General features: G+C 38.1%; 8 protein-coding genes across 10 annotated transcripts; 5 read left to right on the plus strand and 3 right to left on the minus strand.

Moving 5' to 3' along the window:
* Positions 1-9960: 9960 nt before the first annotated feature.
* Positions 9961-26290, plus strand: wfdc1 (WAP four-disulfide core domain 1). The gene is made up of 7 exons (XM_067419714.1): positions 9961-10384; positions 22829-23024; positions 23243-23326; positions 25009-25149; positions 25358-25408; positions 25509-25572; positions 25650-26290. Exons 1-6 carry the CDS (start codon positions 10274-10276, stop codon positions 25565-25567), a joined length of 642 nt encoding a protein of 213 aa, XP_067275815.1. The 5' UTR covers positions 9961-10273; the 3' UTR covers positions 25568-25572; positions 25650-26290.
* A 957-nt stretch (positions 26291-27247) lies between these two features.
* Positions 27248-39062, plus strand: utp4 (UTP4 small subunit processome component). Its single transcript, XM_067420262.1, has 17 exons — positions 27248-27356; positions 27674-27846; positions 27996-28184; positions 29590-29674; positions 29778-29867; positions 29979-30190; positions 33081-33252; positions 33369-33460; positions 33553-33649; positions 34201-34265; positions 34416-34538; positions 34717-34873; positions 35324-35430; positions 37340-37435; positions 37551-37736; positions 38609-38719; positions 38814-39062. The coding sequence occupies exons 2-17, from the start codon at positions 27688-27690 to the stop codon at positions 38928-38930; spliced, it is 2058 nt and encodes a 685-aa protein (XP_067276363.1). The 5' UTR covers positions 27248-27356; positions 27674-27687; the 3' UTR covers positions 38931-39062.
* Positions 39063-40534: 1472 nt separating this feature from the next.
* On the plus strand, positions 40535-69354 carry vps9d1 (VPS9 domain containing 1). Its single transcript, XM_067420263.1, has 16 exons — positions 40535-40683; positions 41221-41293; positions 43676-43861; positions 44934-45099; positions 46205-46316; positions 50762-50824; positions 51626-51678; positions 51912-51999; positions 53234-53319; positions 53411-53892; positions 54153-54282; positions 55726-55931; positions 58990-59074; positions 62470-62574; positions 64755-64871; positions 68341-69354. The coding sequence occupies exons 1-15, from the start codon at positions 40579-40581 to the stop codon at positions 64864-64866; spliced, it is 2052 nt and encodes a 683-aa protein (XP_067276364.1). The 5' UTR covers positions 40535-40578; the 3' UTR covers positions 64867-64871; positions 68341-69354.
* A 974-nt stretch (positions 69355-70328) lies between these two features.
* Positions 70329-74014, minus strand: si:dkey-238o13.4 (uncharacterized protein LOC560780 homolog). Its single transcript, XM_067420271.1, has 6 exons — positions 73863-74014; positions 73305-73412; positions 73047-73186; positions 72772-72868; positions 71644-71768; positions 70329-71474 (listed from the first exon to the last, which is right to left on the minus strand). Exons 1-6 carry the CDS (start codon positions 73945-73947, stop codon positions 71298-71300), a joined length of 732 nt encoding a protein of 243 aa, XP_067276372.1. The 5' UTR covers positions 73948-74014; the 3' UTR covers positions 70329-71297.
* Positions 74015-74773: 759 nt separating this feature from the next.
* On the plus strand, positions 74774-78232 carry spata2l (spermatogenesis associated 2-like). Of its 2 annotated transcripts, none has more exons than XM_067420266.1 (3): positions 74774-74843; positions 75610-75949; positions 76033-78231. In XM_067420266.1, the coding sequence occupies exons 2-3, from the start codon at positions 75611-75613 to the stop codon at positions 77461-77463; spliced, it is 1770 nt and encodes a 589-aa protein (XP_067276367.1). In that variant the 5' UTR covers positions 74774-74843; position 75610; the 3' UTR covers positions 77464-78231. The 2 variants fall into 2 exon arrangements, with proteins under 2 accessions (XP_067276367.1, XP_067276366.1); XM_067420265.1 differs by having other exon boundaries at positions 74811-74999; positions 76033-78232.
* A 97-nt stretch (positions 78233-78329) lies between these two features.
* pdf (peptide deformylase, mitochondrial) lies at positions 78330-80036 on the minus strand. 2 transcript variants are annotated; one of them, XM_067420270.1, is made up of 3 exons: positions 80011-80036; positions 78847-79466; positions 78330-78726 (listed from the first exon to the last, which is right to left on the minus strand). In XM_067420270.1, the coding sequence occupies exons 2-3, from the start codon at positions 79430-79432 to the stop codon at positions 78569-78571; spliced, it is 744 nt and encodes a 247-aa protein (XP_067276371.1). In that variant the 5' UTR covers positions 79433-79466; positions 80011-80036; the 3' UTR covers positions 78330-78568. The 2 variants fall into 2 exon arrangements, with proteins under 2 accessions (XP_067276371.1, XP_067276369.1); XM_067420268.1 differs by lacking the exon at positions 80011-80036 and adding an exon at positions 79959-80008.
* Positions 80037-80318: 282 nt separating this feature from the next.
* On the plus strand, positions 80319-91492 carry uri1 (URI1 prefoldin like chaperone). The gene is made up of 11 exons (XM_067420267.1): positions 80319-81001; positions 82327-82361; positions 82703-82781; positions 83215-83350; positions 83435-83526; positions 83649-83709; positions 83788-83974; positions 86131-86392; positions 86950-87101; positions 87208-87451; positions 90655-91492. The coding sequence occupies exons 1-11, from the start codon at positions 80924-80926 to the stop codon at positions 90835-90837; spliced, it is 1509 nt and encodes a 502-aa protein (XP_067276368.1). The 5' UTR covers positions 80319-80923; the 3' UTR covers positions 90838-91492.
* Positions 91493-114299: 22807 nt separating this feature from the next.
* Positions 114300-127135, minus strand: tshz3a (teashirt zinc finger homeobox 3a). The gene is made up of 2 exons (XM_067420272.1): positions 126500-127135; positions 114300-118913 (listed from the first exon to the last, which is right to left on the minus strand). Exons 1-2 carry the CDS (start codon positions 126537-126539, stop codon positions 115897-115899), a joined length of 3057 nt encoding a protein of 1018 aa, XP_067276373.1. The 5' UTR covers positions 126540-127135; the 3' UTR covers positions 114300-115896.
* Between the last annotated feature and the right edge of the window lie 16422 nt (positions 127136-143557).

The raw sequence follows: 143557 nt of genomic DNA on the forward strand, positions 1-143557 counted from the left end.
TCACAGACACAGAGCGCATGAATGCAGCGATCTTGTCATTGCGACTCAATTTCTCTCGATTAATTAATGCTTTCATCATAACTAACAGTGCAAACACAATATAAATAAGAGACTGGATGATTATAACCAAAGACTATAGATAAAAGGGACTTTGTAAGGGGCATTTTGGTGCAAGCCACTGATAAACTTGCACTGTTTGATTGACAGCTCTCGCAATTGCAAGGGGAGCGTTCTTTGATCGCTTTCTATATATAATTTAATCAGAGTTTAATATCGTATCATATGCACGCCAAAATGAGTTTTGGCGTATACATTCCACAACATTGCACACTCGTACTATTTATACGCCTTTATGTGTGATCGGGTTGGGGTTACTTACATGCAAGGACGTACTGGGACTGAAATTCAGCTCGGGACTTTAAGACGGAGAGGCCTTTTACGCGAGTGCCCTTGGTGCACGAGCAGGATTTTTTGCAGTTATTTTCATTCTAATAGTGTTTTTATGGTATAAAGACAATCAAATTTCGCTGAAGACCTTCAAGAAACACCTGCCTCCTCGGGTTGTATAAGCAAGTCACCACTGCACTAGACAAAACAACCAGGTCAGCAAAACCTAATCTCAAACAAATAAGTCACACAGTATTAGGGATTGTTATCGTTAAGATTTTAACGGTATTACTACTCTTACCAATACTGCTTATCGGTCCGGTACTTTAACGGTATTCTTATCGGTACTTTTTGAGATTGATATATATATATTATATATTATATACAGGCCGATATGGTAATGTTACCTATCATATAAAAAAAAAAAAAAACGTTTTGCCCAGCGGCCGGTTCGACCTGAAAGGGACCGGCCGTTCGGGATTGTTCCCGGTATTCCCGATTGCCAATCCGCCCCTGCTTACATGTTGTCGGATTACTGTCGAGTCAATATCGTAAAAGTCTGTTTGCAAAGCCTGCGCCAAAATTGCAACTGATTGAATCAAAGAATCCACGGTGAAATGTACAGAATACAAATAAATAATGTTCAACTGATACAGTCACATTTTTCACCACATCCCAGCATTAGGATCCTTTGGAATATAATGTTCCAATAATGTTCTAACACCAGTGGGCAGAGCCAATTTAGTGATGAAAATAGACATTGATTTTCGTCTGCGGAGGCAGTCTTTCACCATTTAGATAGGGACGTTCCACAAAGGGCCGTTCGATGGGCTTGGTAACAATAAAATGTGTTCCCTATATCGAGGGAACTTCGCACTGCGTCGGAACGACGATTTGGGGATACTCCCTTAGCATGAACGCGTCTGAAGTATGAATGAAACTAGTCCAATCCTTATTGGTCCTACGTCATGACGTAGATGTGACGGCATACCCGGAAGCTATAAAGGGGAGCCCGGCGCATAGTAGCGTCAATTATCGCTCTTCAGCATAACGCTCTGTGTGTGTTTGAACATTGTCTGTCTATTTATTGTTGTCTGTCCCATATAAATATATATATATATTCAGTAAAAAAGAGACCTAAGAACGAAGATAATATGTCTAGTTCTGAGTTTAAGAGGTGCGTGCATCCGTGTCCCCGCTACATCTCGGGAACGGACACGCACTCTCTTTGTGTACAGTGCCTGGGCGTTCAGCATGCTCAGGCGGCTCTCGAGGGAGCCGCCTGCAGCCACTGCGAGCTGCTGACGCTCAGGGTGCTGAGGTCTCGGTTGGCGGTCTTTGACGAGGCCGGCCAACCACGCGAGCCCCGTGGTTCTGGGCCTGCGTCCGCTGAGGCGGCGCGGCGTCGCAGATCATGGGGCTCGCAGCTGGACGTATCAGCGGAGATTGAGACTGCCGAGGCACTTTCTCAATCTTCCTCTGATAGTTCAGAGATTCTCCCACCTCGTGTGGAAGCCCGCGAAGCGGCTTCTTCCCCCGGGGTGGAGAATCAGATGTTGATTCTCTCCGGATCCGAGGATCCGGAAGATATCAACATCGAGGCGGGTGGGGCCGCATATATGTCACCACCGCACCCACCCGCCCAAGAGGAGCTTATCGAGGTACTGACTCGTGCCGTGGCCAAGTTAAATATCGATTGGCCACAAGAGAGGCAGGAAGTCCAGCCATCCAGCAGGCTGGACGACCGGTTTCTCTCGCGCCGGGCTCAGTCGCCTCGCCGGGGCTTGCCGTTCTTTCCGGACCTGCACAACGAGTTGTGTAGGTCCTGGAATAGACCATACTCCGCGCGCATATCCAACCCCCCAGTATTAGATTATGCTAATGTTATGGGTGCGCGCGAGGCAGGCTACGGGACGATGCCGCGGGTGGAAGATGCTCTCGCGAGCTATCTGTCACCCGAATCGGCATCGTCCCTAAAAGCCCCGGTACTGCCCACCAAGCCATGCAGGGACACATCAGCGTTGGTGGGCAGGGCATATATGGCGGCGGGTCGGGCTGGTAGCGCTCTGCACACCCTATCGATATTGCAGGCGTACCAGGCCGACCTATTAAAAGAGCTTGACGAGGGAGAAGGTCCCTCCCCGGAGGATGTATTAGAGCTTAGGAAGGCTGCTGATCTGTCTCTCCGCGTCACCAAGGAGACGGCCCGTGCCATCGGCCGCTCCATGGCCTCTATGGTGACAGTGGAGAGACATCTGTGGCTAAATCTGTCGGGGATGAAGGAGAAAGATAAGACTTTTCTCCTAGACTCCCCGATCTCGCCTTCTGGCCTGTTCGGCGACGCCGTTAATTCGGTCGTCGACAGGTTTCAGGAGGCGAGGAAACAGTCAGCAGCCTTCCGACAGTTTCTCCCTCGTCGGCCAAAACCAGCAAAGGCTGCCACTAGTGGGCAGCCGCAGCCGTCAGCCAGCTCCTCGCACCGTCAGGTGCAAAAAGAGAGCGTCGCTTCTAGAGCCCCTCCTCCGGGAGCTTGGCAACAGAGGCGGCGCTCTCACCAGCAGGCTTCCGTGCAGAAGGGCGATCTAAGGAACGTCCTTCTCGCTAAGAAGGCTGCTGGGAAGAAGTCCTAGCTGTGGTAGGGCTTCAGAGAGCGGTCCCCCTCGCGCGGGAACAACCGAGGTTGTCTCTCGCGCGACGCTCTCGAAGGGAAAACGATGTGGTAATCCCGCCGTCACAGACGCTTCGGGCCACATCGTTTTTCCTAGGGCACGTTTCGATCCAGTCGCCTCGAGTAAGACCTGCGACTGGGCGGGACGAGTGTCCAAATATCGAAAATCGTATTTCGTCCCCTGCCGGGCATCCGCTTCAGGGGACGGGAAACGAGACTCAAATAACACCCGAGACCAGCCTCGAGAGGCTGATTCCCTTAGTAGATTATCTCGGCGCATGGAAATGCCTTCCGAATATATCCACATGGGTCCTGCGTACTGTAGAAATAGGGTACAGACTGCAGTTCGATCACCCCCCGCCAAAGTTCAATGGGGTGACATGGACTGCAGTGGTGCCAGAGCGGGTTCGGGTAATGGAACAAGAAGTAAAATCCTTGCTGGCAAAGGGGGCCATAGAGTGGGTCCCGCCGTCAGAGAGGGAGGCCGGGTTCTACAGCCGGTACTTTATAGTTCCAAAAAAGGATGGAGGGCTTCGGCCGATTTTAGATCTGAGGTATCTGAACCGGTCTCTGAGGAGATTCAGGTTCAAGATGTTAACCATTCCCACGATCGTGAGTCAGATCCAGCCCAAGGACTGGTTCGTCACGATAGATTTAAAAGACGCCTATTTTCATGTCTCCATCCTTCCATGCCACAGGAAGTTTCTGAGGTTCGCTTTCGGGGGCGAAGCGTACCAATATCGAGTGCTTCCCTTCGGTCTAGCTCTTTCCCCTCGCACGTTTACCAAATGTATGGATGCAGCTCTGGCTCCATTGAGACTTCAGGGCATCCGAATACTAAATTACATCGACGACTGGCTTATTCTGGCCCAGTCGTCCGAAATGGCAGTTCAACATCGAGATGTAGTTCTAGCACATATCCAACGCTTGGGGTTGAGGCTCAACACAAAAAAGAGCGTGTTGGCGCCAGCCCAGAAAACGACCTTTCTGGGGGTAGTATGGGATTCGGTTTCGATGCGGGCGCAACTCTCCCCCGCACGAATCAAGACCATTCTGGCGGTAGTCTCAAGAATAAAGCTAGGCCAGAGTATCACTGTGAAACACTTTCAGATAGTGTTAGGGCATCTAGCGGCAGCGTCCAACATTATTCCGTTCGGCCTGCTACATATGAGAGCTCTACAGTGGTGGCTGAAAACCAAGGGGTTTTCCCCCAGAGGGAACCCATTCCGTATGATCAGAGTCACGCGCAAATGCCTTCGGGCTCTAGGTATATGGAAGAAAGCTTGGTTTCTGTCCCAAGGGCCAGTCCTGGGAGCATCATGTTGCCGGAAAACCGTTTCAACAGATGCTTCCCTAACTGGTTGGGGCGCGGTCATGGAAGGCCGCTTTGCGAGGGGTCTATGGGAGGACCATCATTCGACCTGGCACATAAACTGCCTGGAAATGATGGCGGTTTACAGGGCTCTCAGGAGTTTCCTCCCAGAGCTTCGCGGGTACCACGTTCTAGTCCGTACAGACAATACGGCTGTCGTGGCATATCTGAACCACCAGGGGGGGTTGAGGTCGCGCCCGCTATGCAAACTGGCGCATCTCATTCTTCGCTGGTCACAAGACAGACTGTTATCCCTCAGGGCAATGTATATCCCGGGGATACAGAATCAGGGGGCAGATATACTATCGAGGCAAGGGCTGAGGCCCGGGGAATGGCGGCTCCACCCAGAGGTGGTGGAGGCGATTGTCAGGAGGTTCGGCCCAGTGGAAGTGGATCTGTTTGCGTCTCGAGAGACGTCCCACTTTCCACTGTGGTTCTCCCTCACGCACCCAGCCCCGCTGGGGTTGGACGCCATGGTACAGACGTGGCCGAGGCGGCGTCTGTATGCATTTCCCCCCATCGCTCTGCTCCCAGGGGTCCTGGAGAGGGTTCGGCAACAGGGAGTCAGTCTCCTTCTGGTAGCTCCTTGTTGGCCGACTCGGGTATGGTTCTCGGACATAATAGCGCTGCTGGCGGATCACCCGTGGCAGGTCCCTCTGAGGAGGGACCTCCTATCACAGGCGGGGGGCACAATATTTCACCCCCGCCCCGAAATCTGGAACCTCTGGGTCTGGCCCCTGAGGGGGCCAGGTTCCGAGAGGAGGGCCTGCCGGCAGACGTTATAGAGACCTTACTTAGCTCTAGGGCCCCGTCTACTAGGAGATTGTACAGCCTCAAGTGGAATGTTTTCGTCACTTGGTGTAGAGAACGTGAGGTGGACCCAGTTAACTGCCCAGTGGCTTCAGTACTGGAGTTCCTCCAAGATCGTTTCTCTGCAGGGCTTACCCCGTCCACACTTAAGGTGTATGTGGCAGCTATTGGAGCTTTCCACGCTCCGTTAGGTGATGGGCCTTTGGGTAGGCATCAGTTGGTTGTACGCTTCCTTCGTGGGGCGCGTAGGTTAAGACCTGTAGTGCGTACCAGAGTTCCAACCTGGGATCTGGCAGTGGTTCTCGAAGGCCTGGCTGAGGCCCCCTTCGAACCACTGGAGACAGCAGAACCTAAGAATCTAACGCTTAAAGTGGCGTTCCTCCTAGCTATTACCTCTCTCAGGAGAGTGGGAGATCTTCAAGCTTTGGCCATCACGCCAACCTGCTTGGAGTTTGCCCCGGGAGGAGTAAAGGCCGTACTCCACCCTAGGCCAGGGTATGTGCCGAAGGTTCCATCCAGTACGGTCAGATCTTTGGTTCTTCAGGCTTTTCATCCTCCGCCCCATGTGACGGCGGAAGAAGGGAGATTATTCCTTTTGTGTCCAGTTCGGGCCCTAAGGATCTATCTGGAAAGATCAGCTCAGTGGAGGAAATCAGATCAACTTTTAGTGTGTTTTGGCTCACCCAAGAAAGGGCTGCCTGCGTCAACCCCTACTATCAGTAATTGGATTGTGCAGGCAATAGCCTTGGCATATCAGGTGCGCAATCTGCCTTCACCTATTGCCTTGAGAGCCCACTCGACTAGAGGCATGGCCTCTTCGGTGGCCCTTCTGTCCGGAGTCCCTATGCAGGACATCTGTGAAGCGGCTGGCTGGGCTACTCAGCACACATTTATAAGGTTTTACAGCCTACACCTCCCTGCGACCCCCGGCGGCAGGGTACTCCAGTCCTGATTGTGCCTGGTCTCCAGCTCACAATAGGGCAGGCGTATCCTTGGTGTGGCCTAGTGGGTACTCGTTCCCCAAATCGTCGTTCCGACGCAGTGCGAAGTTCCCTCGATATAGGGAACGGCTCGGGTTATGTATATAACCCTTGTTCCCTGAGAGGGAACGAGCACTGCGTCTCGTCGCCACACCGCGTATCGCCTGAGAGCATTATGCTTCATCGCGATAATTGACGCTACTATGCGCCGGGCTCCCCTTTATAGCTTCCGGGTATGCCGTCACATCTACGTCATGACGTAGGACCAATAAGGATTGGACTAGTTTCATTCATACTTCAGACGCGTTCATGCTAAGGGAGTATCCCCAAATCGTCGTTCCGACGCAGTGCTCGTTCCCTCTCAGGGAACAAGGGTTATATACATAACCCGAGCCGTTTTCGGACTAACATTTTCAGCTCTGAAACATACAGAATATTCCTAACGTATGATGACCTCTATATGTCAAAAGCTCAAGGAAAATGTGTTTTCTCAGTTCATGATCCCATTAAATTAGGGAATGAATTCAGTGTATTTTAATACATTTTAAAGTGAAAGGTTAACCAGAAAATGAAGTCATTTTTTACTCACCCTCATGCACTTACCCTATATGACTTACTTTTTTGTGAACATAAAAAAATATATTTTGCAAATCAAACATGGTGACCATTGAATTCCATTATGTGGACGAAAAAAACATTTCTCAAATACCTTTTGTATTTCCACTGAGGAAAGAATGTCAACCATGAGTTTTCATTTTTTGGTGAACTATGTGTGGCTTTTGAGGCCACTGTCTAATGTTTATGCATATGGTTTATCATGCCATTTAACCATCAGCGTTTGAAGTTTCGTAGAAAGTTATTTCATGTATTATGAATGAAAAAAAAATGCACTATTCACCGAGGCCAGACAAAGGGAGACATTCTGCTTACAGAGAGAGTGAACTTCAAAGCAGCGAGAAATCAAAGTTGGAGAAGAAAAATCTGGAAAGCTGGAGGGATTATACAGCATAATACCCAAGAGGTGTAGTTCTTCTCCTTTACCTCTCTCTATTCTCTCCTTCTCTCATTTTCAGTCATTCTCAGTTGTTGGGTGGGCCTTTAATGGGGTCAAGGGGCTGTCCTTAACAGGAGTGATAGGAACAGATGTATGAACTAACTTGAGAACCAGACTGATATGGCTCTAATACGGACATATGAAAGGAAATTTGGAGCATGTGAAAAAAATATAGGATGACTTTCCTAGAATTGGCTGAAAATTTCAAACTGTTGTGTAACACTCGACTGTCTACAAGTGCCTGACAACACACACACACTCAATCCCGCATCACTCACATGCACCTACATGCAAGAATCAAAGGAATTTGTTTCAAAGGGAGAAACGTAAAGTGAGAGAGAATGGAACATCATATCCTTTATTCTTCTAGATTTATCTTCCTTCTTTCCGGAACACAGTGAGCCCCTATTTAGTTTTATCCACATATAAATCATGAAAGCTTATTTCAACAATACACCAATCATGTTGTGCAGATAATAAAAATGGCAACAACTCCACAAACATTCGAAGTTTTGCAGTACAAGCAATATTAAATCACTGAAAATGCTTCGTTTTTCTCACATATCGGCTTAAAACACGTGGTTGTTGTTTACTCAACAGATGCTGAGAAATGTTTCGGGCAGTTCAGATCTATAGTCTATGATATTATGACCATGCTATGTTCCTGGACTGATCTTTGCTGATCGTATGGTGTCTGCAGGTTTGAGACTGATTTTATCAAAATCATACATCAAAGAACAGCTGTGCATCAGATGACACATGTGCATTCAATTTAATTGTTGTAGTCCTGCCATACAGGTGTTTTTATGCAGATTGCTTCACGAGTCATTCTTTCTTACATTTGTTATTCATTTATCCTTCAAGTTTAAATGAATTGGACTGGACTATAGCAAAAATTATAATTGTGAATGGAATATTTAAAAACATATCCACACTTTTTTTTTTTTTTTTTTTTTGACAAATCAGATGAACCCAGAATATTTTACACGTTAAGCATTTTCCTCTTATAGAAAATCCTTATATGCATATTAGAATGTCGAAATAACAAGATGTTAAAATCACTTATGTTAGAATAATGAGATAATTTTGAAATAACGAGATATTATGTTGAAATAACTACTTAATATCTCAAAATAACAAGATCTCCCCCCACCATTTTTATGATTTATTTTTTTGTAAAAATATTCATTCATTCATTCATTCAACAGAAGCAAGACTAATCTTCATCTATTTTCCCATGCCAGTTCATAAAAAGGCAACCAAAAGTTAGCGCAAATATCACATATAAAAGCATTTAAACCAACAGGTTACACACAAACAAACATGCAGAACAAAATATGATTTAGTAATGCACACAGACACAAAAAATGAATAACACACAAACATAAGAAACCAACAAAAACATTGTCAGCACTGTAAAAAAAAAGTCATCAATAAATTATAACATTTTTTACATTGCTTTAACTCTTCAAAATAAGTTGAGCAATTTTCAACTTTTTTATAAGTTACACAAGATTCATCAGATTTTTTTTAAGTCAGTTTAATGCAATTTCATTTGAAAAGACTTGAACATACAAGTTGATAATACTTACAAATTTAAGGCAAGCATCAACTTAGGTAGCTAATTTCTTTTGTATTTTTTACATTTTAATGCATTTACATTAATGTATGGTTAAATTAAGTATGTTTGTAGGTTTATAGCTTAATGGGGAGAAAAATTCTGGTTTTGAAAATACATTGTCTCATAAATACTGTCTCATAAATGTCAATTGCAAAATACATAAAAAATACATTCAAATACATTTTTTCATAAATGTCAATTGAAAATGCATTACTGTATATGCCATTTATGTTTTTACAAACTGAGGGACAAGTCAAAATTATTGATTAAAACAATGTACATTGTGTAAAGTGCATAAATACTTGACTGGACTAATAACAATTGTATGTACAACTTAATAACAACTTTAACTAACTATGATGTTACCCCCTCCCCATTTTTTTCCCTTTTTGTTTTTTGAACGGATTACCTAGTAGCCAGTAACAACATTTCTACAATCATTTTCTCCCACTTTGGGAATATTCAGTATTCATATATTTTTTCCAAACCCTAAAATAATCACAAGTGTCTGCAGCCAGTAAAAGCAGTGGTGTTAAAGGTTAAAATGGACTTGGCATTCCTTCGTTTTTTTCCGCCAGCCCCTGTAGGGGTACACAAGGGTACAGAGAGTGTGGGGATGGAGGCGGGATGTCCTACTTTAGGAGGGAACATGAAATTTCAAAGACTAGTGGCCCCTTCTTCAGAATTCACCACATGCTTTCATTCTTTCTGCTTGTTCGCCCAGTCTGTTTTATCCCTTGGAAATGCACGCACACACTCGCAGATACCTCAGTATAATGGTGCTGAATAACATTTCCTTGTGAAAAGGTGTTTTGAAAGAAAGATTTCCTTCAAAAATGTGAAGTATAAGTTGTTCTAATATTTCACAGATGTATTTTTCCAGATGAAGCCACAAGTTTGTGTGTCAGGCCTGAAAATTGTCATTAATAAAGTGGCTTGAAAGTGGAAAAGTGCAACAAAAAAAACAAAAAAACTTTTTTTCCCCTCCCTCTCTTTCTTGTTCCCTCCCTCTCTTAGAGTAACCATGTGCTTTTCGTGTCAGTAGACACATTTAACCCTCTCCTCAGAATAACCAATGCACAGACAGCTGTCTCTTTTTCTCTTTCTTTGACTTCTCCTTCTCTCACTCTTTCTGTGGTTTTCTTTATGTGTTCATTCTCTGCAGATTTTCCCTCTTTATGGGACATATAATCTCTCCTGTAGAATAATTTATGTAACTGCAATAGGACAGAGACCTTAACAACACATAAATACTGGAGGAAGCTAAAATATAAACACATCCAACAACAACGTTTTGAACGGCGGGACCAACTTCTAAAGTCTGAGGATTACTGGAAGAGAAGAAGAAGAAGAAGAAGCGATAGGCTGAAAGAGCGAGACCATGCCGGGCTGTCAGATCCGGATTGGGTTTGTTCTGGTCTGTTTCTTTCTGCTGTTGGCATCTGGTTCAGGGAATGCACGCATGATCAGGAAGAGGGGACTCAACCAAAAGGTGAGGATTTAGTGTGCGTGTGTGTGTGTGTGAGGTTATGGACACTAGGCCTCTTATGCTCATCAAGGTTGCATCTGTTTGATAAGTGGTCACTTTCTTGAAATTAAAATCAATTCCTGTGAGTGAAAGAAAAATACACTAATGTACACTAAGATTTTTTTAAGTTTGTTATGTTATGTTTGTTAAGTTTTTGAAAGTCTGTTATGCGGAATAAGGCTACATTTATTTGATCAAAAATACAGAAAAACTAATATTGTGCATGGAATTAAATTTAAAACAACTTTTCTATATACATTTTCATTTTCATTAATCAGTATTCCAATCTTCAGAAATCGTTAATATGCTGATTTAAAGCTCAAGAAACATTTCTTATAAATACCAATGCTGAAAGCGGTTTAATATTTTTTGTTGAAATTGTGATACTTTGATACTTTTTTAAATAGAAATCTTTTGTAACATTATAAATGTCTTTAATGATACTTCTGATCAATTTTATGTGTCTTAAAGTATTTATTTCTTTTTTTCAAATTGGGTTATTTAAAATGAAATCTATTATGATAACTGCCTTGCCATATTCCTGTACCATAGTATTTCCTTTTGATACCAATGTGAATGGTACTGACCATAATCATGTACCATGGTACAATGTCATATCATATTCATGCACAAGTTTTTTTTTTGTTCTATTTATATTTTCAAAATTTTATTTTCAGATTACCACAGACTTAAGAAGTAAGTTCAAATTTGCACTGTAATATAATATATGATGTACATTTCATCGAAGAAATCATAACACTGTGGTATCTTTGGCCGTTTGTTTTTAGTGAAGGCAGTGTTGGCGGAAAGTTGGCATCTGTGAAACTGTAAGAGGGTTTTTAGGACCATTATCCGGGGGGGTTAATGAATACACTGTGTCTCTGTGACTCTAGTGGAGTGGCTACGGTTGAATACTCAGTATAGAATGTATTGTGTGTGCAACACAAGCACAGGGACTTGGAGGTTTCTGGCCCTCTGCTCATTAGCCCCAATAAGTGTAGGTTTGATTGATAACATTTTACAAGGGATGGCAAGATGGAATTTGCACCGGATGGATATCCCTTCCTAATCAACTGACTGAATCCCGTTTTTCTGATTGCGGCTCCTCTGTGGAATTTAAGATTGACAAGATTTACAAACAGATCCATCACAAGAAATTTGCCGTCCCCAAAGTAACATATAGTAACTCATGTTATGTGCGTTATCTTCTTGCTGATTTTGTCCTTATAAAAAATCTCATTCATTTTTATTTGTTAATTTATTATTTCCTTTTAGCATTATGACAAGTAACATCTGCTATCTTCCCTAGCTGTCCTCTTCCGCGCTCTGTTTCTGTGAAATCGTTGGTGTGAACTGATGAAGCATGTGTAGACACAGTACAAATCTGTTATAGCAATGAATCATAATTAGGTTCACACTGAGGGCAACTGAGATCATTCCACTGGTGTGACCTCTCTTAAGCACACAATAACGGGTCAGAAATGTAGATGAGCTGCGCCCTCACTTTCAGGGTTTTGTAATACAGTATTGTTAGAGGAGAGAGAAAGTGGGTTTGAGCCAGCATTCTGTATTTTCTGGGTGGGCCTAAAGCGGTCCAAAAGTCATCCTGGTCCAGCTGGCTTCCAGCTCACTTGTGACTGCGAACAGCCACAGACTATTTATCCTTCCAAAGCATTTGTGCTTAAAAATGCTTGTGGCTGTTTTGTGAACAACTCTGAATCAGAAAGTAATCAATCCATAAACTTGTTTCGTAGGGTTTGAATTGCTAAACTAAGATGAAGCTAAACATTTCTCATTCATCTCATTTCCCAAGCATCACAAAAGACTATGTGGAATCATAGCTTTTCACGGCATATAACAGCTCAGTCTGTGTCTCTGTAGGACATGTAAAGGCATGTGAGTGGTCATCTCAACTCTGCTGTACCCTCACAACCCCACCAATCTCTGAGGTCCACAGTGACGATTAACAAGCCAAGGGCGAACGGTTTTAAAGCTGACAGAGATGATGACAGATGTTTCAGAGCTACCTGTCAACAACCTCCTGAGGCGATGTGAAGTTTCTGTCTTCCTCTATCAGGTTCTATTTGCTCACATTAGACTCTAAGTGCCAGCTTTTCTAACAGCTTGCTCCAGCGCAAACCCACTTTTGACGCTAAAAAACTACTGCCAGGATTTGCTAAAGACAGAGTTCAAAGAAAGAGCTGAAAAGGCGTGGACAAAGCCAACGGTATTGCGGCGGCCCTTATGGAGTAATGCAGGTATGATATCCCTTTGTAGGCCAAAAAGCAGAAGCGAGTTAACGTTTGAGCACTTTTGTTCCATCGTCCCAAAGTCAATGTTTTTCTTAAATGGGATTTTGTTTAAATGGCTGAAATAAGGTTTGTGGTGAACACAAGCTCAAAACACTGTCATATTTCATTCTTCGTCATCAGTATCACCCCATTCGTGATTATTTGAAGCTGTGACATATCTCCCAAAAGGCGAATGCTAACAACTATCTAAATGGGGATTAAACCCCATCACGCAAAAAATACAGCCTCGTTGTGCTCATAATTGTGCTCTTATAAATTATTCTAACTCAAATGTTCTGTGAGAATGTTTTGAAATAAAAAATGAAAGAGTTGTCGAAAGCTTAGTAATGGTGAAGTCGAGCGACCAATGGTGTAGTCCGTCTATAAACTAACTTTTCTGTGATAATTATCTTGATGGGCAAAACGTGCAAGTTTCATAAACTTGATCACAGAGCTGGTTTTAGCGATAATCAAAAACCTAAATCCTATTGGGTTTTTATCGAAGGAACCAGTGTCTTTCCTGCACCACTCTATTAAAAATGCATTTGTAGGAGTTTCCCTTTTTAGATGCAAAATGTATGGGATAGATATTAATCATTCATTTGCAGCTTAAATTATTTGATTAACACCCTGATAATTGTTGGAAACTTCTTATTGTCCAGTGTATGGCCTCCTAATAATCCCATTGGCTTCATCACTCGGTCTCCTCTCCACCAATCAGCTGGTGTGTGGTGAGCATTCTGGCGCAATATGGCTGCCGTCGCATCATCCAGGTGGATGCTGCACAATGGTGGTGGCTGAGGAGATTCCCCCTTCTATGTAAAGCGCTTTGAGTGCCTAGAAAAGCGATATATAAATGTAACAAATTAGTATTATTATTATTATTGTTGTTGTTGTTAAAGAAGCTACTTTGAGTTTACCAAGTTTCAAGCTTTAAAAAAGAAGCTAACTTGACAGTCATTTAGGGAGTCTTTATCTTTATAAGTATACAAGTTCTTGAAGAAGAATTTGACTGTGGTGTTTCAACTCCATTTAATACCCAACATGAGATCAGGCTGAAGCAATTGTAGCAGTCATGTGTTCTGTTGCAGAAGGCATTCAACAGTAATCCCAGTCAGCTGAGACAGAAATAGTAGTTTCACGGGAAAATGAAACATGAGCATGTTTAACTCATTTTTCAACCTTAGATAAAAATTTTACTTACATTAACTTTTCATTTAGAATTTATTTCTAAATTGTACCTATTAGATTTTCAGCCAGCCCCTATTTATTCAACTTCAAGTTTCTGAATAAAATAAAATAGGTGCTTGTCATGGAAAAACTCGGCACACGGTATAGTTGCTAGAGTGTTCTAGCTGGTTGCCAGGCAGATGCTATGGTTTATTCTGGGTCATTATTTAGGAGTTGATTATTGGTTGCTGAAATGTTCTGGGTGGCTTAGGCAGTTTCTGTGGGGTTTTGATAGGGTGTTAGTTACAATGTGGCTGCTAGGCAGTTAGTGTGTTCTGGCTGGTTGCTAGGGCATTGCTAGAGTGATTTGAGTGGCTGTTAGCCAGTTTCCTATGGTGCTGATGTTTACAGAAAGGTATGTTTAGCTGGTATGTATATTCAAAACCCAGGTTTGGTCTAGAATGTATATCAATTGGCATGATGGGCCCTATCTAAGCATATGGTCTAAAGCACACAGCGTAAGTGCACTTAGGGAGTGTCCGAATCCCCTTTTGCTATAGTTTAATGACAGGACAAATGGTCAATGTGCCCGCTGCATGGTCCAAAAAGGTTGTCCCTATTCTCTTAATGAGTAATGGGTGTGTTTTGGCCGTAACGCGCAATAAACCAATCAGAGTTTTATCTATCATTCCCTTTAAATGCGTGTTGCGCTCATGCCATGGCGGATTTGCTAATAGACCTGGTCTGGTCTGTGGTCTCGTCCACCACATTCCTGAACAATCTAAACTGTTCTAAACACAAACTGCTATCTTTGCCCAAGTCTGACCACTAAAACTTCTGATGCGCATAATCCTGCAAGACCACCCTTTCATCTCACATCTCCTCTCCCTCGCCTTCTTTGTCTTTGATTTACGTGCTAAAAGACGGGCGTCCTCCTCCCTCCGCTCAGCCACACACCACAGCATTTGCTAGTGCAGCACCCCATTCAATGCATCCCTCATCCCTCCACCACCCCGTCTTCCTCACACTCACCTGGTTACTTTCCTAACCAGAGATATGGAGGGAGTATACTCTGGGTTCAGACCGAATACCGAGCTCGGAGCCCTCTCCTCGGACAGCATGCCCAAATACACTATTACACTTACTATTATGCACACTATTTATGATCTGATTATTTGTAAGGTTGAACTCCTGAAAATAAGTTTAAGGGGAAGAGAAATTATCATGATAATGTACAATTTTCCTTAATTAACTTGTGGCATGTCAGTATTGAAAATAGTCTACATCACAAAGGGACCTCTACATTTTTTCGAAGAGCTTAGGGATCACCATAATTGTGAACCAGAGGAAAAGAGTTTATCAGGAAAAGAGATGAAACACTGAAACAAGTGACCTTAACCCTAACCCTCATCAAGCTTTCAGTTCCCATCTTCAGATGTGTCAATCATACAGACCCCGTCCTACTCACTCCACTCAGCTCAGACTGAGCCAAGCCTCCAAAGCACCTAAGAAGCTGTAAAATACCCAGAACTCGGCAGGAAATGAACATGCAGACGTCTAGACTTAAATCACAGCACATTGGAAGAACTTGGAGAGAGAGGAAAGGGGGCTATTTAGTTTTCCTCTCATAATTATCTTAATGATGGCTTAGAAGGCCACACTACAGAGTGCTAAGTATGTCAACATGTATTTAGTTCAAATCTTATTGTCCATGCTAATAGGGGCCTCAACTCAGTGAACCTGAAGGATGTTGAGCAGTTACAGGGTGGAGTTACAGTTTAAATGGGTAGTAAAGGATGTTTTGTGGCTGCTGGAGTGTGAGGGAGTGTAATTTTGCAGTGCTTAACCCAGCATTGGTGACATTAAAATAATAGGCTCAGCTAATAGTGCACACATTTTTCACCAGACAAGAAAGAAAAAAACGGGTCAAATATTATGGTTCAACATTTTTAATACAGAAAAACTGTACACACCACTTTTACATTGTTTTGCTTGCGTTTGTGTTTAAAACCAGCAAAAGCAGCATCAAACCATAAAAAGTTCTTGTGTTGTTAATTGAAATATCTGCATTTCTGTCCGATCAAATCAGAAGACCGGAACAAACTGTTGTATAAAGTACTGATATCTTATAAGCAGGAACAGAGGATCTGGGAGAGATAAGCAAAAAGACGTATACAGTAGAGCATCAGGGGGCCTGTTCCAGACAGGAAGAGCACACTACTACTTCCTCTCTGCCTGATCCAGAGACACTTGGGGAAATGTAATCTGTTTGTTAAATAAGCAAAGGCAGACTGATCCCAACTATCTAAAAACTTCTCAAATAAATGTGTCTGCTAGGTGTTCTGTATAAATGAAGACTTCAGATGCAAAAGCCTCTAAATCCATCTGATGTTTTTCTGTAAAATAAGCATTTTTGTCAGGCTTGTATAGGTTTCTACCTAAATAGCAGTACTTCTGAATGGGCTGAGGCTGGAATTTAGTGGGTTTGAAGTGGAAGTGTTATGTATACTATACGTGAAGAGCATTCACTTAGTATCTTTATCTCATTTTTGACTGAAGTGGCTTTTAGAGGCTTTTGCATCTAAACTCTTCAAATGTAAATGTTTTTTATAATTGATAATAAGAATTGAGCACCAAATCAGCATATTTGACTGTTTGAATGATAATGTGACACTGAAGCTTGCCATCACATGAATAAAATACATATTATAAACATATTAAAACAGAAATTAGTTATTATAAACTTCTTATTATAAAGTCTTAATATTACGTTCATCTTTGGAACACAGATGAAGATATTTCTGATGAAATCCGAGAGCTCTTTGGCCCCTCCATAGACAGCCAGTAACACTTTCAAGGTCCAGAAAGATAGGAAAGAAAATAGGCCATGTGACTCCAGAGGTTCAACTTTAATTTTCAATATTCTGTCTCAATTCTGTCATCAAAAATATCTTAATTTGTGTTCTGAAGACGAAGGTCTTTCAGGTTTGGAACGACGAGTAAGAGGGTGAGCAATTAAAGGGTGACCTTAGCGATTAGCATATGGCTTAGAAACCCTGGAGTATAATCAGGGTTTTATACTGATTATACTCCGGGTACTGAAACTGAGGTACATATACTGAAATTACGTCATCTTTGGAATGTTTGGCCAGATGCTAAAGACTACAGCCAGCAGAGGGAGCCATTTCTGCATATTTTCAACCCGCACATGGAGATCACATTCAAAGCTCAGCTTGCAATTACAGGCACTTATTTAAACAGATGCTAAGCATAAGTATTTTAACTTCTCAAATTAATTTCTATGAAAGTTAACCTTGCAAAGGCATGAACTGAAAACACGCCAGACTGAACTTGCTTTGTGAATGTATGCTCATTTACACTCATTTAAACAGATGCTAAGCATAAGTATTTTAACTTCTCAAATTAATTTCTATGAAAGTTAACCTTGCAAAGGCATGAACTGAAAATGCGCCAGACTGAACTTGCTTTGTGAATGCTTTGTGAATACTTGCTTTGTGAGCTGAGGTAATCGCAAGTGTGTTTGCGATTACCTCAGCTCTCATCACAAGAGCTCATTAGCTCATTCATGACGTTAAATGTTATCTGACTCCTAATCTGAGTTAGTGCTGTGAGACTCACGCAGCAACTCGATCGTTATATTGAACAGACACGTTCAGTATTTAATTGTAGTGTCTGTTCTCTGTCACAGTAATCCAGTAGGTGGCTTTGGGAATGGCCTCACGGGGCAGCGAAGCATTCTGGGAATTGTAGTCTTTCATCCACATATAGACTCTAAAAAATGTTGGGTTGTTTTAACCCAATGTTGGGTCAAATATGGACTAACCCAGCAATTGGGTTGTTTTAACCCAGCGATTGGGTTGTTTTAATCCTGCGGTTGGGTTAAATATTTACTTAAGACAACCCAATCGCTGGGTTAAAACAACCCAATTGCTGGGTTAGTCCATATTTGACCCAAAATTGGGTTGTTTTCTACCCGAGATTTTTTAGAGTGTACATTTTCAAATATACATTTTCCAAAAATACATACAATATACCAAAAATACATGTTCTGTCTTTTCTCAGTCTAGAAGGCACCAATTTCAAAAATAATTTCACATTTCTACTACATTTATGACCCAGTTTAAATACAGATTCATCTTCTCAGCGCTGAAGAAGTACCCCTTTAATGACAGAATTTTTATTTTTGGGTGAACCCTTTAAATAATCTTACTGACCCTGTGTAACTGTTTAATTGCTCTTATACTCTGTAAAAAGATAGTCTAACCTAATTGCAAAATAAACCACAATGTGCTCATGCCCAACATTTGCTTTTATTTTAAAAGTTTGTTTGAAATTAAAGCTCCAAACGTGCCGAGTGAACATGCTGTGTTTTTAAGATGCATGCAGTTCACAAACCCATCATTTAATTAGCAAACAAAATCACAGCCACATTTTGACTTGGGCTGTAATAAAAGACTCTGTGGAGAAGAATGAAGCACTGAACGCCAGCTCATACATGTCTGCATTCTAAACAGCTCTGATCCGGAGTTTCAGCAGCCGTTCAGTATATGTTTGGCCAGGGTAAGAAGAGAATTGGTGAGCTTGAGTAGTGTTGAACTGTACAAAGAAAAGCAAGAGCAAAAGAATGGAGGGAGACTCTCAGAAAAGAGTGCACCCCTAAAGAGTACCTCTAATGCAAGCTGAAACCTAGCCCAGGCAGATCTATGAGCACACTGAAGAACCCATGGGAGGAAGAAAACTAAAGAGTAGAAAGGCCCAGACTGGGATGAAAAGCCTTCTTACCCAGCATATGTATGAGAGGTATTATGTTCAAGATACAGTGTACCCAGGCACGATGCTGGCACAGGGGACAGGGGGGTCAAGACTACCCCCAGTTTTTGAAAAAAAGCAATCAACACCCCACACTTTTTATAAGTGAAAATAGCCTGTAACTCTCATAGATAAAATAAAATACACAAAAAAACTACTTATTTTTTATTTCCAGAAATAACATGTTTCATTTAGTTTAAAGGTGCAGTAAGCAATTTCTGAGAAACACTATTTCAACCCAAACAAACACAACCCTCCCTTCACTACTTCCACCCACAAAATACACAAACACACAATGTATGCTGCAGAAAAGATGCTTTTTGAAAAATAAAAAATAAATATATAATATAATATAAAATATATTGTGTGTAGTGACTGTATAAGGGTAACAGGTCTATTTATTTCAAATAAATGAATACATTTATTCATAGAGAATTTTGAAAGAGTTTACTCGTCCAGCGTTCGTTTGAATGGGCCATAACTATTAACTCTGCAGTGGATATTAATATCCACACAATAGTGAAACACTATTTAACAGCCTGGTAACTTAGATCAGCAGTTCAAGACATTAAATTCCCAAGTATATAGCACAAGAACACTTATCTTTAAATACAAACAAAACTTTATTGATTACTCTAACACATAAAACTTATATTTAACACATTCACACGCATTGCAGAAAGGAAGTGATGAAATTATGCCAAGTTTATAGCAATATATGCATTTATAACACATGACCTGAATGAACCACCATTATTACCATCATTAAACATGTCCTAGAATGAAAAATTGAATTAACCTTGCCATAGTGAAATAATAAGGGTTCAGTACATGGACATCACATACTGTGAGTCTCAAACACCATTGCCTCCTGCTTCTTATGTAAATCTCGTAAATCAAAAACACCACAGAAATAAAAGTGCTTCTCAACATTAACCCAACCGTGACACAAGCATTGGGGATCATTTATATGCACGCCCCCAACATTTGCATCTGTCCAAACATGTTCATTGTCAGGCGGATCTGACGAAGCCGAATCATCAAACGACACTTGAGGATAGCAAAAACAGAAGCTCAGACACACATTATGATCCAGGCTGTGCAGGAGAGGACTTTTCATATGTCAACAGTCATGTTTGTGGTTTATTACAATTGGATACCACAACAAATCGTTCGTTTGTTCGGCCCATTTCAAGCCAGCTTCGCTCAGCGTCTTAAACTAAATAAAGGGGCAACTATTCCTGCAAGCAGTAAGTAGCGATTTATCCACTTATTGACATGTTTAAACAATTTCTGATTAAATTGAAAGTTTCTTAGAGAGACCGCATTGTCTATATGACGCAAGATGCTAGTACAGTAACAACAGAAAACACCAAGTACCATTCAAAACTACATAGTGTGTCTAATGACAAAGGTTAATATTATTTTGTATTTCAAAATACAACCGTAGATACGTTGCTTACAGATCGTTCACTCGATCCTTCTAGCAAACGGCACCTTTTCCTCCATATAAGTTAAAACGACAGTCATTTGACAAGTCTATTCATTTTGTAAAAATAGAAGTTATATATTTATGTTTTTGAGAAATGAAGTAGGCCTATGATGTTTTTGCATGCTTGTTTTAAGAGTACATCACAGTCACTGCGTAGCTTACATTGTGACTAACGTTATATAAACATGCAATATCGTTGACAAAAAAAGACGTCTAAAATGGATGACACTTTAAGCAGAACATCTCAAATGGAGATTTCTTAAATGCAGCTTACTTGTTTATTGGTGTTTTTAGATCATCCGCTCGCGAGAGAGAGCACGCGTGCACATGGTTGCCAGATTGGACATGTTTAGGTAAAACACCGGATAGTATAGGGTTTTTTGCTGTTTTACAACCCCTGCCGCCAGGAATCCCACAGCAAAAATACAAGCTACAAACGCAAGTAATACCTCCAGATCCTAAGCAACGATAGGAGGGTTAAGTTAAAGGTGCCCTAGAATGATTTGAAACAATATGTTAAATTGTTCTCTGATATCTACATAGAGAGTACGTGGCTTATTTAAGGGCAAAAATTGTCCAGATACAGTTTTACAGGTCCATTTACAACCCTATAAATTGTCCCTAGTATGTAATGCTCTGTTTTTGCCTTATTTGGAAGAGTCATGAATATTAATGTTGAGCTCTGCTCGGATTGGCTTATTTCAGCAGCTCACAGCTCACAACAGCTCAGCTATTCAGCGAAGCGGCTCGTGAGTCCTGACAGAACACAGACCGACTGAATGACACTTTAAGCAGAACATCTCAAATGGAGATTAATAAAAATGCAGCCTACTTGTTTATTGGTGTTTTCAGATCATCCGTGCGTGAGAAAGAGCTTGCGTTCCTGCGGTTGCCAGATTTCAGTCATTTAAATCCCCCAAACAGCTTTTCTTTAAAAAGAACCAAAGTTACTCATGTATGGAGTATACGTTTTAGGTCCGCTTAGGTCTTTCCAGTGCTGGAATGCTTTTATAATATTAACATTGGTCCTAAAGCTCTTGCCTGATCATAACTCTTTTTTTTTTCAGTAATAATCCTCTGACCTCTTTTTTGTAATATCTCTCAGACATATCTCTTGATTATGTAGTTAATCTGTAGTAAATGTAGTTAGTGAGTAATGTTGCTGTTTGATCATGAACAACATCTGCAAAGTTACGACACTCAAAGTTCACAGCAAGTGACATTAGTAACATTACATAAACCCTGCCCCGGGAACACAACAAAGGGCTTGAGAGAAGAAAACAAGATACGTTATAACCATAATTAAAATAAACTATACCTGTTCTATCTTCATGCAGCATATATTCTCTGGCTCTGAAGGCATCTTACAACAGTTCCCACATGAGTGATTTATAGATTAGCTATAAAATTGCCTGTGTTGTATTTTGAGCTTAAACTCCATATACACACTCTGGGGACATCCGAGACTTGTTTTATGTAACAGAGGCCAGCTAGTAGTTGCTGTGCGAGTACATTTACATTTACATTTATGCATTTAGCAGACGCTTTTATCCAAAGCGACTTACAACTCAGGAGAACAGGAAGCGATCCGTCAAGAAGAGGCAACGAAACACAAAAAGTGCCCTAAATACTAAGATTTGTACACTGCTCAGAGTAGCAAAGACCAGAAAAGGAAAGAAGAAAGGAGAAATAGAGGGGGAAATAATTTTTTTTTTTTTTAATGTAAGATTAAATGCTCATGGAAGAGATGAGTTTTTACCTGTCTTTTGAACGAAGTGAGTGATTCTGTTGTGCGTATGGAGGACGGAAGATCGTTCCACCAACCCGGAACAATGAAAGAAAAAGTTCGAGAGAGGGATTTCATGCCTCTCTGTGATGGTTCCACGCGCCTTCGCTCATTAGCTGAGCGAAGGCTTCTGGTGGGTGTGTAGACGCGTAGGAGTGAGTCGAAGTATGCGGGTGCTGCGCTTGTGGAAGATCCATAAGCAAGAGTCAGGGCTTTGAATTTGATCCGGGCAGCGAGTGGTAGCCAATGCAGAGAGATGAATAGAGGTGTGACATGAGCCCTTTTGGGCTCATTGAATACAAGACGTGCTGCAGTGTTCTGGATCATTTGCAACGGTTTGATTGCACAAGATGGAAGTCCAGCCAGAAGCGCATTGCAATAGTCAAGTCTAGAAATGACCAGGGCTTGGACAAGAAGCTGTGTTGCATGCTCCGTAAGGAACGGTCTGAGTAAACCTCACTCCTCTGACCTCAAGAGACGCTCTAGCGATTGATGTTAGAGATTGCAGCCTTTAGCCTCCTTGTTAGCGCGTCTGACTCTCATGCCGGCACACCCGGGCTCGAGTCCCGCTTTGAGACTCATTTACATCTTGTAAAAAAAGTGAATTATAGAACCTCTTTAAATCTCCCTCTTGCTCATTCTCTCTCCTCCCTCATCACAAATGGACACGCCCCTGCTGCTGATTGGCTACAAGTGTGTTTTGTTGTTCGGTTGGATCCACTTTTACTTTGTTTTTATTAACACACTTCCAAATATCTAATTTTATGTTCAGCCGAACCCTGTTTCAAGGTTTATTTTTCCATATTATCACTTACATATTTTGACTGTCTTTCTGTCAGGACTACGAATACCCCAACCATCCTCAGAACAATCAACACCAGAAAAACGACCGTTGTCCTCCGCCGCCTCAGATGCTGCCTGAGCGGGCCTGTGAGGTGCCCGGTTGCCGGTCAGATTCTGAGTGTGAGAGACACAAACGGTGCTGTTACAATGGCTGCATCTATGCCTGCCTAGAGTCAGTGCAACCTCCACCAGGTGAGAAAACACACTATGATCTGCTCAATAATCATTACAAGCAACCCCACAGACACCCACATTTACTTTAGCATACAACAAGGTAAAGTGCAAATGGATTTTTACAATGAATTGATTCTCTTTAATGAGGAGTAAGTTACTGAGCAGGCTGTGTATAAGGTAAATCATGAGTACTTTTTGCCCATGCTTATAATGTGTATTGAATTCTGTTTGGTCAGTGCTGGACTGGTTGGTGCAGCCCAAGCCACGGTGGTTAGGAGGGAACGGTTGGCTTTTAGATGGACCAGAGGAGGTTCTGCAGGGTGGGTATAGATTAATCAATGAATAAATGCGTGACAGCGCACTGACTGACTCGCTATTATTTGCTGTTTGAAACAATATTAAGAAATCTTAATAGAGTATTGAATATTATTGAATTTGATGTGAATGAAAATGAGGCGCATGTGCTGCATATAAAGTTCAGATCACGTAATTGTTGCAAACCTGTTTTATGGAGTTTTTTGTAGACTGTACATAAAGTTTTTTGGAAAGATATTTCATCAGCTGAACACTTTTACCTCCCAAGCTCATTTTTTTTTCTTGTCAAAAATGAAATATAATGCTATCCTGACTACAGTCTATTTATATACAAAGATGAGTTGCACTTTATTTTACAGTGCGTGTACTTACAGTGTATGCCTAAGAAAGTAGTGGGTAAATCAAGGTCACTACATGGGTTAGGGTTAGGTTTATGAATAAGTTCAGGGTTAGTATTACCCAGTTATTCAAATTACTAGTAATAAGTGCATGTGGAACAGGACTACCATGCTAATAAAGTGCTACCCAAAAATCTATCAAAAGTATGAACATTTAGAAAAATTAGCTGCATGGCGTCCGTGAGTTGATGTAAGGCTAATAATTAATTAAATCCTAAAAATAACTTAAAAATAAGAACAGATTAAAATAAAACTGAAAACTTTTATTTTGGATGTGATTAATTGTGTTTAATTGATTTGACAGCACTGTGTATGTAATTTTATAATGTATAAATATAATTTTTAAGATATTTTATTTTATATAAATATGTATCTATATTTATATTAAATGAAAAAAATTGTGTACATTTTTTAGACTTTTATATTATCTAAAAAATATATTTGCTTATTTGCATGTCATAATCAATCCAACATCAGTAAATATTTTTAAATATTAACTTAAAATGTTGGGGGTCAAACAAAGGGGTTTGGCTGACTTTTTTTTAGGAATATATATCTGTTGTAACTATCCAGGGGTGTGTTTCCTGTACAACGACATGGTTGGTTAATGATTTTATGCAGGTGATGGAGTAATAACTGCTTTTAATTTATTAATTTAAGATCCAATCTCTTAGTTTTTTTTCTATAAACTATGAACATGGCATCTGAGGACTAATTCTTATTTTTCTCAGTTATTTTGCTTTTTTCCCAGATTCAAATAGGCTCGTTCTTACGTACTAGAGCACATCCGCACTCATCAAAAAAGGTGCTTTTAATCTCTTGACAAACTAAAAGACATAAATGACACTTGCATGTATTCGCCATAAAATATATATATTGTATGCTTGTTGGAACTATGGTTATGGGAAACACAGACTGGTTGAACTATGTTGTGAACTATGTTGATGACGACGAAACTTGCACCCATTTTAGGCTAATGATACTTTTGGGAAACGCACCCCTGAAGGGTCTAACTGGCCCAAGCTAACCAGCCTAACCTTGATCTCTCTCAATATATGCCTCCCTGCAGTGACACTGCCACCTGCAGATATTAGCTAGCAAATCACATATTAAAGAACAAAGATTGTGTACAAAATTTGCCTGTGAAAAACATGCTGGTGCTCAAAACAATATTCCAATAATAATACTAAATGTCTTTTGTGCAACATAAATACATTGGTAACTCGTTTAACACAGATCTACACACAATGGCACAAACCAGTGACTTGCATGACTGTGTTTATGTGTAGCTGAGGCCTGCAGCACTACAGAGGATGGAGATGAGCCTCTGCTCTGCCCAACTGGTTACGAGTGCCACATCATTAACCCAGGAAACCCCTCCGCTGGGATCCCAAACCGAGGCCAGTGCATCAAACAGCGTGGAAACTCAGGTCTGAAATGACTCCTCTATCCAATCTTTCATTCGCATCCATCGCTCTGTCCACTCCATCATGTGTTATACATTGTGTAGGCTAGTATGGTGGTTATACACATCGTTTATATAGCAAGATTACATTCAAATCCAACAGCAGATTGTAGAATTAATATATTTAAATATAATATTCATACTATAAACACATTTAACTGTTCTCCCTCTAGATGGACGTAGCCTGAGACACAAATCCTTCAAAGATTACAAGGATTATTTAGGTTAGTACAACCACCAATTTATTATGTCTTTCAGCTGTAGGCAGGGGAAGAATAAAGCCATTAATAATAGACTGACATTGAGTTTAATTTTATTCATCAGGAAGTAACTCCAACAATGCAGTGAGCTATGAGAAGCATCCGCACAAGAACTTGGGTTGAGTCAGGTGAGTTCAGTTTAGTTGAGTTTCACAATTGCATAGTCTCTGTTTTACAAGAGGCATTGTCTTTTTTTCTCATTTAGGTGTCTTAATGTGGCTTCCATTTTAGAGGACAATTATAGTAACCAGTAACCAATGACTCTTGTACTTGAACCCCACACATCAAACCCAACCTACATGGACAAGCCTTTCTCTTCAGCTTAAACCAGAGATCTGTTTATATCTGGTGCTATTTTTCCTGGGTGCTTTATGTGGAGACCGATATGGAAAGCTAAAATTTCCTACCTCTTAAAAGCCAAAAACAGACCACAGAAATGATCAAAGGGCTTATAATAATATCTGTCTTAATAGTACATATGCATACTTTGGGTAAAACGCACATTCCCTCAGAATTAACTGTATTTGAGAGTTCTGAGAATCATACCTTGTGTGGTTTTAATGCTGCTGAGTCTAAAATGTTTTTTAAAAAAATTTTTAAATCATGTGTTTAGGTGATTGCCTCAAGTAGTTCACCATAACCAAACAACAGTAAAATTCCAGCTGTTTCATCACTGCAAAATATTTGTTTTTCATTTGGTGCTTCAAACTATAACTGTGGTTATTGTTGTTTACTGAACCTGTGATTTATTGTGCTGTTCTGTGTTTTCTCCACTTCTATAAGCTATGAGTCTGATAATTGGGACAAACCGCAATACAGTCTTTAATAAATCAAAACTTTTGAAACAGGTGCTGCATATTACTGCTTTGTATTCCAAATAAAACAGTTGAACAAATATGTCTGTGTTGTCTTCAAGTGTAGCTGTTTTTAGACATGATGCTAGGGTTTAAAATTAACGAAAAAAGAAGTGTCCTTATTTTATTTACAGATTTTATTCTTTAAATATGAATTCTGTGATGAAATGTTGTGGTGTAAAGTACATAAATTCCATGACCTCTCTAAGTTTTATGGGAAAATATACTTTGTAACTTCACTAATGGTTGCACTTTATTATTTTACAGTATGTGTACTTACAGTGTATTTATCTAAGAAAGTGATTGTTAATATAAGGTAATTACACGGGTTAAGTTTAGGTTTAAAGGTAGGTTCAGGGTTAGTTATTACTATAATAATTACATAGTATGTGCATGGGGAAAAGCACTGTAAAATATAAATGTTTTTAATTAATTTAGTCATTTCACTTTCTTAAAGGTTGGTTTACAGTTTATTTTAAGGTGTCATTGTTACAGTGTAATATATTTAAGTACTGAGTTATATTATTTAACAACATGTAGGGTTAGGGTAGAATTAGGGTTTGATTGAGGGTTAGTTGCATGTAATAATTAATTTACTGCTATTGTAAGTACATGTAACACATGTAATAATGACACTGTCAAATAAAGTTTTACCGGCAAGTTTACTAATAAGATTTTTGAGGTTGTACATCAAGGATGGGCAGCTGATGGCCACTGTCCTGCAGATTTTCTCTTAACTCGAGCTTAAAGGGATAGTTCACCCAAACATTCTTATTTCAGATGAATACAATCAGAGTTATATTAAAAAATACTAAATAACTTTAGTTAGTGTGTAATGTTGCTGTTTGAGTATAAATCTGCGTTTAACTAATATAGAAACTATATGTTATAATATGTTTCGTGTTGTTTCGGGACCTTTATTTTGAAAATAGTTTTTGTAGACAGTGGTTTCCGTTCCGGGTCAAGAGTAACCAACGTGGTGGATCCTGCAGCTCAACGTGTGCACTACTTCTGAGTGAAAAAAACATCAGAAAGAGTCAAATACATACGAAAAGAGGGTAAGAAAAGAGACTGACATTTTGTAACGTAATTGTATACGGCATAAGGCTGTGTCCCCTAAATAAGTAAAGTTAGGTGGTAAGTTAACTTTAGAAAGACGATTTCGGGACATCATGCGGGTAACCACATTTTTAAACAACTTATTTACAAATGCTTATATTTAAAAGTTACTTTTACATTTATATTAATAGGTTCTTCGTATAACATTAGTAGTTTATGATTACTGTAGTGACCAGTCTGGACTAGTTCAACCATGTTACTTGCTCCAAATACCAGATTCTTCTTTGACAAAACAATGTTCTTATGATGGCCATAGATTTCAGATCGGCGATGGGGGAGTTTAAAGTTCACCGGGTTCGGTTCTTTGATTACATGCCGTCGGGAATCATAGCCCTGGCTTTCAACCATCATAATGAAAGGCTGGCAGTGGCGAGGATGGACGGATCTGTGGAGATTTTCCACACGTCAGACAGATTTTTCCAAGAAAAGGTAACGTTACATGTTAAGTGATGCGCCGTATGTATCTTATAAGTTATCATAAGACATCTCAGTCTTAGGTTTGGGTGCCAGAGCTATGTTAAAAAGGTTTTGACCAGCAAACTGTTAAATGTGCTTAATGATGTTCCCTATGTCCTCAGATCATCCCTGGCAGAGAGCAGTGTGGGACTGAAGGTCTGACCTGGGTTGGTGAGCGTCTGTTCAGTGCAGGACTAAACGGTGAAATAACTGAGTATGATCTGACAAACCAGAGAGTAAAATACACCATAGATGCGTATGGAGGGCCAATCTGGGCCATTACAGGCAACCAACAAGGAACACACTTAGCGGTAGGTTGCTTTCCTTAATGCAATGTGTACAGCAGGGGTTCCCAATCTCGGTCCTGGCGGGCCACTGTCCTGCAGAGTTTAACTGACCTGGCTAATCCAAGCATTATAATGGCAGCCCAAAATGTGAAGTAAAAAAAAAAAAACATACTGGCTCCGGGGGGTTAATAAATGCGTTCTGAGCTAAAATGATGGGGTTTTGTAAGAAAAATATCCATATTTGACACATTGTGAAGTTAAATATCTAGCTTCTGGCTGACCGCCTTCTGTATTCAATTTACGCAAAAAGCACTTTTATAATGGCTTACTTTTATAATGGATGGATGCTCTTTTTTGGGCTTTAAATTTTGGGCTGCCATTATAATGCTTGGATTAGCCAGGACAATTTTTTATATATATGTAACTCTGATTGTTTTCCTCTGAAAGAAGAATGTCCCTTTAAAGGTGAACTATGTAGTATTTTTGCAGTAAAATATCCAAAAACCACTAGGCCAGTGTTATATATTTTGTTCAGTTGAGTTCTAACAATATCCCAAATGTTTCCAACTATTTGTAAATTGTGAGAAAATTGCTATTTTAACTAAGGACAGGGACGTTGCAGCATTGCTTTTGAGAGAGTCGCCTGTCAATTGCATCATATCTGCATTACCCTCGGTTTCGGCTTTTATTTGGCAGGAGCGCTTTATTCTTAGCAGTGTGAACAACTGAACGCACGGAGTAACCTCATAACATCGTTTTAAACACACTTAAATGTATCTAATATGATAAACAGAGCTCCATTACCTCAAAATCATAACCGGAAGAGCGGATCTGTGCAGGCGCCCGGCAAATGAGTCCTGTCCCGTCATAATAAAAGTCCCGGTATTCGCAAGGCGGGTATTTGTTTAACAATCGCTCCAGCAGCTTTGCTCAGGTCCATAACACTCGGTCCTGCTCTGCTTTAGACTACAGTAACGTTAATAACCGCATGCATGAACGTGATTTCTGCCCGAGTCCTATTTTTCACCGGCAGTGATGAGAAGACCACATTTCCCAAGATGCTGCGCTCACACTTTGCGTCATCAAACTACGCATTTGTTTTGCATAGGCGCCCTCCAGTGGACAAAAGCTGCATAGTGCACCTTTAATATATGAATGCCATTGTACTATTTCAAGTGGAAGTTACTATAATCTTTTCTTCCCTATTATGACATTTATCTGAGTGAAACAAATGTAGGGTGGGACTTGATTTTGTCCGTCGAGAATTGATTGGATGGTTGTTTTGTAATTGCTGTGATCTAATCTCATCCGAGATGTCAGTGCAAGAGGGAGGGGAAAGTTAAAGACTATGAGGGCAGAAGTTTCATAGTGACTTTAAGTAAAAATGACGCATTACTTTTTTCAAATTTTGTGTTTTTAATGTTTGTAGGTTGGTTGTGAAGACGGAACTGTGAAATTGTTTGAGGTGAATGAAGACAAAATACAGTATGAGAGAAATCTGGACAGGCAGAAAGGTGAGATAATTGGTCTTGCTTAAGAATTGCAGATGCATGTCACAAATATTTACTGTACTTAAAATTACGAAATGTCTGAACATCTCACCACCTTATTCCATAGGCCGCATCACCTCTCTGTCCTGGCACCCATCAGGATCCAAAATAGCTGCTGGAATGATGGATATGATTCATGTTTTCAATGTGGAGACGGGTAAACAGAATTTTTTTATCTTTCTTCCGAAACACCTTATTGCTATCATATAGAATGAATATATGAACTGGAGAACTTTAATGTAGTGAAGTGAGTAATGTGTTTTTTTAGGCCACTCTATACATAGGATGCTGGCTGATAGAGGGATCGGGGTATGCCGCAGTAAGGAGTGTGTGGTGTGGAGTGTGGTCTACCTCTCGGATGGGACCATCATCACCGGAGACTCTGTGGGAATGGTCAAAATGTGGAATGATCACACTGGTACACTAATCAAAAGCCATAATGTCTCAAAATGCGACGTGCTGACTTTATCAGTCTCTCAGGTGAGAAGATTGCTACAAATGGTAGTGTCACATTTATGAGCTACTACTATATTTTTATAGAAGACTTATGCTCTCAAAGGCTGCATTTATTTTATTAAAAATACAGTAAAAGAAGTAATATAACTCTTGTGAAATTCAATATTACTATAATTTAAAACACTTTTTTTAAATTGTATTTTCAACAAACAAAAGGAAATCCCAAACACTATCAATACTTTTTGTTAGCAACGTTTTGGTCTCATGACCTTCATCAGGCATATATCAGGGTCCCCGCGGGGTCTTAAAAAGTCTTACATTTCTAAATCAAAATGTAAGACCTTAAAAAGTCTTAAATTCGTGGAAGCTTTGCAATCTTGGTCTTAAATAATGTTAAACGGGTCTTAATTTTCCTACGTCCATGTAACGCTACCTCATTGAAATGCTCACGCAGCGCGCACGTTTATTCCGTGGTGTTGTAGTTCTTTCTTTCGCTAGTTCAACTATTGTTCGCTGTATTACACCCACAGATTAGACCAGCATGCATCTTATATTGCAGCCAATCAGCTTTCGTGTTATTGGCACGATTGGCACTTCAGCTGATGGTTCTTCCAGTTCCGCGATCGTGAAAGCGAAGGCAAATCTTTCTCACCATCTTGCATAATGACCAAATAAAAGTATAATATACCCAAATGCACTAAAAAGAGTTAATAACAGTGATGTATACCCCGAACTCCGATGTCAGACTGCGTGTTTACTGCCTGTCAGTGCTCGCATGAGTGTATTGACCTTATTTCTAGGCTCATTAGCCTACTCTTGAACAATCAAATACACACATTGGCCCTCATTTATCAAAAGTGCGTACACCAAATTTCCAGCGTACACCTTGCGTACACCCAAACCCACGGTGACTTTGAGATTTATCAATATGGACGTTGGCGTACGGCACGCTCAAATCCTACGCCAGCTCAGGAGGTGGTGTACGCACGTTTGAGTTAGTGCGAAAATGCGCAGAAAAACAATTCCTAACACCACAAAACGCACTGACAAGATATGCTATATTATGACCCACTGTTAAAAACTACAACAACAACATTTAGTGTTTATTTTTGTGTAACATGAACGTCAATGTTTAATTTGTGTGACTTTACCAAAGTGTTTGATCTGTAGGCATATGTATTCCTCCAGTCGCGAGCCTGTGCGCTTTATCTGACGTTTCAGGCCCGCCTGGCCCAGCAGCTGCGCACGGACTGGGACTAAAATAATTCAGACTGACAAAATAATAAAAAGGGCCTTCTTCTTTTAAATAATAATAAAATCAATAAAAACGGCATTTTCTTCTAAATAACAAGCGTCATTAAGAATAATAATCATAATAAGAAGAAGAATCTTACAAATTGTCATGTAATTATTAATGTGAATGAATCTTACTCCACATCACATCATCATCACTATTGTACACCCCAATACATGTTCCGTGATACGAAATTAAATGCTAATTGTTTCAAAACGTGCTGTAAAATAATGCATTGTGATGGTAATTATCATCCAAACAGCTATTTAAACTGCTGGAGTGCGCTTCTCAACCCCCACACTAACAGTAGCTACTCGTAATTTGGGTCCATATTTTGTTTTTGTGAGCGCCTTTAATCACACTCTTTAAACTCCCAAATAAAACAATTTCGGGTTTTTTCCACTTCCCTGGTGATGGTCTCGATGGGGGCATCTCAATCATCTCAATAGTTCAGTAGTCAGAGCACTGATCAGGGAGTCAGCCCGTTGACTTATGTCCTAATCAGTGCCCTGACTAGTGGACTAAAGAGATGATTGAGCGCGCTCGATCTCCACGTCGGAGAAGTTTCGTTTCTTTGCCGTCTTCTGTTTGTCCATGGCGTAAAATGAGGGCGTGTGGGAGGCAGAGACTTGAATATATAGAGGCGTGTTATTCTAATGACGATCGTTTTCAGCCACGGGATTTATCAAGGGCAAGTATTGCGTACACCTGAATTGCAGAGGTGCGCACAGCTTCATAAATCAGGCGGTGAGAGGAGTGTAAGCATAATCTTACGCCAACATATACACCCGTTTCTACGCAAGATTGATAAATGAGGGCCATTATGTCCATATCCTGACTTGAGTAAAAAAAGTTTGGGACATGTCAGTAAGTACTGCATCAGCACATTAGTAAGTTCTCAAAGTGAAAGCAAGCTAATATAGCCTAACAACAACACAAACGGGGAAAACAGCACTTAAAGCACTGTTTGTAGATATGTGTCTTTGTTGTATGTATTTGTCCAATTGTCATTTTTTTTTAAGTATATAATTTATTACTGACCCGACCATTTACTTGATTACTTAATTTCTTGAAAACTTACTTGAAAACTTTTTACTTATATTAAGCAATTGCTGTGGTTTACTTGTAAGATTTTTGTCATATTTCTCCCCCCCAAGTGATCATGTTATTAAAGATAGATAGCAACCTACTGGACCAGCCTTTTTTTTTTGTAATACCAAACAAGATTTATGCATTTTGTTTGTTTTATTGCCATGTGTGACAACTATAATATATAGGCTAATCCTTGTGGGTTAGAGTTATGAATAATAAGTTTACTAATACGTTGTCCAATTTAAATAAATAAATTTGCTTTAAATTAAATGAAAATTAAATTACATACAGTTTGTGTAACCAAATAATAACACGGGTGGAAATTGGACTGCGTGACTTTTATTTAATAAACAAGCCTGAAATACACTGGGCCATTTTTTGCACATGCCTGTAGAACGCATAACAGAACCACGTTCAATTATTTAATGAACTCATTGCCTTTTCAAGTTTAATAATTATATTAGGCAGTATTATATATATATATATATATTACATGGAGAAGTCTTATTGTGCCCTCTTGAATGACAGAATGAGGACAGTCTTGTGGCCGGGACATCAGAAGGGCTTGTGGTACAGTTCCAGTTCATCTCTATGGTTCTGGAAAATAATGACAAAGACTGGGTCAGAACCAGAACGTTTAGGAACCACACGCATGACGTCCGAGCTGTGGTGGAGATGACAACGGCCGTGGTTTCAGGAGGTGAGTGAGGTTTTTTTTTCTTTTGTTTTTTAAAATGATTCGGACAGAGCTGCCTTTATCACACAAGCCATCATATGACTGAAGTGTTTTTGTTTAAAAGAATGTTCTCGTCTCAGGTGTGGACACACAGCTGTTTGTGAGACCTTTATTAGATAAGATTAAAGAGAAGTCATCTGCCTCGGCCTTGCTGAAGATTAACTTTCCTCATGTGAGTATTGTGAAATTGTGACATTCACATAGAAAAACGTGGTGTAATTGATTCTTAATAGAAAGGACTTGTTATGCTCCATTTCATTGCAGAGGAGTCTGGTGTCCTGTGCTAGAAAGTCAGGCCTGATGCTTTTCCAGTACCCTGCTCATCTGGAACTATGGAGACTAGGAGAGAGTGAAGGACAAGGTAAAGATGTTATTCAATGTGATCTATCATATAGACTACCAGTTAAAAGTTTGATCACACCTAATCCTTCTTTACAGTACTATCATTTTAAAATGTGGGAAACATGTAAAGCCATCAAAAGCAATGAAGCAGCACAAATGGAAGTATGGGAATTACACTATGATTCAAGGAGAGAAACACTTTTATCCAGTAAAGATGCCTTGAACAGAAATGACAGTAAAACATTTAAAATGTCACAAAAGGGATGAAAGTTCTTTTGAACATGTTATTCATCAAAGAAACCTGAAAATCTGTATCAATTTTGCTCATTCTTTCGTGAGGTGCATTTTAAGGCATTCCCATGTATACTTAAAATATTGGCACATTTTATAAAATGATTAATATCTATCAGGTAGCTTAAGCCTTTAGATGAAAATACTTTAGTAATACTGAGAAACTAGTTTAGTTGAGCATCTCCAGACTTTTGACTGATGGTGTATGAAATAATTTCTACTTTGGCATGAAATGTCAGTTTTCCTTGGTGTGTTTATCTATTGGTCTTTTGTTGTCAGGCATACCAGGAAGCAGTTTACTTGTAAAAAGAAATCCGGAGAAATTGCTTCATTTGAAAGTGAAGGTACCATTCTTGCTTTGTATGATTTTTTTTATTTTAAATCATGACATTTTTCAACATTACAGTTGATTAAAATTATTTCCATAGTGGATGATATTCATCCGTAGTGCTGCTGAAATGAATGAAGTGATGAGCCGTTATGTTTATCTGCAGGGAGACGATCACATCCGCTGCAGTGCCGTGTCTCCTTGTGGAGAATGGATTGCGTACTCCACAGCCAGCATTTTACGGCTCTACAGGCTACACTGCGACAATAACAACGTCAGCATCACCAAGGTACCCTCGATTTCCAAAGAACTGCATGAAAACACATTACATAGCTTTGAAACATGGTAAAGAAATGCATATCTTCTCCTTGAATTGTGAAGAGTCTGATGGCCTAAGATAAAGGTCTCATGAAAACTAATTAAACAGTAGACTGAGATTGCTTTTTTTCTCCTTCTTCTTGGTTCAGATATCCAAAATTCCAAAGGTACCCAGCTCAGCCCATCAGCTTTGCTTTTCCTCAGACTCCTCCCTTTTGTTTTCTGCCTCTACACGGTCATCAGTGCACTTAATCTCGCTCAACCAATCAGGTTGCAAGTTTGTGGGCACCCTTAAACCTAAATCAGGTGAGAGGACTATAGGGTTTTATCAATTTAATATAAAAAAAAGTGACAGTCAAGACTTTTATAATGTTACAAAAGATTTATTTTAAATACATTAATTTATGGTTTCAACAAAAATATTAAGCAGCACAACTGTTTTTTGAAAAATGTTTCTTGAGCAGAAAATTGGCATAATTGACTTTCTTAATTGGTATTTTAAAATGATTTCTGAAGGATCGTGTCAATGAACACTGAAGTGATGCTTAACATTCTGCTTTGCCATCATAGGAATAAATGGCATTTTAAAATGTATTAAGATAACTGTTTTCTTAAATTATAATATTTCACAATATTATTGTTTTTACTATATTTCTGATATAATATATAAATGCAGCCTTGGTGAGGATGAAACTTCTGAATGAAATTTAATTTCTGAATGGAAGTTTATTTAACAAGATTATCCTCCTCTTCCAGGTTCCCATCAGGCCATTCACTTATTAGCAGCCAGCGAGGATGGCAAATGGCTAGCTTCTGCGAACAGTGATCACGAGGTTCACATCTACAACCTGCATACACAGAAGGTGTGTTTTATGACCAGTGTTGGGGAAAGTGATTTTTTTACATTATCGTTTTACTCCCTCAAAAAGTAACTAATTGCTTAATAGAAAGTAATTAATGACATTACTTTTTCTCACCTGACCTGGCCATTCTTTGTTGTTTTATAGTAACAAAAAAGTTCTGTTTTTGGCAAATGTACAAAACCCTTTCACACCAAAAGTGGAATAAGCTCAAACTGAAGGAAAGGCAAATTCACGCCTGTACAGCAGAGCGCGCAGTTTAAACTAACCTTTCAGCTGTGCTACCATTCTGGAATTCAGCACTCTTTATCGAAAATCATTTATCCTTATTAGTTTGATCGAATTGGATCATCAAAGGTCAGCAGCAAAGATATATTATTAGTTTGCATTTTACTGTTTTTATTCAGTATGAGGAATACAGAATCCTCCCATTTAGCCTAGAACTGCAATAGCTATAACGTTTACACAGTACACACAACACACAACGCCTCTACACTTTTACTCCCAATTTCTCTCAACATGGGGACAGGAGAGCTTTCAGTCAATAAATGGGAAAACCAAGCGCCAACCTCCCCCAGATTCTCTTGAAGCCTCTTGAAGATCTATATAGCTATTTTTGCCCTTCATGACTGTGAAGGGGTGAATTTTTATTTTATTTTTTATAACTCATTCATTTAAATTATATTAAATTTTAAGCTTTAAAGTTCATAATTAAGCCTTAAAGTGCATAATTAAGGTTGTGGCCACTTTTGAGTGACAGGTGTATTGCCGTAAATATATGTTAGTCATCACATCCCCCTTTTGCTCATTTTCTCTTATCTGGGAATGACACGCTGTCAAGAGTTTAGGATTCAAAAATGCTCTTCAGAAACCTACGGGTCACATCACGGACACTACGTCCATATTGTTTTTCAGTGTATAGGGTAAACAAACTTACTTGTGTTTTCTTATAATTTTAAATGTAATGCATAATTTACAAGTTACTTGAAATGTGTTGCTAAATTAGTGCAAGAAAACATTGTGAAGTGACTTGCCTGACGTCGTCATACTCCAATTCTAGTCATTCTAGTCCGAGTCTCATGCTGCTCCATTGGGCTGTGATTTTATGGGGTGTGGATTATAACGTTACTGTTGCTTATCTGTCCATCATTGTATAAAGCCCGGCCTGACAATCTGATTGGTCCATAACAGATCAAGTCTAGACCGAGCTTTCTGGCCTTAAATGTTGTAGGCTGGGATAAGTTTGGCTGGCATCCAGGCTAATATTTAGTTATACAGAGATTTGAACATGTAGCCATTTTTAAAGCTTATTCTATTAATTCAAAAGTGTGTTATATTACAAATGATCTGTATATTTATATTAATTTAAACAATGCTTAATCAGTTAAACTTATATTGCTAATGTGTAATGGATTAGGGGTTTAAAAGTAATATATAAGTCATATAAAATAATTATAATAAATAATTGTCGCTAAAAGCCAGACAAATTTGTCATTTTAAAATGTCTTACTATGTAGCGACCTTTTAATTTGCAGCAAGAAAACCCGGGGGAGTTACTGGTGTGTCAGATGTGTCACTTGCTCACAGTTGATTGATCCCATTTTGGTTTGAGATGTCTTACGCAGAATATAACCTGCCCCAGATAACCTTACACATTTATTGAACCAAACTGAATCAACACTAAACTGATTTCAACTGAATAATGACTAATTTCTTTAGTCTTTTTAGAGCTGCTTTACAACAGAGTTTGTTACAATTGAATTATTTTCCTAATTCATTATTTTCCTGTTTATCTCTCTAAAGCTGCTTTGAAACAATCTGTATTTAATAAAGCGTTACAGAAATAAAAGTGACTTGATATGTAGATATATTTGACAGAAGTTAGATGGTTAACGATGACCTTATGTTTCAGCCTCATTGCACAGTCCCGATATACAGTTCTGCTGTCAGCGCCATGGCCATCCACCCAACAACAAACTGTCTGTTCATGATGCATGCAGATCAACAGGTAATTAGTGGGCTTTATGACAACCTCCATTGAATTGCACAATTGTGACTTGAAGTGTCTGTGATTGTATTTCTGTATTTAATTGAATCTGATCCTATGTTTTTGTTCACCACAGATGTTTGAGTTTTCCATAGAGCAGAAACAATACACGGATTGGAGCAGATTGGTGCAGAGGAGCGGCCTCCATCAAATCTGGCTGCAAAGAGACACACCGTGCCTCAACGTGATGTTTAATCCCCAAAATCCTTCCCATGTCCTCCTGCATGATACGTACACTTTCTGCATCATTGACCAAGGCCTGGTGAGACCCACTTACATTTAATGGCTTCAAAAAACATTTGCCACACTTAAAATTAATGTCTGAAATTGTCTAAAACAAAATCTCAAACCAAGTGGTATTATTTTCTAACGTTTTACTGAACATTTTTCTCATTTTCATTTTTCTTTTGTACAATTGTTGAAGTCATGTATCTTAGTACGGTTGTGAACTTAAAGGATTAGTTCACTTTATAATGAAAAGGACCCAATGATTTACTAACCCTCAAACCATCCTAGGTGTATATGATTTTCTTCTTTCTGATGAAAGCAGAGTTTTATTAATAAATATTATGATGCTTCCAAGCTTTATAATGACAGTGATGGGGTCCATTGTGTTTAAAGCGCAAAACAGTGCATCCATCCATCATAAATGCACTCTCACGGCTTCAGGGGGGTTAATAAAGGCCTTTTGAAGGGAATCGATGGGGTTTTGTAAGAAACATATCCATATTTAAAACTTTATAAAGTTAAATATCTAGCTGCCGCCAGACAGCCTTCCATATTCAACTTACGAAGAAAGTGCCTCTCGCATTTCAAAACTCTTATGCTACATCTGATGTTGTGCCGGTTACACTTTTTCCGTAAGCTGAATTCAGAATGCAAGAGCTTTAAACTCCTTTTTTGAGCTGTAAACTCAATGGACCCTCTCACTCCCAATATAAAGCTTGGAAGCATCAGGATATTTATTAATATAACTCTAATAGTGTTCATCAGAAAGAAGAAAGTCATATACAACTGAGATGGCTTGAGGGTGAGTAAATCATGGGGTAATTTTAAAGTGAACCAATTAATTTAATATTTCTAATGCTGGTAGTTTATGTTAACTTTTTTTATATAAATGTGTGTATGTTCTAGCCGTTGCCTCATGGCAAAACACAATTCTACAACCAGCTGACTCTGAAGAGCCTTCCAAAGGAACAGAGGAAACTTCATAGCCATGCTTTTAAAGCCTGCAAGACCTTCAAGGTGTGTGAATCTCCTTTTTGTTGTCATCGTTGTCCTTTTCCTTTACTTTTGTATGGAAAATTCATTATTTTTTTACACTATTGCTGTCTTTTAGGATGTGATGTGTGTTGAGCTGATGGCAGATCAGTCTCTGGTGGTTGTGGAGCGCCCTCTAGAGGAAATCACCGCTCAGTTGGCTGCCCCCATCAAACAAAAGAAATTTGCCACTTAAAAATAAACCTATCCTGTATGTGTGGCCTCAGTGAGGAAGTGTTTTATGAAGAGACTGCTATTTTTTCCTGTTTACCTGTTTACCCCATTGTAAAAACTGTTGAAACAGTATTAAAGACAAATATTTACTGTACCTTCTTGTGTTGGTATTTTGCCTAGAACAGTGGTTTTCAACTTTCACTCCAAACCCCCCTCAATATTGCAAGCATATACCATACCTCCACCTACCTTTTTTATTCACAAAAACATTTGTATTCTAGTGTTATTACTTTTCAACTCCATGTTATTATTTTTGAACAAAACACATTTATATTTGTTTCACTTTGCATAAATGTCACTGCAGACATTTTTTAACAAATAGGTCTGCCTACTCTGTTGTTATACAGTAACTTGAGCAAATAAGCACAAGCCAACCTACCATACTAACAAGACCACGGGGAGATGATAAGGCACTGCATATGGTCGTTCCTAGGATTCTGTAATTTTTTAGCTTTCTAGAACTGGTGGTTCACCAAAATGCCAAGTTTAACTCAACCCCATCACGTAAAATTAAGATGAAAATTTGTATTTGAATCCATAACTATACGCAGTGTACTTATTCCATTGCTGCCATATATGGTCTACTCTCCTACACTACAAGAGGAGCAGTGGCCACCTCAACCCTTTCACATTTGTATATTTCATTGTTTATCGGTTTAAAATTTGTGATGGTGAGGTTGTGCTTTATCATTCATTTTTATTTATTTTTTAAGTATATTTATTCATGGTTTTAATAAAGATAAGCATACCAAAATAATGACAAATTTTGTTATAAATGGTATATTTGATTATATTCATGTTTAAATTAACTTACCTCATGCCTGTGGGAGAAACACACAGGTTGCTGAATTAATCATTTGAGTGAATGATTGAATTACTTATTTCTGAATGAATTAGTATTTTTGAAGATTAAATGGCTCCCAGTTATTTACATACTTTACAAAGAGATGGTGTGTGTCTGCCCTTACGAAACAAAAATATATTGCAGTATATTGGAAAATATCATGCAATACATTAGGCAATATATTCACATATGGGATTTAATATTTTTATTTTTCAATATATTGAGAGCGGCAATCATTTTTATATTTTGCAATATATTACATGGATATATAATATATTTTATAATACCATCAATATATTATTCCATATATTTACAATATATTAAAATATATTTCAAGTAATAAATTGGTAAATATATTTTCGTAATTGTGTGTGTGTGTAACTGTCACTTTTTATTAAAAATTGACATCGTTATTTTAATATTTGCTTTTTTGTTCTGTTATATATAAGTTTTAGTTATATAGATTTTCTTTTTTTAAAAAAGATGTTTTGAATAAAGCCAAAAAATAGCTGTGAATAACATAACTTGAAGAGACGTTTTCGTTTTGTTTTATTGTTCACATAGTTATACCTCAAGTGTCAGTTCAAAGCAAGGATCCCGAAATGCCACACAAATATTACAATATACTTGTTGTTTTCTTTGTTTATTTAAAACTACTTTCACTATTACCACAGTATTTAAATCGGCCTTTTATTTTGAAGCACAGTAATTACGTCACGAGTGGTTGTTGCGGTGATGCGGCCAGTCGCGCGATTGTTTTGGCAGGATGGCCGCCCCTGCCCCTCTCAGTGACAGCAATCAGAGGCCACTGCAGAATGCCATGAGACTTGTAAAAGTGGCCATTCAGCTGGATACCAGCAACAGACACAAGGTAGATATGTTTAAATCTTTAAACCTGTCTTGGTTTGTCCAGATATGGCCATATTTCGCCAATAAATGCATGCGAGAGCGACGACATTTATCAGCGTAAACATTGGTAGAAGCTGATGGTCATGGGAACCCCAATGATTTTCCCCCAAAAAACTGCGGGTCTGGTCGAAGAACTGATACAGTCTTTAAAAGTAGCCTACTGATACTGTCATATCAACGGTGATTTGCATTGTTTACTTTTTGATATTAACTAAATCTAATTACCTATTTCAATTCCTACACACTTGATTTTAGGAGTGTGTTTAACGATTCACCCGAGCTAGTTTGATTTCATGTTGTGAAAACATTAGACATTTTGCAGATTTAGATGATACATTTCTCTTTGGAGGGTGGATGTGGCTAAGTTACTCGAGATAGCAGTAAGTTCAATAGGACATCTAGCAACAACTTCAACTTAATAATATGACACTATGCTGCAGAACAAATACAGTAAAATCTTCCTGTCACACCCACTATGGTTATTTATTTCCCTTTATAGGAGGCATACTGTGAATACTTAAGAAGTATCAACTACATCTCTCATGCTCTGCTTGAAGATGCCACATCTAAACGTAAGTTATTCACACTTAAACTTGAATTTAGTATTCACACTTCACGCAGAAATGAATGCTGCAATTACACACCCTCCAACCCTTCTATTTAAAAGTGATGAGCTTTAACTGTTCTTTCACAATACTTTTTATTTCCTCTGTTACAGTCATTGTCATGTGGTGTAAACCGACTTCCTTCTTCAATAAAAATTTAAAGGAAGAAATTTGTCACAAACTTATGTGATTCATCATGACATCACAGTAAATTTGATTGACAAGACAGTCCTTTTGTGGATTAAAATGTATTTAAACTCATGTGGAAAAGATTGCATTAAATAATTCTCTATTAAGATAAGGCAAGATCTTCTCAGATTTGTTCATGATTAGCTTTTCAGGGTCATGCAGAGTTAACTTGGTTGTTATGGCCTATTCACAGCACACTGATAGACACTTCTTCAGGTTTTGTCGGTTCAATGTGTTACCCTGTTGGAGTCTGTTGGCGTCGTGTCAGAGCTTGTTTTCTCAGCGTGAACATGCTGAGTCAGAATTAGAATGCCTGAGAAGTGACGTGCTGTTATTTGGTGACTGTTGCCATTGGTCTGCGTCTGTCGGTGCAGTGTGAATTGGTCTTCAGAGAAATCCACCCCCAAATTGTCCTTTTAAAGGGATACTTCACAGCTTTTTCATATTAAACTATGTTATTCCCTTAACTAAGACGAGTTGATACTCTCTAATCTCAGGGCGTGCAATTAATCGCTCTGACGCGCGGTGACGATCTGATAGCATTTAGCTTTGCCCACTAAGCCCCAAGGGGGTAATCCAGCCTCCAGAAAGCGTACCTCCCATAGGGGTGGCCATTGCTAACCAAGCCATCACCTGCTGTTAGCATTCCATTGCCTTTCATTCATTTTTGCGTCACTTTGACAGCGAATAACTTTACATCTGAGGTGTTAAAACACTCCATTTGTCCATTGTTTATTCCTAAAGAAACAATTATAAAAGGCTCCATTACCTTGTATCTTACACTATCGCCCCATAGAAGCCGTTTTTGTGTTGAACCACGCAACTCTCTGTCGCACAGTAGAGAAATTACCGTATAGACAGGAGGAGATGCTCGCATGCAATCTTTTACTATCTATGAGGCAATTGGGTGATGTGAAAGCATAACGTCTGATAAATTCAAGGGAGACGCAAGGGGAGAAGCCCATAATGAGCCAAAAGCAACGGGATAAAATATTTCTTTATATGTTGAAGTCTATGGGGTTGCTGTGTCCATTTTTTTACTGTCTATGCTAAGCCCAGTTCATTCACTATGGAACCAAACAGAGATCACGTTAGAAGCGACCAAACACCTCCACGTTTTCCCTATTTAAATAAAGTTACACATAGAGTTGAACGAACAAGTAACTATTCGTGTAACTGTAAAAATTCCAAAGTTTGTAAACTGTAAAAAGTCCCAAGCTGAAACATCCTCCCTTACATCTCCCCCTCCCTCTCTCATTTCTGTTAATAGGGGGAGATGTGAGGGATAATTTTACAGCCGGGACGTTTTACTGCGCCAAGCCGAAGTACTCTCAGAAGTGCTATTCCGCCATACATTATATTTCTCCTTTTTAATCCGCTTAGAAAAGCGCCACGTTTTATTTTGTGTCACCATACTTGATCATTCAACTATTTGTGTAACTGTATTTAAATAGGGAAAACGTGGAGGTGTTTTGTCGCTTCTAACTTAATCTCTGTTTAGTACCATAGTGAATGAACTGGGCTTAGTGGACTAAGCTAAATGCTATCAGATCATCACCGTGCGTCAGAGCGATTAAGTGCACGCACTGAGACGAGAGAGGTATGTGTCAACTCGTTTTAGTTAAGGGAATAACAGTTTAATATGAAAAAGCGGTGAAGTATCCCTTTAAAGTGCTTTATGTTCTGGTTGAGCAATATGAAATATAAAGAGACAAGTATACACTGCCATTCAAAGGTTTTTGATTGGTAAGATTTTTAATGTTTTAGAAAAAGACTCTTATGCTCACCAAGGCTGCATTTATTTTATTAAAAGGTCAAACAAACAAAAAACAGTATTATTGTGAAATATTATTAAAATGTAAAATAACAATTTTCTTCTTGAGCAGCAAATCATCATATTAGAATGATTTCTGAAGGGTCATGTGACCCTGAAGAATGGAGTAATAATGCTGAAAATTCAGCATTGTATCATATAAATAAGTTACATTTTAAAATTAAAATAGAAAACAGTTATTTTGCATTTTAATAATTTTTCACAATTTTTGTATTTTTGCAGCCTTGATGAGCATAAGAGACTTAAAACATAAAAAATCTTACAGATCAAAAACTTTTGAACGGCAGTGTATATAACAAATATATAAAATGACGTTACTCTTGCAGAGGAGGAAGAGATGGAGACGGTGGAATTAGAGAAGATGGTGAAACTGGTTGAGCAATGTTTGGAGAGGGTCAAATCATGTATAATAAGGAAGCAAGAGTCTCCTACACCTGCCACCTCCTCCACCTCTCTGTTCGATCCCAAACAGACCATCATTCCAGTTGCAACAAGTAATAGCAAAATAGCAGGTGAGCCTATCATTTCTTTGTCCTGGTTTTCAATCAGGAGGTCTGTGAAAGCTGCAACTTCTAATTTATTTAACATATAAACATTAATTTTAAAAAATAAAAAAGAATGTTTTCTAAATAAGTATGTTATGCTCACCAAGTCTGCATTTATTTGATTAAAAAATACAGTAAACTGTAATATTGTTAAATATTAATACTAAAATAATTGTTTGTAATTTAATATATTTTAACATGTATTTTATTTCTGTTATGGTAAATCTGAATTTTCAGCATCATTACTATTAGTAATAGTTTGTATTATTTTCACTGTTAGGAACAGTTTTTGCTGCTTAACATTTTTGTATTTTGTAACATTTAAAAAAAAAAAGGTTTTATTGATCAATAAAAAGTTTAAAAGATCAGTATTTACATTAAATAGATTTTGTTATGCACACACACACACACACACACACACACACACACACACACACACACACACACACACACACACACACACACTTACAAGTGTATATATATATAAGTTATTTATAGTAATTATTTAGTACTGTCCTGAATCAGATATTTTTCATAAAAGATGTTTACATATAATCCACAAGACAAAAAAAAGCTGATTTTATAAAAATGAACCCTTTCAAAAGTTTATGAACCATTGATTCTCAATACTGTGTGTCATTCCAACAGCTGTTTTTTTCCCCCATTTTTTTTCTGATGGTTGTTCTTGAGTCCCTTGTTTGTCCATTTTTTCAGAAATATCCTTTAGGTCTTGCAAATTTTTGAACCGGTTTCATATAGTACTGCCCTTCTGCACTTGAATTTTGTGTGTGCGTGCATGCGTGTTTATAACAAAACAATTATATTTAAATTATTTTAGGTTGTTATAATATTTCACAATATAACTGTTTTACAGGTTTGTTTTTTTTTTTGGTCAAATAAATGAAGCCTTGGGGAGCATAAGAGACTTATTACTCTTATTTTGTCAGTATTATTTATATTTTAACAGATACTGCAAGGGGTGTGTAAACTTTTTAGCAAGACTGTATACACCTAATTTTCCAAACTCCTCTTCCTGCAGAAATCCCGAATGCATTTGATCAGGCATTGGTTTCTGAGACACAAAGTGAGAAACAGCCCCTCAGACATCGTAGAGTCCTCTCTGAGGGAGGGATGACAGGATCCCCCTTTCTGCCACCTGAAGTCTTCCAGAAGTTTCACACAGTTGACTTGCAAGACAGCCGAAAGTGAGTCAGTAAGCCATTGATAGTTTTAGAAGCACTGTATACACAACAGCAAAATGTGGATGAACTTATATAATGATGGGTACAGAGTCCCAATATCCATTGATCGTTGAGTTAACATCTTGTTCCCAAAGATACCGAATGTTAAAAGATACATGTAATGCATGCAAGATAACAAACAAAAACAAGATGTACTGTAAGTAACACTGTAAAATATACATTAGTATTATAACATTAGTGTTAATATCTCAAATTGTCTCACCATATCAGACAACTCACTACAACATTTCTCCATAATGAATGGTTCCTGTTTTAATTACATTTGATCCTTCAAAAACATTATGCTTGGTTTTACAAGAATCAGAATATACTCTGTCAAAGACTTGAAAGACATTCAAACTAAGTTATTTAAGAAAGCAATAATTGTTTTTAATCTGGAAGATGCCTCTGTAAGAGAAAGAGCCCAAGATATAAAAGGCAAGCTTTTCCAAAATATTATAAATTGTATATTATAAAAGATTATAATAAGAGCATCTGCTATCCACAGCCTGTAGTGATTGGTTGTTCATCACTAATTTAAAAAAAATCATAATTCACATGGCTCACATGAGATATGTGCACTTCCTCTAGCCCCTGGCCCCTGACCCTGACAATTGATCTTTCAAGGCTATCAGTTTTATGATAAAGAACAAATCTGTTCTACGTCCATATGAAGGAAGTTAATAGTACATCACATTCTTTTAGTCACGCTAAAAGCCGTCCCTAAGTCGTTTTGGTAGCACTTTATAATAAGGTTTCATTTGCTAATGTTAGTTCATGTATTAACTAACATGAACTAAACATGAGCAGTGCATTTGTTACTGTATTTGTTGTTACTGTATTTTGATCTTTGATAACATTAGTTAATACAAATCCAGCTGTTCATTGTTACTTCACAGTGCATTAACTAACAAATACAACTTTTGATTTTAATAATGTCTTAGTAAATGTTGAAATTAGGTGAGGGTGAGTAAATAATGACAGAAATTTCATTTTTGGGTGAGCTATCCCTTTAACTGATGAAATCCTATTGTAAAGTTTTATTGAAGTTTTTGTATGTGTATGACAGGGAGTTAACACCTATTGAAGAAGCGTCACGTCTGAACCAGAAACTTAAGGCTAATTATGAAGCACGACTGGCAAGACTTACCCCTGGTCAGGCCACACAAAAAACCTCATTGGTAAGTCTAGAAAATTAAATGTGAGATTGTATTAAATAAATAAATAATAAATAAAAAAAAGCATATGATTTTTTTAGCATTTTATATATATATATATATATATATATATATATATATATATATATATATATATATATATATATATATATATAAAATGTATATATATTTTATATATATAAAATGCAAAAAAAATAAAAATGGTATGCTTGTGTATTCTCTACTCTAGCAAATTAATAAACACATAGGCATGCATACATATCTGAAGCCCTAAAATAAAGTGCATTTTTGTGTCAGTTTCTTTCATTGTGCTTTATTTTCATTATTATATTAAATGTTTTGTATTTTCACCACCATTATTTCATATCTAAACACATTATGACTAATTTAAAAAAATAATAGAAAAATAAAAGCGGAAAAATAAAATATGAATGAAGGTGAGGAAAAACCTTGTGTTTCATATATATATTTTTTCATATATTTTTATTTAAACACTGACCTAATTTTGACCTAATTTGAGATGTTTACGCACCATGAGTTTATTGTGCGCATGCGTATAACACATCTGACGCCACACCTCTCTTATTTTAAATGGCTTTGCGCGATTCACTGAGCTCACATGTCCATGTGCTGGGGCGCCTTCTGTGAATGGGATCCGGTCAGGCGTTCAGAGCGATAAGGTTGGACGCACACAGACGAAGGCGATACATATTTCATTCGCGGTCGCTATCGTAGTTTTAATTATCAATAGCACTTGCGCGGTTAGTGCTTTTGTTTGAGTTTTAGTGGCGGGTCAAACAAACTTTTGTGTTGTCCTGCGGAATGCAAACATTGTGTGCTGTCCAGTTTTCAAGAATGATCCGGAGAGGCAGAGAAACATCAATGGATCTCCGTTTTTATTGGAAAAAAGTCAAGACATTCTGCAAGGTTCGTTTTGACATTATTTATTTATTAATTTACGTGGCGAGAAAAAAACTTTACTGATGCTCTTCAAAATAAGCGGCTTAAAATACACATTAAATCCTGTAATGGTTGGACTGGAATTCGTATATTTAAATGCGCATTTGGTGTATGTATGTAAAATGCAGAATTTTTGCCATATGTAACTTTTGAACTGTTTACATTTTTTTGAAATTGAGATTTATATATCTTCTGAAAGCTGAATAAATAAGCTTTCCATTGATGCATGTTTGGGTAGGATAGGATTGAAAATCTGGAATCTGAGGGTGCAAAAATTTAACATACTAATGATTTTTGGCATTAAAAAAAAAAGTTCATTTTGACCCGTACAATGTATTGTTTGCTATTGCCACAAATATACTTGTCCGGCTCATAACTGGTTTTGTGGTCCAGGGTCATATATACAAGTCCAGTGAGTAAGGATATTTTAAAATATTTAAAGTTTGAAATTTGGGTGATACTTTACAATAAGATTTCGTTAGTTGACTACGTTAGTTAACATGAACTAATAATGAACTGCACTTCTACAGCATTTATTCATCTTTGTTAGTATTAATTTGATCACTTACTAATGTTAAAATCAAAAGTTGTATTTGTTAACATTAGTTAATGCACTGAAGTAGCTAACATGAACAATGAACAGCTAACGAAGATGAACAATTAGAGTAACATATGTATTGCTCATGGCTATTTTGTGTATTATTAAAGAATTACAAAAATTATTGTAAAGTGTTACTGAAAGGTGACGTCATGCTGTGACATGGTCCATCTAGAAGGACGGTCTACTTTTGCATCCTTTCCTTTTTTAACCATGAAGAGAAACTAAAAAGGCTGTTTAAATTAAAATTTTATTGACAAATTTAATGGGCTCAAAGTAAAATATTGACGACTTTTCCGATTTTTTTTTTTTTTAAATTTATTTATTTATTTTAAATTAGGCATATGTTTATAAGTTATAAAATGTCAGTTTACAAGTTGTTTGTCCCACACTTTCGACAGCCATGTCTCTGAATCCATGATAATAGCCTAGCCTACTTGTCTGGCTGTCTCCAGACCAAGCTCAATCTTTTAAGATTGAGCATTGTTCTAGGGAGTCTACTCTGTTTTCTACTGTACAAGAGGCGTGATCAAAGAGCATATTTCAAATGACGCAGTCCTTCAACCAATCAGACCACGAGATGTGATCAACTGGCAACGACCCATCACTTCTCTATCTGTCATTGTGTTAAACCCGCCAATAGGGTGCCAGGTGAATAAGCCAGTCTGTGATTGGTTCCTGCAAATGTGTAACCGAAGCAGGATTAATTAATGTATAGGTTTCCAGCCTGAGGCCATGTCCACACTAATACGTTTTCATTTGAAAATGTATATTTTGGCCTTCAGTCCACACTGAGACAGCGTTTTAAGTCAATGAATATATATGTTTGAAAACGCTCTCCAGAGCGGATAAATTTGAAAACGCCGTCTTCACGTAGTAATGTGGACTGTGAAAATGGAGGCTTTTTAATACGATGAAGCATTTTTAGCCATGTGATGCCGTCATATGACCAATTCAGCCAAGATGGTGAACGACATTGTACAGCAGTTGTTTTGTATGCTTTCTGTTTTGACAGCCTTGTTAAATATTAATGTCAGTTTGTACATACTGTTAAAAAACTCAGTGCCTTTTCTCGACATAGTCGCAAAATGAGTATATAAATGAGTAGCGGAAATGACGCAAGTCGAAGCGTCTTGGATTTGCTCATGCGCAGTACGGGGATGTGAGCGTTTTCAGACGTTTCAGTGTAGATGAACACTTTTTGGAAAACGATTGAAAATGATAGTTTGGATGCAGAGCATTTTCAGACGAAAACTCCGTTTTTAAATGTTGTATTTTTACATATAAAAAAAATGTAATGTGTACATTTATATTATTTTAAATAAAAAAGTATCTTGTGTTAGGAAAATTAGCTTGCATCTGCTAATTCTATTAATCAGTGTTAAAATAAAAAAGAACAAACTTCTATAATTCATTTCTGGTTTAAAAAAAAGGAAAAATGTATGCAAAATTACACCAACCCTAAAATTATTTTACTCTGCATTTTCTTTTAAGTTAATTTATTGATTCACTTCATTAGTTTACTTCATTATTGCTCTACACATTTGAAAGTTTGAAAGTTAAATCAAAGGCAAAAGTGCGATTATACAAATATCACACTTAATATTATGTTTTCTCCTGTTCATTGGTTTTTAATGCACATGCACCTTTTTGCACGATGAAATCTATAAAATAAACAAATGTTTTTATTAGACTTCTGTATTGAATCCAGTGTGTGGCCACCCACCTTCAGGGAAAAACTGATGACCAGGGTCTGTTCTTCGTATCTCACTTAATACATCTGAGATGATTTGACAGATCCAGAGCTTTTAAATGTGATAACTGATCTCTGGCTAATTTGGTTCTTAAAATGATTTTGTGTATTGGATTAAAATATTTGGATTAAGTTATGAGATCACTGCTCATTCTTGTGTACACTGAAGAGGGCAGATGCATCGATTCTCAAAACCATGATCAGCATTGCAGCGATTTTCTGACGGCAAGACAGCAACATAATATTATATGATTCCACCTGGGAAAAAAAAAACCCTTGACAAATTAAAGAAAAGAAACACATTTCTGTACCTTTTATAAGGAAACAGCCAAATGACCAAACCAACATAAAAGTTATAATAGATAGATTTTATAGTATTTGTACACCCTTTACATTTTTATTTCAACTAGATTCAGATTTTTTTTTCATGACCGCATTAATTTAAGTTTTAAGATCAAGTTCTGTGCATCTCTTGCGCTGCATCAAAAGCCACTCTTGTAATATCCGTCATCACTCAAGCACGGCTCAGATTAACTTTACAACGTGTGTTAATCAAATTATGAAGTAATTATTCCATCACAAATGCTTGATTGATCTCTCAATCAAGTGGCTGTGTCTATTGTATTATACACCTTTTACACATTATAATAATAGTATTTTCAAATATTTGTAGTATTATTATTGCCCCTCCTGGTTCAGTAATGATTTGTTGTAATAAAGTAGCAGTGGCCGGGACTGATTTTAAATATTACCTCAAGATGAAATCTAATCCTGTTTACATGAAATAAGCCCTGCTCCAGAGCAGGTTTAAGCTTACTGACCTGTTGCATTGACATTAAGTCCTGGATGAGCATTGAAAAACCAAACAATCTGAGATCGTGTCAAATCGACATACGATGAATGGACCTCAGTTACAGGATATAAATAGTTAATTTGTTGAAAAATGGCTTTGGTGGATGGATGTTCTTTCAAAATGTATAATGAGTTTGCTATGAGTTTTAATTCCTTTTAAAGCTACAGGGATATATTATGTGCACTGTCATGTAACTTTCTTCTACTAGTAAATGTCAATAAACAGTTAAAACTGAAATAATTGCTTTTATAATGATGGTCTTTTATTTCTTTTTCTTAATACAGACTCTCTCACTTCAGAGGCAAATGATGGAGAATCTGATAATAGCCAAAGCCAGACAAGATTCGGTATCCTTTTTCTTGGGCATGACTATTAAAGTCACCATGAATTCAAAATGGATAATCTTTTTATTTATTTAAATTTTTTAATTGAATATTGCAGTGTTTATTTTTAATTATCCATGTACATTTGTCATGTGCTTTCGTAATCTTCAATCAATAGCTTCCCCCTCACCTTTGCAACATCATCTCATCTCTGATAATTTGTTTACTGGCTGCATTTTTTTCTTTTCTTTCTCATTTAAAAATCAGTTGCATTTAAATATACGTCATAGTAGGAAAGAAAAGATGACCACAACTTCTGTTTGTCTGGTTTTAAACAATACATTTAAATGCATTGCACTTGAAACAATTCTGCTGTTAAAAGTTTTGATGCTCATGGGTGTTTTTGGATTGGATTGTTTTTGATTTTTTGTTTTTTGTTTTTTTTTAAGGTCTCTTTCCGTTAATAATTGTAAAGGGCAGTGCAAGTTTGTAAATTTAGCAAAGGATTTTTGATATAATAAATGTTTGGCCAGTGTCAAGTCTGTCTGGAAAAAAAATGTACCGTAGGAACATAAATATCTCTTTGACCTTTTGTGCAAAAGGTGTCCATTCACACTATCAAATTTTTATTTTCAAAATCTTTTTTGCTGAAAGCTTAAAGGACTACCTAATTTATACTAGAATTTATACATGCAAAAAAAACTCAACCAAACTTTATAGTTGTTAAAGATTATGTTAATCGGTGTGCGGTGAGGTTTGCTTCTACTGATTTTTCTAGCTGTTGTAATTTTTCAAACTGCTGGGAGTTTTCCTGAGCGCTTGCAGCTTCAAAGGAAAATGGAGGAGAGGAGACTTCGGCTGCAGGAAGAAGCCAACAGGTGAGCAGGTTTTAAACATGGGCCAGATGGATATATTAATAACTTTAAGTTGCACGGTGTATTATGAGTTTTACCAATTGCATACGTGTTGCTTGCGGTGTTGTTCGTGACACAACACCCAAGAATGACAAAAGGATTATGCACAAAGTCTGAGCACCTTTAATCCATTTAATGCTCAATGGTTTTCTAGGATTATACTTTAATTTGTGTGCATGAAATATGCATTTTTGCAGGAGGTTTGCAACCTGTGGGACCATTACACCGGAGGAACAAGAGCAGAGAGTTCTGTATGCAAGTGTGCTTGAATACGAGCATGATCATGTAAGTATATTTATTATATTGTAGCATTGCTTTTTGAATCTTTTAATTGTATATTTTTGCTTTGTAAATTGAACTGGTAAATCTACACTGCTGTTCAAAAGTTTGGGGTTGGTAAGATTTATGCTCAGAAAACCTGCATTTACAGTAAAACAGTAACTTTGTGAAACATTTAAAATATCTGTTTTCTATATATATTTTAAAATGAATGCTGGGCCAATCGATTAATTGTGATTAATCTCATCCAAAATAAGTTTGTTTAAAGGTGCACAATGCAACTTTCCATCCACTGGAGGGCGCCTATTCTAAACAAAGGCTTAGTTTGATGACGCCAAGTGTGAGCGTAGTATCTTGGGACGTGGTCTTCACCTCACAGCCGGTGGAAAATAGGACTCGGGCAGAAATCATGTTCATGGATGCAGTTATTAACGTTACTGTAGTGTAAAGCAGAGCAGGACCGAGTGTTGTGGGGCTCAGCACGTCCGTTGGAGCGATTGTTATACAAACACACAGCTCGCAAGCACCGGGACTTTTATTATGACGGGACGGAACGCAGTCGCCGGGCGCTCGCACTTCCGCTTTTTCAGGTCATGAATATAAGGTACAGCAGCTCTGTTTATCATCTTAGATACATTTAAGTGTGTTTAAAATTATGACGTTACTCTGTGCGTTCCCTCGGCGCTGCTGTGACATGTTCACACTGCTAAGAGAAAAAGCGCTTCTGCAGAATAAAACCGAGGGTAACGCAGATATGACGCAATTGACCGGCGACATGCTCAAACACTATGCTGAAACGTCCCGGCCCTTAGTTAAAATAGCAATTTTCTCACAATTTACAAATAGTTGGAAACATTTGGGATATTGTTAGAACTCAACTGAACAAAATATATAACACTGGCCTAGTGGTTTTTGGATATTTTACTGCAGAAATACTACATAGTGCACCTTTAAATAAAGTGTGTGCTGTGTATAATTATGTATATTTAAATGCATACACATGCATGTATATATTTAAGACATGATTGGTGGATGCTGATTTGGTGCTCAAGAAATGTTTTTTTTTTTATTACAGCTGAAAAAAGCTGCTTAATTTTTTGTGGAAACCTTAATACTTTCATCCCAGGATTCTTTGATGAACAAAGTTACTCAAAGAAAAGCATCCTTGCTGATCCCAAACATTTGAAATTTCTTCCTAATTGAAAATGTATAAATAATGGTTTCATTGGTTTAATAATAGGAATGGCCAAAAATTTGGAAAACGAATCTTAAAAAGAGTCCAAATGATCCGGCACTGGTTTCAGGTCTTATCTCCTGTCTTCTCAGGTAGGTTTTGCAGTGTCAGATGATCTGTAAAAATAAATGAGTGTTTCTTCTGTATCTAATGTCACCTGTCTTTTGTTTTTTTGGATCCCAGCTACCCAGATCACCCAGTCATGAAGCTGCTAAAGAAGCTTCAGTATCGTGTGTATAACCGACTGTATCCTATCGTGAGCCAGTGTGCTCCTCTGGACACAGTGCCGAGTCACTCGCTACCCTTAAAGCCCTCCCGCAGCGCCCAGAGTCTGCTCCTGTTCGACAGTCATATATCTCCACAGCAGCAGCAGAGCCCACTCAAATCTACTCTGACACACAGCTTGTCTGATGCCTCCATCTCCCTTTCCCCATCCCACGACGTCAGCACGGCTCTGGTCTCCACAGATAGGGAGAACTCATTTGAGGATCTGGAGAAGTTTCTTACTCAGCTGGACTGGGTTCCTTCTCACAGTGATGATACTGACTCTGACTTGATCTTTGACACAGCACACATGGATCTAGAGTCTCATATTCATGATCTTGAGGAACGTGCACTGAAAGGACATTTGAAGGCCATCGTCAAAGATATCCACAATGCTATTGGTAAATAAATGTTTGTTCTTATGTGATTGAGGCCTTACTTGTGGCTTGGTATGTGCAACATGTGAGTTCAGCATTCGTAGAAATCCCCTGTTATAGCCAGTGGGATCTGTAGTGTTGTATCATGCGTTTCTTACTGCGTCATGGTGTAAACAACGGCAGAGTCGTAATCCGCTATAAACGTGTTTGTCAAAGGTCCTTTTATGAAATGAACTAGTTGGCTGATTCTCTATGGTTAATGGATTTGTCTTTGTGTGAAACAGATCGCCTCCTGTCTCTGTGTTTGCTGTCTTTTGAGTGTCTGAACACTGCCAGCTCTAAGGACCAATGTGTGGCGAGCATAGAGGAAGTCTTCTTCACCCCTATTTGGCGCCCTCTGTTGGCACTCTTTAGGTAGGTCACAAATTAAGTGTTTTTCACAAATGTACGCCACCTTTTAAAAGTTTGGGGATGTATTTATTTATTTTTTACATTTTTCTCTAATGCCTAGCAAAGCTGAATTTATTTGATCAGTATTAGTATTTGATCAGTATTTGATCAGTAATATTACTATATGAAATAGTAATATTGTGAAATATAATAACAAGTAATAAAATGACCAATTTATATTTTAAAATGTAATTTATTCATGCGATGGCAAAGCTGAATTATTAGCAGCCATGACTCCAGTCTATGCTGACACTAATATCTTTGTGGAAACTGATAACTTTGCCCAGAAGTCTTTAAACAGAAAGTGTTTTTGTTTGTGTTTTAGAATCTATTGTGACATTATAAATATCTTTACTGTAACAATAGATCAATTTAATGCATCCTTGCTAAATAAGTGTTAATTTCTTTTCTTTTTAAAAAAAACAAAAAAAAAACTGTACAAATATATTCTGAAACATTTTATTTTGATTTCTTAAATTGTGTATACAAACACTAAATTTCTATTGGATACAGAAAAATATATTTGTTATATGTAATATGTAAGTTGGATATGTGGGTGGACCTAGGGCTGCGTTTAAGACCTATTTTTTATTCCCTTCCCTTGCTAACTGTACATCGTTACTTATGTGGCACTACTGGTGGAAAATGGTGTTTAAATGGAACATCCTAAGCCTTTGATCACTAGAATCCGCAATGGAGCTGATTTATTATTTACACGTTTTACACAACATTCTATAGCCCTGTATGTATGCTTGGGCTGTTGGGAAAAAATATAAAAAGACACAAATGAAAATAACAATGCAATAAACTTTAAGAGTTAAAAAAGCAAGGTAGCTACAAGTATTATGTGGTTAAATGTCAAATCATAGCAGAGTTGTGTAGGTTAGGGGGTAAATTAAGAGCGCTCTGCTGTGACGTCACACTCTTGTTGCATTGATTGTGGTCTATGGATTTGTTTGAAGTTTACATATTGAGTAGATTCGCTCCCTTGGTAAACTTCATGAAGTTTAACACGCTTCAAAATGGCGGCAGAGATTCCTCCTAGGATAAGTGCTTGGGGAAATTTGACAGTGTATGTCTAGAAGTTGAGTTAAACACAGCTTAGCTCCACCGAATAGGCCCAGAGAAGGGCTCCACTGACTGGCTCTGCAGTGAGCAGCCTTTCCTTGGGGTGGCAGAGACTGCAGTCACGTTGAATCATTCTATTGAGCAGTAGATGGCACCATTAAGCTAGAAATCAATCTAAACTATCATATACACTGTTCTTTAGTTACAGCATGGCTGAAAATGTAATTTTTTCCCTTACAACTGTTCCCACAAAAGCACTTGGTTATCAAAACACTTGGCTGCTTTATGGTTTAGTTAATTGCAGATAAATATAAATACATTTTTCTTTTGATGCTTTAGGAAGGTGAATCGAGAACGGGAGCTGGCTGTAGAGAGCAGCATGCGTCTTCATTGTAATGTTTCACCTGGTGATGTTGGTGTAGCATCCAAATTGTTCCCTAGAGACCCAGCTGTGCTGCACGGTTCCTACCCATATGAGTCAGCGGTTCAGGAGTTGAAGCTTCTGTGTAGAGACTATTGTCCTCAAAAGAAACTTGAGTGTATTGGTAAGATCTCTGAGACCACAAACCATTTCAGTGTGTTTTACTTTTAATATCAGTGCCTAAACAGAATTAATAAAATTACAATTTTAAAACAGGCTTATCAAACACTCTGATAAACAGATAGTCCCATCCTTTTTTTTTTTTTAGGGGAAAATAGCCTACAAATGGCTGGCTTCTAGTTTTTCTGTATGTTAACCAGGGCTGGGTGAAAGAATTGTAAGGTTCATGAGATGAAAAGTCTTATTGTCATATCTACTTTTATATCTGACTTTTTAATCTCATAATTTTAAGTATTCATGTCAAATTTGACTTCATCATAATTAATATGTCATAATGACTTTTAATGTCATAATCGAAATGAAAATGATTATTCTTAATTGCGCTATTATGCAATTAAAATTAAGTCAGTTGACGTTCACTGATCAGGCATAACATTATGACCACCTTAATAATATAGTTTTTTTTTTTGCTGTCAAAACAACCCTGACCCGTCAAGGCATGGACTTCACTAGACCCCTGAAGTTATGCATGGTCTGCAGCAATGCTTAGATAGGTGGTACGTGTCAAAGTAACATCCACATGGATGGTAAAACCGTTTCCCAGCAGAACATTGCCCAAAGCATCACCGCCAGATTGCCTTCTTCCCATAGTGCATCTCGGTGCCCATGCGTTCCCCAGGTGAGCGACACGTGTTCCGGACATCCAAGTGATGTAAAAGAAAACTTGATTTATCAGACCAGGCCACCTTCTTCCATTGCTCCGTGGTCCAGTTCTGATGCTCACATGCCCACTGTCAGCACTTTCCGCAGTGGACAGGGGTCAGCATGGGCACCCTGACTAGTCTTAGGCTATGCAGCCCCATAAACAACAAACTGTGATGAACTGCATTCTGACACCTTACTATCAGAGCCAGCATTAACTTCTTGAGCAATTTGAGCTACAGTAGCTTGTCTGATTAATTGGACCACACCGGCCAGCCTTTGCTCCCCATGTGCCTTGGCCTCACATGACCCTATCACCAGTTTACCACTATTACTTCCTAGAACCACTTTTGATAGATCCTGACCACTGCAGACTGGGAACACCCCATAAGAGCTACAGTTTTGGAGATGCTCTGACCCAGTCCTCTAGCCCAGATTCCGGCACGGGTCCATTTTTGGAGACCCGCCCCCGCCCTTAACCGCAAAGTTGAGCACCAGATCCGACCTGTGAGCGGTGAAAATATAAAAATTTAAAATCCGCACCCGCCCAGACCCATTAATATTTAAACTGTTACCCGATCCTTGTCTGCGATAAGTCATGCACGGTAAAATCATTCCAATTAAAATGCTTTATTTTTTATCTTGCACCTCTTTCAACAACACAATAGCATCATGAAAGGGCTAATGAAACCAGCTAAAGTCCCTTTAAAGACTCGTTGTTAACAATTTTATATACTCCACTCACCAACTTTACTTTTACTTCATCCATTGCTACTCCTGCAACGCTCGCTCCAACTGTGCTACAAGAGGCATCAACAAAAGTCGCAGTTTCGGTGACGTGATGGGTCAAATGGCATGTTGTTGCGTATGTGTATTGGTAATTTAGACATAGAAATATTGCAAATTGTTCATCTGTGCTACTACCCGCCCGCAAGGAGTTAATTATCCGCCCGCATCTTAGGAATTTTGCAATCCACTCATTTTAGACACTTATGTGGGTAACCACAGGTACCCGACCTGTTGCAGGACAGTCTAGCCATCACAATTTGGTCCTTGTCAAACTCACTTAAATCCATATGCTTGCCCATATTTCCTGCTTCTAACATATCAACTTTGAGGACAAAATGTTCACTCACTTCCTAATATGTCCCACCCACTAACAGGTGCCGTGATGGAGAAATCATATCAGTGCTATTCACTTCACCCTTCAGGGGTCATAATGTTATGTCTGGTTGGTGCAAGCCAAAATGATGAGATGTCATTAGGGCCCGAGCACTGACGATATGAGGACCCTATTGGAATTGCTCTGTTTATTGACTTGCGTTTCATTTTAAAAAGTCAAATCATATCATGAGAAATAAAAATGGTCATGAACATGACTCGTTTCCTAATTTCGACTTGTCGGAAATGGGCCTCCCTGCTTTTGTTCATAAATTGTACGTTTTGCACATCTTTTAAAAATGTATTATGCACTATTTAGACATTGAAATGTTAAATGTATATTAGTACCTTAAAGGGTTACTCAAAAAGGAAATTGATGTCATTAATGGCTCGCCCTAATGTCGTTCCACACCCGTAAGACCTCTGTTCATCTTCGGAACACAGTTTAAGATATTTAATATTTTAGTCCCAGAGCATATGCAGTCTATGCACACTTTACTGTCCATGTCCAGAAAGGTAATAAAAACATCATCAAAGTAGTCCATATGTGACATCAGTTAGTTAATTAGAATCTCTTGAGGAATCGTACATTTATTTTGGTCCAAAAATATCAAAAACTACGACTTTATTCAGCATTGTCTTCTCTTCCGTGTTCCTCAAATAAAGATTCAAGCGGCCATGAATCAGAGAATTGATCAATGATTCGGATTGCCAATGCCACGTGATTTCAGCAGTTTGACACGCGATCCAAACTGCTGAAATAACGTGACATAGGCAATCCGAATCATTGATCAATTCACTGATTCGATCTTTATTTGAGGAACACAGAAGAGAAGACAATGCTGAATAAAGTTGTAGTTTTTGTTATTTTTGGACCAAAATGAATTTTCGATTCCTCAAGAGATTCTAATTAACCAACTGATGTCACATATGGACTACTTTAATGATGTTTTATTACCTTTCTGGACATGGACAGTAAAGTGGGCATAGAATATAAAATATCTTAAACTGTGTTCTGAAGATGAACGAAGGTCTTACAGGTGTGGAATAACATTAGGGGGAGTCATTAATGACATCAATTTCATTTTTGGGTTAACTAACTCTTAAAGGGTGAATATTAGTGTGAATATCTACTCTTAAGGTATAAAATGCACTATTTAGGTACTGAACTGTTTTTTTTCTTCTGTTTTTAATTGCAGTGAGAACTCTACGAATTATCTGTGGCTGTGCTGAAGAGTACTGCCTCCTGCAAGAAAACGGCCCTCCACCCAAATCGGCAGCAATGTGAGCATACACAACGCTACTTACTTTGATGCTTTGTCTCTTTTGCTGTCCTTTATAAAAAGTGCAAATAAAGGAGGAACTTTATGTTGGAGTTCCGGGTTCTTTTAAGAACAATAATTTGCTTGTCTGCTGGCCTTGTGTCAGACTTGATCAGACCCCACGGAGGCCAAAGCTCAGCAGGGGTCCCGTCTTGACCCTCTGGCCCCCGCGGGGCGCTCAGAGCTGACTTCCTCTCTAAGTGGGTCGCCCTGTCTGGACTGTCAGATTTTGGGCTTGATGCACTTTGAGAGAGTCTGAATGTAGAACTGCTTAGGTCAAGTAAAATTGATCCAGTTATTCTTACCAAAAGGGAGCTTTATCTATTGGAGATAAATACTTGGCTTTGTGCATGTTGCAACGTGATCCTAGTTTATCAGATGTTCTCACAGCTCCTGGCAAATAAATTGGGGCCACCAAGAATGCTTGTTTTTGAACAATCTTCTGGTTTCACCATAAACGGGTGTGTTCAACCAGAGTCATCATTTCCTGATGACACATTTTCTTGAATGTGTGGATTTATTCAGGTTTATCAGAGTGGGTGTACTTGGCTCAGATTGGCTCTGTGGGAAAATCTCTCGCATACCTCAGCGCCTTCTCCACTCTCTTGGAAAACATCTTAAATTTTTTCCCGTCTCAGCTGCGATCTCGACAGTTAAAGTGCGAGCTCCCACCAGCATCCTGCATAGGAGAAAACTGTTCTGGGATATTTTGATGTCCGTAACCTCTTGGTCCCACCACACCCATCTAAAGGTGCCTGTTCATCTGTAGCTTGATTACTTAGAAAATATGGGTAGAATGAACACTTGCGACTTATCTACATGTGTCTCTTTTCATCACCACTTGCAGAGCGGAGGCTCGCTGGTGACGCACATGTTCAGTGGTTTGGCACCCCATGACAATGGCTGATGTAGATGCTTGTTTTTAGAGCACTGTCTGCAGCTCTTATACAATGACCTCTGGTTTTGTTGTTCCAGACCCGTAAGACCTTCGTTCATCTTCGGAACACAAAGATATTTTTGAAATCCAAGAGCTCCCTGACAGCAATTCTCCATAGACAGCAATTAAATTAACACTTTCAAGACCCAGAAATGTAGTAAAAACGTTATTAAAAATAGCCCATATGACTCCAGTGGTTCAACCTTACTTTTTTGAAGCAGAAACGTGCTAGAATGTAATTGTTGAATAAAGTCACATGTTTTTTCTTGTGCTTCATAAAATTAAGGTTTAACCACTGTAGTCACATGGACTATTTTAACTATGTTTTTACTACCTTTCTGGGCCTTGAAAGTGTTCATTAAATAGCTGTCTATTAGTGATACGTGGATCGCTGTTATATCCTTCAAGATGTAACGCTTAACATTTTAAGTTTCATTTGCGGCAGTTTGCGCCGCAGCTTGCTGAAGACATACAGCTTGTCTACTCTAAGCAAGCAGCATAAACAAGAGTTTGCACATGCATCACCCGCGTTGTGTAGAATGTTTAATGGAACTTTATATACTTGACATCTCCCAAATGTTTACCATTAACTTTCCTCAAAGCTAAACGTAATAAAAATAGCGTAACAAGCTGTAAGCTGTCAGTGAGTAACTTCTTGAGTAATCTCTCTCTTTTGCTCACGTCCCAGCAAATAGCCTACTCCCTGTGCCGTATAGGTTGCCGACACCTGGTTTAAATAAATTTTACCAAAGAATAACTTTTTTTAAAAGCAGCCTACTTTGTGGTACGATATCATCGCTTTAATGAAAATTTGAATAATTGTAATGTGGTAATTGAGTGCGGGACGGGTCATAGATGAAAATCATAGATGTGGGTGTGTTTTTATTTTATTTTTAATAAACCGAGTTTTCAGGTAATGTAAGAGCTGATTCAAGCATCTCTACTGTCTATGGAGAGGTATGAGAGCTCTTGTATTTAACAAAAAATATCTTAATTTGTGTTCCGAAGATGAACAAAGTTCTTACGGGTTTGGAACGACATAAGGGTAAATAATGACAGAATTTTCATTTTTGGGTGAACTATCTTTTTAAGAATTAACATTTTGCTTGTTTAATTCGTAGAAAATGTAGCAACTGCTGCAGATTCTGTTATACTGTTTACTGTAAAGTACATCCATGGTGGATTAACTTAAGGCACAAAGCAGTGTTGCAGGCAGACAGTGTCTCATACAGATGAGACATGTAGGGATGTAGGTTTTGAATCGATTATAATTTGTATAATAATATAAACGTTATATTTATATACATTTATATAATTATTTTCTGTTTTATAGGTGTATTTGAAAATGGAAAAATGTATAAATGCATGAATATAAAAATATGTATATTTTATTAACTTTATATTATTATTGTTATATAATAGTTTTGGATATAAGATTTTGCTCCCACTCTCCTTCCCAAATATTCGGGTTCTTGCCAAAACAATGGTTCTGAACCCAAGCTTTCTGAACCCAACAGCTTTGGTTCTTTAGCATTATTTGGGTGTTTTACATTCCATGCTTGAACATCGGTTTAAAAATGATTATGCTATAAAGGCATCAGCGATCCGAATGGAAGCATTTCATTGTGAGACTTGCCCTGATTTTGCCCCGGTAGCACAGCCAAGGCGCATTCTGCCTTTGTTTTGCTTTTAAGTTTGTGTTTGGTTGTGAGGGAGAATGAATGTCCTCATGCATGCATGAACATGAACAATTTAGCCATTCTCACCCTTTTTTTCGGTTGTTTTGTCCCATTGTCTCTCTTTCTCCCACTCTCTTTCTTCTCCTCCTTTCTGGATTAAATTCACTCTCACTTGAATTTATATCGCTATTTCCTTCAGAACATCAGTCATTTCCTCTGTCTATCCTTTGTCTTATTTTGTCTTCAGGACAAGAGTGGGCATATTAGTATGTATTACTTTTTTTTTTAATGCAGTTCATGCGTTGGCTGTTTCATTTCAATAGGGCCTATATTTTGGTTTTACATTTTATTCTGAAGTTCACATCACCTAACTCTTCAGCTGCTCTGATCATGCCATAATTTATCAAACAGGCTTGAACAAGCTAATGTCCGCGTCATCCCAGCACACCTTCACAGGCAATGAGCGTCATTTCGATGGCAGCAAAAGCAATGTTGAAACAGAGATGAGGATGGTATGAGCTATTCTCACCTGTATGAAACATATCAGGTGTCCTGCAGTCCGGCAGGAAAGGGGACACCCAGCTTCTTTCTCACGCAACCGTCCCTTCATCACATAAATCATGGGGTTTCTTTGTTCTGTTAATGCGTTCTTTCTTAAAATAGTTTATCCTGCAAAGAAATACCAATGGATTTGTGTTTACTTCATATCTTATTGTTCATTTCTCCCATTTTGTCTCTCAGAGGTGCCGATGACCTGTTGCCCATCCTGGCGTTCGTGGCATTGCGCAGTGACATGCCTCAGCTGGTGTCTGAATGTGCTGCGTTGGAAGAGTTCATCCATGAGGGGTGCGTACGACTTTTAAATAATGGATGGATTTCGGTACCATGAGAGATTGTGTTGAACAAAGAGGTAAAGTTTGCACACTGTACTATGTGCATGCACTTCCTACCAGACTTAATTTTTGCCATGAAAATAGCTTTGAATGCTCACATGGCATTAAATAAAATAATCTGAATCTGAATCCTACCAGACTATGTCTACTAGTAGCTGACCTTCTTCAGGCAGAGTAGATCAGAAAAAAGTCAACTGGCATATGTGAAATATGATGAAAGTCAATCTTTATCACTTGTCATTGATCTCATGTTACTGCTTGCCAGTGTTATATGATTCTTCTATTTCTTACTACTTTGAGTAATGATAAAGGATCAAGCTAGATTTTGGTTTACAAACCGTAACGTCACATCAGTCATTTAAATTAGTGTTCGGCTAATTTATGCATGGCCTTTTTTTGATACAGTTCCAGCATGTGCACCGCAATAAATTAGAAATGTACACATCAGTTTGTTGATAGACATACACTTGTCAATGCTGATGGTGGGGCGTTACAGTTAAGTCTCATAATCCATGACAATCGGAGTAAAAACTTTCTACTGGAAAATGTTCTGCTCAAATCATCCTTCCAATGGAGGTTTGAGTTGATTTAACTAATTCTTCCAATGATCTATAATCAAATTAGTGCTCAAATTGATATTGTAAAGTCGACAAAATCGTTAGTGTGTACTATTGCTTAGGATTTAGGAAGCCTCTGGAGCTGAAATTCAGTTGCACAATGTGCGTTTTGTTTCTGTCACGCCGCAAGCTGTCAACTAACTACAACAGACTGGGCCATCTGACCAATCAAAGCAGTGTAGCTCTCGGAAAGGCAGTGCTTAGAGTGACTGAATCTTCAAACGAGTCGTTTTCAGATATGAGATTGTATATTATGATTTTACATTTGATTATTGTAGGAGACTTCCAAAACAAAATGAAGAACCTTTTAAAATCAGCATAATAGAGGCACTTTAAATCTACTTTTACAGCCTGTCTAAATATTATGCAATAGAATCGCATATCTCAAGGTCTCCCAAACAATTGACACTGTCAAATTTTTGGCAGCACTTGTTAACGATGGTGGGTTTGATGACGCTGTTTGGAAATTTGGCTTGTCACATCCTTTTAAGTGTCAGTCATTTAGGCGTGTATCAACTATTGACAGAACACGACCTCACTCGCTACCAATAATCAAAATGTTATTTGCATGGTGTCAGATTCTGTGCTTAAATATTTAATCTAGAAAAAACCCTCCAGTCTAAACATGCTGGAATAAATCCATAAAATACCATTCTTTTTGGTAATATGAGTCCAACTTTTACAACATTATATAAAATACTAATGCTTGTATAACACATTTGAATATATTTGAGCAATGGATATCACAACAGTGAGATCTCGGTTTATGTAGGTGACCGTTTGACCTGTTTCCTGAGCAGCGTTGTGGGGATTCATTGCACCCCTCCTGTGCTGTAGTCTCGCGTGTCTACTCCGACCACAGCCCTGAGCTCTGTTTATCAGTATAAAACTGGACATTTTTACAGGCTGGTTAGATTGGCACTTTGAAGGAATGTTGGGTATATTCTGGTTTGGTTTTTTCTCTCCCTATAAAAATACAAATAAAATATCTTCAGATGTTTATGCTGCTCGGTGGCTTGGAACTGAGGGTGGAATACTCTGCAGCATCTGAGGGAAGTTATGATAGGAAGTGTTCTCGTTCTCAGGCACAGTTGACAGGTTTCGTTTAATTAGGACTATATATACATGTCTGAGACTGATTTAAAGTGACAGTTCACCAAAAACAATTTTACACTACAACAGTTACTGTAAGAACAATATTTTTAAACTATTTTTCATAATATTTAAAATACCTTATTTAAAAATCCTTATTTTTTAACTCCATTCGCTTACTGAAAGAACAGAATGATCTGTCTCATGATCTCTGTCTCATGCTCTCTGGCTTTCTGATTTTCATCATCACGTTTTATCCTCTCTGCATTCCTCAACACGTTATATGCTGATTCTTGGCTTCAGCTTGATCTCGTGTCTTAGTCTCATTAGCAGTCGGGTTCACTAGAAGTTGACCCTCAGTGGAAGATATCTTGTTTTCCCTTGTGAGGAGAAGCACTAATGAAGTGTTTATTTATGTCTACAGGTATCTGATTGGAGAAGAGGGGTACTGCCTGACGTCAATGCAGAGCGCGCTAACCTATGTCGAGTCATTGTTCCTGAGTGGGGCTCCACCCCCAGCTGCCAAACCCACCTGATGGAGGTAAAGCCAATTATATCATTTTAGGTTCATCCTATCTGACAAACACTCCTGCATCTGTGTTCCAGAACCTAGTGAGCTGCATAATATAGGTAGATGCATTTAAGTTCACCATCCTAATGGATAAATAGATTGTTTTTTAATTTCATTTTTATAAACGAATGAATACTTTTATTCAGCAAGAATACATTAAGTTGATCAAAAGTAACTGCAAAAAAGTTACATTACAAAAAACATATTTTCTGAAAATGCAGCTTTTCTCTTGCATTTTAAATATAATAAAACGGGGGGGGGGGGTGGTATGCACTTTGCAGAAGAATAATTTTTTTGGTTGGGTCTCAGCTCTGTGATGGATGATGAATGACACTTTACGATAGATTATTTGTTCAATAAAATACATTACTCACCTGTTGAGTAATAAATACGCAGTCTCCATTTCAAATCCTTCAGTTCTCGCCATCTCCCAAAAGCCAATCCCATGTTGATTCTTGTTTTATTACTAGCTGTATCACTCATTTTGCCAGCCGATTATCCTCTTGGTCTGCATTTTTTTTTTTTTAAATAAATGTTTCCCCAAAGGTTCGATATTTAGGGTATACTCACCAGGGATGGAAATTAACTTTTTTGTCCACCGGCCACAGTGGCTGGTGGATTTCAAAATCTACCAGCCACTCAATGTTTTAACCAGCCACTTTCTTGTTTATAACCGACAATGTGTAACTGCACGTGAACATTAATACTACAAGCTCTACAATACTTAAGCTGTTTATTTAATCTCAAATCTCAATGAAATACTGATTTTTTTTTTCTTTCACTCTAATACACACACAAACCATGAACTGATATACATTTCATTAAATGAGTAGGGCTCTGTGTGCTCTTTTTTTTTTTTTTTTTTTTTTACCTGGATGTGGCATTTGGATGATTTGTGGTCTTTTATGGCTTCCAGTTTTAGGTTTTTAGTACCAACAATGAAACTATTCGTTTTGGCATCTCCTGAAGCGTGTTGACGACATAGATAGCAGAACATTGTCAGTAGGGATGCACCAAAATAAAAATTATTGGCTGAAACCGAAGCACTAAAAGAAATTTAGCCAATTATCCATTGCATTTATGGCTAATGCTATGACTGTGATTTATTATTTGAAACTTTAATATTAATTAATGCAATTGCAATGCCTTGATTTTTAGTAAAGTTACAATTACAAATTATGCAAATATTTATTTAGCACATTGCAACAACCCACAGTATAAAATAAAATTCAAACTAAAATGTTTAACTCGACCTCACTCATGTGTGTATTAAATAATAATGTACAGGTCTACTGGCCTGCAGAAAGGTACAGAAATTGAAGAAAGTAATCAAATTTAAAATAACTGCATATTTAACTGTTTAAATGAAAGATTAATCCTTAATAAACTTACAAAAGCTATTTAATCAAGAGCAGTGAGTGATGTCCTTTTGTTTGAAATTAAACAGAGTAAAGGCGACTTCCCCTTTAAGACCTAATAGAGGGATATGCGTCGTCTTTCACGACTGTATAAAGTTCACTTAAGGCATATTCAGACTATGTCTGCTAGAATACTCATCAAGATGAACATGTTGGCATATTTTTTGTGTGAGTTTGTCTGTTTAAGCACAAGACTCGAAAGATAACTCAATATTTGCACGCTGTGAGACGGGTGCGCGCTTCCGGATGACAGTGACGGACCTTTTCTCAGCGCGCGCGAGTTCTTATTCGCGTCTTCTGGCACTACATCCGGGTAATGACGGCGAAAACGACTGGTCATATTCGGACATACGGCCGCACTCGCATGCAATGAACACAGTTTATAAAGAGGGGAAACAGTATGCTATTTTTATTTACCCGCCACGGTGGCCGGTAGGTGAAGCGAGTTTACCCGCCACAACTCAAAATCACCCGCATTTGGCTGGTGGCGGGTGCTAATTTCCATCCCTGATACTCACACTAGGCGCTCTGAACCATGCCCAAGCATGTTTGTCCCCCAAAGCCCAGTTCGTTTGACAAATGTGAGCACTTTGTTCCATGCCCTGGATCGGTTTGTTTAGCCGGCTCTGACCCTGGCCCGCTTGGAAGAGCTGGGTTTGGAGTGCTGTTCGGTTGGGCTTGAGCACAGTTGTGAGTGCTAACCCTGCCAGACCACTGAACATCTGTGAGCTACTGTCATCATTATGACCACAAACACCAAACTATTACTACTTGGATACACTTTTTGATTTAAATCAAATATATTTAGGTTTATAACAGTCCTGGTTCTCACCTTATTGATGATCATGAATTGTAGTTTGTGAGCAAAGCTGCAAATTCCTCCACCAATATCAGCTGCCTCTTTAATAATCTTCTGATACTTGCAGTGCAATCAAATGATAATTGCCGTGCGGAAAAAATTATAAATCTATTTGGCAATCTATTAGCAAAAACGCTTTTCTGTCTTCTTCAAAACAAAAAGTTGCATCGTGAAAGACACAAGTGTGCTATGGGCCGGTACGTTAAAGGAAGTGTAAGATTGTGGCCCAAACTGATACTGCAATCACTATTCCCCCGCACTATTTTCTCGTTGTGACAACTTTCCACTTCCATACCATACATGCATCAAAGTAGCCAGAGCATCATTTCTCTATTTACAGATGTGATGAGACGCGCACGGATGAATAGCATGCGCAACTTCAAATGGAAAAGCATCCCGTCTGGTCTAAAAATAGACTTTTAAAAACATTTAAAACAACCCCTAAATCTTGAACAGTTGCCTGTGATTATGTTTATAGTTTCATTATTATTTTTATCCATTTTATTTTTTGGGAGGGTTTATGCCTTTCAAATATTGTCTTTCAGTCGTATGGTGGCCCAAGGAAAGATGAACTAAACCCCTAACTCTTCCCGACAATGTCATTCCGCCTCATCAGAACTCCCTGTGACACAATTATCCCATTTTATCCAAGCATTTAACTTCGCTGAGCGCAGTGTCTGTTCAGCTGTCACTTGCACTACGGCGTCCCAAATTGAAACGCGCTCCTCTGTTGTCATCATCCACCACTGAACAGCTTAAATTAAACAATTGGAGAGGGAGGGATGGGCGGTACCCCTGGATCACAGCCAGATGCGCTGCTCTATTACCTTGATGGATGGATTAAATTGACCTCGCTGAACTTTCAACTTGACTTCAAGTGAAATGTTGCCATTTGTTTTTGGCCAAAGGGTGAAGTTTCTATTTAAGGTTGCGTTACTGAAATAATGATAGTCTACGGTGGCTTAAGTTCTAATTAGATTACCCAGTGGAGACTGTTAAACATGCCAAAACATCAAACAACCTTTCAACCACTGCCAGAGTGATGGAGAACACTTTCATTGGCTTTTAATTCTGTAACAGATTCTGCTGTTGAAGTAGCTGGCTGGCTCACATTGTTCTTTTTCATCTAGTTTAATTAGATCCCTTTGTGTTCTGATTCCAGGTGCCGTAGCCAGCGGAAAGATCTCATGTTTTGACGGTCCTCAGGAGTTGTGCGGAATAAACGATTTCTCCTTTGCTCAGCCTGTTTAATCCCAAATCATGCCAGGCTAGAGTTCTGTTCGAATCATCCCCACCTACTGCTTTGAAGGGACTGGAGAAGGCTGTGTTTGGGCACTTCGGGGCAGGTTCATCTGAATGTGGTTAGTGTTGAAGCCAAAGCAGCACCAAAAAAAGGTATGAGATTAAATGGGATGAAATGAGCCAGATGTTAAGAAGGGACTTCTTTAGCAACTAAAAGGTTAGTTTATGTCTATATAATCTTATCCCATTGACCTTTTGTTTTATTTGTTAAAATGGTATCCTCCAGAATATTTTATGAACTATAAATGAAAGACTTAAGCACTGATAGTATTTATCCTATAACAGCCTATTTATTAAATAATATGAAGAGCGACATTAATACAGAGATTGTTTTTTTTTTTGTAGTTTTTGAGCCCAGAATTTTGCATAACTGGGTAGGAGAAAATGGAGCAAAGTTGTCACGTTTGGTCCTACAGGTTTTTATACTCTGAGCTGTGCATTTCTCCTGCAAGTAAAACCACTAAGCAGACACATTAAGCTGTACAGGTTTTATGTTTTTTTTTTAGGAAAAAAAATCTTAATTTATTTAAATGCTTTTCACTGTAATAATCAGAAGTGAAATTAATGTGAGAGAAAAAAAGCTTGGATGTGCAAAAGCGAATGATGCTGGACCCGCTGTCTGAGGGGTTTAAATAGGAAAAGGCATAAAAAAAAATACCTGTGTGTGTGTGTGCACGCGCAAAGGCATAAATTATTTGTTTTGTTTGAGCAGAGATTTGGTTTTGTTGCTGAAGATCTGTATTGTGAATTGATGAATGTGAATGTAGCCCCAAAAAAAGACAGCTGTATGAAGATGTATTTTTTTTTACGAAAATTTGAAAAGTGAAAGTGCATGGCATGTGAATTTTCTTACAATAAAGACATGTAAATCTTTTTGTGTTCCTGGTGTTTTGTTTCCTTTTTCCCCAATTGTTCTATAGTTTTGACCGCCTTTTAATCTGAAAGGGAAGGAAATTGCTGGGAGAAGCGATTGCGCAGAGGGAGGCCGAGCCGCCTGATGGGCAGATGGCTGGATTGTTCCGAAAGTTTCCGGGCCAAACGAGAAAACATGCCACTCTGCATCAGGAGGCTTAACCTCTGTCCTAGAATACCCTCTGTGTGCATGACGATTACTCTAACGGCTTCACTGTGTGACTCTTTGTCTATGGGCAGAATTTGAAATCCTTTCCAGTCCACTTGTCTTGTCCCTCTACATAAATGCTCCAATTCCTCTCTGTGTTTTTAGAGATGGCACCCAAAATAGCCTGAGACAAGCCTTGGGGTTAAACACCAAAACACAGCAAGAGTGGTTGCAAACCATGATCTCCATTTTAATTTGACCTAGAAATGAATAATGTGACTAGATGGATGTTTCCTGTCATGCACAAAAAGATGGCAATTTATGATCGAGTTGTGTAAAATTGCATAAAGGCAGTAGGTTACCCATCATAACCTATTATCTTTCACTTTTGTGGTTTCTAATTAAAAATGTTGAATCCCTGATATTTCCTCCTTTTAACTGTTCATGCAATTTAAAGAGATGGTTTGCCCCAAAAATGAAAAATCGCCATTTACTCAACCTCATGTCATTCAGGATATTTTCTTTCATGCAAGCTTTCATTTAGAAAAAAAATGATGAGAAACATATTTTTTGGCACTTGTACTGTGCCGTCTCACGAAAAGGGACATCTTTATTTGTCGAAGTGGAGACATTGCTTTCCATTGTTTTAGATTTTTCAATTCCCAAGCAGTTTTTGAAATGAGGTTCCAAGCCAGATTTTAATGAATTCCAGGCAACTTAATCATATCACACCCTCAGCTTTGTGGCTTATGTCAAGATGGGTTACTGCTTCAAAGAAACTAGGAGTCTGGGAGTTTTTCTTTATTTATTTTAATTTCCTTAGACACACAAGATATATGCGCCAGATCATGAATAGTTTTCACTCAGACACATACTAAACTGAGGAACGGAGACTATGTTTAGGTGATGTGAGGAGAATGGCACACTTTTTGGTCTTATTGAGATTTAAAGGCATAGTTCACCCAAAAATGAAAATCATTTACTCCGCCTCATGGCATTTTAAAACCATATATTTCCTTTATGCAGAGTAAAATAGAGGAACAATACAGGTTTGGGATGACACACGGATGAGAAAATTAACTTTTGAGTGAACTATCCCTTTAATAAGCTGATGCAAAAGCAAAGCCTACAGCTGATAAACTGACAAAAGTCTTCTCACCCTTTTCCCCGTCACTGAATCCAGATTTGTTTAATGGCGTATTTACATTCATGCCGCTAAAGCTTTTATGCAAATATGAGAACGGTAAACAAAGACAATGTCCTCCACTTTGGAGGCCGGCAATTTCTGAACCCCTCGTTCCCTCATGCGCTTATTATGGGCCACAGGGCTGGGAATAATTGAAGCTGTGGAACCAGCAGCCAGATACTTTTTTGAGTAAACGAGGACAGGGAGTCACGCTACGGGAACGCTAGTGTGCCAACAACCTGCCATGTTCTCCCGCTTACTCTAACCAAGGAAAAGACCGAGTTTGTTTTTAGTACATCCGTTCTCACACATCTCTCTTCAATGTCAAGCTTACGTGTCTGGGGCCGAGTTCATGCTCTGCTGCACTCCAAAGCATCTGTACCATTCCATTGGCTATTATATTGATTTGTTATGAGCACAATGAGTGTTTCAAGGTTATGACTGTACTATGACAAAGCTGGCTATTATCAATACAGGAATGTTTTGTTGACATGCAATAAAAACAATGCACGCATACTAACGGGATAAAAGCGAATACAGAGGAAAATCTAATGACGAGTCTGAGGCTTGCTTACAGATTGCCCTCCAAGATAACAGTTTTTAGATCGGCGGGACAGCTCACAGGGAAGACTGTGTGGGACGTGTTGCGGCGCTCCACCAGCACGGCCACAGCCTCCCCTAAATCCAAGTGGTTCAGGTACCCGGGGGCCATTCGGTCTGGGGCCGCCACGCCCGTATTGATTTTCACCTGTTGGAAGATTATAAAGATCATAGAGGAACAAATATGAGGAAATACTCTCATGACATTTAATTAAACACATCTACAGTGCGTCTACGTGTCATGACCGGAATATAACCCCATGAACTTGGCATGTTTAGGAGAGTTTGATGAGATTTTCAGACAGCACTAGGCACACCTGGTTGAGTTTACATGGCACCTCCGGGTACTCCTCGCGCAGAACCTGACAGAACGCCAGAGCACTAGCTGCCCCTACGGTCAGGAACCCTGTGCCAGGCATCAGCACTTTCTCTCCAGCACCTCCTGTACAAAAGAGATTGCATCTATATAAGCAGGGTGCATTTTATTTTATTTACCTATTTTTAAGAAACAGATTTTTAAAGAAAAACACCCTGCAAATAAAATGCACCCTGCTTATACCAAAAGGTTTTTTTGAACATCTTTTCAGTTAACCCTTTTTTTTCTTAGTGTGAAGAAAAATGTAAGGGCTATTAGTTAACTAAAACCATAACTGAAACCAAAACCATAAAAAGCTAATTTGTTACTAGAAATAAAATAGCATAAAAAAAACTGTACACCAGCTACACTGTAAAAAATATTCATGATTTAACACAACTTATCTCTTTTCAAATCAACTTAGAACATTAATGTGGTTCAGATAACATAATATTTTGAGTTCTATTAAACCAATCACCATTGTATTTACTCAAATTTTTAATTTCAATGAACTCTAAAGTTTAAGGCAACTGCAACTTACCGTTTTATGTTAAAACATGTGCAGAAATAACCAAAGCTACATTTAACTAAGTTTATTTATAGGTTATTTTAAAATAATGAAAACTTGAAGATATGTTCCAAAAGGGTGTTTTGAACAGGTTTTCATTGAACGGCTCTTAAAGGAACTATTTTTTTTTTTTTAGTGTAAAGAACATTTATTGAAGAAAATGTTATATATAAAATGATATATATGCGTGCATTGTTGATTCTGTTTTATTGTCGTGTTTTGAATTTGCTAAAATATAAATTTGCATTAAAAAAATTATTTGATCAATATATTTATGACAATGTCTTTACATTGCTTTCACGCCATTTTTAAACGTTTTTTATCAATCATACAAAATTCAATGTAATTTAAGTTGAAATTACTTAAACGACCAAGATGATTGTACTTTTTAAACCAAATGATATATTTTTATATTAATTTATGTCCACTGTTTGAATGTCTTCAAGTAGATTTACTAATAAACTCAAGATTATTTTCCACATATAACTAAATATCTGTTTTGGAGGGCAAATGATAACCTACCTGTGATAAACGTGTAGGTGCAGTTGGGATCATCTCTCACCAGGGGAAAGAACGCTTTCCAAGACACAAATGTGCTAAAAAGCAGAGTCTCGATAACCTGGTGATCAGAGAAGATGAGTGTTGAGCAATGAAATGATGGTGGATCATTTGGAGAGCATGCAGAACCAAAGATGAAAGTTAGGTTAAAGCAAAATGTGGATGGCGAAATGTATGTTATATGAACGAGTAGTGGAAGGAATCGCTGAAAGTAAATGCTTTCTTTATTTGAATCTCACCCAGTGCAGTTCTTTGAGGGGTTGAGTGTGTGGTGGACCTCCCTGCCACCAGCTGAAGCCCAGAGAGGACACCACGTCTGTGATCTTTCCCACAGACTTAAGCAAGGCCTGTTTCACCTCCTCCACTCCTTCCACCGAGCCTTAGGTCAGGACAGTATTTCATCAGTCACAAACCATCCCAAATCAATGAGACCTCAAAAAGACTAGAGTTGCAAAGATAACATTAAAAAATCCAATAAAAAGGGGGAACATACTTACCAACATTACCCACTAAAGTGGTCAGGTTACTTTTTGTGCTAGGTGAAACAAACCCTTTGAGTTTCTCCAACTTGCTGTTGTCTCTGGAGATCACGGCGACTTTGAAACCTAAATGTGTGTTGCCACACATTCAATGCAACATATTAAAAAAATGCAATTTAATGTAAAAGAAAGAAAAATGTTTAATAGACTTACAGATTCAGAATTTAAGATAATTCCTCACTTTAACCTCTAATAATCTAATAGGGGTTCTGAATATTTTCCTATATAATAACCTCACTGAATAAAATTGTAAACAAAAGAATACATTTAGAAAGATGCAAGTCAGATAACTGTTACACATTTGATTGTGTATGGTTTAAGTCATGATTTAGTAATTATTTTCCTTTAAGCCTTTTAAAAATAAATAACTGATATAATATACTATAGCATAATATAATATATTGGGCTAATAATAGTTATAAATACTTATTAATAGCCTAATATTGCATATATTTTCCAATTTTTCAAATAAAGATAAATTATTATGTTCAGTTTAAATACTCCATGTGCTCTTACCTCTGTCCAGGAGAGCTTTCACTATGCCAGATCCGACAGTTCCTGCTCCGCCGAGCGCTAAAACCACCCTGTCCTCGTTTGACATCGCGCACACAACTGCTGCAGCAGTGCAGACGTCTGAGATTGATTATGGTTTATGGGGTTCATGTCTCCTGCTGCTCAAGATCTTTAAATCTAACCGCAGCGGGAATGCCACGCCCCTTTCAGAATGGCACGCCCACCAAATGTTGCATTATTTTATCCTTATCACAATTAACTTAGTTTCAAAATAACGGTTTTATAAGGAAAATTATAAATCTTATGACTGAAAAAAAATATATTATAGTGAATAACACTAGTTTCACATTCAGACGACAACAAGTTACAGTAATTAACTTAAAAGTATGATAAGATCAGAACAAATATTGCCAAGTTTTCATCTAAGATTATAGCGCCCTCTTGTGAACAACCACTGGTTTAAAATGAAAATAAATATTTATTAAATTAAATAGCATAACATAGCCTAAATTAAATCTTATTTTATTTTTGCTAGTTGTCATTTTTATTTAGTTAAACTCAATGTGCTAAAATAACAAAAACTAAAAACAGGTTCCAAAAGGGTGATTTAAATTCCGTGCAGTGTGAACAGCTCCTAAAGGAACCATTTTTTCTTAAGAACATTTTAATAACTACCGCAAAGAACCTGTAGTGCACTGTATATCATTGTTGCAGGCAGCAACTGTGATTCTGATTTATTAACTAGTTTTTATTATTATTATTATTTATAAATTTAAATAAATAAATAATAAAAATTCGTTATATAAATTAGTTGCGTGACGTTGTAGGCTATAAGTTATTTAAGCATTTTAATAAAATACAAAAAAATGAATAAGGAAAAATACTTGATATGAAGATTTTCAGGCCACGTGAGACGAATACGGAAGTGATGTAAAACAAAAGTTTCTCCGCCTAGGTTTGTTTTGGTCGTTTAACGTTGATCAGGTAACAAATCTAGTTTATTTCATTCTTAACAGTGGTAACAGTTTACTGTTAACGGCGTTAATGTTTCACTAGCTTTGTTTATTTTAATTTAATAACCATAACCATAAGTTGAAAAAATATCAGTGGAGGTTTTGGTAAGGGAAGGCGACAAGACACGTAAGTTAATCTGTAAACGTTTTATAGTAGTATATGTTATTTATTGTTTAACAATGCACTATATAATACATGTATTTTTTAAAATCTGAATCTAATAACTACATTATTGTGTAGAACCCTGCTTTTAGGTTCCTGACAGAACTATGTTTTCATCTTCACTTTCACTTAAGTCTGTTTAGGAGTGGTATTTTGCTGTTGTATTTTGTTTCGAATAGTTTAAATGTCCACATGTATTCAGCAATCTCTCGGGCAGATTGAATTGAATTGGATATTTATTTTTAAAATAATATGATCTTTCTTATAGTTATGATACTCCACTGTATCCATGACGTCATTCAGTTTAATTATAATAATACATTTTATTTATAAAGCACTTTACATTTTAAAGAACATATCAAAATGCTAAATTATGAAGAGAAACTTCTTATATTGCTGTTGTATATCTTTTAAACAAATTATTATACCAAATTTTGATATGCAAGTGATTATTGTCATTGATATTCAATTTTTTAAAATTTATATATATATATATATATATATATATATATATATATATATATATATATATATATATATATAATTATTATTATTATTTTTATTTTTTTTACAGGATGCATTCTTTTGCTCATAAAAAGACAGAGAATGGTCTTATCAATAGGTATCAGACTAACTTGGAGAGACGAATTGAGAAGGGGGACCGAAGTTTGATTTGCAGGGATGAGGAACTGTGCAAGGAAGTGGAGGCGCTCCTTTGCAGTAACAATGCCTTGAAGATACATAATCTACATGGATTAGATTCACTCACAGTAATGGAAAAATCTCTCCATGCATTTCCTTCTAAAACTGGCCAAATGGGGCTTGAAAAGCTTTCTAAGGCTTTTGAAGTGTTGGAGCTCGCTGCGTTAAACCTCTACGTGTTCCCCTGGAGAAGAGAGTACAGACTGGTTAAGGTATGTGGAAATACTGGTGTGATACCTACGGAGCTAGATTTTAAAATCGTCGGAATGACATTTTGTCTCTTTCATCTCTTCAGATGTTTTCAGGTATGTTCACCCATTTGATCAAACCTGCACTGACCCTTCAGCAGGCTAAAGAGCTGTTTGGATTGCTTGGGTACCAGCCGTCAAGCCCTAATGAAGATGAGGAGTTGACACTGACCTCTAAACTAGCTCCTACTGATTTCTTACTCAGCCTAGCATGTGGTTTTTTCACTGCCCGGATGGAGTGCCAGCTGCTGCTTTCCGCCTTGGGCTCTGCCCACAGAGGTGTGGAGTGGGTTCTTCAGCTTGTTAAAGAGAGGAAGGCGGGCCACAGTCTTCAGGTTGCATTAGAGAACACCAAGAGAAAGTCAGAGGTTGCTAGTACCTCGACTCCCATCCTGACAAGCGGCATGGACGGTGAGCTGGATCTGTACACAGAGCAGGCAAATGTGACTTCTCACATGATGTCCACTACTTTTTCACCACCACACTCTTCTTATATGCCACCAAAAGAGATCACTCAAAGCAAGCCTTTACAAAAAGAGCCCATACAATCAGACATAAGGAATAATGAGGACGCAAGCAAGAGAAGATCAATCAACACTTCAGGTTCAATGGAAAGCTTTGGTGATGCTAATTCAAAAGAGGATGTCCAGAGACAAGCAGCAGTAAATGTGATGTGCAGCTGTATTTCTCCACATTCATTATATATATACCAATGTGAGACGTGCAAAGATGTTCACAGTACATTGTGTAGCTTTTATAAAGAGTGCTCAATCAATGGGCATACTTTAGCACTGTGCAACACTAAAGAGCTTTATTTAACACAAGACCAGCTTAGATTGGACAAGGAAAAAGATACTCTAAAGACACATCATTGCATGGTCAATTCTACTTCTGATTCATTTTTGGTCTGCTATGACTGCCAGGAAATCCATGACCACAACTGTAATGTTATTAAAAAGTGCAATTCAAAACAACACAATGTGCAGCCTACAGGAAAATTGCAGCCCCCTCAAGGGGAAAGAGTGAATTCTCAAAACAGGCACAGATGTCTTTCTTCTGCAACTCCAGTAGATGTAATCTGCCACACCAGTAACAACTCCCATGATTATCTTTGTAAAGATTGGCAAAGTTGTGTTACGAATGCACATCATACACAGTTTACCCAGGAAACGGATGATTCAGGAACATCTTGTGCACCAATATCAGTTCACGAAAGTTGTTTGAAAGCTAAAGAGTCTTTGCCTGAAATTGTATGCCTCACTTGTAAAATCTTTCATCACTTTGCGTGTCCTGTTGGATGGCATTGCTCTCAAAAACACAAAATACAAGATATCGGAACTAAATGCGTCACTTGCTTGGGTCCTGAACTTGACACCATCTGCAGGTATTGTGGTACCCCTTATTGCAAACGGTGTTGCTTTAAAAATGCACTGTTATGTAAGTGTGGAAAATCTCTCATCCCCTCTACTTCTGTATAACATCTATGGTTGGAGACACTTTAATTCTGTTATTAATTTGCTAATAACACAATACATCTAATAAACTGGGGAGTAAAAACTGATAATCTGATACGCTTTTGATTTTTTATATCAGTAAAAATGACTTGATAGTTACAAAGTTCATTGTAGAGCTAAAGGCACAATATGTAAGGCTTTTAGATGGAACACATTAATATATGTTTTTTAAGAGACAATTGAGCAACTGTTTGAATACATTCATCAGCATAAAACTAATTGTTATAAGACTCGTTTTCATGATTTACCACGAGTACCATGTTTTGCCATGCATAATATTGATCTAGCTTACTTCGGTGTGAGCAAACGCACAGAGTAGCATTATAGAATTACTTTCAACTAGCTGAAATAATGTATCTAATGTGATAAATTAAAAACGGTAATGCGTTACCCCACGTATGCATGACCAGAAGAAGCAGTCGCTCGAGTCATAATAAAAGCTCAGCTAAATTCAATCTATGCCTTTTTTTAATAAGCGACCTTGTGGCAAAAATGACATTGTGGCTTTAACTATCAGTAAACAAATTCATGTCATACAAAAACAGCTCACACCTGTATATTATTGGTTGAGATTGTATGTATGAGTGTAGTTTTTGATTCTTTGGAGATTTAACTATTAATGTATTTAGTTACTGGTTTGATGCATTTTGGAAAACTGTTGTTGAGATTCATATGCTATACTGCCATATAATTCTTAAATATAACACACATGTTTGTTATTGTGATGGATTAATGGAATTCATATAAAAATAAAAGGAATGTAAGCAATTTCTGCTTGTACTTTTATTTAAAAGATTAAAATAAATCCTAAACAGTATTGGTTTTTTTTTTTTTAAGTACTACTATTGAAGATGAAGGTACTGTAATCTCCATATGTTCATATACTGTCCACAAAAGAAAATTAAAACTTGATTGTAAATGGTCAATGTGAGATCACATCTGGGTGTGAGATCACATCTGGGTGTGAAATGTGACGAACTGATCAAAAGACTTGTTTCAGATAACAAAGGATTAAATGTCCATTTTCTCTGAAATCCAAAGGTAAGGATACACTAAAGTTTCTAAAGCTTTATTCGTTGTACTCTTCCCATTTTACATTAATGAAGGTTTTACTGTCCATGCGATCGATATATAAAACTCCACTGAGGTGATCCATTTCATGCTGCAGTATTCTGGCCGGCCACCCACTCGCTTGCCAGCTGACAGGTTCTGCTTTTTCATTGAGACCTTTAGAAAGAATACAAATGTAAATATAAGTAAATATTTAGGTTGCCACAATGATATTAAGTCTAGCGTCATAGCTATGGGTCACTTATTATTTTTTATTTTACAGCATGATATTTTTACCTGAGACTTCAACAGACACATAGCGTGGAACAGATGCTGAATACCCACAGATGCTCTCACATGCCTCTTGGAAGATGACAGTGCGGCCATCTAGTACACGCAATTGTGGGTTTACAAAAATCGTCAGGGGCACTGCCACCAGACCCCTAGCTTCAATGGAAGTGACTGAACTGTCCTCCAGCATTTTTTTGGGATACTCCAAGGCTAATATTCGTAGAGGAACACCAATCTGAGGTGCGCTAAGGCCGACACACTCAAGCTTTCTCATCACCTTGACCAGGGTCTTTATGACCTTCTGCACTTCGGGTCCCTGAATGGCTCCAGGTTCCACTGCTGCAGCCTGTGAACGTAACACAGGATCTCCAACCTGGCACACGTGATTGTATGGAGGAGCTGGTGCACCTTTGACTTTCCTTTTCATGTACTGTAAGTAGGAGCGCATCTTGATGTTGGTAGAATGAGTACGTAGGGATGCTGTACATGCAAATGGTGACAAGGGTAAAAGTAGTCTAACTGGCTTTGGAAGTACATCATTTGTCTGGCTTCTGAAGACACAATGTGACAATGTCCTCCAGTGCCTGATCATGACTGGCTGCAGTGGGAAGCTTCTCTCTTGACGACTGGAGAAAGGAAAAAAAGAACATGTCATGTCACATATCAACAAAGACAAAATAATTATTAATGCAATACATTTGAATGTGGTCAAGTCTTTTTTATTTTAGCTCATTAAGCTGAATGTATATTTAAAAGCACATTTACAAGAAAGCAGTAACAACTTAAAAGTACATAGCTACATTAATTATATAGGAAGGGTGAAATAAATTATTAAATATGAGATCTATGTTTATTTGATATGAGCATTTTTCCAATGACATATGGCAATAGAGAGAGAGAGAGAGAGAGAGAGAGAGAGAGAGAGAGAGAGAGAGAGAGAGAGAGAGAGAGAGAGAGAGAGAGAGAGAGAGAGAGAGAGAGAGAGAGAGAGAGAGAGAGAGAGAGAGAGAGAGAGAGAGAGAGAGAGAGAGAGAGAGAGAGAGAGAGAGAGAGAGAGAGAGAGAGAGAGAGAGAGAGAGAGAGAGAGAGAACTGTAATAATAAGAATTCAACATGTACAATTTTTAAGCGCTTATAAGCATTTCAATGTGAGGACAACCAGAGACCCTACCGGAAAACGGAATACTGTGTGACCAACGACACCGTGTTCTTTCTTTAAAATAAAGGTCTCTAGGTGAAATAAATAAATAATGATGACGACGACGGTAATAGCAATAATAAAACTAAATCTAATATACAATGATATAATATGAAATAAACAGTCTAAACTTAAAAACCATAGAACAATTAAAAACGCATCAAGAAGGCTTTTATTTTGGTAAAATCATTTAAAACATAACGTCTCGTTTCAAAACGTCACGTGATAAAGTCAGCGTGAGGATTGTTTACACGTACGTTAAAGGACACTCCTCCGGTCATATCAAGGCATAAATTCAATCGAACAAATCTTACCACATTTAATTATCATTAAAAATTCTACATACGTTTTTCATTATACGTAATATTCGTGTCATGGTGCATAATGGCCAGTTTGAGGATAATAACAGGATAATTTATATATTTTCCTGCAGATACATGTTTTCAGTCAAATAGTTGTTTTGTCGTAAGTAACCTAATGTATTTCATGGTAACCTTTTTATTTGTTATTTAAAAATGAAAGTGAAATTAATTAGGTGAAGAAGACGATCACGTGTTTGCATCCTTGTAGTAGGCAGAGATATCTAGAGTACGTACTACATCCGTGATTAGAGGAACATGGCGCAGGGGAAACAGGCCGGACTGTAAACAAGAGGAAATTTTGGGATAAGATCGACATCGTACCATGCACGTGTGAAATGGTCTCAATCTTGATATACTGGACCATTTGTTCTGCTTCATTGATGACTACGAGGCGACAGATTGAGTGCAACGCATCGAATTGCATTCATAAACATTTCTATAGGACTTCAAAACCCTGAGAATTTCATTGTTTTGGATATTAAAAACCAACCTGTTTTATTGTGGATGACATCCTTCACGACCAAATGGCTGCAACTGGAAAAGTAAAACGGAGTAATGATTTGCCGCACGGCGTTGAGAGGTTGAAAGAGGAGCACAGGAAGGTCAGGAGTAATGTTTATTTCATATACCATCAATGCATTCCTGCAGATATGAAAACTCGAATGTCCACGCACGTAATTTATCACCAACACTAATCTGTTGTCTATTTATGTTGGTTTTGCAGTGTAGTTGCATAGACGCGTATCATTTTCTAGAAAGTTCTTTGTGTATCACGTGTTGCTCTGTTAGTTAGCTGATTGCTTTACATGTTTTTATGATTTGTAATAAAATGCATGTACATATTAAGATGCAATGTATCTCAATAATGTTAACAATAAATTATCTTACACGTGTAGTAGCTAGCAAACAATGTAAACTCCAGTTTAATTGAATACAAAGTTGTCCACGTTGCCAAAAGCTTACAGTACTGTACAGTAGATGGTACACATGTTGTGAAATGACTGTATGAAGTTGAGGGTAACTGACCTATTTATATTTGCATGGTATTTTGAGTAACCTGAGTAGGTGGCAAATGCAAAAAGTGACTTTTACCCATGTACTGACATTAAACCTCAGCTGGCTGGACATGGAAGCTACATTGTGTGCTGCTTCATTTTAGAGTCAGCAAGGCTGGAGCATTTGTCTTTAAAAATCTGGAAACTTCTGTTGCATTTCCTCAGCAACTTACGTTAGACATGTTTTTTTTCTATTGCTGGGTGAATCTCCTAAAGCCTGTAAAGAACATACCTGGGTCATATTTCACGCCAATATAAATTATATTCTGCATAAGGAAAATTAAGACGATTTGCACCTTGACATTTTCACGACAAATAAGCACATTAACCTTGACATTTTCAGTGTCATTGTTTAGCATAATCTCATTCACATTACTGTAATTGAAAAAAAAAATCATGAATTAATGATATTTACATTTAGCTGCTTTGAATAATAATGGGGGGAAATACAGATTTAAAAAAACAGCAGAGGAGGCATTTTCATTACTCAAGTAAGAATATGAGATGGAATTAAAAAAAAACAACAACAAAAAAACAACTCAAAGTTATGCAAGTGAGCATTACAGTAATGTGTAATAAAGGGTACATGTTATGAAATGAATGTCAGTGCATGTAATCCTAATGGGCTTATCCTCTTAGCTATTTGTGAGTCTACTTACTCTTTTTAGTTTTGTATATTTCTTTTAACAGTGACATTGCCAAAACATCCTTATGTCTCAACTTCTCACAAAAAACTTTCAGAGCTATCATTCACTCTTTCTTGAATGGTCAATTCACATTACCAGAATATTACAGATAGTTTAGCAGTGATTTTCCCAGTGGTATTCTGGGAATTCAGTGGTTGTGAAATGACATATTGTCTTCCACAACAGGTGGTGAAAGATTGCAGAAGTCAAATTGCCCATTGGTGAGTGTCCTCATGCAGTTTATCAGCTCTATCAAACATACAGATTATCAATGTATCATGTCAATATTTCTCGTTTAATGACTGTTCATACTAGCTGCACAATAGCTTGTCTTGTCTTTTTTTTGTTTTGCATGTTTATATTTGGAATGGAAATGCTGTTTATACTTTGAATCACTATGTAGATGTTTGATGGTTATGACAAAAGATTTGACAGGCTTTTGTTATATTCCTTTTCAGTATTTTAAAAAGACGTTCAGTAGGTAGGACAAAAATAGAATTTGTATGCCAACAAACCAGCAATTACCTTTTATAAGTGATTCATTTCTCTTTGTGATTGACAGGGAAAAAGTGGAAAAAGACTATGAATCTCTTCAGGACCGCCTCAGGACATTGCCTGACAAGTTGTCTTATGATATTATGGTAAGGCATCACTTTTCAATTACTAATGCATCCAATTTAATCTTCACCTTTAGATGCACAAAATAATGTTGTATGTCTGAGCAACAAAATATTTAATCATCAGAGGAGAGGACTTCACTCTTTTCTGGCTGGTTTTATGATGCATTTATATACCAAGGACGATAACAATAAAGTTGTAATATTTGTTCTAATTCTATGAGAATAGAAAAGTTCGACCCACAACTGGGACGTTTGCCTAAAGCGTCAAAGGACATAGTAACAGAATGTTAATGTGTCTTGGTGTGGACACCAATACAGTTATGTTAATAGTTAGATAGTTTATAGTTATTGTTCATGTGAATGGACCTTTTGTAAGATTTGAAAATGACAAAAGTGACACTTTTACTGGAAGCCAGTGTTGCTCATTATTTGGTTGTTTTTCTTAACATGATAGGTACCGTTTGGTCCCTTGGCGTTCATGCCGGGAAAGCTAGTTCACACTAATGAGTTAACGGTGCTCCTCGGGGATAACTGGTTTGCAAAGTGTTCTGCCAAACAAGCCGACACTCTTGTGGAACACCGAAAGAAACGTGAGTTATTTCTACTGCTATTTCCCACTGACTAGTTTTGAAGAATGTGTACAGCTTGACCTGATATATGTGCTATTTTTCCAGATGTCAAAAATGCACTAGATGACTTGCAAAAAGTGATGAAGAACTTTCAGAACAGGGCCGATTTTACAAATGATCTTGAAAAATTGACTGGTGTAAGTGTCCTAACCATGACCTCAATTCTTTGAGACATTATTTGAAAACCATATACTGATGTTTTCATCTTTGGAAGAAACTTAAGCACATTCCTAAAATAACGTACACTCTTTCTCAACAGGGTACTGGAGATTTTGTAGACATTAGAGAAGATGTGAAAAATGAGGGCGAAGCTACCAAAGGTAAATCTAATCTTTAGACTATATGGCTGTTTGAACTTCTATTGTTTGTTACATTTACATTATATTGTGCTTCCCCAGGAAAACATCGTTTGGCCCACAAACCCAACTCTAAACCTAAGCAGGAGTATTTGTTGGAGCTGAAAGAGGATGAGGAGAAGGAAGAAGGCGATGAAGAGGGAAAGACAGGGGTGCTGTCAGAGGAGGAGCTGTGGGCTCGACTTGATGAGCTAGAGAGACAGGAGGAAATGCAGGATGAGAGATACCGGTAAAAAAAAAAAACATAACTTAACATTGTGTTCAATATTTTGCAGCACAATTGTTTTCAACACTTCTCGAGCACCAAAACGGCATATTAAAATAATTTCTGAAGGATCATGTGACACTGAAAACTAGAATAATGGCTGCTGAAAATTCAGCTTTGCCATTCCAGGAATAAATAACATTTTAAAATACATTATAAAATAGTTTGTTTAAAATGTAATAATATTTTACAATATTACTGTTTTACTGTATTTCAGATTAAATAAATGCAGCTTTGGTGAGCGTAAGAGACTTCTTTATTTTATTTTTCAAAAACTTACTGACTTTACTTACTGACTAAATTTTAATGGTAGTTTATATGGGGGCAAATGATACTAGCCCCAATAATTGTTTCCTATGAATGCACCTAAGTATTGGTTCCTAGCATCAACCCCCTATGCACACTTCGGCAATAGAATATAGTAATAGAATATAGTAATGGAATATAGTAATGAAAAATGAAGACCAAGAGTCAGGAGTGCGATTAATTAAAGAGAATTTTACTGAAGAATAGTTTGCAGTTTAATCAGCAGAAGCCAGCTTCAAGTCTCACAAGGAGTATGTAGGCCACGCTCTCCATACCAGAGTTTCGTAGATACAACTTCTCAACAGTTACACTGTTTTCAAAGTCTAGCCACGTCATTACTGCAAGTTGAATGATTCTGATTGGCCAAGCGAAAATAGACAGTAATGGTAAATTTTCAACACATTGTCAGTTAATCAGATTCACTTGTCCATAGATCACTTGTTAACGCTTTCACCCTGGAATTAGGCGTGTAGGCAGGCGCCAGCTTGTCCAGAACAACAAGTCCGCCTATCTCTTAGGATGCCTGTAATCCACCACCAATACTGATCATTAACACAGAATACTGCGCACATACACAGTTTCTCCAAGGTTGGAGTTGTTTAAGCTCCAGTTCTGACCAGAAAGTTTCCCAAAACATACTGATAATTTATGTGTTTTCTCTTCAGAGAGGTACAGGACAGGCAATGAGAGGTACAGGCAATATCATCTTGATTCTTTAGTGTTTCAGTAAAAGGAAGTATAAAATGAATCCTATATAATAAAAATGAAAGCCAGGTATAATGAGCAAGCACTGTTACTGCACTCCTGGCATGTTAGGCTATATATATATCAGATAAAAGATAACACTACTAATAACAATTAAACACGCTAAGGATTGAGCTGCTGAATTCATGAATATTAATCACGTTGTTAGGGTTCGCTCAAACTGATTTGCTGAAATCCAAACAGGGATGCATTTGTTCAGCCCTACAAGAGAAACTGTCATATCTTCTGCTTGTTCTTCAAAGCTGAATGATTCCAAAGTGAAAATACCACTAAGTATAATCATTTTCATGTAGGGCATTGATTCTGCGTGTTATGTAAAACTCTCACTCTCACTCGCTATTGACTTTAGACCAGGTTTTTGTTGGTCAATGCCACAGTTGTTTTCAGTTGCCTCAAAATTGCAACACGCCAACAATGTTCCCTTGACCGCACCTCGTTTTCAGATCAGCACGCACGTTTGCTGATTAAACAACAGTGTGCAGGACGTGAAAATGATGACTGCGTTGGGCTGAAACTAACAAAATCACAAAATCAATTGTCGAGCTTGGCATCACAAGGTGCATGATAGGACAATAGAGTTTACAGAACGTCGAATACAGGTTATGCTGAGCTGAATTGAAATAGTACAGATCACTTGATGGAGAGCAAGTGCTCAGTGAATGTTCAGCTAGTGAAAATATATCCATGCTAAACTTCTACTTAGCCTTAACACACAAATTGGTGAGTAAAATCATAAGAACTTATTAGCCAATCGCCAATTAAAGACATTTAGTTGCCCAGAGTGAAGATTTAGTTGCATATGCGAGTGATTTACTCGGTTGAACATACAAATGAAGTTTGAAAATTAACCCTTATTCAGTAATCAGAAACCTCATGGCAATTTAGTGGTCAAAAAGTGTAGAAACTTTGCTTTTCATACCATGTATGCATTATATCTTTAAATACTATAAAAATGTTATACACGTACAGTACAGAAAAAGTAGCTTATACACCAACGATGTAATAGTATACTCCATAGATTTGGTCTGTTTTCTTCCCTATTATACCAGATTGGACAGCACAGACACTAATGGAGAAGACACCACTTCCTCCTCAGAGGAAGAGAAGGAAGCAGATGGTGGCAGCAGTGTCCAGGTTAATGGCCATCAGAAGGAAAATGGCTGGGTACAGTCAACTCTCACAAGTCAGATGAATGGCACTAATGGCCCGCACCCTGAGGATGAGGAAGAGGGGGAGGAGGAAGATTGTGAGGAGGAAACAAGCAATGGGCTTCCAACTATTTACTTTTCTCACACTGTGGAATTCAAAAAGGTTAGTTGATAGCCACACAAAACACTTTTAGATAATGTTACAAATGATTTCCATTTTAAATGAATGCTGTTTAAATGAACTTTCTAATTTATCAAATAATCTTGAAACAAAATTTCACAGCTGCCACAAAAATATTAAGCAGTTTTCAACATTTAGAATAGTAAGAAATGCTTCTTAAGCACAAATCAGCATATTAGAAAGATTTCTTAAGGATCATTGACACTGAAGACTGGAGTAATGAATCTAAAAATTCAGCTTTGCCTTCACAGAAATTATTTATTTCAAAATATATTAAAATAGAAAACAGTTATTTTAAGTTGTAGTAATATTACACAATATTATGTATTGTTTATCAAATAAATAATGTATTATTATAATGGTTATGCTTGCGATGTGAAACGGCCATAAGAGACTTGCGCTTAAAATCTTACCAATCCCAAACGTTTGAACAGTAGTGTATACATTTTATGTTTTGCACTGAATTACACTCCTGTCTGTCTTGGAAATAAAACATTTTGTGTAATTCTTTCTTTCAATCTACCCCTTTTCCTGTGAAGGTCAGAATAAATACAGGAAAGAACACCACTCTAAAGTTCAGCGAAAGAAAAGAACAGAAGGAGCAAGCCAAAAGAAAAAAGAAAAGCTGCAAAAGTAACGGCCATTCTCCTCTCGAAGGTTACAAGATCACAAGCCCAGCAGACATTTATAGGTAACAGCCTAATGGGAGACATCATTTATAAAATAAAATAAAAATCACGTCTTCCACTGCTTGTGTATTTTTAGCTGTTCAGTTTAACACAAGTCTATGTTTTTAGGGTGTTTGTGGACTTGGTGAATGGAGAGCCAGTTCCACGGAAGTCCATTTTGAAGTCTCGCAGTCGCGAAAACAGCGTGTGCAGTGACACCAGTGAGAGCAGCACAGCTGACTTTGAAGAGCGCCGTGCGGCTTTTGGCCGTTCATGGAGCCATGATGATGCCACACACAGTGATACCAGCGATGGCATTACAGAGGAGGAGAGCCCTACTGGAACGAGCCCCCGCACTAACGGACGCTTTGAGGTACAGAACGCTTGTTAAAGTTGGCATGAAATGAAAATTCACCCCATCTCTCTTCTAACCCTGTAAAAATACCTGATGTGAAACTCTTATTGCAGGGGTTTCCAAACTCGTTCCTGTGGGACCACTGTCCTGTAGAATTTCACTCCAACTTGCCTCAACAAACCTGCCTGAAAGTTTCTAGTTTGCCTACTAAGACCTTGATTAGCTGGTTCAGGTGTGTTTAATTTGGGTTGGAGTTAAACTTTACAAGACAGCGACCCTCCAGGAGCAGGTTTGGACACCCCTGTCTTAAGGAAGGGACAAACCTAACCGACTCCAAAGAACTTTCGGTGATTAAAGCCGACTGTGTTGTCGCCTCACGTCAGGGGGGAAATGTGCTTGAACACAACAAAAGGACTACAGGGAACTGTCAACTAGCATGCACGATCTGGGTTTGCGTGTAAAGGAGATAACTGTCTATTTAAGCCGATATATTCTTCACTGAAAGAAGGAAAAGCGAAACATAAACAAAGCAGCGTTTGCTGTCCGTTTTGAATATCAATCATGCTGAAAAAATATTGTCTGTGGCTCTGTTCCATGTTGACTTCTCTTTGCTCGCTTTCATCACTTTTGCTCTTATTCTCATTATGACTCGCAAAATTGCTCAAAAATGATGTTTGAACATTACATTACATTACAAGTTTTACAGCATATCGAGAGCCGTGCTTTGCTAAACAAGGAACTTTTCCTTGACATGAAACGGTAAATAATCAAACCAGTGGAAGCGGTGCATTTATATTTTATTCATGCAATATCTATTCAGTCAGTACAGTAGCCTACACTTTATTAATGTCTGTTTAACGTTAAATAAAATGAGGAATGGTATGCTAACTGTATCTTACATAGCTTGCATACAACTTTCTCGTGGCTCAAAATTTTGGAGTAACATTATATGCCATTTACATTAAATACAAATATGCCACCGTTTACTAAACGATTGATCGGGCCAGACAAAATTACGGAAATCAGCGAGTTATTTATTGCAGCAACCAGCAATAGTGTTGCGATAAGACACATGTAATGAAGTTTTGAAGCAAATCGATCAGCGGTTCGAATCCGCCCTTTGCCACACTCGCTTTACTCCCTTTTCCCATCACGTATCAGTTTGGAAAGGCATTTATTTTCAATGAAAATAAAGACAATATTAGAAAAGTGGAAATAAAGCGTCTAACATGCGTTTAATAATTAAGTGTTTCTCGGTTAGCGGTAGGTAAACAGACATGCTGAATTAGAGACAATAAAAGAGAAGTTCCAATATCAATGGCCGTAAACAGTTGGTGGGTCTTGTCCCACCCACACACAATGGTTCCAATGCCAGTGCGACTCCTCTACTACCATGTTTTTTTCCCACACTTTTTTCTTTATTCGAATATTCATTTTTACCTTCGAATTTCTTTTTTTTTTTTCTTTTTTTAAACAGTCAAATATATATATATATTCGAATTTAGAATATTCGTTGACAGCCCTAATTCTCATGCACTTACATGTTCGCTAAAACTAAACAGCCAATCAGAGTTCTCTCTCCCATCGGGAGTTGAGGTGCAGAATGCACAGAGAAAATTAAGTCAGACGACACTTAAAAATTGCCCAACATTGCTCTACTGTCAGCTTGGTGTGTCTTGGCTTTATCAGATAGAGGCCATGGTCATGGGTCCTTTTCTGTGGTTGCTCCTTGTTTATGGAACTCTTTCTTCCAATGTATATTAGATCCTCCCCATCTGTGGATGCTTTCAAGTCTAGTTTGTATTGTTGTATTATATCATATTGTAATTGGATGCTATTAATCTTAATGTGAACAATTCGTTCAAGCTCGTAATTTTAAATCAAAAGGTCATAACTTAATTTTACGGTCTGTAAATAGACAGAATTCTCTCTGATGATGTGTATCAGACTTCTCCAATCATTTAGTCAGCTCAAGCCCCGCCCCTTTCTTAAAATAGACTACATGCTTGCAAACAGATCTGTCTCTATACAACTGATGGACTGAACCAAGTCCCTCCTGACCTACTTTTTTTAAAATTAATTATTATTTCGATGGCTGAAGAATCTGTCCCACATAGTCTTTTGATTTGGGCCACTAAGCATCCACCCAGAACACAGACTTCAGTCAGGTTAGACAACATATTGAATTTTATGTGGATGAAAATGAATCTGTGAGGAAAACTTATACTCTTTACAATGGCAAGCACAGTGTAATGATCCTAAAATATGTATTTTGCACAAATTGCAGCTTTCAAACCTTTTTTTACAGTAAAAACCATTTAACACACTATACTTGTATCCCTCAGTCCTGGTTTCCTTTTTTTATTTTTATTAATATGGCTCTACCCTGACTAAGATATGCAAGGCATTTTGCATTTAAAGGTCCTGTTCTTCGCGATTCCATCTTTCAAACTTTAGTTAGTGTGAAATGTTGCTGTTAGAGCATAAATAATACCTGTAAAATTATAAAGCTCAAAGTTCAATGCCAAGCGAGATATTTTATTTAACAGAAGTTCCCTTTCAAAGCCTACAGTGAACGGCCGGTTTGGACTACACCCCTGCACTTCCTGGCATGAATGACGTCACTAGAACCGTTTGTTGACTAACCATCCGCCCACAAGAACACGCAAAATAGGGGGAGTGGTCTTGTTGCTCTCCCACGTGGAGAAGAGCGCGCATTCAGGGCTTGCATCCCCCCCGTTATGGTAAGAGGCGGGACCTTTCCGGGCAAATTGCGCTAAGCTGCTGTCCAATCACAACACGGGAAGCGCTGGCCCAATCAGAACTCGTTACGTTTTTCTGAAGGAGGGACTTCATAGAACAAGGAAATCATCAGGCCGTTTTTAGGACAGAGGAAACAGCGCTGTACAGATAAGTCAATTGTGTGAAAAATACTGGGGTTTTTTTTTACACGCGAAACATGAACTCATGTTATATTGCACACTGTAAACATAATCAAAGCTTCGAAAACACCCAAAGAACGGGACCTTTAAAATCTGCTCTCAACACCTTACCAACCACTTAAAAATGGGAGCTATTTTCACATTTCTTCAGGAAAAAAAAATGTTGTATATTGTGACATTTATCTTCTCAGTCCAGAAATTATAGTAATTTTAAAATTGTTTTTGTCTTACTCAGAAAAAAATAATCTTAGTAAGTATAGAATTTTTGGTGTGTTTTAGGCTTTTACAGGCACAGTGATTGAAAAGGATCCCCTGCCTTGCTCAATCCCCCACCTGACCATCGCCCATCCTGGCTTACCCACAATCCCGGAGAGAAAGCTGGAGGAGGTGAGCCCAGAAGCGCCGCAGGAGCCAGTCAAAAGGATGTCCAAATTCAAAGCTACACGGTTGCATCAGAAATAAGCGTTCATCTCATTAGGGCCCAGCTTTTGAATTGTTAAATACAACAGTAACACTAGCTGTCCTCATCCTCTGTCCTCCCCACTATACTGTCATTGGTCTCATGTTTCGTTTTGTGACATGCACGCTGGACATTTGATTTCCTCTATAAGAGCAATCGAGGTCTTATATGATTTTTCCCAACAGTTTGCTTTTTTTCAAGGCCAGACGGTTTAAATATGGACAAGCCGCACATTTTGGTATCCTTTTTGTGTGTATTAGTTAAATAATAGTTAAAATAGAATTGAAAAAAATACAAACGTGAATGTTTTTGAGACAAACTAAATAGTAGTGTTAGTGACATCATGACTGCTGACATTGTGGTCTACGATGTAGATTATTTCGGAAAATGCTTTATTAAAGTTTATTCTAATTCTGTTAAGTCATTAACTATATGTGCAACTTTGACCTATGTTGGTAATGATATAGCTGTCATTTTCTGTCAGCTTAAAAAAAAAAACATTTTTATCCCCACTGAACTTGAGTCTTTGACTCTCCTTTATCTTTTTGTATCGTTTACAGAGTTTTGACTTTGTTTCTGACCTAATGTACATCAGCTTTTTTGTGACGGCCAGAAACATGATGTAACTGAAAAAGAACAAAATAAATGATTTTGACTATATAATGTTTTTTTTTTTTTTTTTTAACTCAACACAACATTATTTAATCTTGTTCCTATACAATATATCTTTGCATTTGTTTCCAGGCATGTTTCAATTCTACTGATGAAGGAACTCAGTTCAAGGTTATTTTCGTAAACGAAAACTGAAACTAAGACTAAAACTATTGGTCAAAAAACATTTTCGTAAACTGAAATAAAATTAAAAAATCTGAATAAATAAAAAACTAAAACTAAACGAAACTAACTACTCTTACTAAAAAACTAACTGAAATAAAATAATAATTAGCAAAAATAAATATTAGTTTTCGTTATTAATAAGCTCTCTTTAATGTGGTGGAAAATCTGACTGTGGCGGTTGAGGGAGTGTCTGTATTGCGCAACTGCGCGTGAAGTGATCTGAGTGACGGACACGTGCAGAGAGGCAACACATCGCTAAACGGGAGTTCACAAAGAATCAATGCGTCCGTGGCAGTGAAAGGGGAAATAACACAAGGTAATGAGATGCACGTTGAACTTCTTTTAACTTAACCTCACTGTTTTAGAATGCCGTTTCTTACGCGACGAGAGACGCAGGCGCAAAAGTCAGCAACTATAGTAGCAAGTAACGTTACTAGCCCACTGTGCGTTTGAGATTTCATGTTTGCATAATATTGACAGGCTCAAAGGTGTTATCATAATCATTTACATTATATTATATTATTATCTGTGTGGAGACATTTCCCCACAAAGTAGGGAATACCAGGATACACACACACACACACGTTTGTTTCACTATATAAGTGAGGACATTAGACTTCCATTGATTTTATATCAGGTTAATGCTATTTTATATCCCCTAACCCAATCCCTATCCCTAAACCTACCCATCCCAAGAACGTGCAAAACAATAGATTTAAATAAAAACATGTTTTGGCCGACTTATAAGCCTTTTTAACTAGTGAGGACCAGTCAAATGTCCTTATTAGTCAGTTATCATAATATTTTACTAGATAAGTGAAGACATTGGCCCCCTTTACAATTATAGCACAACACACACACACACACACACACACACACACCCACACCCACACACACCCACCCACACACACACACACACACACAGAGCACAACAGTGTGTGTTGGCTGTATTCAGATGACTTTAGCTGTGGTCTTACATTGCTAGCCTACATTGTACGACTGAAGAAATTAAAATAAGCTTTTAATTGTTTAACAATATTTCATCTTTGTTATGAATGAGTTTGTCTGGAATTTATAATTTTTACTTTTATATTTTACTTTGCATTTATTTTGTTCTTTAAGATACTCAGAGGATCTTTGTCAAAAATATCAAATATAATTTTTTAATATCAAAATATAATTTATTTCATTTTTAATCACCAGATCGTTGTTTGCATAGGTCATAGTTTGACTCAAGCTTTTTTGCTCAAAGGTGAAGACCCAACTTTATGCATGTTTTGTAAGACCGTCCTGGGTTTAAACAATAATGCTCGTTTATCAAGTTATTTCACTTAAGGATGTTTAGTAAGATTAAACTCTAATCTGTGCAAACATTAAACTTTGCGCAAATTAAAAACCTTGATTTGGTCTCTACACTTCATTATGCTAACTCTGCTAAACTATAATTACTAAAACTAAAACTGAAACTAAATAAATAAAAACTAAATAGAAATGTATTTGCAAAATAAAAACTAAACTAAAACTAGCAAAACCATTTGTAAAACTAACTAAAACTAAACTGAAATTTGTAGCAAAATTGAAAACGATAATAAAATAAAAACTAATTTCAAAAAGCAAAACTATAATAACCTTGACTCAGTTGTCATTTGTAGTCTTGCTCAGTCAAAGCCATTGGAGGGCGCCAAAGCGTTGTTCTTCTCATCATCCAACTCAAAACCAAAAGAAGCTGCTGCACATAGAGAGAGAAAAATTAAAAAACTGAATTTGGCTATGAAGGTGAAGTGTTACCAGCATTAAGACTTTTGTTTAACTGAGCACTTTTAACAAAAAAGGCAAAGTTTCAACAATATACAGACTCTTAATCTAAACTAAGATTTTAAAAGCAAGCTCACACTACACTGGATTTTGCTGTCACAGAAATATTTCCAAAGTATGGATTCCAGAAAGCAGGTTAATGTGACATAGCTGGGGCTATTTAAGAGTATTTAAGCAGATAGCCTCTACTTTTGGTTCCAAAAACGGTGGCGACTTACCAGCGTATGGAGCCTATAGCAATTCACTCTCTGAACATTACCTGCTCTGGATCAGGTAATATTCCAGGGTTAGTTTGCTTAGGAAGTATTCAGATGTGGGTTATATAATTAATCTAGTTATATTAATATAACTAAATATTAATTAAAATAGTGATAAAATATGCAAAGCAATAAGAATACCCCGTGTAAGATTTACAAATAAAAATAATTAAAACGAGAAGACATTTTAAACGAGAATGTAATGCAATAAAATGGTGATAAATAGATCCCTATGTGTCTGATTCTCTAAATTTGGGTACCTCTATCTGAGATGGAAGAGGTTTGCAATGTCTCCTGGACCTTACCAAGATTAAAACAAAAAAAAAACAATTAAAAAAATTAAAAACCTAACAGCCTCAACTAGAAATATTACCAATAATTATGGCCAACATGTTTTGGAGAAAAGATTTGGAGATTTACACCCCACTTTCAATTCTTTTACTTTAATTAAAGATTCAGTTTTTGTGGATTTTTTTACAAGATAAAAAATGAAAAAAAACAAATGCACCGATGCAAATTTATTACATATAAAAGCCATCTTTGATCATATTTACCAGGGGTGCCAATAACCACAACTCTGTGTGGCTGTGTCTCTGTGGGTTATACAGGTCCTTCTCAAAAAATTAGCATGTGATAAAAGTTCATTATTTTCCATAATGTAATGATAAAAAACTTTCATATATTTTAGATTCATTGCACACCAACTGAAATATTTCAGGTCTTCTATTGTTTTAATATGGATGATTTTAGCATACAGCTCATGAAAACCTACAATTCCTATCTAAAATAATTAGCATATCATGAAAAGGTTTACCTAAAACTAATTAACTCTAAACACCTGCAAAAGATTCCTGAGGGCTTTTAAAAACTCCCAGCCTGGTTCATTACTCAAAACCGCAATCATGGGTAAGACTGCCGACCTGACTGCTGTCCAGAAGGCCATCATTGACACCCTCAAGCGAGAGGGTAAGACACAGAAAGAAATTGCTGAACGAATAGGCTGTTCCCAGAGTGCTGTTTCAAGGCACCTCAGTGGGAAGTCTGTGGGAAGGAAAAAGTGTGGCAAAAAAACGCTGCACAACGAGAAGAGGTGACCGGACCCCGAGGAAGATTGTGGAGGAGGACCGATTCCAGAACTTGGGGGACCTGCGGAAGCAGTGGACTGAGTCTGGAGTGAAAACATCCAGAGCCACCGTGCACAGGCGTGTGCAGGAAATGGGCTACAGGTGCCGCATTCCCTAGGTCAAGACACTTTTGAACCGGAAACAGTGGCAGAAGCTCTGACCTGGGCTATAGAGAAGCAACACTGGACTGTTGCTCAAATTTTGCATGTCATTCGGAAATCAAGGTGCCAGAGTCTGGAGAAAGACTGGGGAGAAGGAAATGCCAAAATGCCTGAAGTCCAGTGTCAAGTACCCACAGTCAGTGATGGTCTGGGGTGCCATGTCAGCTGCTGGTGTTGGTCCACTGTGTTTTATCAAGTGCAGGGTCAATGCAGCTAGCTATCAGGAGATTTTGGAGCACTTCATGCTTCCATCTGCTAAAAAGCTTTATGGAGATGAAGCTTTAGTTTTTCAGCACGACCTGGCACCTGCTCAGTGCCAAAACCACTGGTAAATGGTTTACTGACCATGGTATTACTGTGCTCAATTGGCCTGCCAACTCTCCTGACCTGAACCCATTAGAGAATCTGTGGGATATTGTGAAGAGAAAGTTGAGAGACGCAAGACCCAAATATTTCAGTTGGTGTGCAATGAATCTAAAATATATGAATGTTTTTTATCATTACATTATGGAAAATAATGAACTTTTATCACATATGCAAATTTTTTGAGAAGGACCTGTATATATAAATATAAAGCACACACATGCCCGTTAGGTTTTTGTGAATTGTGGGTACTTTCCATAGGCGTAATGGATTTTACCCTGTACACAAACTGTACATTATATCCCCCTACACTGTCCCTGCCCCTAAACCTATCACAGGAAACATGCTGCATTTTTACATTTTCAAAAATTTAGTATGTTTATAAATCCATTTATATTGTGGGGACCGCTGGATGGTCCCCACAATGTAGGTGATCTCAGGATTATATTGCATTGTGGGGACATTTGGTCCCCACAATGTAATATAAACAAACAAACACACACACCTCATTAATGCAAATATCTAATCAGCCAATCACATATCAGCAACTCAGTGTGTGGGTGTAGGGCAGGATGTCTTTATGTCATTAACTTTATTGAGGGCAACTCAAGCTTGTTGGTCTGTTAGTCATGCTAGATTATATATTTTTCGTTGACTGATGTGATATGTCAAAATAAATCACAGGCACATCCGTACCATTTATAAGGTTCGAATAGCATTCACCATAGCATTCAATAAAGCCTTCTTGGAAACAAGAATGTCAGAATAGTCCAGACTCCAGAGAGTGCTCCATTATTACTTTTGGCATTTAAAGGCAAGGACAGAGTACTTCTGAGTAGGACTGCCTCCATCAATGCCATTGTTTGCACCGGTATCAGTCACTTGTGTTTGACTGCAGACTTATCCATCAGCACATTGACATTTGGATGTGGACAGGTTCTGAGTCAGCAGCTGGGCTGAATGCAGCATAGTCCATTCAATTAATTTCTGTCTAGAAATACTGAATGATCAACTCAAATAAAAATGTTCCTGCTTAAAATGGGAGTTTTTTATGTAATTTAGCTGGACTTTAGTGAAAAACTTTAAACTTCAACTTTCAAAAACTGATTAAGGAGGTGTTAAGCAAAAAATGTCACCATTTACCCTCATCATGCACTGTAACTTTTCCTCCCTTCTATTGAACACATACTGATTATCATTGGAATTTTTTACAAACTCTAAACACCAATCACTTCCATTTATACTGAAATTAACTTTATGCTAAACTTCTCTTGTTCCACAGAAGAAATATGAACAAGTTTAACCCTCATCCTTTCCTCGGGTCACCTAATGTTCATCAGAGTGATCCAAGAGCCTATAAAATGACTGGATTCGAGGAGTTTTGTGGTTGAAATTTTAAAAAGTAACAAATCTCTCACAGGTCAATTTGACCCCCATAGGAATGAATGGAATGCGAAGAGTGCTTCAGTACACATAAAACCTAAAAAATATTTTATATGTGTATTTGAAGGAGAAATTCTTTCTAAATTAAAGAAGACCAAGCGGGATTTTTAACAAAGTGCGAGGGAGTAATGAGGGTTAAATCAACATTGCTAACTAAATGTTCATTTTTTGGGAGAACTATCATTTTAATTCTCACTCATAAATCAGTGTTTCCGATTGTTTGGTGTGTCAGTAAATAATGAATGTAGATCCACTGTGGTGCCTTCTATTTTATGCCACTGTCTCCAGGGCTTGGGGCATGTGTTACCGAAACTGTCACTGATAAGGATCGCACTAATAATCGCTTCTGGGCCAATGAGCTCTATAACGTCCAGCTGGTCTCTCATGCTGATCCACCATTTTAGGGGTCAGCGTCTCTCCGAGTTGACTGAGCTCTGGATATGTCATCATTAGACTCAACATTACAGCTATACCAAACCATAGTGCCTCAGAGTGGCCATTTCACCCCATAATTGAAACATCTGATACTCATCTCAAAGCAACAGTTATTAAAGGCAATTACACACCAATTAGTTGTGCAGTTAACACATCTAATGGAGCCAGATGGGGAGTATCAATTTATGCTCGAATGACAAACCTGCCCTGGATTTTGCTCTAGTGCAATTAGCAGTATGAATGACGCTCGAAAGAGAAAGCTGTTTTTTATTTTTTATTTATATTGCATGCTTGAGATGGATTCTTGTTCCTGGTTTTACCATGCATGTGATGTTATGCATCTTTTGGTATGATTTTATAGCCCGTTTCAATTTTCAGAGACAAAACGTGATGAAACTACATTCATTTTGAAGATTTGCTGTGAAAATGTTCTACTATGTGTTTGACTGGTAAAACAATAGATCACCACGGGCAGCTGTGTTACCTCCCTTGTTTCCATGGCAATGCTGCTGATTGACAGTTGCCCTGACAACTCCATTCAGCCACCACCTGCTAGCTGTCAATCAGACCTGCCATCCTGGGGCTATTGACAGAGCTGTCAGCCTGTGTGAGATGTGCCTGTCAAAGCGTCCAAACACTTGTGGTGGCAGGAAAACATCTTTTTCCTCCATTCATATTGTCTTTTCTTGCCTTCTTAAACTCAAATTTGAGCCGTCCTCTTAGATTTACATTTACATTTAATATGCCAGGCACACCGTTTTTTGGGTAGAAATGTTATTTAATGGAAAACATTGAGGTTTCTTTTGTTTTATTATTGCTCTTTGTTTGTCAGTGTTGTTTGAATGCTCTTTTTTAGCAATGTTAAAATGGAGCTGCATGAGTTCATAGTTTACTCAAAACATTTATTCCTGTAACAGTTATTTGACATAAATATAGCACATTTTATGGTTATAAGCTAGGATTGTGGAAATGTACCTTTACTGTTCTCAGTAAAACAATGACAATAACAAGGCCAGCAAACTCAGCTGCCAGTTGAACCAATCAGTCTGAAAGATTCGTTCACAAATTACACTGAACAATTCGTGACAAATAAGGTCCTCATTTGAAATTCATAGTTAATAGTTATACCAAGCAATAAATCCAGTCTGATCTGCCGGCGACTTGATTTTGCCCGGCAGCTCAGTCTGGAAACCTGTACATTCCTTTCTATTGCTTCTGTTGAAGGAGTTCCTGGTGAAAACTTTGTTACCCATGGTGCTGTCAGAGCATTCAGAGAGTCGAAAAATGAAAACACATGCCAAAAGATCGCATTAACTCCCATGAAGCAATGCGAATGATGTCATCGAGTTGATCTCCCTACACGCTCAATACTTATACATTATACATGCATATTTGCAATAAACGTAAAATGTATATAAACATCTTTGAGTAGTTTTTAATTTGAAAAATGCTTTCCCTCACTAAAGTTATTAAGTACACAGTCTTTGTATTTTTGTCCGATTTTTAAATTATTTTTTTTTGCTTCAAAATCAATGATTCACCTTGTAGCTGGTTGGCTTGGTTTATGGCTTATAACGCATTAACCAAAACTTTTTTAATGGATGCATAGAAAAGATACTTCCAGAAACAGCACTACTGAAATAGGGGATGGGCGCTAGAAATAGGAAAAGGCATCTACTTTTCAAATGATATTCTTCAGTTCAGCCAATCAAATGTTTTATTTGTACATATTGGCCCGTTGCCCTTAACAGAGCCGTTGAGTTACGCAAACACGCATTCAACAACATACGCAATAAGAATGAAGAGCGCAATATAATTTAAAATGTGCAATATTTATTCCAATTTGTAGATTTCTCACAATAGGTGATTGAAGTTTTATAGACTGGCTTATCAATTCCACGACAAGTTCATGAGTATTTTCTAAATGATCAGTATCGTTGGGGCAGTTTACAGAGATGTAAATGTATGATGTCCATACAGGAATAGGACCATTACAGTTAAAGCATTATCTAAGTGTTTTAAAACATTTCCTCTTTCTGCCGTCCATGTTTGTAAGTGTCATCAGCCCAACAGAGCTTTGCTCACACCTGACAGATGACAAGCCCCAGCTCAGAGGCTGACGCTGCAATCAAAGTTCTGTCACACCTGTCAATATCCCGCTGTCATAGCAACACTTCTTGTGAATGATGATGTGAGAGACGGTGGTGGTGGGTTGGGGGCTAACTTTGCATAAACAGTCACCCCCACCTTCAGATGAAGCATGGCTTATGTTCTCTGGGCTTTATAACTTCATAGCTGTCTGTTAACAATGCACTTTTTATAGGACTTTTCTTCATTTAGAACTACCCCGGGAAATGCATAGTTTATGTATTCACTGTATTCTGATAATGCAGAAGTTACTGAGGTTCCTTCTTAAAGTAGTTATTTGTATCCATAGCCTATTGTTGTGGTAATAAATTCAGATTTAAAAAATGAGGCACATTGTATCTGTTGCCAGTCTTATATTATTCTTATTCTGTTTCTTCTTCTACTTCTTCCATGGCAGCCCATAGAACCAGAAGGGAAAGATATGAAATTTGGCACACAGATAGAGGACAGTCTGAACTTTCACTAAAGCAATTTTTGAGTCTCTAACTCAATCCCTCTAGCGCCACCAGCTGTCCAAAGTTGCACTCACGTTTATACTAATAACTTTTTAACTGAAAGGGCTAAAAATATATATATATATTTTTTTTTTTTCCTCTTGTTCCTTGGCTCAGAATTTTGACTCAGAAAACCCTTTTTTTTTCTTTTCTTTTTTTTTCTCGAACTCCTATGTCGTTGTTCCGATTTTCTGGAAAATTGAACAAGATTATGCACTCTCTGCAACGCTTCATGCCGAGTTCACACTGTCAAATTTTAGCCCCGATTTTGACTCGCTGACAAATGCCCAAGATAACACAGTGTGGAATGATCAGTGAGAATCGCTGAGGAGTCGTTGCCGACGCCCGTGAGATATTTAGCATGCTTAATATCTGGACCTGTTTGGCGATTCAAACTCCTGCTGTGTGAAATGTGCACTGTTTCCTTGTCACTTCTCTCACGTGTGTTTGCTTGTCAAACGTAGTTTGCGGACAGGGCAGATCTATTGGTCACAATGCCAGTGCAGTGCCACTTGGTCAGGATGGGAAAAATTTCTTAACAGTTAAAATCAAAACTGTTATTTTTAGATTCGGTGCAGCATGCTAAATAATTAAATAAATCATTAATTCAATTAAACAACAAATAAATGTACCAGTTTATTCTGAAATCATTAATTAATTATATATTTAATAAAGTATTAATAAAATAAATAAATATATCTATTTATTTTGTAAAATTACATGAAATTGTTTAATATATTTACAATTACCTCTTCCACACACATTATTGTTGTTTAAAAATAAAAAAATTCATTATTTAATGCGTGCTTTTTCAAAAAGACGTTTTTCATAATAATATGCTGCATTTACGAATGATGCCTATTTGACGAATCATGCATTTCCAAAGCACCATTTTCCAAGATTTTTTTTCCCATAATAATAGAGAACATTTCACAAATGCCAATCAACAGGCAGTGGGCGGTGCTTGGCGCTGATTGGATAATCCTTTCAGATTGAGTAGCCTACTTTTTTCTCTCTGGGTCTGGTAAGTGGCAAAGGGAAATTGGGGAATTGATTGGAAATTAATATGGCGGTAGGAATTGATCAAGATAAAAACTAGCGGTGGGCCGTTATCGGCATTAACGTGCTGCGTTAACGTGAAATTTTATCGGGCAATAAAAAAAAATAATGCCGTTCTATTCTCTATTCTCAATCTATTCTCAAAGTTGGGAGCTAGGTCTATACCAGCGTTTCCCAACCGGGGTGCTGTATAAAAGGTGCTGGCATGCACTTGCTCCGTGGTTCATCTCGCATCTGATGAAGCATCTTTAATATGGGTTATAACTTAAAACTAATGCTTTATGTATGTTTCTGTCGATGGATAGGCTACACGTGCTGGCTTCTCAGTGATACACTACTACAACAGCGATAATAAAAGAAAAACATGGGCAAAACTGTCTCTCTATGTAAACTGTTCATTGCATGCAAGTGCTTCTGTAAGTTCAAATATGACATGAGAACGAGAATGAGAACTCGCGCACTGAGAGCAGATTTATTTCTGTGCACTAGTCCCAAAGCGCGCAGACGTCTATCAGCGCGCAAATATTGAGTTCTTTCAAGTCTTGCACTTGAATGGACAAGCTCACATATGTCAACATGTCCATCTTGATGAGTATCCAAGCAGACATAGGCTGAATATGCCTTAAGTGAACTTTATACAGTCGAGAAAGACGAGGCCTATCGCTGCATTAGGTCTTAAAGGGGCAGTAGCCTTTACTCTGTTTAATGTCAAACAATAGATAAGGACATCAGTCACTGCTCTTGATTGAATAACTTGTGTAAGTTTAATAAGGATTAATCTTTAATTTAAACAGTGAAATAAGCAATTATTTTACATTTGATTACTTTATTCAATTTCTCTACCTAAAAACTAATGTTAGATCTACCTGAAAAACATAGTTTATTTTATTAGTATCTTTGCTCAATACTATTTATTTGTGCTGCGGCTTCTATTTAAGTTATTTGTTCTTATTTTCTTTTCTTTTTTATTTGCCAGTAGTCCGTGTTTCCATGAACATAGTAAATACAGAACTGTACTGAAACTGTGAACCTAAAACCATGATACAAACCGAACCGTGAGCAATCTGTACCATTACATACCTAGCGTAACGTATGCAAGTGGGTAGCACACACATTCTGAAAGCCTTCGGCAGAATTCAGATGAGCCATTTTAATCTAGATGAATTTCAAAATGAATCTAGATTAAAAAAATGAATCTATGCCCACCTCTAAGCCACAGTTCTCAGTTTTCAGGGTCAAAATACATTTTCAGTCACAAATGAGAAGCACCCTTGGTGTTCCGTGATGTCACCACACCACACAAAGATCGATCTGTCATGTCTGTCGACTCTTCAACTTCAAACCAATCAGCGCCAAGCACCACCCACTGCCCGTTGATTGGCATTTGTGAAATGTCCTCTATTATTATGAAAATCTTGAAATGAAAAAAATCTTTGGGAAAATCGTGCTTTGGAAATGCATGATTCGTCAAATAGGCATTATTCATTAATGCAGCATATTATTATGAAAAACGTCTTTTTGAAAAAGCACATTAAATAATGAAAAAAATTATTTTTAAACATAGCAATACTGTGTGTGGAAAAGGTAATTGTGAAATATATTAAAGAATTTCATGTAATTTTACAAAATAAATATATTTATTTAATTAATATTTAATTAAATTATTAAATTAATAGATTCATTATTTAATGAATTATTTAATTATTTCAGAATAAACTGGTACATTTAATTGTTGTTTTATTGAATTCATTATTTATTTAATTATTTAATTTTGAGTAATTTGGTCCTCCATAATATAGGGGTGTCCAGTATTACTGGTCCAGAGATCAGTTGTAAATGCAAACTGTTTGGCTTCAGCCAAAGAATTGGTAATGTCAGCTTTTAATTTTACATAATGTTGGGTGTTTCTTTTTCAGAAAAGTCTTGTTGTCTTCTTGGGATTTTGTATATTAGAGCAAATGTTTTCATCAATGCATTAAATCCTACGCCTCTCTACCATTCTTTGGGCATAATGTCCTTTGCTTTAAAGTAGGCTAGTGACTCAGTGATGGTCATGTCCTGGCATGCACTAGCCATGTCAGCTTTTTTTTCTTTACAAAATGGTAAATTGTGCGCATGATTTATAAATCGAGGGAACGAACTAGCAAATCGAGGGAACGAAATGGTAAATTGTGCGCATGATTTATAAACCGAGATTTATATGATAAATTTCTATCTAATGCATCGACGCTGCGCAGAGCATAATGCAGTTCGCAGTCATTTGTATAGACGGTGATTACAAATGAGCAACAGCTATTAGCTCCATTAGCTGCTATTTAAAAATGGCGGATCTCAAGTTTGTGTTCATCTTGCTGACCCCACCCCCAGCACGTTAGCAGTTCTTACTTCTAGCACAGGAATGTTTTGGTGCCAGTGTTGTAAAAGTGCCACCTATTGGTCAAAAGTGACAACCATTAAATCATATTGCTTGCGACTGTATTTGTGTTTTTTCTCTAAAAATCATCCAACTGGACCCTCCTCGATTTTTTTTTGCCATTTTGCCTAAAATCATCTTAATATGTCTTTACATGCCCATTGATGCAGTTGGTCTGACACTCCCAGCCATGTTGACATGACTTATTGCATTCTTTGTGCTTGTCTTTGATAATTGCTGCTTGCAGCTATATTTAGCGGTATTTTTAGTTGTTTCTACTTATTTTGAATCCTCTTGAAGTTTGCTGAAGCCCCCTAGTGGGTCCCAGACCTGGTTGACTGCTTGATTGATTTTAGAGATGTCTTTTTTTGTCAGTGAAATTTCCCCCTAAACAGAAACAATGTTACTTTAAAGGATGTCAATCACAATACATGCTGTTTAAAAAGAGACAAAGCTTTGATAATATATGCCTAGGCTTCGAGGAGCTTATTTAAGAGTACTGACAGGAAAATTAGACATTAATTTAGATTTTGCTATTATTGTTTTTACACATGTACTCTAAACATGACAACAATAAAGTTAATCACAACAGAACATGAGGATTAAATCAAATAACCTATTAAAGTAAGCCCAGGAAATTGGCATATGCAATATAATGACTGTCTTGCATTTTGTTATATATCACATTTGAAATCCCATGATTGGGTCAGTGCAGGGGAGGAAGGTTCTATTAAATCTGTCTGGATGAGGCATTCACAGTTTTAAAGAGTTTACAATATCCTGGCCATATTTCAAAGCCTATCATCGCCTTCAGATTAAAGCTGACGCTGATGTCTGCCAACTCACATTAATCAGAAGTGTGTCAGAATGGGTTTCGCAACAGTTACAGTCAATGCTAATGATGTCTGCATTTCATGTTTCCTCTGCAGTGGATTATTAATCATGATCTATGCTATATGCTGTCGAATTGTTGTCTAATCATTCAAAGAGTTTGTATTTACAGTGTTTTTTTTTTTTGTTTTAAAAAAAATCTTTGGATACTTTTCACTTACACAAAAAAAGAATTTGATTCCCGCCACACAAAAACCCAGTGAAAGGAAAGCCATGTCTCCTGTGCATTTACATTAAGTGAAATTGGAAGGGACAGGCTCGTCCTTGACAAGTACACCTGTCACAGGGTCAAGTCAGATCACATTGGCAGAGTCAAGCATGTTGCGCCTGGTGCCTGTGTTTGTGTTTATTTCAGGATCCATTTGTTGTAGTAACTGGCTTGTAAACCAACAGCGAATTAAGTAAAAATGTATTTTCAGATATCTAACTATACCAAATACTTTATAACAAACAGAAAATGTAAAGAGATTAGATAAATCATACTACTGATATGCATTGCAACATGATATTTTACACTGTAAGCAGTATTTTCTGCAATTGTTTCTTTAATCTGCTTTATTTAATTGCACATGTATTTCATGTCTACATTTTTTTCCGCATACCTACATGCCATGATAAATATATATATAAATAATTACATTAATAAATAGAGAAATGTTACTTTTAGAACATTACATGATTATATAGAACCTCTTGTTTTTGTGTTTGTGTTCTTAAAATAGGTATGCGAATGCATTAAATTATTATGTGATGGCTGTAAGAAATATGTAGAAAATGGACAATGGTTAGATTATTCATTCATTTGATTTCTTATTAGTCATATAATTTATATAAATTGCATCTTTTTAAATAGTTTTAAATATTAACTTTTACAAAAGAACATTTTCCACATTTAAGTTGTGCGCACACGTTATCTGTAAACTATTTTATTCAGTTTAGCAATAGACAGTGTGCACAGTATTGCTTTATTATTCTGAAAGTAAATTTAGTCTTAAGTATTTATCTGATGCCATCTATAAATGCACACTTACAGAAAAAATACAGATTTTTCCTTTGAATTCTTTCTTAGATAAAATGTAATATCCTTACACCAAGCTGATGGACAGAGTTGACACCTCTGTCTCACAGCTCATGTTATTATTGGGGCAATTTTTCATGAGGGAAGGACTCACCCTGCCAAGCACACAGGCTGATGTTCACAGCTTTGACAAGATTCTGCACCTCTTTGATGTCTGTATGTGAAGATGTACGTGCGTGTGTTCTCCAACACGTTATCACGTCTCTGTCATTCTTCTGTGCTGAACTGACATGTTGAAGGTATGGGACGGCAGCACGAGAGACTGTGGGTGTGTTTGTGTTCATGTTTGCGCTGTCTGAACAATATCAAAAGGCTAAGACTAAATTACAACTGAAACAGCTTATAACTGATTGGAAGAAGTAATAATGATCCTTATATTATTCAATGTTTGCTTTGGACAGATTTAAACAGAGTAAGCAGAGCTTGACTACACCATGTTAATAATTTTACTTTATCTTAATGTCACATTCAATTTTCAGTGATATTTAGGGTTAAGGTTAAAGTGTAGGTCTACTTCATTATCCTAAAGGGAATATTTGTCTTGGGTTCTAGAAAAAGCAGCCACTGCATCACATAGGCGTACAGCAAATCATAACACAACATTTAACACGGATGCAAACAAGCATATTGAATAAAAGATAAATCAACAGCTAAGCGTTAAGGATTACACTGTAATGATTAAAGGTGCCTCAAATATCACGTGTGATAGCCTACTCAAGGAACTTGAGGAAACAAAAAAACTCCCTCCAGAAAAAAAGTTATTTATCTTTAGCAGATTATCTGGTAATGTGAGGCGTTTAGAGATCGATATCCTGCACCTCCCGATCGCTCTCACACAAATAGGTTCCGCCCTGATCATATTTAGAATTTTAAATCGGGGATAACATCAGCTCTTTCACAATAGCCAATGAGAAAAGTGAATGAGAACACTTTTGAAATCGCGACCGCGAAGCAAGCTGCTGTGTGAAGGTCCGTTGAACAGCGGAGATGGCGGAACAACAAATTATTTGTATAATGTGTCTTCGAAAACGTGACATACGGATCTAGAGAAGAGCTGAGGAGAAATCGCCTTGGTTTTGAACATACAGCTGAGAGTAGAATAAGCTGCTAGCAAATGTAATTTACCTGTGTTAAGACATCAATGGCGGTGTGCTACATGTTTACATCTGCTTCCCAACGAGATCACGTGAGGTGCTCGTCCTGGCTTGGTCTTAAAAATAGATGTTCGACATCGGTTGCAACTGGATGTAACCGATCGGCGAAAGTAGCTGCGTGTGTTTGCAGGGCACTTTATCACATGTAGTGTAATACATTTTTTTTTCTTCAGATCACTGGTCACAACCACCAAATGGCTGGGTCTCTCTGAACAGAAAGAAACATGGCCTAGTAGCTACATTTAAACAATAGGCCTACAGCTTGAGTGAAAATTAATGTCACTCAAGTTTCCTTCACTGTGATTGGTTCTGGTGATTGGTTTATAATGTTCTATCACATAGACCAAATATCATATGATATCATATGACTTCTATTTGTGTGAAGCACCTTTTTGGGTGGTTTTTGACCTGAACATCCGTAGTCTGCGTTTTTCTGTAGTTTTATGTTTAATAACACTGCTTTTACCACTTTTACAGCTTTTACCCATTATATCAAATATTCCCATTACATTGGTCACATACTTATGGTGGTCAAATGGGACTTAAATAGCCTAGTGCTAAAAAAGGCAAACTTATTTTTTTTTCTTCTTATATGTACAACAGGTATTGATACGGAATCAAGATCGAAATCTATATTTGTTCCTTTCTCACAAAAAAGCTCAGCTCACCTTGATTTAAAAGTAAAGGTTTGTACACTTGCCAAATATATATTAATGGAAAATATTATGGGATATAATATAATATAATATAATATAATATAATATAGGGAATATTTCCAAACATACAATGTTTTTGTTTTAGCCGCGATGCTAATTCATTCTAATGAGCATTGAGCTACAAAATTAACTTGATGACATTTATTAGTCTTTCTATATTTTTTTTATTTCATTCATTATATGGGACTGTGTTTTCATGTAGGCAACATTTTAACAAGGGTTATTGCCATTTGTTAGATTATTTAGATATACACACAGTATGACACAATAATAGTTGTATATTGTGTATAGTCCCCATTCCTTTATTTACGTGTCCCCATTCCCTCAAATACCTTTTAAAGCCATTTGCTTGCCAATAAGTATATATGCTGTGCATGGATATAATCAACTTTGTTCTTTTTCCCCCCAGAACAGCCAGTACTTTTCTGAAATAATTAGAACATTTCAGAGGCTACATTGAATTACAGTATACAACACCACATGTAAGTAGCCTACATTTTTTCAATGCCCTTTCTTTGTGAAATTGTATTGTTTGTTATTTTGTTGGAATTTTATAGTTGTGGACTATATCTTTTCCTTGGACATTTTTTTAAACTCAACATACTACACCTTTTAAGAACAGATTCATAAATGGTTTACAATATGTTTTTCATGCAATGAAAGTTAATTGTAAAGGGTTGCTTTAGCCTATGCCTGAGGCATGATTTTGGGTTCTACAGACAGAAAGACAAAAAGGTTTGAAATGTCACAAGGACGAGGAAAGGATTTTTATTTTCACAACCATCACATTAATTTCATTACTAACAATACATTTTCTACATTTCCCTTACTACATGTCCCTTGTAAAAAAAAACTTAATTATTTAAGGTGTGTATTTGAGTGACCAACTTGTACCCATACTGACTTTTTTTGACTTGACACAAAATCCTGATAGATTAGATTCTAACTTATATTATGATAGAAGTTACTGGTAACCATAGAATAATTATAAATAAATAAATAATCAAATTCGGTTCCTGGAGGCACCCAAAGCTAGCCTAGGAATCGAGACTATTTTGATTATTCAATCTGACAATTAAAATCCATTCTGCCGCGAGTATCGTCTAGCAATTCTCAATACATGTCTGAGCTGTAAAAATCAAACTCTGGTCGGGCCAATCACATCATGTATAGAGTCGGTGGGCGGGGCTTAACATAATGACTGCCGAGTTGCGCTTGCGTGCTACTAGTAAACACAGAGGCTGGCGAACGGCGGTCTTTCGAATCAGCTTTGACCGCGACTCTGAAAAACTTGGAGTTAAGCTTTTCTCTGAGAAAAGAACAAAGAACGGCACTGAAGTCATCCTTAAAAAGGGAAGATGTGTTTTGCCGAGCGGATACGGCGAAAGTTTGATCTTCACATGTTTACTAGCTTCAACTAATTCCGCTTCACGTTGCTGTGGATGTTTGAAGTGCTATCCTGTCGCGTGCAGAGGGAGTTTGAAAGACAACCGTTTATCCCGCCCCTCAGATTGAGCCCTGTCAATGGTGAGTTTCCAGACCAAACATCTTGATGTGGGTCTGGCTTGTCAGGCTAACCCAGTTCGAAATAATGCTTATAAAAGTTCCAAAGGAAACCTGGGTTTGAAAGGGTGCGTAGAGGTTCTACAGAGGGTTCCTTCAGGATCTTTTCATTTTTACAGTGTAGAAAATAAATTTTTTATTAAGTATTCAGATTTGATTAATTTATTCTGTTAAACTTTTTATCCATAAAACTCTTAATTAGGTTAGAAATAACTGAACTAACTCCTCTGTGCTCCTCTGTAATACAGATCAGAGCTGGCATTGACGTTGAATGAGAGGTGGCCAAACATGATCATGACAGTCAAACAGAAAGGCCAGACAAGCAGACAGATGTCTTATCAGTGATTTTCAAAACACTATTTCAGCTCCCTCAATGTGTGAATAAAGGGGACAGGAAGTGGCAGTTTGGCAGCTCCAACCAGGAGTGTCACACTGAATCGTGTCCCCTGCCATCTCCGGACGGCTAGCGCGGCCCAGGAGGTCGGGTGAAGCGCTCTGCTCATGCATTTCTGGGACGTTGCATCTAAACGGCACCTATGCATACGGCTGAGGCGTGCGGAGAGGGACGATGGACAGGGATGAGACCATTACCACATTTCGAATGAGCCTTGACAGAACATGAGTGGATGCCTTGTCAGATCATTCTGAATACACAATGTCAGAAGTCTTGCCACCATGTCAGACAACTCTGGCGATGGTGGATCGCTAGCATGCTACAATGTTCAGCTTCTTTTTTGAAATCCGGACATGTCTGCTATTTCTCCTCAAAATGAGGTCATTTCAAATTAATTATTTTAGTTGTGGTCTTAGACGTTTGGACCTAAGGGAATGGGAGATGAACTAGCAAAAGTGGATTCAGACACACCCTAAGTGCACGTGCACCGTGTGCGTTTAGGCTGATTTACTGATTTATTTATACTTCTGTACCTACACCGTTTCCTCTACGCCGCAAGTTACACGTTGGTTTTAATTTATGCTTCTGTGTTGTTGTCCGCGTCAATGTGCAATTATACATTGCACGGACTGCTAGTGGTAACCCCAGTCTCAAGGACTTGTTTCCACTGTCATTTTTTTACTGTCTATGGTCATTGCATGCGTTTGAGACGCACCCGACGTATCAGTAATGATGGCGGCAGATATCAGCTTTTCTTGCACCTTGAGTTGTTGTATGTAATACAAATTAAGCATCTCTATTTGATTAGTAGAGTAACATAAGAGCACTGAACGCGGTGTTTGTGAAATCATGCAGTGCTCGTGGCCGATGTTTTCAGGTGGCTAGTGCACTGACTAGTGCTTCAAACAATTGCTGTTGCGGAGATTCATTCCACTTGAAATCACAAAATGAAATGCACCCATTGTGATATATCCCTGTTCTTGATATACAATCACTGATTAACATCTTTGGTTTTCATTTCTGGACAGTCGCACTCCTATCACAGATTTTTATTATTATTATTATTTATTAATAGACCTAAGGGAGGGGTTCTGGCAGACCATTTACGACGCTTGCAGTCCACGTAGAATTTATGTGTAGTTACATTTTGGAGAGGTTGGCGTCAGGGTGTGGCGAAGGGTAAGGCGTATGTAAGGTGTCTATGCGTATGGTACGCCGTACATTCTGCGTGTACTTGACGCAGAAGTATAAATTGGGCTTTAGACCATGAGCTTAGAACAGGGGTTTTCAAACATGCTCCTGCAGGGCTACCTTCCTGCAGATTTCGGTTCCCATCCAACACACCTGTCTGTAATTATCAAGCAGCCCTAAATACCATGATTAGCTGGTTTAGATGTTTTTGATTCAGTGCTGCGTTCCACTTCATTAATGCCCCATTTACACTGCATGGTTCAAGTGACCCAATTCCGATTTTTTCCTCTCATGTGGCACAGATCGGATATGACATGTGAACGTGTAAGCAGTAAAAAAACGCATGAATTCCGATATCCTCAGATCGGATTCAGGCCTCACTCATATGTGGTAATAAATCCGATATGATTCGGATGCGTCCATTAGCGTCTGCCATGTAAGCGGTCAAATCGGATATCCCCCAGTAAATGCGAGTCATACGTCATTGAAAAAAGGACGGAGGCGAATGACATCAACTCAGGTGGACATAAACTGCGATCCAGTGTTGCCAAGTCTGCGGTTTTCATGCGGAATTGGGCTACTTTAACATAGTTTTGAGTTGCAATTGGACTGGTTTTGTTGTGAAAACCTGGCAAGTGGCAACCCCGTCAAGGGCTCTCCTCTTTTTCTCCGCCTTAAGAGAGAAATGTTTTGCTGACTTTAAAGATGTGTGGAACAGTGCAGATAGCAAAACATTGGGCAATCATTTTGTCTGTGTCCATTGCATATCGCGCTGTTTTACTTCCTTTCACCGGTTAAGAATGTCTTGGGCTGTTTTCCCAGTGTACAGTGTAAATGCAAATATCGGATACGGGTCGCTTTTGAAAAGATGATATAAGCGGGTCGTAAAAAAAATCGGATATAGTCACCAAATCGGAATTGTGCATCAAGACCTGCAGTGTAAATGCATTAGACACGCACTTGCAAACTTCCTTAAGCACTTCCCCTCGGGGGAATCCCGCCACCATTTTGAAGTGCTTTCCACTTCGTGAAGTGGACAAGGGAAGTTTATGTGGACAGACCCTTGCTCCCTCGATTTTGACTGAGGGAGCAGGTCTACTTTATATGTACACTTCAGGCAGCCTCATATACCACAATGCAACGCGACTGTGACGTCACCGCATATGGTGTTTAATTCCCCCCACCACAAACAACTCTATGATATTTTAATTATTTTCAAAAACATTTAAAACAACCCAAACACACCTATACATATAGAATGTTGCATTAAACAATTTCGTAAAGGAAAACAAAATTATAATAAAATACACTCCATAGTGGATTCCAAGTGATCAAGGGCTTAGGGCGTTCCAGTTCAGTCCATTGTAAAGGTTCCGCCAGTAGTGTGCACAATGACGCACATCCAAGTGACCGAAACGGAGGGAAGTTAATGAGTGAAGGGCATAATAAAAATGAACTGGAATGCAGCACAGGTTGGAGCTAAAATCTGCAGGGTTGGACACCCCTAGCTTAGATCGTTAAAATGGGGCCCTATATGAGCAAAGGAATTAGCGAAATTACAGATCTTGAAACTGGAATTTTCTTTTTATGTCAAAATTTTAAAATGTTCAATATATACATATGATCAACTCTCAGACTTTTTGTCCCCATTTTATATAATACAGCACTACATGGACAAGCTAAATCGAACCGAGCCAGTTTAAAATGGTGTTACGAGTGCACAAACCTGAAGCGGACGCACAGAAGCCAGCTGTCACAGCCAGGGGCGTAGCACCAAATTTTGGGCCCTGGGTACAAACCATCTTGCTGGGCCCCCGTACCATGTATGTGTATGTATAGAAAACTGACTTCTAAGGCCCCCCCCCTGCCTCGGGCCCTGGTAACTCAGTACCCTTTATCCCCCCAGTCCCACGCCCCTGGTCACAGCGCATGTACTAAATGGAATCTTTAGCGTCATATTGCATTTATTTTAAAATGTCAAAAACACACAAGATTCACATAAACAGGTGGTTTTGTATTAAGTGAATGTAAACATTTGCATTACTAGTCTGATATACGAATCAGTGGAGTATGTCATACAGTGAAGAATATGCATTTATTTTTTTCATGTGATTAGTCCATTTCTTACTTTAATGCTGCTTTTAATCATCATACTTGTACTTTACCTGGAAAAATTAAAGCAGTTTATTTAATTTGCTTCTTTTTTTATTATTATTTTATTGTATTGTTTGTTTTTTGTATGCCAATGTGTGGTTACCATTGATTGCCTTCTGCAATAAAATTAACATGAATCAAGGAAAACAATTAAAAATAAATGTTCGTTACAAAGGTGGATGTTTGATATAGCTAGTGCAAGAATATGTAGTATTGCAAAAAATAATTATATTTTTGTGCAAAAAGATAAACTACTTAATTCAACCGCATTTGTGTCATAAAAAAATAATAATAATCTTTACAAACAAATATCTTGGGTACTGAGGAACAAACAATGTAAGCTAATGGGATCAAATTTTGAAGGCCATAGGGTTAGCCATCAAACACTGAACTGGGCTAGATCTAAAAAGCAACAGTCTGAACACAAAGGGGTCTGAGACCACATTCCCACTCAAGTTGACTGAAACCGGATCTGAGTCCTTTTTCAGGTACAGAAAGAGTGTGAAGATGAAGAGAACTGGGTCCTTTTTCACTTGGTTCACCTCTTGGTCCACTTAAAGAAGTCTGAGTTCGTTTTTTTTAAAGAAGTGTGAAAACAACCTTAGGCAGTCATAGACAATCTACATAAGGAGTTTGTGCTGGTGTTCCAAGAGTCTTTCGTTTATACTTAAAAATGTATTTATTTTATACTGTCATAACTCAGTAAGATTCTGTAGGATGGTGCAGCCAACATGTTCAACAGAGATTCTTGTTTCTAAATTCTGTCAAGAGAGGCAGGGAATAAAATAATAAATTGAGCAAAACTAAAACTGGTTCACAGTGAGATATCCAACTCAGTTCTCTTGGGGTTGTTTGGTACACTCTAGTGTATAAAAATGAAATATATGCTTTTATTTATACACCAACACATCTTGTTTTAGACCTTCCTTTTCTTGCAAATATAGCTAGATCAGCCAGTGTGTTCCTCTCAAGCGTTTTACTTGGTCAGCACTTCACTCGCAGTCAGAAATGTTGCTTAAGGTATCACTTAAGGTGTTGGAAAACAGGATCAAACGGATTGATACACAGCTTTTGACATGCTATTTGAGCATGTAGCTCACTATAATTGGTCGTGTCATCATGCATTAAATTAACAATGTATGGTGTAATGCCCTGAAACGAGTGTCTTTTGCAAATCTGTCAGCTATCATGCCAAAATGCTCTTGACAGCTGTCTGGGGAAATGCTAGTGAATAGCAATTCAGCTGCTCAAAATATTCCCTGTCCAGCTGTTAAAGATTTTGGACGTACAACAACTTTCTTGAGTTCGCTTATTGGGCAGATCGAAAAGGATGCAATGCACCGTAGTTCTTCGTACTGATAACCCATGATCTTCCATGACTGAACCAATATCATGTTTAAAGCACTTCAGCATAAATGATGTCCAACTTGATTTAAACTGACTGTACTTCAGTAGTAGGACAATTTTCCCATTCTTTAAGAAAAGGAAAATGACCTTAACCCATACCCTTGTGCTGAGAATAATTCAGTCAGTGTGGACTCTGTGGGCAGCTGCCTCGATTCTGTCCCATGAGTGCTCTGGAGCTGTCATAAACTGTCACATCAACTCAGGTCTGGTCACAATACGAACTGACACTCAAGAAGCGGGTGAACATGATTTCCAAGAGGCCATGATAAGATGAAGATTGTTCTAGCTCAGTGATCAATTTATTTCAGGTTAACCATGAAAAAGTTCTGCTAATTACACCAGAACAGATCCACTCTAGAAGTTGAGATGTTTTTGAAACGTTTAATCATATATCATTTTTAAGGTACTGGCCCACATGCTATAGTTTTATAACAGCTAACTTCAGATAAGATGTCAGACAAGAAATAAGGATGACGCTAGTACAATCTGTACAGCATTTCACATCAAATTCAAGCGACTGTTTTCACATCAACTTTTTTTCGATTGGCACATGTGTCAGAATTCCTGTTCAAACTTGTCTGATCAGGTTGAAGCTTATTGCACTGTCAAACGTAGCTCTCTTCTCATTAGTCTGAGCCCCTTCCCATCAGTGCATGCACTCAAATTAGATTGACATCCAAACTGTTCAGATATACAAAGCAATTTAGATGATATTCATTAGAGCGATGACATAGGCTGATGTGACTTTGACAGGGAGCACTTCTCTCTCTTTCTCTTATTTTATTACCACTGAGGCGTGACTACCCCCACTGAATTCACTGTACCAAATGAACAAAACAAAAAGTACACAACAATGTCAATTCAATTCTATCTGCCAATACTAGATGGGAAACAAGCTAAAATTACAAAGAGTACAGATATCTGAGTGTTTAAACTTGGCATGGTAAGTGTAAAAAGAGCTGCTCTAAGTAACTGCAGCACAATCATGACATTTCAAAATATGAAAAGCCTTGATCTGACTGCTCAGTCATAAGATTATTGAGTGTGAAAAATAAGTGTGTTGGACTCTTGGGTGACTAATTAAACAATGGGCTTTAAATGTCTTATTAGAATACTGATATCATGGTGCCAATTTAATGGAAAACAATTTAAATTTAATAAAAATGTGAATTGCATGTATGACAGAGTCAAATATTTAAGAAAAAGACAAACAGGCTTAGTTTTTTTTTCTTTCTCTAATTCAGTTTTTTTCTATAAAAAGATTGCAGGGGTTTTTTATTTTCACATATATGATGGCATGCCTCATTCAATGTATTAACATTCAACAAAAATGGCGTAAATAAAAACAGTCTGGTTAAACAGTCAGATTAACAAATCTGGCTAGAATAAAAATTAAGTGATACAGAAGTTAAAAAAATGTGTCTGTAAAAAAGCAAGTCATGGCATTTAACAACAAAAAGGTTTAAGACGTTCAAGTCTTTTATAACACTTTATATACAGTTCTTTAGGTATACATCTAAATAAATCAGCGTCCTTATGCACAAACTAAGTAGTAGCTCAGGCAATAATGAAAGCAAGCCATATTTTGGAAAATATACATAACAGTTGATCTATGTACAAATGCACATTCTTTTATCATCAGAACAGAAACTTTTCTCCCCCCAAAATGTTCATGATTTTTTAAGAATGTTCGTAATTTTAAGACACATGTTTACATATAATAGATTTGTTATACAGAGTGTTTATCTGGTTAAGATGGTAGAACTTGTAATGCTAAATCCCCATGACAACACCAATGATCACAAAGCTTAGCCTACAAGGCCAATTGTGTATGTTAATGCACCAATATATAAGTGACTGAATGAATCCTTACACTATGATCCTACTGTTTGTTCTCAACATAGAGTACAATAAATATCCTGGCATACAATGTTAACTGTACGATTTTATATTTCGTTTGTATGTTACAGCGCTGGCACTGCTAGCAGTTGCTCCTGACATCCTCTAGCTGGCGATACAGCTGGAAGCACAGGTTTTATGTTAGTGCTTTTAGAATACTTTGTAATCTTCCGGTTGACATCCTTAGAAGAAAGTTTAGCCAAGTCTTTAATTTTAAACCCGAGGTGTGCCTCAAGGTGACAGATGTATGTAGAACAAGCTTGGAACTGTGTTGCACATTCACTACAGTAGAAAACTGGGTGTCCTGAGTCAACGTTCTTTATAAACTTTGTTCTGCCTGTTCTTCTAAGCTGGTATTTCACATTGGCCAGCCAGTGGCTGATGGTTGTCATAGATAGACCAGTTATATGTGATATGACCATCCTTTCCTGTGAGCTCAAGTCTGATATCACATACTTCCCATCAGCTGTCTGCCTGAGGCAGGACGTGAACTGAGCCTGCAAAATCAGCAAGTGCTGGGGTTTCCAGTGCGACTGCCTACCTTTACGTTTTTGCACAATTGACGTATCCTCTGCCTCATCTGAAGTATGTGAACCCTCTATTTCTGACGGCTCTGGCCTACATAAAAGTGTTGGGGGCTTCAAACCTCGAGAGTCTGAGAGATTTCGCAACATGTCTGATATGTCAGAGAGGGCATTTTCACGCAAAGGACTCACTGGTGTGAAGATTTTTGAAATAGTTGACTCACTTACAGATGCACCAGACACAGAGGAACTCACAGCTTTGCCTGGGAGGGCGGCAGCTCTGAGACATTGTTCGCTTTTGCCTTTGGACAAGTCTATCGGTTGGTCTCTGCAAATTTCATTGCAGTCTGAATTTAACTGGCTAAGTTTTGTCGAGTGTCCAGATGGACCGGCGAGAGCGGCCCTTTCCGCCATGCTGTTGCTCATCCTGAGAAGCATACTCATAGGGTCCTGGACAGGCCGTAGTGGTTTGGCAGCTTTACCCAAATGAAGGTTCATAACAGACTGAAGGGCACTTAGAGGGCTGACAGAAGGTTGTTTTGGCTCAGGGTGAGCAGATAATAGGCCAGCATCATCATACAGATCTGAAGTGGAGGTGGTGTGAGTTCTGAAGTCTTGCGTGTGCTTCTGAATTTCCCTTTCATTTGTGTTACCCTCAGTGACATTGCTCATAGATGTCATACTATCCAGACTTGGAGATTTTGACACTAGTGATTTCCCTTTAAGACTCAGCAGCTGCCGATGTGGTGATCCCTGCCCATTCAAGTCATTAAATTGAGAGTCTACTTCAGCAACTTTTACTGTTACTTTATTTTCCAGTTTGTTCTCCTCATGGAGATTAACTGTGGTTGAGGAAGCTCTTGGAAGAATCAAATGACTTTTGTCTAAAGCCTGGACTTCCTGACTACTGGCTGATTGTTTTAAAGAAGAAATATAGCTTGAGTTATGCAGAGCAGGTTTCAGATGGTTTTGTAACTGATAAGCTGCATGAATGCTCTGGTAACCACCCCAGCTTGGGGCACCCCTCTGTGCTTTGTTAATGGCAGATGTAACTGTATTCTCCAGTGATTTTAGAATATCAAAATCCATTTTAGGACTCTCTTTCAGATCATCTTCAGTAAGGTAATCAGACGTTGCTAATGTGCTGAACTTCTGATTAACATCTTTTACATTTGCAGTCTCTTTGCATTCACTGTCTTTCTGAGAAGTCATTTCTTGTGTCTTGTTCTTGTTGTCCCCAGTTGCTACTGATGTGATGGATGATGACTCCAATATTCCTGTGGCTGAGAGAGGGGAAGAACATGTATCTGACTGAGACTTCTCAGACTTACTTTTTGGATGAGGCAGCTTAACTTTCTTTTGCAGTGAGTGGGTAGCTTTAACAAAGTGGCCGGTCAACACCATATGAGCACTTAAGTGCTGAATAGAGTCATGCAAAATCCCACACTCCATACATTTGAGATTCTGGGACTTGAACTGTGCACCACGGCTTGTTGTCTTCTGATCTTTTAAGTCTTTATTGTCCGTTTGCTCAGAATACATTGGGAAAATATCACTGGCCTGCCCATCGTTAAGACTTGTTGTCGGCTCTGTGGTTTGCAAAGATTTTGCAACATTCAACTCCACTGGAACCCTCTTCCTGAACGAAGACACAACTTTAGCAGCAATTGCTGTTCTTGGCTCTCTCAGAGGAACCTTTTGGTAATGCTTGGTCTTTATCATGTGCACGCTGAGGTCTTGCAAAGATTCAAAAGAGTGCCCACAGTACATACAGCGTAGGACTTTCTGGGCATCTTCTTTTCCCTCCATCTCCAAAAGGGAGCGCTTACGTGGCTTGGACCATGACTTGGCACCCTTGCTAGCACTTTCGAGATTGTCATCACGGTAGTGGTCTGTTTCATTCATGTGAACTGTGAGATCAAGCAGCGTGTCATATGCTGCACTGCAGCTTTTACAGTGGAACTTGCTAGCACCAGTAAAGATGGATCCGTAGAGTTTAGTGCTTTGGCGGTAGAGCTGGACAGTGGAGAAAATACTTGGTTCAAGTGCAATAGGTTGTTTCTGAGAAACCTGTTGGAATGTCTTTGCGATAGCAGACTGGTGCCAATCATAACAGTTGCGTCCAGGACTGCTGTTGCTGCTACTGCTACTGCTGGTACTGGCTGGCTGTTCATCTGCATACGGTTGAGAGGAATTCAAGTTCAAAAAGGACCAGTAGGGATTATTGAGGAAGCTTTTGTAAATAGCCTTCATCTGTTCTAGGCTGTCTGTAATACATACTGAGTGTTCAGAACTGTCTTCTAAAAAGTCTCTTGTAGCCTCCTCCTCTTTTTTGTTCGGGGTGCTCTCTGTATCTGACGTGTGGTCACTAGATTCACTTATGTGAGATTCACTGTCAACATCATGGCCTGATAGCTCAGCAGGAGGAGAATCTTGTTCATCCACTGGGTTTTTTAAATCTTCTCCCAAATCATTTTCATCCTGTAGTTTCTCCTTGGTCACTGAGCAATCGCTTCCAGTCTCTATGGGGCTCTCCTTAACATTCTCTGAATCATAAGCTAGAGGAGGGAAAAGAAAAAGAAAAAAAGTTAAATAAATGCCATAAAAGTAGCTTTGAAAGGTCAACAAACAAAACAAATCCTAATGATATTCTTCTATGAATTAAGCGAATGGGCCACACCCTACATGAAGTTGAAAAATTCCCATTTAAAAATAGTTCAATAAAGGTGTTCTTCTAGCCTAGAAATCTAGACGCACCCTAGTGGAAGCAAATCTAATCTGTCGCGGGTGTCGTCTAGAAACTCTCAATACACGACTGAGCTGTGACTGTCGGGCCAATCACATTGTGTATAGAGTCGGTGGGCGGGGCTTAAAGTGACAGCAGAGTTGCGCTTGCGTGCTACTAGTAAACACACAGAATCTGGCAAATGGCTGTCTTTTGAATCGGCTTTGACTGCGATTCTGGAAGACTTAAGTTAAGCTTTTCTCTGAGAAAAGAACAAAGAACGGCACTGAAGTCATTCTTAAAAAGGGAAGATGTGTTTTGAGTTTTGCTGACCGGATACGGCGAAAGTTTAATCTATCAACAAGCTCCGCTTCACACTCGTTGCTCTGGGTGGTTTTAGGTCTATCCTATTGCGTGCAGAGGGAGTTTGAAAGACAACCGTTAATCCCGCCCCTCGGATTGAGCTGTCAATAGTGAGTTTCCAGACCAAACATCTTGATGTAGGTCTGGCTTGTCAGGCTAGTTTTCTTCCAACCTGGCATTCAAATTGCAATTCTGTATACTGTTGTTTGCCTTAATTCAAATGCAAAAACTGAATTCAATTATGAATGGCACATACGCACTTGTGAATCCACAAACAAATAAAGGACCAAGACACAACTTTCTTCTAGAAGTAGATTTCGAAATAGTCTAGTCTAGTCAAGTGAACATCAAAGCTTTTTATAATCTAATGGTTTGCTGTTAAGCATATAATCAGGCTATTTACAAGAGGTTGCACCTGCTACCATTTGGCCCACCTCCCCACATGTCCACACACCTGTGCACATATGAAGAGACAAATAGATAGAGGGAAAAGGTGGACAGATAGATTGAGAGGTTAAGGGGAATGACATAAGATGGCGGCACATAAGCCACCTGTCACTTTGAATCCCACCTGACGACTGTTCACCTTGGACAGGTGACGTGTTGCGAGAAAGGTGTCTGCTCGAGCACCTCAAGATGACAGATCCAAGGGGACACGGTCGCCCTTCTCCCTGCCAGCTGCCCTCACACCCTCAAAAGAGCCCATCCACCACCGTCCTTCGGGACTGATGATCCCGTCTCCTGACAGCCTGTCCCCTGCTAGTTTGACACTGTCACTCTGACTCCGTAAGTGGAACAAATGCCCTCTTGAAAGCCATACCCCCCCCTCCCTGTTCCACTCTATTCACTCTTGTTTGTGTGCGCATTTGTGATTATGTTGCTCATGTCAAAAGAAAAAATGCTTGACATGTCAGATGTTTGAAAATACAGCAGGCCTTGAATTACAAGCTAACATGGTGTGTTGCTGCATGTGATTCAAGTGCATTGTGGCACGCTAACGGTCTCTCTTCCCTTCTCTCTCTTACAAGATCCACCACAGTCCTGACAAGAGTGTTAAAGCACAAATAGCTCTCATTTCAAATGATAATACACAATCTCACAAGCCTGCGCTTCTCTCATTTAGCCTCTCACTGGCTGTCAGCCAGGCGGCCTGCAGGATGGGGGTTCTAAAGGATAACTGGCAGGTGCAGGCCAGTCTTATCCCCTCTGTAGATTTGGACTGTCACTAGGTATCCATTACTTGCCAATCTCCTCTGATCGTGGCCGACAGCCTTGATCAAAAGATGTCATTTGAAAGGCCTGATTTGGCATGAACTCCAAAGCAGTTCGAAAAGAGGGTGAACCAGGTGTAACTACAATGACATGATCATTTTCCTGCCCTCTCATATCCCTGAGACAATTACGATGACACACTGAGGGTCCACAATGGCAAATTGCTTTTAAACCTGAAAACTACAAGACTGTAACTTTTTTTTTCTTTGTTAAACCAGAAAAAATAAAAAACAGGATAAGTCAACTTTAGCCCACTGAGTTTGTTAAAGTACATATTGTAAAGATGTATTTCCAATCTGTCCACATATAAAGGAGGGGGGGGGGGGGATCCTAAGATTCATCCTAAGGAAAAAAAGAAGGAAAAAAAAAATCACAAACGTGTGCGTGTGTACTAAAACCCATGCCCACCAAGTTTGAACACAATCTTTAACCTCAAATGATTTATAATCCATCTCAGGGGGCACCTACCATAACCAATTATTCTCAAAAGGCTTGATTGACAGCCTGGGTGATTTATTAAGCTAATAAAATGTGATGTGTGCAATGAGCTCTGGCAGAACAAAAATCCAGGAGACTTTTGTGGCACTCGTCCTGTTTGATTTATGTAACCATTACATTTGTCTCCATATGACCAATCATTAACCCCCTCCACCGTACAGACAGAAACAGCATATAAGACATTTAAATTGGAGCATCAAGTACTATATATGTAACATTATTTGGTCAATGTGCATGCATTATTGATATCTCAAAGACATGTCAGACACATGATTACAGTTAAAAGTAGGGATATTTTGGGAATGTGATCAACTATCATAACTGTTTTGTTCTTTATGTGATTCTAGACAATCGAATTCTTACATGAAGTTAAAATCATTTCATGCGATAGATTAGTCTGGTTACATAGATCTTGTTAGGTACTTTTGCAATAATACCCAATAAGACGATTATGATATTCATTTGAATGGTTGCTTGACATAAAGCTTTCTACTCGTATACTGTAGCTTTTTTTGATCCTCGGAGCTCACATGACTTGCTTGCAACCTCAAAGTGCGATACAGATTGAGGCTAACTGTGAGAATTGTTCTTGCTTGAGGCCATGCTAATGTGCAACACATGACACTTTGATCAAAATAAAGCAGCGTTCAGGCAACATGTCGACATGCCTCCATGCCAAAAATAGTTTTGTTCTTTGCTGCAAATGAAGAAAAGAACAGTGTGAATTTTTAACCTCAATCTGAAAAACAAACAAAGTTGGCGTATATCGGTGCCCTGGGTCTAACACTTTCTGTAGTGTTTGTCTTTCTCTGCTGGAGAAACGTAAAACTGACCATTTACAGTAAATGCAGGAAGGCAAACAGTCTCTGCTGACAGGAATTCCACCGACCACAAACGTCCTTTCAGAGGAGATATATCTCTAATTATCACTCTGTGTGCCTTTGATTCCTTTTCCCCCTTGACAACAGTGTGTCTGATGTGTCTCAGCTGCCAAGAGTGATTGGCAACAATTCTATGTGTATCTAAGCCAGCAGCTGCTGAGATGATGGCCCAGCATCAAAGAACTCAGTGAGATGGATGGCACTCATAATTCTACTCTGCAGGGACATGGTGGGGGAGGTTGGGGGCAAAAACCAACATCAAAAAAAACCCCAGACTGTCACTTACCCACCCCCCAACCTTTCAAGCGAGGCTTTGTCCCGGAGTTACCCTCTTTAATGAGCTTCCGATAACTAGGAATTGAGTTCACTGAGAATACTGGAAGGGTTCGTTGGGAATGCAATACCAAACTCCCAATCTTATCCGGCAATGACCACCCGGTGGACAGCTGGTGTCTCGTAACAAACATGGAAAGAAAGCAAAGCTATCCATCATAGAGAGGACATCCAAGACCCTGTGCTCTGTCTATGCCTCTCTAACTCTCAGGTTACAGGCTTACACAGCCATCCAAATAATATTCACTGTGATAAATGGTCCTCTAAGCCGCCTACCTCTCATTAATCTCTTTCTTTAAAGGAGCATCCATCATGGAGCAGGGCTAGAGCTGTAGGAGAGAACGCTGGAGTTCATTTACAGGCCAGCTGTGCTTGAGTGATGCGTGTCATTTTTAGCTTGGACGGGAATGCGCAGACCTGAACACGTACAAATGTATCCACGTAGGTGAATACCCACAGACGAAGATGAATGCGCACGCAAAAGCGGATTCTTAAGAAGTCAAGTCGACCATTGACAGACTGATTGATTGATTCAAAACGGGGTTTGGCAGGTGAACATTTTGAAATGTGCAAAGAAAGACATTCCTACCTTTTGCTAAAGTAGAAATTGTCATGCATTAAGCTAAATTAGAACTCATTTGGCATTTCACTTGCTCAACATATACTCAGTAATATATCTTAGTCTGTCATCGGCTGAGGTCTCTACCCAAAGAGGGCTTTCAATGACTTAATGACTTAACAGCTTAACTCAGCAGTGTGACAATTTATTGAATTCTCTCGCTTGTGTCACTTTATTTTAGTCCAACTACAAACCTTATAGAGCACCATCTCGGTTTCGCTTTTAAACATTTGACCTGTATCTTTGACTTCCCAACTTTCTTCCCGGCCTTTTCCGTCTAATTCTCAACAATATTTCTCCTTTCTTCCCTCCCTCTGCGTCTCGGAAAGCCCGCGTGATAGATGACATGTGTCAGGATGCCAGAAGTAAAGGGTGGCAGCGTGATTAACGGCTCTGTTGAAAGGGTAATTGACGGTTTGGCATTGTGCTGATCTTCTCCACCAGGGTTTGGTTTCTGGACCCCTGAGGACCAGACTGACTCATTTTTCTAAAATGGACCACAAGCTAAAAGCCACCTCCCATGAGAAAAAAAAGAGATGGATTCGTGTCTTCTTAACAGAAGATTGATGTCTTCATTCTCACACAGCAAAGTAACATTCATATAAGTTTACAACCGCAATAGAGTGCTAGTTCAAATGAGAGGGTGGCTAGATGTATTGTTAAAAAAAAATGTATCAATACATACAATTGGGGGGGGGGCATAAAGTGAAATAAATGTGAGCAAACTGTCCTGATTTTTTTTGCCATATTTGATTATTTCTTAGAAAATAAGAATGTTTTGCTTCACTGCAAAATCTGTAATAAGTCTTTGAAAAATCACACAGATTGATTTAATGACAAAGCAAGGTTAATTCATGTGGTGTGAGCCCCCAGAAACTATTATACCTGTTTTTAACTAGATTTTCCCTTTTAATAATCAAAGACACGCTTGAACCTATTATAACCTATTATACGCTCTAGTAAAAGGCTTCTACTTATTTAGTCAGCTATGATTTACAAAGTCTGGATTAAATTAAAAAATGTAAAAATGTATGTATTAAAAAATTAAAATTAATATTCGCAAAGTAAAACTAAATTTGCCCAGCACAACTAAAACATCAATAACAGTTATGAACACATAATCTGTGTGCATGTGTGAAATGTGTATGCAATACACTTTAGTCTTTTGTCTCAGCCATGTGTAAATCAATGGGGTTCTAGCAGTTTTGAAGCTGTTGGCAGTGATTACAGACATGCCTGGCTGGAGAGGTATGTTGACACTGGTTTGGATTAGGGAATGGTGGGCCTCTATGGTTTCCTGCCCTTTCATCACCGCCACCATCAAGCCCAGCTCCTGCGTCACATCCACGCATGACTGATGGCCGCTTGTCCGGATGACCTGCCTCGCACCTTAGATCTGACAGCGACTGATTTTACCCTTAGAAAGAGGGAGAAGGCAGAGCCTGGAGTCGCGCCCAACAGAGCCTGAGAACCGAGAAGATTTTTGGCCAGGGCGGCCTGTGGGATTTGCAGAGGCGTGTCCGATTAACTCACATTATCAACCCACACACAGACAGAAGAGAGATCTAACTAACAAAGTTGAAGCAAAGTACAACTCTCAAAATAGATTTGATGTCTAATCTGTCATTCCAAATATGGCTCAAAGCCTAAAAGACAGATGAAAACATCCATTTCAGAAGGACTGTAGGTGGTTCCACATGTTTGTCTCCTCATAACAGTTCAGAATCGTCTAGATTCCAGACAGGCACCAAAAAGCTAATTTGTCACGTAAAGGTGCTAAATTGGGTTATGGCAATAGGAAAGGCCAGCAGGAGTGGCTATTATCAACTTGATTACATCAAGGGAGCACAAACCTAATATGACTTGGTGACAGATGGATACCTTGTCATCTCCAATCATCACACATGTCAGGAATCCATCAAGTTTACAGCTAATTATGTACTCAAATAAAGCAAAGCAAAATGTTTATTTTTAAAGAGCACTGCTAACCTTTAGGGTGACAGTGGGATAGATGGGAAAATAATACTTTGCTCTCATTAAGACTTCACCTACAAGATCGGCTATCGAGCGTTACATCCTCTACAGAGAAAAACCATGCATCCCAGAATCAATAATTGGGTCATCATCAAATTAAAAGTAAATAGCACATCACTAAATGTGTTAATACCTGTAAACCATAGACTCACACTTGTAAACCACCATGGTCAACCACTCTGCACAGGGTCCATGAGTGAAGTTTGGTGGAGCATACTGATTAAATAAAAGCCTAGGCAAGCTTATGGGAAAAAGAAGGAGAGCACTCACATGGCCTTGCTCTGATTGACCATTAAAGCCTTTGATGGATGAGGCTGTCACAAGGATAACAATTAAATCCAACATGAGACAAAGCTGTTCTGACAGGCCAGTCTAACAGAGCAAGCCATACCCCTCCATTAAACTCCACATCATCTCTGCCTCAAACACACACACACACAAACAGCAAAGGCTATATAATAATGGCTTTGTATCTGTTTCAAAGAGCTCTGCTATAAATATAAGATGCACCAGAACTCCTCCTCTTTCAAATAATAGGATAGGATCTATTAACCAGACAGATAATGTTTTGGTTAATATGAAGGCAGTTTCAGTGGTTCTCACTTCTTTCAAGAAGTGAAAAGAGTCTGATAAGGTTATGTGTAAATGATGAGTCGATAAAAAGGATTGTCTTTTTTAACAAATCTGATTTAAAATGCTGGTAAAGTTTTTAAAATTGAATATTTATATTTAAGATGGATTGAAAATGATTGTATCTACATATCATATTTAATATTTCAACGTAATGTGCAACAACTTAATTACCTTGATATGAATACTGAGGGTCTAAATGGGTCTTTCCTGGTTTATGTTTTTTGTTTGTTTGTTTTTGTCACATGACAACAAAATGGCTTCCTGGATGTTGGTAATACCAAAGGCTTTTTTTGTTGTTGAAAATCTTAGTATTTTAAAACAAATTACTTATCTCTGTAAAAAAAAAAAAAAAAGAGAGAAAAAAAAAAAAGGCAAACTACTAACTGTATGCCAACATATCTCCTTCTCTTTTAAAAGAGCTGCAGCCTGCAGCCTTTGAATTAGTTGTTTCTTTTTATTTTTTACTATTATTTTTACTACAATATCCAGACAGTTACACTATCTGGACTTTAAACCCCACAAAAATTCAAAATATAAGCTTGGCATTATTCAAAAGCTAAATTCAAGTGATTTTAGTACGAACTACGTTTTACTGTACCTTTAAATAACGTCTTACAAAAAAAAAAGAAGCCAATATGACAAAAAGTATAACTCGAATTAGCATATGTTTACGTAAAAATATTCTAGGCGATTAAAAGCGACTACACACAGATTTAGTTCATTATTAAATGTACTTAAACGATGACAGATGCACAAGAGCATCTTATAAAATTCAGATAAACTTACCTGCCGCTCGTTTCGGCGCCTGCTGTTTTCTTCTCGGCATACTTACGCGCAGACTGTGTCTATACGCAACCTGAAACGATATTCAACTATGTATGCTCCCAGTCAGACGTGTCACCATTAAACAAAAGTACAGCGCTGTCAAAAAAGCTACGCCACTTCGCTTTGGGCATAGGAAAAGCCCAGGTGCTCCGTGTTCAGTGGTAGTCTTTGTTTAGAGCCAGTACGCTGGAGTGATGAGGAAATCTGCACGGCAGGACAGTAACGCCTCGCCGATCGCTACGAGTTTGTCACGTCACTCAAAAGTCCGCGGTAAACGATTCACTCGCAGAAAGTATAGGGGCGTTCACGCCGTCTGGCTGTGTCCACAACAGCTAGATAATATGCAACGGAATGGCACAACACGCAGGGGGTTCGTGTCGCGATTAGAAGTTAATAAAAGTTACACACCGTTTAACTCGATGGCGCAAGATAGAGATTCAGAGAGACGCGACGCAGACCAAAGATACCATGCGTGCGTAGTGACCAACAATTATACAATAGTAGACAAACAACGCTTCCTGTGCTCCTATCGGTCACTCCCACGCACAATCCCGGCCATGCCCAAATATGCAGTCTAGGTAGGCAGCTCGTAAGGTTTTGAGACACTGCCAATATGTCACTTAAGAGTGCATTAACAAGACCACTGACAAGAAGGATGTAACTTAACCCTTTAATGGGCACACCCAGAAAAAAAGACGTTTGTTTAGTATTTTACAGATTTAACCGTTTTAGCCTAACTAGCCTACTAGATGTTTAGATGTCCATTAACCGTTAAAGTGCATTTTCGTTCTGCATTGATATGCAGTTTACATTGAAGACATTCCATTTTTAAGCATCATTACACTATAATATATGTAAGATATGTAAATAAGATGTGCATGAAATTTGTTTTTTTGACAAAAGTATAGCTGCAAGCAGCTATTAAAGGCACAATATGTATGATTTTTAGATGAAAATATCCAAAAACCTCTAGAACATGTCATCTAAGTACACTTTAAGTACAATAAGGCATTAGTTAACATGACCTAAGAATTAACTGCACGTATAAACCATTTATTTATCTTTGTTCATTTTAATATTTACTAATGCATTATTAAAATCTTGCTGACATTTGTTAAAGGGGGGGGGGGGTGGTGAAATGCTGTTTCATGCATACTGAGCTTTTTACACTGTTAAAGACTTGGATTCCGATCCTAAACATAGGGTGCGCGCGCGCGTGACTAGAGCGAGAGAGGAAATGCACGCCTGTAAACACTCTCTCAGCTGCAGATCCGCTCGTCCGTGAACACTTGTCGTAATAGTCCGCACCCCGCTCCACTTTATTCCTATGGGTGACATCAAGCGACTTCAACGCTTCAGCACAGCATTCCGGGAAGGCAGCGATTTGAGCGCAGAAATGACGGGAAGCTTCACAACATCGCTTCAGTCGCGTCGCAAAGTGGATCTCCACGGTCACTGCTGTCACAGGACTTCACCAAATCATACCAAAGAAGTGTGTTTTTGACGGAGCGGTCCCAGCGATAATGGTTCGGTCCTGCTTTGGAAGCAGGCGGTGAGTAAACTGCTTCAAATGTCTATGCTGTTGGCTATCGTCGCGTGAGTAAACATCAGTAAACGACACGATGGTGTAGTTAATTTATCAATGGAGCATGCGATCTATGGTGTGTGTTTAAATACATTTGTTTAGCTGACCACTATAGGTGTCAGTTTGTTTATTGTAAAACCACCCAAACATAAACTTAGCGTTCTCACAAAGCGTGCTTCGTCGTTCAAATGCGCGGTTACTCCATTGTTGTTCTCTGTAACGTTACACTAGTCTGACGTGCAAAACCATTTTGCTTGCTACTGCTAAGGTTTAGTCGCATACAATAGTCCATAAACCGAATCATGTCCTCATAAACTGCGAGTAAACACACACAAATGTTGACAGGCCACTAAATACAGTACATACCACAGAGACGGACGTCCTGCTGTTGCTGCTTCTCCTGTTCAATTTATTTCTGCCTCCGGATCTAATTCTGGATCATATATCTATTAGCTGAATCTGGGTAGCATTTTCTTCTCCACGCTTGAGGACGTCACCGCTTTGTGCGCACTCGTCATTCTTTAGCTCCGCCCACACGATGCGCCTCCAGGCGCTCGTTTTTTTCCGGAAAGACTCGGTACAGCCTATATTTCTTTTATAAATATGATAAAACTAAAGACTTTTTGGAGATATGAAGGATGCAATACTACTCTATAGGTACTCAAGATTGACATGAGATTGACTGAAACTGAGTGTTTCACCCCCCCCCCCCCCTCTGAGGTCAACTTATGACGTTTGCATAGTTTTTACATTCAAAAACATCATAACTAATAGGTAATAGGCTATTTTCTACATTGGTTTTGAGGCTCTCCTCAAAACGCTTGGTTTTGATGGGCGTGCCGCACTGAAGACTTAGAAGTAAATGCCCACGGTTAGGATTGGAGAAGATTTGCATATTTAATGAGCTCCTGCTCATCAGTTCACATGGGGGAGGGATTATTTTGAAAGCGGCTGGAATAATTATCTGACGGGGCTCAGTCTCAACTTAATTATCAAACAAACACAATCATTTATCTCTCTGATATCTGATATGATTAAACAGCGCTGCGTTACCCTATGAGTGGAAGAAGCGGAAGCGGTCTCCGGCATAATAAAAGCTCTGCGAAATAAAGGCGTCATCAAGCTAGGCCTTTGTTTTGAATAAGCGGCCTCTAGTGGCAAAAATTACATATTGTGGCTTTAATGGATTTCAAGGATTTTAAGAACATGCATAAAAAAAGGTATTATGTTTTATTTAGAAACCCTGTAAACAACTAGGAACATCATATGGAAAAGACCCTTTACATGCCCAGCGAGTTTAAATCTGATCGGCCTCTGTTAACCCGGTCTGACAGAGGCTCGAACTTCATTGGACCACAGACTGAGGCCATACATAAGTGTACCGAGTTTGGTGAATTTATGTAATTCCATTCGAGAGGGATATGCCATTTTAGTAAAAGTGGCCACGGTCACTTCAAACATTTGGACATGAATCGACATGTATACTTTTTTCCAATAATTATTGACAATCAGACTCCAGAGAATCTGTCACTGGTTTGGTTCAGATCGGCAAAAAAACAACAACCTAGGACTAGTTTGAAAAATCCAAAATATCCAAAAATTCCACCGTTAAATTCAAGATGTGCATTTTGTCCGCCTTGAGCCAAGGATTTCAATGCTTTAAGTCTTGAGCCTACACTTTGCTCATTACACACACAGGGACGTGTAGCAGCACACAAACACGCCACAATATTATTGTGTACATGAAGATAAAAATGCCTACGTCATATAATGGATAGTCATTGCATGTATCAGAATTACCTGAGTAATGACGTATTAAATTAGCTAATTATTTGACCAGTTGTGCCAATACACACATGTATTTAAACTGACTCGTCCTGTGTTCCGCCATGTAAATAGCAATCCGCCATGGTGCAAGCACAACTGGCTTTTAAAGGGAATGGGAGATGAGACTCTGATTGGTGTATTTCACGTTACTCCTAAAACACACCCATGACTCATCAAGAGAATAGGCATATCCTGTTTGGACCATGCTCCTGGCGCAAAGACCATTTTTTCCATTGTTAAACTAGCAAAAGTGCACCTGCGCCATGCGCTTCAGACCATGCGGTTAGATTGTTAAATATGGCCCTAGGAGTTATGAGATATTACATATTTTTAATCGCTGTAGTGCCTCCATCAGTTCAATTGGGGCAAGCTTTTGTGATGTTGTAGACTGGGTGGATACCATCTCTGCAACTTACAGTTTGGTCTGTATGATCACTATTAGGAGAGAATGCTGATCCTTGGATATAATAGGGCTTCACTTGAACCGCTAATGGAAATATTACAGTGAACATCACTGATATTACGCTACTACAGATACTAACATGCTATGCTTGATTTCAAAAGAGTGTATCCTTGAAAATTGCATTGATAACTAATGAATTTGTGCTTAACATACAAATGTTAGAGCCGAAATGTTAAGTTTACAAAATATTCTTCAACTAGATTTCATGTTCTTGCATCTATTAAAGGGTTAGGTAATCTTTTATCCGTAAAGGTTAATTCTTTTTCTCATGTTGTCAATCCCTTAAATATCATGCTCAAAATTCCTCAACAAATTTCAATAATAACAATAACATTATTGCATCTTTGATGTACAGATATTCATAAATTCTCACTGTTTTTTAGGTTAAATTATCATAGCTAATCATATTTAATGAATCGTCCTGACCTGTAAAGCTTATAAAGCGGTCAAATTCTATGAAAATAAAAATAAAAGACATTTGTTTTGCATGTCTCTGCTGCATTTCCTGCAAACAGTCTCTCGAGTAATCAAAACTGCATGGCCAAAACAAGCTTGCCCTGAGGACTTTCTTTTACAAATCAGCACTGTCTGAGGATGTCTTTTTAAGTACTGTAAAGTCATTCAGATGTGGGGTCAGAGTTCTGACCGTGCCATTAAAACACAGGCAGAGATATAGTGCTCTCATTTAACTGCTCTGCTGCATCATATATCATCCTACTGCCACGGAGCTGCATTAGAGAGGATCTTTGATTTTTACTTTTAGAGCAACATAAATCAAATGCAAGGCAAGGTCTGCCAGTGACATCCTTGTATTGGTCCTCACTGAATGGGAAGGAGAGGGTTTGTTGACTGAGGTCAGGAGCACTAACTAAACAAACCACAGTTGCAAACAAGCAAAAGTAAAGACTGTACATGCACAAGTCAGTCCAAACACACTGAAGTGTTCATCTAAACTAACATTAATCAAGTTAAATATAATTGTTTTACTTATGATTAGTAACTAAAACAATTATATGATTCCTGCAAATGACACTTTAAAATACTCAAAAGGCTGTAGACATGTCCTCTTATATTTGTGCTTGTGCAGCGATGTCAGGGCAAACATTAAGGAGGCAACTGTCTCATTACCCAGGCCTCTTTGGTCTTCCCCACCTCAGAGCAATCTTGTCAAGCAGCAGCTGAAACGAGAAGGGACATCTGCCAGCAGGACACCCACCCTCCCTACAGCTCACAGGAGGGTGTATTTGAGCCACATGTCCATCAGTCCTGTTGTGAAGATTTCATTTTATCTCCTCCTGCCCGCTCTCCGCCACTGTTTTGAGAGGTGCTGTCCTCCACTTTGATCTATGATGAACAGATGACCTTTTTCCCAAGTCAGGTGTCTAGCTCTGTAACATCATGTTCTAACAGTGTGTCAAAACAGCATGGCTCACCTTCTCCGACTCCGGTTATTTGTCTCGGATAGACTCACAAATCTGTTTTGAAGAGATCTATGGTGAGGTGAATGCGTTGGAGATGGCAGCACCTGGGTGTATTATGATTGTTAAAAACAGAGAGAAAGTGATGATGGTGATTAAAACAAACTAGAGAAAGTATTTGCAAATACTGCTTTTAGCAATCCGTTCTGACTCTGTATTGATCAGGCAGAGAGATTACAAGCCTTATCCTCTAGGAAGTGTTGATCAATGACACAATCAGGATGTTATTCTTAACCCTGCAATAATTCAGTGTAACTGCAGTAGGCTGTAAAATGAAATCAGTATTGCCTCCGAACAGTGTGAAACTTTTTTAGTACCAATTGTGTAGCCATTTTAGACAACAGGGGAAACATGGTTTGGAGTCAAAAGAAGTCAAATTCTGAATATATGAATCCAAATATTGGTTTCATAATTTATATTAGAATAATATTTAGGTAATTATATGCTAAAACATCATATTTAAAGCTACACTGTGTAACTTTTGTTTATTCTTAGCTAAAAACACTTACTTCTTTCAAAAATATATCTGTTCATTAATGTATATTTACTTATTTCAAGTAATAAAGTATTCTCGTAAGTTTATAATATGCCATTAATAATACTTCCGGGTGAGGGGTTCGAATGCCGGTCGCCATGTTGCCCCTCCATCTTGAGAGTACATTAGCCAAAGAGGGACATACCCATGAATTCAAGCTTCGACTTTCACGTTTTAACACTCGATGGCACTGTGTCGAATGTGAAGAGGGGGATTGCCATGTTAATCTTGGACTAAATCGGCCACTGTAGGAGTTCAAACGAAATCGGAATTGAGAGGAACAGAAACTAATATTCACTGGATGGTCATATACCTTTACACCGCTAGATGGGGAAAATATCACAGTGTAGCTGGATAAACAAATACACACTAGCACACTAGGATACATTAAATCACTTTTCTCTATAATTGTGATGTAATGTAAATGTAATGCAATTTAATGTTGTGTTACACAGATATTGGTGTTATTGGAGAAAGTTCTAATGTTTATATGCTGTTTTGGGCTTTCATAATCATTTTATATTTTGCTGAAAACTCAGTAAACACCATACCCCATAATGTGGCAATATGCTCCACTATCACAAAGCGTCAACGCGTCTGAATTATAAAGTGCTTTTCCACCACACAGGGGTGAATTATTTTGAACAATGGTAAAGAACAGTTGTATTTCCACTTGCACATGGCATGACAATTACAAACCCTTATTGGCCTGAATTTCTTAGCATGGTTAGCTAAACCATGCTAGTGAATAAACCAAGGTCTATAGATATCCTCTGGAACTAGTCTGGGGACTTTTACCTTTCTACATAACGTGACAAACCTCTATAGCATGGCTCTTTTCAATGTTTACAGTCTCACGCAATTCACATCCAGTGTTGAGTAAGTTATTCAAAAAAGTTAGTACTCTTTATCTACTTATCAGGTCTACAAATTACTTTCTAAATCCCATCAAACTCGACCAGTTGAACAAATACAAGGATAGACATGAAACTGCTTTCTTTATTCTTTCAAATAAATAATATAAAATTGCATAAATTATTCTTGAACTGACCAACATATTTAAAGAAGGTTATTAAAAACAAGTAAGATTAAGATTTAACATTAAATGTTGATGTTAAAGCCACTATTGTTTTATAGTCTATACAGTATTTAATGTAATTACATCAGATGCAACTGAAAAATTAAAAGTAATCCCTTACTTTCAAGGGAAAAGTAATTAAATGACAGTAATTAATTACTTAATAATGCATCATAACTAACACCTTTCACAAAATCTGCAACTCCTGCATCACCCAGTTTACAAACCCGATTCCAAAAAAGTTGGGACACTTTTCCAGCCTCTTATTGCTACCTGTCCCAACTTTTTTGGATTGTGGAGCTCTCATGAAATCCAAAAAGAGCCAATATTTGGCATGACATTTAAAAATGTCTCACTTTCAACATTTGATATGTTACCTATATTATATTGTGAATAAAATATAAGTTTATGAGATTTGTAAATTATTGCATTCTTTTTTATTCGCAATTTGCACAGTGACTCAACTTTTTTGGAATCAGGCTTCATCATTCCCATCCTCATTTTGTCTGGGGAAAAGCCTTAACCTTGCCAATTGATTAAAACAGAATAGTACAATTTCGCAACGAGAATCGCTCGACATGATGGCGAAAAAGTATTTTATAAGCAATAAAATTGGAAATGTTTAATAGACTTTTGTTAACCAATACTTTTAAGGTGCTTATAGAGATAAAATAAACCTAGCCTGAGAAATATTGACTTAATATTGTAATATATAGTGTTACTATATGCCCTGCATGGTTTTACTGAGAAATCACCACATTCATATTTCCACTAATCCAACTTCCTCTCTTGGATGACAGCAGAGGCACGGTCATAGGCCGCTCTGAATAGATAATTAAGTCTTGATCTTAAAATATAAATGTACAGATGGGTCTTATGACAAAAATGGAAATTTTTCACCTTTAACCACCATTAGTTTGACAGTGACGCAGTTTCTTCTCAGTGCGAAAATACAGTGGGCCGAGTTCACTCAGGTGAGAGGTGACAGGGCCGTATGGTGGATCTCCTGCTAGTGACAGGCTGTCATTTGGAGATGTGTGCCATGTGGCTGTCTCTCAGCCTGTCTTTGAGCTGAAGGATGACCCCTCCTGCTCACTGGGGCTTCACCGGCCATGCCATTCCTGTCTCTCAGCTTACACGTCTGACAGGAGACATGACGTCCGAGACACATCGACTCCATCTTCAGGTAGGCCTGTCCTGCGTTTTCTCTGATAGTTCAGAAGGGGAGAAAATGAGAGAAAGTGTATGTGTGTCTCCTTCTTCCTGTAAGTAGCCAATGAAAGAGGTTATATATATAATGGCATTATTCTTAGAACAGGTATTGTATGTCTTTCAAACGAGTCTGAAGATTGAGAGATGGTTCAAGGTTGAGTGTTTTGATTGAGGTGAAAGGTGTACTTATAATGATTTGGAGGATATTTTCACCAAAAATACATCATCTGTGACATAAATGCATTTTTGCAATTAACTGTCCTTCCTGATGGAGTAATATATCTTGATTTGTGGCTGTCTGGACTTGGGAGGAGAACAAAATGTGTATCAATTCTCTAATAACAAACAAATGCATCACAAACATCATTTGTTGACATGCAGTTAAGTAAATCCTACAAAGCACATCCAAGGACATTCATGGATTTCATACAGTATATCATAATTGTGTAATGTACACTTTTAGAACAAATGTTTAATAGGGTTCAAAAACCCTAGGGAACCTCAGAACCCAAGGTTTTTGACTCACTTTATGCTAAAAAGGATCTATAAAGAGAAATGACTTATGATTGAATAATACGTTCTTGTTTAATGGATTATTTCTGTTTTTTTCTAGTGATAAAGTATGTTCATAGAATATATCAAATAATAATAATTAAAACATTCACTTATTAAAAATAAATCCATAAAATGATCCCATATAGAAACTCCTAAAGGGTTCCAGTGCCTGACAGAACCCTTTATGGTTCTAAAGAACCTTTTCTTTCTAAGAGTGTATAAAGCATGGGTATAGGATTCTGTTGTATTGGTTAATACAATGTGACATTCCTTTCTCCACATACTGTATACAGTATGTAACATCTTTAAATGAAAACCCATCTCAAACTCAATATGCCCGCCCAGTTATTGAGAACTTCCTGAGAGCATTCTGACCTGCTGCATCACAGTCTGGTATGACAGCTGCACATCCTCAGACCGGAAAGCCCTTCAGCGGGTAGTCAGAACTGCCCAGCGCATCACTGGACTCGGCTACTTGCCATCGAAGACCTCAACAACCGTCGCTGCCGGCAAAGAGCTCTCCAGATCATCAGGGATTCCATCCACCGCAGCTACAGTCTGTTTTCTTCCCTGCCATCTGGAAGCCACATAGACACATACAAACATGGACCACAAGGCTACAGAACATTTTCTTCCCTTGAGGTGTTGCATAAGCTAAACTCTGATCTCTTTTTCATTGTAATCTGACTTGCTCTAACAAATCCTCTATGCAAACCCAATACCAAACTGCTGAATACTGATGATTTATTTCACTACAAATGCAAAACTACATTGTTATACCAATGCTGGGTGTTGCTGTATAACTGATATTGTCATAAAATCACACAAATGCAATAAAAAAAATTATATATTGCAGGTTTAATGGGTTTCTATATAGAACTCTAGGGTTCTTGATTTCATTTTAAGAAACCTCTATGCTAAAAGGTATAAGGAGAAAGTCCTAAATGATAATATATTAATGTTTAACAGAATAGTTTTATAAAAATAACATTAAAATATCCATTATTTAAGATTAAATCCATAAAATAATACCAAGATGGTTCATCTTCGGAACACAAATGAAGATATTTTTGTTGAAATCTGATGGCTCAGACAGGCCTTCATTGACAATTTCCTCTCTCAAGACCCATAAAAGGCACTAAAGACGTCGTTACAAAGCCCATCTCACTACAGTGACTGTACAATCATTTATTGAAGCAACGATAATAGTTTTTGTGTAAGCAAAAAAAACTAAATAACGACTTATGCCGATGGGCCAATTTCAAAACCAAGTTGCGAACCGCTTCGATGATTCGGATCGCGTCTCAAACTGCTGAAATCACGTGACATTGGTGATTCAATCCTGAATCGATACACTGATTCCTAACCGTTCATAACTCGTCTTTTTTTTATCGGCCCATCACTATATACAGTAAGTCGTTATTTAGTTGTTGTTTTTTTTGCGCACAAAACTATCCTCATCGCTTCATAAAATTAATGTAGAGCAATTGTAGAGAGATGGGCTTTGTAACGACGTCTTTTGTGCCTTTTATGGGTCTTGAGAGAAAAAATGACATTGGTGTCAATGAAGGCCTTTCTGAGCCATCAGATTTCAACAAAAATATCTTCATTTGTGTTCTGAAGATCTTACGGGTGTCCAACGACATGAGGGTAAGTAATTATTGACATAATTTTAATTTTGGGGTGAACTAACTCTTTAAGAGGATACTTCAACATTGTGAAAAGTGTACGTTTTTGGTCGTTCACGTTCAGGTGTATTTGTTTACCTGGATGTTCTTGATATTGCGTTTTAGGTTGAAATAACTATATATTATCAAGTCAAGCAAAGAGATTTTGGTATTTAAATATTTCCATTAAATTGTTTTGTTTGTTTACATTGATGCTAAAATGATATTGTCAGATTTGTGATTAACACTGCTGGTCACTTTCAGAAGTTGTAGCGAAGATTTCTTTTCCCAGAAAGAATATAAAACACATAAATGGTATCATTCTCAGTTAATTTTTTTTTTAAATATAAATAATTTAATACATTTTGCACACTTAAAGGGGTACTTCAGCGCTGGGAAGATGAATCTGTATTTTAACTGGGAAAGACAGAAAATGTATTTTTGTCTCATGGGGATGAAAGACTACAATTCCCAAAGTGCTTCACTGCGCTGTGAGGCCATTCCCAAAGCCACCAACTACTGAATCCCTGTAACTGAGTTGGAGAAGACACTACAATTAAATACTGAATGTGTCTGTTCATTATAATGAGTGAGTCACCGCTGGAGTGTCACAGCACTGAGCACTAACTGCAGGAGTCAGATAAATGAGCTGAGCTCTCATGATGAGAGCTGAGGTAATCGCGATTACACCCGCGGCATACATTCACAACGCGAGTTCAGTCTGGCGCGCTTCAGTTCATGGCTTTGCAAGCTTAACTTTCATAGAAATTAATTTGAGAAGGTAAAAGACTTACATTGCTCACCATAGCTCCGTTTAAATGAGTGCCTGCAGCTGCCAGCTGAGCTGTGAGTGTAATCTCCCATCCCCCATGCGCGGGTCCAAAACATGCGGAAATGGCTCCCTCTGCTGGCTGTAGTCTTTAGCCTTTGGCCAAACATTCCTCCTATGATGCAAATATCGTCAATTTGCATCATAGGAGGATTTTTTCCAGAAATAAAATGCATAAATCTCAGGGGGATATGAGGGGGGAAAGCACAATCATTTGAATATACTCCAGGGTTTCTACTGATACAAAGCCATATGCTAATCGCTGAAGTAACCCTTTAAAGCAATATTGTGTCACCTATTGAATTTTACATTATTTAACAAGGTATTGCATGTCGCATTTTCCTTCAATATCGCAAAGCCCTAATTAATACTCAATTCAAGCTTGAAAAGAAATGAAAAATATCAACGTTATAAAACTACTCAACTTTTTTGATTTTGGTGGTCCCATCATGCACTGATTTATACTGTTTTATCATTGCTTTTGCTGTTAGGTTTAATAACTTGCCATTTTGTGACATTTGCAGGTAGCTTTCTACTCAAAACACATTTCAAAACTATCCATTGAACGTTACTGTCATTGTGTATAGTGTACCAAGTGTTGCGGTATCTGTGTTCAGGTGCCGCATTACTTCTATTATATAGAAATGGTGTCTACACAATATCTATTGTATTATTTACATAGATTAAGGTTTATGTATACTTTATTGTCCCAAAGGGAAATTTGTCTTGGGCTCAGAAATACAGCCACTGCATCACATAAAACATATAAAAAACACCATAACACATAAATTAGAGAGAGAGGATGCATATGCCATGATTCACAACTTTAAAATGTACCTATAATGTTATTTAATAGCTTAATTGCTGATGGAATTAATGAATTCTTAAACCGGTTTAATCTACAACTTAATCTCCTACCCGATGGCAACATTTCAAACTCACTGTTCAGGGTGTGTGTTAATTCTTATGTTCCTGGATGTTTCTTCGTAAAGCATAAAAGTGTGGGTTCATTTGGTGTTATATTGTTTGAGTAAAAGGTATTGCGAAGGAAACTTCAACCACACACACACACACGTTTGTTTTTGTGGCATATGGGGACATTCCATAGGCGTAATGGTTTTTATACTGTACAAATCGTGTTTTCTATCCCCTTACACTACCCCTGCCCCTAAACCTACCCATCACAGGAAACATTCAGCATTTTTACTTTCTAAAAAAATTCATCCTGTATGATTTATAAGCAGTTTGAAAAGTGGGGACATGGCCAATGTCCTCATAAGTCACCCTCTTTTTGTAATACCTATTTCATACCCACGTCATTATACACATTTGTGTCCTCATATGTCACAAAAACATTCCCACACACACACACACACACACACACACACATGACTAGAGAAATGCTAAAAAATAAGTTTACTTTATGTGCAAATTTTCTTTCAACAGACAGAAAAATGAAGTTGCTCGTACAAAGACTAGTCTTGTTTGATCTTAAAAGCAGAACATTTCTATCAGTGAAGTTTCTATAAGCGCCGCGCCTGACAGAACCCTTTAAGGTTCTATAGAACCTTTTCTTCTAAGAGTGCACTTGCAAAAGTTCAAAGTAAAGGAATAACAACAAAAAGATTTGTGTTACAAAAGCAATTGTTGCTAAATGCTTTTGGAATGGGATTAATCATTTTGGAGACAAAAGTAAATCTGTTTTGCTTTGCATACGGCCCTAGAGCAACAGCAATGATAGAAAAAAACACACACAGGAAGTGCTCTTCATTAAATAATCAGTCTCTGAAAGGAAGTGCTTTTAGATGATAAACTATATTCAATGAAGACACAAAAGCAAATGGGTTAAGAAGGGTAATAATAAACAGGAAAAGAAGATCATACAGGAAACGTCAGCCTACAAACCTCAAGCTAGAATTAGTATAACCACTGTTGCAAAGCTACTGTACACAGTGCAATACTTGAAGCACATGGCGAATTAAACATTAATGGGAGAAATTATTAATCATCATGAACAAAATTAATGCAGAGCGAGATAGTCAAACAGGGTGTCTTTTTTTAAAGATGTAAGCACATTGTCCTCCCCTGCTGCAATATCAGAGTGTAGCTGGACATATTTGCATGCTCAGCGCTGTGTGTCTGCAGTAATTCATCATTGGTCTCTGAGGTATTGAAAGCATCAGCATCCGTCAGCAAGCTTATGTCAATGGCTTTGTTTTTAAAAGAACAAAAGAATTATTTCTCATCAGTAGACCACTTATTTTTAAATAGCTTGTGTTGTGTGTCTCCAAAAATATCAACTGCAGTGGTGAAGAAGAAAAAAAGCCATACCTAATGGCCTGTAAGATCACAATATTGACAAAATAATTTAAAAAATAATCAATGGCTAAACTGTGAAACCGTTTAATGAGATTTTAGCCAGTGCAGCAGAAAAAAAAAACTAAACAAAACAAAGATCTGCTCTAGTCTAAACCATAATACAATCAGAATATTATACAAAATACACTGATGCCAATGTCCAATGATGCCATGAGTTACTGTATTACTGTCACTTATAAAGTATAGGCGTTAAGATCACAAATATGCTGAATAAGCCTAATAAAATAGTTAATAAATATAAACATACCGGCACTAATATTCTAATATCTAAAATGCATGTTTCAGTCAGTCATTGTAAATAAATCACACTTAAATAGCCTACACGCACGCGGATACAGCATGCAGTTACAGTAGGGCTGGACTACTGCTTGTCAACTTGTTTGTCATATTGCCTATGCTATAAAATGCTATAAAATGTGGATTGGACAAAATAAAAAACAACCTGATTCTGAAAATAGAAATGTGATTTTAAGACATTTTTTTTTTTACCAATTTTGTTGCAGTAGTAGGCCTACATCATATTCATATTTCCATCAAAGGTTTGTGAAATAAAGTAGCTATGATGATTTTATGACCTTATAATGAAAACTAGTTATTAAAGCTTGTCATTTTCCTAACTTCATGAATTTCAGGGTCAACTTCCTGTTTAATGCCTACACCACCCACCTACATGATGTCACATCAGTTATTTGATAATGCTATATCTCACAGGCACAGCTAGAGCTCAGCAGAAAGTGTTTATTTTCACTCCGTTTAAATAAACTCTGTAGCCTATAGTTTACATTTAACCTTATGTTCCAATCACCCAATTAACTGTCTGTTTTGTCTTATAGTGCAGTACCATGTGATATAGCCTATGTTATACTGTAAATGCAGAGTCATGCCAATGTCACCCCCAGGTAGATATATTAAAGGGTTAGTTCATCCAATTTTGACAACCATGTTCATGACAATCAAACATCCATGTTTTTTTCATAAATTACTCACCCTCATTTCGTTCCAAACCTGTAAACCGGAACACAAATAAAGATGTTTTTGCTTTCTGATAGGCAGAAATAGACAGCACCCAAGGGGGTAATCTAGCACTTGGAAAGCGTACCACCTAGCCTGACAAGCCAGACCCACATCAAGATGTTTGGTCTGGAAACTCACCATAGACAGGGCTCAATCCGAGGGGCGGGATAAACGGTTGTCTTACAAACTCCCTCTGCACGGCGTGCACGCAATTGGATGGCGCCACAACCAACCAGAGCTAGTTGAAAGATTAAACTTTCGCCGCATCTGGTTGACAAAACTCAGAACACATCTTCTCTTCTTAAGAATGACTTCAGTGCCGTTCTTTGTTCTTTTCTCAGAGAAAAGCTTAACTCCAAGTCTTCCAGAGTCGCAGTCAAAGCTGATTCGAAAGACCGCCGTTCGCCAGTTTCTGTGTTTACCAAAAGCATGCAAGCGGAACTCTGCCGTCATTATGTTAAGCCCCGCACACCGACTCGTGATAGGCCCGACCAGAGTTTGGCGTTCACAGCTCAGAACTGTATTGAGAGTTGCTAGACGACAATCGCGGGCAGATTAGATTTGATGCTGCTAGGGTGCGTCTAGATTTCTAGGCTATGTACCACCCAGGGATGGCCAATTTTATTTTTTGCACAGAAAACATTGTTGTTGCTTCATAACATTCAGGTTGAACCACTGTAGCCACATTAAAGGAAGTGTATAGGTTGTGGCCAAAAATAGTACTGCAATCACTATCCCCCCCCCCCCCCCCCCCCTGCAGGATCAGCAGGAACTTTTGTAGCTGCAGCTGTGGTAACTAGAGCCGATCTGGCAACCCGGATGCCGAAACACTACTGACTTTGTGATTTGTAGATCGGTGGAGGGTGGAGCTTCAGGCCAACACACAACATCAGCATCAACATCAGTTGAGGGCTGCAACAACAACTCTTAAATGACAGTATCCTGGCCGGACTACTGTTGTCAGTGATATGAGTATTTGAAATTAACATGATTTCTTAATGTCTATTACGGTGGCCGAGACTATTCGTCTATTGTAGTCTATTGACATATCACAGGGCCATTGATTAATTTAAATACATTTCTTACATACAGTTCCTTCAAGTATTTTAACATGTTTTTACTACTAACATTACATTTCTTGGCCTTTTTTAAAGTGATTGACCGGATTTCATTAAAATATCTTTATTTTTCTGAAGATGAACAAGGTCTTAAAGACATGAGGGTGAGTAAAAATGTCATTCTCCAACTAAATGCTAACGCTCATGTAAATAATTTTGCCATAAATATAATACACCCTGTACATTTCTAAAAAAAAAAAAAAAAAAACTAATTACCCTATTTAGTAATTCATATAGAAAATATAAAATCTCATCCCAAAAGTCGACTTTTGCAGATAATGGTAAAAAGCTAACAAAAGTGTCCCTGTGCGCAACTGCTTTTCCTCTGCTGTCCTTCTCTAAACACCCCCCATCCACTCCAGATCAGATCGCATTGCTCAAGATGTGTTTATTTCTGCTGCGCTGTCTTGTTTGCGACGTGGCTCCATCAGTATACAGTCATGTCTCGCATTTGCCGCGGAGGAACGTGGATAGGCAGACGAGCGCGTCTGTCAGTGAAAATGACACGCGTGCCACTTTGCTGCGCGACTGACGTCGGGATGCGCACCAGTGTCACATCCCTGTATGTGTAGCCCGGAGCGGAGTGCGGGGGTCCCGTCCATCAGGAAGGGGGGGTGACGGCGACGGGGATGTGATGAGTGAGTGAGTGAATGAGTGACTGGAGCCGAGGCTTTTGCCTCTCCTCATTCTCACGATCTCCAGCTGCCACATCAAACGCCTCCTTCAGCCCACGTCCGGCTCTTTATCCCATCAATTAGATTTAATCGCAGGGATGGGTCACAAACCCTACATGCGTGTAATCTCGGGCACTGCTGAACAAAAGTACAAAAGATCAAAAGAGCCATCATCATCATCTGTAAAAGAGTAAATGAGACCCAACACCTTACAATACTTGGCCAGTTCTGTGCATAAAAATAAGTTCATTGTTATAGTAGGCCCTACCCTTAAAGGGTTAAGTTCACCCAAAAATGAAAATTCTATCGTTAGGCTACTTACCCTCATGTCGTTCGACACCCATAAGACCTCAGTTTATCTTCGGAACACAAATGAAGAAATCTTTGTTAAAATGCCAATGGCCTTCATTGATACCAATGTCATTTCCTCTCTCAAGACCCATAAAGGCACTAAAGCCCATTTCACTACAGTGGCTCTACAATAATTTTATGACGCGCCGAGAATAGTTTTTGCGCACAAAAACAAAAACAAAACAACAACTAAATAATGACTTAGTGATGGGCCGATTTCAAAACAAAGCTTCGAACCATTATGAATCAGTGTA

The sequence above is a fragment of the Pseudorasbora parva genome, chromosome 16 (assembly GCF_024679245.1).
Source record: "Pseudorasbora parva isolate DD20220531a chromosome 16, ASM2467924v1, whole genome shotgun sequence".
Taxonomy (NCBI): Eukaryota; Metazoa; Chordata; class Actinopteri; order Cypriniformes; family Gobionidae; genus Pseudorasbora; species Pseudorasbora parva.

Bases quoted from the DNA above. Each gene is read 5' to 3' on its own strand.
- tshz3a (XM_067420272.1), bottom strand. From the start codon at position 126,539: ATGCCGAGAAGAAAACAGCAGGCGCCGAAACGAGCGGCAG. The intron at 118,914-126,499 runs GTAAGTTTATCT...TCCCTCCTCTAG, and splicing joins GGCGCCGAAACGAGCGGCAG to CTTATGATTCAGAGAATGTT.
- vps9d1 (XM_067420263.1), top strand. From the start codon at position 40,579: ATGGCCGCCCCTGCCCCTCTCAGTGACAGCAATCAGAGGCCACTGCAG. The intron at 41,294-43,675 runs GTAAGTTATTCA...TTACTCTTGCAG, and splicing joins TGAAGATGCCACATCTAAAC to AGGAGGAAGAGATGGAGACG. The intron at 46,317-50,761 runs GTAAGTCTAGAA...TTCTTAATACAG, and splicing joins CCACACAAAAAACCTCATTG to ACTCTCTCACTTCAGAGGCA.
- uri1 (XM_067420267.1), top strand. From the start codon at position 80,924: ATGGCTGCAACTGGAAAAGTAAAACGGAGTAATGATTTGCCGCACGGC. The intron at 81,002-82,326 runs GTCAGGAGTAAT...CTTCCACAACAG, and splicing joins TGAAAGAGGAGCACAGGAAG to GTGGTGAAAGATTGCAGAAG. The intron at 83,710-83,787 runs GTAAATCTAATC...GTGCTTCCCCAG, and splicing joins TGAGGGCGAAGCTACCAAAG to GAAAACATCGTTTGGCCCAC.
- utp4 (XM_067420262.1), top strand. From the start codon at position 27,688: ATGGGGGAGTTTAAAGTTCACCGGGTTCGGTTCTTTGATTACATGCCG. The intron at 34,266-34,415 runs GTACCATTCTTG...GTTTATCTGCAG, and splicing joins TGCTTCATTTGAAAGTGAAG to GGAGACGATCACATCCGCTG. The intron at 37,436-37,550 runs GTAATTAGTGGG...TGTTCACCACAG, and splicing joins TGATGCATGCAGATCAACAG to ATGTTTGAGTTTTCCATAGA.
- spata2l (XM_067420266.1), top strand. From the start codon at position 75,611: ATGCATTCTTTTGCTCATAAAAAGACAGAGAATGGTCTTATCAATAGG. The intron at 75,950-76,032 runs GTATGTGGAAAT...TCATCTCTTCAG, and splicing joins GAGAGTACAGACTGGTTAAG to ATGTTTTCAGGTATGTTCAC.
- wfdc1 (XM_067419714.1), top strand. From the start codon at position 10,274: ATGCCGGGCTGTCAGATCCGGATTGGGTTTGTTCTGGTCTGTTTCTTT. The intron at 23,025-23,242 runs GTGAGAAAACAC...CTGTTTGGTCAG, and splicing joins GTCAGTGCAACCTCCACCAG to TGCTGGACTGGTTGGTGCAG. The intron at 25,150-25,357 runs GTCTGAAATGAC...TTCTCCCTCTAG, and splicing joins CAAACAGCGTGGAAACTCAG to ATGGACGTAGCCTGAGACAC.
- si:dkey-238o13.4 (XM_067420271.1), bottom strand. From the start codon at position 73,947: ATGTCAAACGAGGACAGGGTGGTTTTAGCGCTCGGCGGAGCAGGAACT. The intron at 73,413-73,862 runs GTAAGAGCACAT...ACACACATTTAG, and splicing joins GAAAGCTCTCCTGGACAGAG to GTTTCAAAGTCGCCGTGATC. The intron at 71,769-72,771 runs GTAGGTTATCAT...TCTTTTGTACAG, and splicing joins CACCTACACGTTTATCACAG to GAGGTGCTGGAGAGAAAGTG.
- pdf (XM_067420270.1), bottom strand. From the start codon at position 79,432: ATGATCAGGCACTGGAGGACATTGTCACATTGTGTCTTCAGAAGCCAG. The intron at 78,727-78,846 runs GTAAAAATATCA...TTCTTTCTAAAG, and splicing joins TGTGTCTGTTGAAGTCTCAG to GTCTCAATGAAAAAGCAGAA.